The sequence below is a fragment of the Lepisosteus platostomus genome, chromosome 2, assembly GCF_059453375.1.
Source record: "Lepisosteus platostomus isolate fLepPlt1 chromosome 2, fLepPlt1.hap1, whole genome shotgun sequence".
NCBI classification, from domain to species: Eukaryota; Metazoa; Chordata; class Actinopteri; order Semionotiformes; family Lepisosteidae; genus Lepisosteus; species Lepisosteus platostomus.
Window position 1 is genome coordinate 758436 of NC_142612.1, and position 134714 is coordinate 893149.

General features: G+C 37.5%; 1 protein-coding gene across 3 annotated transcripts; it reads left to right on the forward strand.

Moving 5' to 3' along the window:
- Positions 1–40657: 40657 nt before the first annotated feature.
- klf12b (Kruppel like factor 12b) lies at positions 40658–116815 on the forward strand. Of its 3 annotated transcripts, none has more exons than XM_088644464.1 (6): positions 40658–40816; positions 68448–68537; positions 87399–87978; positions 97830–97965; positions 111009–111166; positions 115645–116815. In XM_088644464.1, the coding sequence occupies exons 2-6, from the start codon at positions 68472–68474 to the stop codon at positions 115824–115826; spliced, it is 1122 nt and encodes a 373-aa protein (XP_088500590.1). In that variant the 5' UTR covers positions 40658–40816; positions 68448–68471; the 3' UTR covers positions 115827–116815. The 3 variants fall into 3 exon arrangements, with proteins under 3 accessions (XP_088500590.1, XP_088500592.1, XP_088500591.1); XM_088644466.1 differs by lacking the exon at positions 40658–40816 and adding an exon at positions 50389–50656; XM_088644465.1 differs by lacking the exon at positions 40658–40816 and adding an exon at positions 67452–68151.
- Positions 116816–134714: the final 17899 nt, after the last annotated feature.

The following is a 134714-nucleotide window of genomic DNA, read 5'->3' on the forward strand; positions in this document are numbered from 1 at the left end:
GAACACATAGGGGGGAAGAAATAATTGCTGGACTCTAAATGTTCTTTCATTTGTGTTGTCTGAAATGCCAGCACAATCAAAATAAACACTGTAACAGAATAAAAATAGAAGCTTATATCTCTGTCTTTGGGTAAACACCCAAAGATTATGTATACAAAAAATAATAACTCAGAAAACTAATATACATGCCAAAGAAGCCTAAGTTTAGCTGTTTTGTCATCTAACTTAAGCTTTAAACTATAGGCTTAAGTATGGATGTTCAGTGTACTATTATTTATCTATTTAGAAATTTATTAATTTGTGTTTTGCACATGAGTGAAATTTATTAAGGACTAATGTGTAGTTAATTGTTTATAACTAAACTAAATTAGTTGTAAATACTGTAGGTTAATAATAATAATTAATAATAATTGCTTATACAGCGCTTTTCCTGGACACTCCACTCAAAGCACTTTACAGGTAATGGGGACTCCCCTCCACTACCACCAATGTGCAGCGTCCACCTGGATGATGCGACGGCAGCCATAGTGCGCCAGAACACTCACCACACATCAGCTATCAGTGGGGAGGAGAGCAGAGTAATGAAGCCAATTCATAGAGGGAGATTGTTAGGAGGCCATGATTGATAAAGGCCGATGGGAAATTTGGCCAGGACGTTGGGGTACACCCCTACAAGAAATACCCTGGGATTTTTAATGACCACAGAGAGTCAGGACCTCGGTTTTACGTCTCATCCGAAGGACGGCGCCTGTTTACAGTATAGTGTCCCCGTCACTACACTGGGGCATTAGTACTCACATGAGTCGCAGGGTGAGCGCCCCCTGCTGGCCCCACTAACACCTCTTCCAGCAGCAACCTTAGTTTTTCCCAGGAGGTCTCCCATCTACACTGGGGCATTAGTACTCACATGAGTCGCAGGGTGAGCGCCCCCTGCTGGCCCCACTAACACCTCTTCCAGCAGCAACCTTAGTTTTTCCCAGGAGGTCTCCCATCCAGGTACTGACCAGACTCACACCTGCTTAGCTTCAGGGGGTTGCCAGTTGTGAGTTGCAGGGTGATATGGCTGCTGGCCATATCACCCATATGTACTTCTGTTAAGTACAGAAGGTAGCCACATTAGCATACTTAGGTTGCAAAGGTACAAGTTAAGGTTTATTCTGTGCTGAAAAAAGAAGAAAAGAAACACAATGTTTTGGCTGTGGAGCATTCTTCAGGTGTGAGAAAGAGAGGAAAGTCAGCAGCTGATAAAGCAGTGAGACCAAGAGCCGGGAGTGGAGAGGAGGCAGGAGCAGGAGAGAAACAGAGTGGACACTCAGGGGGTGTGAAGTTGAGAGGTGAGGAGAGGTGTGAAGTCAAAAGCTCCAATTGAATAAAGAGGATTAGCAGGAAATCAAGTCTGCCGTTGAGAGAAGGGGTTAGGTGTGATTTCAGGATAATTTTGGTTTTACATGTCTTCCTGCAATAGGATCCCCGAAACCCCTCTTTGAGAAAGCAGACGGAGAGATCAGTATGATCATGGCCCTTAAAGGTGAAGTGAGAAACTATGGGCTTGGAGATCATAATTGTCTTGGAGACAGCCTGGCATGTTCCCTGAAATGGTATCCCAGTCTCCTTCCTGTTTCACCTGTAAATAGCTAGGAATTTTCTGCAGTAAAGAAGGTTGCTGGAGGTACAAGATATACTGTATGTATATATATGTATTACAATTAGGGATATGTATTACAGTATAGGTTAAAGGAAAAGAGTGTCAGGGAAAGAGTTCTTTCCGGACCCTATGAAGACGACACGATCCAGGGATTAGTGAAGAAAACACGGGGAAAAAGCCATGCAGGATATGGGAATGAGAACAGGGGGCGTGTCCATGGAGTGCTGGTGGTTGTGGGAGGAGAGTCTGAGGCAAACAATCCGGGGATGAGTCAAAAGGGAAATCCAAAAACAGGGCAAAAGTCCAAGGCCAGGCAATCCATCCGGGACAGATGATTTAAAACCAGAACCGGTTTAAAATAGGCAACATAAAATGTGAGGATATTGGGTTAAAAGTGACAAGTAAAGGTTTATTCGATGCCAAAAAGAGAAGAAAAGAAACAAAGTTTCACATGTGGAGCCTTCTTTGGATGTGTATATTTTAAATTAAGGTATGTTATGTTAAAATTGCACCAGTAAAACCCCATTCAGAACATTGACCTCAATTTCGGCCACCAGGCTACAAAAAAGGGATGCTGCTCTAGGATCAATCCAGAGGAGAAACTGAATCTTCTTAGTCTTGAGCAGAAAAGACTACAAATTCTTGAGGGACTTGGCTCAAGAATTCAAAATACTAGTATCTGTGAGCTGAGGTGTTGACAAAATCAGCCTACTGTAGAGAATTTGTACCGACCTTTGGCAGCTGATTGTAAACTTCAGTTATGGCATTTTGTCATAAAATGTAAAGCTTGGTCTGCTTCAGGGTTAATATGTACTGCAATTTTTACTTTTTGCAATTTGTTTTATAGAAAAAGACATCCAGTATATGCCAGAAAACATAGATAAAACATAAGTATTATGAAATAATCACTAGGCAAAAACTTTGAAATTAATTATGTTACAAAAAACACCTTTCCTTGCAAATATCTTTGAATTATCATGTGTGAAACGTGGGGCATTTCGATCCTTACAATCTATACCTCTTCTTTTGTTTAGAGTAATGGCACACTGCACCTTTAAGACCGATGCAGACAGAGATTTTTGTGTCATCACTAGCAGTCTCCCAGCACTCCCAGCTACACCTGGCTGCCTACAGCGATACAGCTCTGTGCTGCTCTGCAGGATGACAGGGGCCCCAGGCAGGACTGCAAAAATCCCAGGATGCATTTGTGAGGCAGCAGCAGACCTCTTTGTTAGAACTGTTGGAGCTGTAAAGAGTTGAGATTTCAGAAAAGACTTGAAGACAGTGAGAAACCAGTACTTGCAATATATTGCACTATTTTAAAAGTAAGCACACTTGTTCAGAATGCTCAAAATTTCTTAAAATATATTTAAAATGCATTTTGGCTAGAATCTTGTTGGATGCATAAGTGTTCATTTAAGTACCTCAAAATATGTACAGTATTTATTTACCTTCTTAAAGCAGATTATGTCTTTCAAATAATCAGATTTCATTAAGAAAACTAATTAATAGATCCAATCAATTCTGTTATGCAACATATATATTTGTATAATTGTCTGTGTAAATCATGATGTAATAGTTCGTGCTGTTTTTTTTAGGTTGCAAGGGCTGAGTGGACATGTGTAGATAGTTGTGGATGATTGCACAACAAAAGATATACTGTAGGCACAAAAAGCATTTGTTTTACGAAATGTGAGACCAATTATGTTTGCATTTTATACTGTTAAAAAATGCTAGAATTAACTGTATCCTAACAAATATTTTGCGGGTTATATTCATCCCCAACCCCAACAGGTTTTCTATTTTCCATTATAATCAAAACCGCTGGGTTATGAGTTGAAGTGCTTTAGAATGAGTCACTGAAGCAATGGTAGCAGAAGGTTGACAGACCCTGTTAAGTGTCAAGCAGTCTGGCTGAGTGTACTGCTGTGCTTTTCAGCGAAGCTAGCTGCTGTTGCTCTGAGGATCCACTGAATGCCATGGAATTTGAACACGGGTACAGTCATTTCTCCAGTCTTTCCTGCACACAGCAATGGCGCTTGCAACACAAAGGGCAACAGCTGGCGATTGTACATGTTGTTTGCTTTGCTCCCAGTATTATAGCATTTACTGTATGAAATAAGAAAATCAGGTAGACCAGATTCCAAGCTGGACAAAAACAAAAACATGGTAAAGCATATCCTCGACTACAATGATGTGAGCTCTTATAAATGCAGGGTGCACATATGGACTGATGGAACAATAAGGTAATGAACCTCTCGACTTGCTTTACAACACATTTCTTTTGAAACTAATTGGGAAAAAGCTGGAGGGCACTCATTTGAGTACAGCGCTGGGTGAATGTAGTGAAATGGACTATGAAGGATAAACCAATTCATTGTTTCCCAACTTCTAACAGGTTAGCTTGATAAGTATATACAGTATACGAATCTTTGCAATGACAACAAAACATGTCTCACATTTTCTAAGTAGCAAAGAAGTATGGTCTGAAAGACAAATTTGAGACTGGCCCACAGCATTGAGTGAAGTACTGTATGAATTCTTCTGTTGTGTTCCTATTGCCAGTATTTTTCATAGAAGAAATCTTGTTCTGTTTCCAGAGGACTGCCTAGGATCTTAATGAAAGTCAACAATGTCTTCATCAGTGAAAAGTGTAAAACTAAGTTTTTTTAGCAAACAGATGTTTAACCTAATCTCTACCTTTTTATACTCTTATATATTATTATATTATTATATATTATTATTATTATGTGGAGTATCAGATGTACAGGCATAATCAGTACGGAATCAGAACTACCTTTTTTCTTGGTGTTGAGCACCAGAAATGCTGAACTGTATGTCATTCTGTAATAAATTAGGAAACATCAACAGATAATTCCAAAGATGATTAACAGGGTTCAGTGAGCATGACACTGTCACAAAAGGGGTAATATCACCCCTTGATATCTAGACAGTGTAGAATTCTCCCACAACAGAAGACCTGGTCTTGGGTTGACTGTAGTTCACCATAGTCTAGGGACTGGCTCTGTGTAAGCTGGTGTCCGCAAATGACCATGATCAAAATCTGCCTGGGTGAAGTAGAACTCAGCAGCCCAGCAGCTTAGTCAAGATTTATTTTCCACAATGCACAGTATCCAGGAATATTGAACGGATCAAGATCATCAGTTAAAGGACTTCAAAATGTCTCCACAATGTTCAGGTTTTTCACATTATACCAATATGGATTGTGAAATAGCCATTTTGCACAAATGGCTTATAGCTTTTAGACAGAGCTATAACAGGCCAGAAAACATTGGGAAGCACAAAAGGAGGCATACAGATCACTTCTCAGTGGCCCTGTTTTGCAGTAGGAGAATCCCAAGTCAAACTGGGGGCAATTTAAAGTGTCTTCGCTAACTATCCACCAGTTATAGCTCTTTTGCAAGGGAAGACTAGATCCTGGGATGGACTAAAAGATGATTGTCAGCTCCAGGAGGACCAGCTTAGTGTACAGTATATGAAGTAGATTTGGATGATTTGCTCTCTCGCACTGCAGCACTCTCTGATGTTCTCACTCAGAGTGACTTGGAGTTCGACCCTGTAAGTGAGTTTCATCTGCCTTCAGAAAGCATCAGCATATCAGCCCAATCTTTGGAGAGAACAATGTAACAGATCATCTCTGATCACAGAAGAAATCTGGACTAGTTTTAAGGACAAAAGACTTCAGTTGTTTTAAAACAAAGGCGTATTTATCTCCTTTTTTGTACAGAGCTTGGTAGCTAAGAGTCAGGCAGAGCCTGAATTAACTCTGGATGCATTATCTGGTTTAGAAAAATGTTTCCATTATTGTGTATCAGTTTTAAACAACGGCCTGTCTTTTAAGGACTGTTTCTAAACTGATGTGTCTTTAAATTTGACATACGGTTTACTCATATTTTAGGGGATTCCTTCAGCTATAGAAGGACCAAGCTCAAATTCTCACTGTCTTTGTAAATAATCAGTTTTTTTGTGTTTGTTTGTTTGTAGGTATGTTTTATACATAAATAATCATATTTAATAATCTGAAAATCTTAAAAAATAATCATTATTTTGGATATCTATGAAGAATATTAGTTCTTCTTCATTCCTCTTCCATCTGGAGAGTCAACAATTGTCACCATGTGGGCTTCTTTAGTTAGAACAGGTTGGTGGTAGAAAATTCAGCAGAGATTTTCATATCCCCCAATACACAACCACATTAAGAAAAAACACACTATACACTGTCTCTTAAAAGGGTATCCTAGTTTCCTTAACTTTCAAACTTTCATATCAGATAACACTTTAGTTGAATGCTGTTATGTGTGGCTACATGTAGTATTAAGCTAGTATGATCGTAAGGTTAAGACAGATGAATCTTTAGAGGCTGCAGAATTTGGTAGTACAGATTATGTCATTTGATGTCAGCTTTCACACTCCAACCTCTGTTAGTGAACTTCCAATGTGTCAGATGTGTCAGTTTGCCTGCAGAAGTGCTTGTGAAACAATTTCTCTGCAGGATCACATAGCGCTTGATTTTCTGTTTTCTATTGCAATCAATGAAGGGGTGCCCCCCAGTGAATTCATCTAGAAACTAAAAATCTGTGAACACTTGTGAGTTGCACCCTTGATTCTACTAAAATGTGCAGACGTAACACCAATGGGAGACATATGGGCATCTGGCATTTGAATACAATGTATTTTCTCACTAGGAATTACATCACTCCAGTATGAGCCATATTAGTTCATTGAGTATTTATTTACAGTAATCTGGCTTCACCTGCTTTACTGAGGGCTGGCCTCCTGGCCACAGGACGAAGAGGCTGGGACCCCCCTGCAGAGTGAGGGGTGACCAAGGGGCAGCTGCAGAGGTGGAGATGAGGTGGAGAATGGATGCAAGAGATTTATGAGAGGGGGAGATGAGGATCATGTACACTATTTATAATATTTAAGTGAGGAAATTGTCAGGATTGATTACAAATGACTGACAGCTGAGGCTGATTGAACTTGGCTGTTGTCATCCCTCCCGAACATTCATTATGAACTCCATTTTGTTTTATGGAATTCTCCCAGGTTATTTATTTTTTCCTAAATACTGCCATAAACAACAAACTTGAGCGTGAGTATAATCCTTAGGACTTTATCTTTGCACCTCTGCTGCTGTGACTTTGTCTAGAGTGGGAGACAACTCATCACTGAAAAGGCTGTGTCAGCATGTTTGTGTGCCACTAAAATAAAAACTGGCTGGAGTGTACCTGCTCAGGTCAAACAGATTTGTACTGAAATTATAACTATATTCAACTCCTAGAACACTTGTCCAACTGACACAAAAAAAAACAAGTGAACAAAATGTTCAAAGACAATCCATACAGTATTCCCTCTTAATGTAATTCCCATTTTAATATTTTAAGGATCTGAGCAGAATTATGCTGAATCAAATCTATTAAATAAAAATGATTCTTTTGTGATTCATTGAAGTTAAAGCAATGTTTTTGTAAGATGTTTTTAAAACTGAAACATGTACATGAGACCAGAGAATTGCTAAAGCCATGGAGTGACCACAATTTATGGCAAAAAAGCAAAACATTCTGTGAGAATATTTTCTTTGCTTCTTAATTCTCACACTTTGTTAATCATAACTTTGACTTACAAACCAATTGTGAGTTATAGATCAGATAATTGATGCTGGCTTTTGGGCTTGTGATATGGGTAACTTGTGTTAAACTAAATGTATGTTAATACATAGTCTATACCATTTTAACTTCATTTAAAGTATACTAATGAGACATAGAATATGTATCTTCGCTCAAATGCATATGAATTTCAAAATTTAGTACTGGTATTAAAATTGATACAAATTGCAAATTTTGCATTTTTTACAAATACTCATCACACAATAGATACATTATAACATATCTATGTTTTATTTATATATGTTATATTTAAAAGTGACTTGGTAAAATTCCCCAAATGTACCAGTAGTACTAGCAGTTTCTCCATGATATTCCAAAGCATAAACTTTCACAATGGTAATTTCTTTACAGTATATGCATACTGTATCATACACTGCTTGTGGTTCAATATAATATAAAGTATAATAATGTGTATTCAAGTATTGTGTAATCTATCTTATCAACATTGGTGTTTAATACCCCTGTGTATAGCAATGACAAAATATTATAACACATATATAATTGCAATAGTCAAATTGTTTTGTAATTATTTGGGTATATGTGAAAAAAGAGGATTGTGAACAGCACAATACATCATCATCACAGGGAATCTGCTTTGATGGAGTATTCCTCTGCATCTGGCTGTCTGCATCCTTGGTAGCATTATTTCCCTGTGGGTAGCTAAGTGGGTTCCCAGATAGCTGTTGTTTGCCTACCAGCTGGTCATAATTGGTCAAAGATGTGAACTGATTTGGTATGGAAACTTATAAACTTGTGGTCTGTTGTTATTTTTTTTGCATGTTTGTTTGTTCTCCAAATGATTTATGAATGCACAGCATCCATTCACTATGGGGTTTTATAGAGCATGAACCATGCAAATATTATGTTTTATCTCACTGTAGTTTAAGTGTACAGACTGTACACAATACTGCCTGGAACCACACACATCATGGACCTGTTTAACCATGACTTGATAGTCATGTGTACTTTCTGTGAGGGACTTGCTAAGGTTTGAAAAAGGAAAAAGAGGTGTTACTCCTCTTCTTTTTGAAAAACTCACCATCTTTGGATTTTTGTGTTTGACATAATGACCTTATTCTAATATGACACAGATAAAAAGTTCAGACCCGAATTAAAAATGAGCCATTTTAGTTACAGAAAAAATAGTCCTAGTTTTGTCTTTTCACTTGTACGTGGCTATTGTAATTATTGTTGAGAATGAATGTCCCCTTGGGTCTGTATGATATGCATTGAATATAAATAAGTGGAAAAAAACCTTCGTAGTTTTTCAAAAATAGAGCTAGGACAGTAATATGGACTTTATTCCACTGCTGGAAGTACAGTAACTGAAAGGAAAGGTGGAGGAAATGAGTGTTACTGGGCCCCACAGGGTGGCATTCACTCCCACGTAGGAGCAGGAAACCGAATTCATCATTCCCCGAGCCGTGACCCCATGGGTGGCTGAGCACAGAGCTGCAGTGAAGGTCTTAATAGGAATTATCCTTCCCCCAGGCTGGAGGATTGTAGTGGCTTTGGAGACTCGCGGAAGAAGAGGGAGTGTACAAAAAAGAAATCTAGAAACAATGTGAAAATGAGAGAGCTGAATAAACAGCCTAGATAAAAGGAAAAAATTGGGATAGCTTTACTTGATTAGAGAGCAAAACATATGGTGCGTATGTTTAAAAAATAAAACTAAGGACAATGAGATAAGTGCCTTTGCCATGTTAGGAGACAGTGGTGCAGAAGGACATTTTTTTCAGAGTGTGTGTGTTTTTAGATGTTGCTCCCCCATCTGCCTCTGTGCAGTGGCTCCGCCTCAGGCTGTCCCTGGGGAAATAGCTGTGGATAAGTTATTCAATTAGAACAGCATTATTGGCTGGCTACCTCTGAGAATCGAGTTGATGATGTTGTGATTATCCTGCTCTGCATTCCTTCATGTCCCAGACGGTCTGCGCTGCTCCAGCAGCTTCCTGAGACATTCGTTCAGCTGTAGGTGAAAGAGGCAGAAAAGAGTGGAGGGCTATCAGAAATGCCTGACTGGTTTCAAATGAACTTCCTCAATACCACAGACCCTGACCACTGACTTGCACAGCGTGGTGTCGGAAGTACAAAAGCACATTGGGAGACATACAGACAGACTTCAGCCATTCTAGAACCTGGTTTGAATTTGTGTGCTACAGTACATTGCGATATTAATGCTACAGTACAATGGATATGGAAAAGGCTCTAATTATCTATTTCTGGAAAAAGTAAGCAGAACGGATGGGTTGTATTAATTATAAAGCCTTTAAGATTGAAAGATTTTCAGTTCTTGTTATTTGTATTTTAACTGTCTGTGTATTTTACTGAGATTTAAATGAATTTAAAAGAAATATTTAAAAGAAAGAGTAGAAAAACTAGATTTCACACCCAGCAAAAATAAACTACAATACCATGATTTCCACCTCCCATACAGTAAACTCCATTTTCTTTGTTAGAAATTATTTCTACTATTGCCCACAATTGTGGGACAGACTGACATACAGTAGCCTTAGTATGTGACATAATGTGGTGGGAATTCACTGCTGAGCTGGAAGTGAGCTGGTGTTATTCATTTCAGCTCAGTCACAAGGACAAGGAACCTGTCACACATTCCTTAAACTGTACAATGTTTCATTAGTATTAATTTAATGTGTATATGATACTGCCTTTTATTCTGTATGGGTTATCATTTTTTTTCTGAAAATCCAGCTAGTCTAATATTTGTTTAAACCACAGAGTTTAAAATCCCACTTAATTTTAGTAGTGTCAGATAAGGAAAGTACTTTGTTCTTATAATTAACAATTTCCTATATTAAAAAAAATCTCTCTGTTTAATAAGAATATAAGGTCATTGGATATAATCAGCTTCATTGTGTTTTTATTGCAAGAGACACCCCCTGAAGCCGTAATTGTAATTAAATAAAATTTCCTGTCAGTATATCTTTGATAGAATTTTAGTTACATACAGTACACACACAGTTTTAAAATGAATATTAAACATTGTTTTGACATTAAAAATAAAGGGTATGAATACATTTTCTAGAAATGCTTTTTAATGCATATACAAGGATATTTTACACAGGATATATTTCACAGCTATTTTTTTAAATGTGCTTATTAATTTAAAACTCAGGCAGTAGGTGAAGTTTCACTTATTCTGGCTGAGGTTAAATAGTGACCAAGGTCATCTGCTTGAAAATGTCCCTCTTCCCAAGGGTAGCTTAAGGCTTGCTCAAAGGAAAATGAAGGAAAATTACATTTGGAAAGACAGCACTATTTCTATTCAGTAGCTGCAGATATGAGCGGTTTCAACTCCTGCCATGAGCACTAAATTAATCACGCAAACACAAAAAAATCATGCCCAGTGTAGAGTAGAGGGCTTGTGCCTCATCTGCCGTGCGGAGAATGCAAATAGGTCAATGGTGTAAAAAAAGAAGGTGCAGTGTTGAGGGGTGTGGGTCTGAGCCTTATTCTGAGCTCCTGCCAGATGAATTCCTCAGTCAGCCTAGATGTGAAGGGCCATCTGGTGTAAAAGCGAGGAAGTCAAGCGAGACACTGGCATTTTTCCCCTGTGTACCCAAGCCACTGAAAAAAGCACCTGAAACCTCTCACCCCCGATATGTGTTTTCTTCTTGTTTGTTTATATTTTAAAGCAACTTTCTCCTCCCCTGTTTCTTAATGTTACGCTGGTGCAAATCCATGGATGACGTGAGCGTGTTAGTTTTGGTTTACAGATTCGTCTGGCAGTGCATGATCCGTGCTCTCATCCATGTTTCCCTGGCAGTCAGAGACTTTGTCATGGAAAACTCCAAGAGCCTGGTGGAGGTCATGCAGCAGAACAGATGCAAGCATGGCAACGATATGCCGATAAATTTATTCTTGCATCGCTACGATAGTTTGGTTCAAGTTTTGGAAACTTTCCATAGCTGCAGCTTTAACTTCTTATTAAATATAAGCTCTATTATTAGTTAGAAGTGTTTTATCAAGAAATGCATATATTTCTGTCAAAAGAAGTAACATTTTAATACATCCATTGCTAGAAAGCCACTTATTCCTAATAAGGACCACAGAAAACCTATGGTTTATCCTGGAAAAATAATGCACAAAGCAGGACTGCATCATGGGCAGAATGCCATTACACCTTAGACCTATAATCTGATAACTATGAAAATATTCCATTCTTTCTAACTCCACTCAGCACATTTTCTTGTAAGTAGAATCCTATATACCTGCACTACCACCAACTAGATATGCTACCAATATCTGAAGTGAACTCTGAAAGCGAAGGTTATGGTGTGAACAATAATTTCATTTTTAAACAACTGCAGTAGACCTCTGCACAGCTGGCCTCAAAAATAAGAAAAGAGACACGTCAAGAATTAAACTTTACTTGTGAGCAGGTGAGACAATTTCTGAGCTATGAAGGGCCTTAAATATTCTTCTGTGCTAAATCTCTACTCTCAAGTGCTGTGTCCATCATGGAGAACACATGTGATTCTCTTCAAAGCATGTTGGATCCATCATCCAGACATGAGGTCCATGTTGCTTCAGGACAGTGATGAGCAAAAAAGCAGAACCATATAAAGCACCTTTTTACTTATTACATAATTGTTTTAAAAATGTTTTCAATATTGTTATACTGATTTAATTGCAATTTAATACAATCATAAAAACAACTATTTCCTATTTTTATCACTATTAATGGATAGCTTAGCCTTTCAGGTCTGTGATTGGTATTGGGTTGCTATTGATTTTTTACCCATTAATGCAGCCTTCAACACTGCTCTGTAAATAAATACCCTTACAGTGATGTTTTTGCTCTTACTATAAAATAGTATACTTTAAAAAGAAGTGGATTGCTAAATTTGCGAAACACATTTTCACATTATTTTTGTTCATAAATGTAATTTTTTTGTCAGTTAATATTATTAACCTGTGTTTAAATAATTAAATGTGTTTTTCATTTCTAGTTATACTTGTAGTATACTAGTTTTTTATTGTGATAGATGAAATATTTTTGAATACGTTGTAAAATAAACAACTGCTGTTGAATGTTTTATATATTAGTAAAAATAAATTTTCCAACTTATATAAACATTATATATTGATGGAGATGCAGATACAGGCATTGACAGCTTCTGCCTAATTACAATTAATTAATGTAGAAGAATTACTAAGACACCTCATGTTTCACTCTTCCATAGACTTCATTAAGTTCGGAGGTGTATCATGTAGTTCCAAGCATAACAAACAAGAGGAGGCCAGTCATCCAATCCAGCCCATTTGGTTACATAACTGGAGTTAACGGGAGGATCTTGTCCAGCTGTTTCTTCAAGGAAGCCAAAGTACTGGTTTCAACCTGGTAGCTTGTTCCTAAAACCCGCCAACAACCCTGTGGGTAAATAAATGTCTCTTATTCTCGGTTTCTAATAGTGTCCTTTGGTTTGTGTTTCGCTGTTCATATAGAAAAAAATCACAGGCTTGACTTTGTCAGTGTCACGGGAGCCAGGTTAGCCGTGGAGAGGGACTGACGAGATGGGAGGACCCTATGCGTAGTGGCAGGAAACCCCCGTGTTTGCTCCGTGCTCAAGCTATCGGGCGGAGTCGGGGGCGAGACACAAGCCCTCAGGTAATGGACGTGGGACGACCGTGTGAGGAGAGCTTCTCGACAACCGATCCCAATGCTGAGCCGGGAGGAAAGGGAGACCCGGAAATATAAAGCCCCAGACAACAAGACACACCGGAAGAACAAGTAAACCACAGGGAATCATTTGACACATTTGAATTTGGTCATTTTTTTGTTTGTTGTCCATTTTAAGGACAGCTATTCTAGATGTAGTATTAATACATAATTTTGATGATGAGTTTCTCAGTATTGTTTGGCCTATTCACACCATTTTAATACTGTGTATGATGCATTCTAATAATTACACTCTTATATGGACAACCACTTAGATTTTCATAATAATGTGCAAGCAATAATGAGCATCGATTTAAATGAGCTTTAATTTAGGCCAGAGCTAATATGCATATGCTTAGTGTCTCACATAAGGTTTTATAATGAGAGTGAAGAGTATGACATAAATTAGTTCAACTTTAATTACCTTCTGTATCCAAAGTTTATACTGCAAAACAATGCTAAACACCCTTATGAATCTCTTACCTGGAAAAACAGTTTTTACAGCTAAAATACATTTTCCTAATCAAGCCAACATATCATTAATTAACAGAATAATTGCTATGCTTATTACATATTTCCATATTTTGGTCACAAATTAATAAAAAGATAAACTGGGTGGATATACTGCATGTTGTACTAATAGCCATATAGTATAAAAAGGTGATGCTTATCTGTGATCAACTTAAAATCAAATGAAGATCCTCCTTCATTCAATGAACGTACAATCCCTTTTCAAGTAAATTAAATTGAAGGATTGCTCTATAAGCTGAAATAATAATGAATAATGGAAAGTTATGTAGCAAATAAAATTCTGTGAAAAAATCAAGCATCTCTCAAAACATTTGATGACACAGATGAATACATTTAGACAGATAGTCATTTAGAATAAAAAAAAACAGTTATCTAAAAAAGAATAAATATATGACAAGAAATACTCATTTAGAAACATTTTAGCATTGTCATTAGAACAGGTGCTTTATCTAGTCTATTTTATTATAGTTCTGAGAGCAGAAGTGTGTCTTGCAACAGGAGGAAGGTGACATGCTAGCCGCTGCTGGTGTGCTGTGGGCCGAGCTAGCATTGACACAACAGCCATCCACACGTCCACTCACCTGTCTCTCAGCACTGGTTGCAAACCTGACAGGAGATCTGGACCACCTGGAGATATTTTACGACCATACCCACTTCAGGTGGTTTGGGATAATTAAACTCTGATCTGACAGAGCTCGGGGCTCTCATAGAGTTTTTAGTCTTAATCTTCTCTAGACAGTCCTTGCATTTCTTTCTCTCTGGATTTTCGACCTGAGCTTCCCCCAACCACATCTTGTGGGTTTGCCCTCAGTGCTATGAACTGTGTTCTACTCAGCTTCAGACCCACTGAGCTTGTGTTTATGACCTTGGCTTGGATTCCCCCTGTCCTTTGCTACCGTGTTTTCTGGATCTGACCCTTGCTTCACTGCCCAATACCACTCTCACGGATTCCCTATAGTGACTTGGACTGCATTTAGTTTCTGATTCACTGCCATTGACCCCTGCCTGTTACTGTACTACATCTATCTGAGTGCTCAGTGCAGCTTGGCAACTGTCTGTGCACTGCCTGCAGTTCCCCTCATGTCTGTCTGCTCACTGCCTGCAGTTCCCCTCATGTCTGTCTGCTCACTGCATGCAGTTCCCCTCATGTCTGTCTGCGCACTGCCTGCAGTTCCTCTCATGTCTGTCTGCACACTGCCTGTAGTTTCTCTCACGTCTGTCTGCGCACTGCCTGCAGTTCCCCTCATGTCTGTCTGCTCACTGCCTGCAGTTCCCCTCATGTCTGTCTGCTCACTGCCTGCAGTTCCCCTCATGTCTGTCTGCGCAATGCCTGTAGTTTCTCTCACGTCTGTCTGTGCACTGCCTGCAGTTCCCCTCATGTCTGTCTGCACACTGCCTGTAGTTTCTATCACGTCTGTCTGTGCACTGCCTGCAGTTCCCCTCATGTCTATCTGCACACTGCCTGTAGTTTCTCTCACGTCTGTCTGCGCACTGCCTGTAGTTTCTCTCATGTCTGTCTGCGCAATGCCTGCAGTTTCTCTCATGTCTATCTGCGCACTGCCTGCAGTTTCCCTCATGTCTGTCTGCACACTGCCTGCAGTTTCTCTCATATCTGTCTGCGCACTGCCTGCAGTTTCTCTCACGTCTGTCTGTGCTTTAGTGTCTACTTTAGAGTTATTAAATTGATCCTAAGTTCTGCTCTGAAAACCAGTTACAGTATGTTGTGATATGTTCAGTTTTTAATCCTATACAAAAAAATCACAAAAAACTTTGCAAAATACCACATATTGCAAAACCCAAAAATATCAGATAGATTGTTTACTGAATATTTGATGTCATTTAAACATTCAATTTTAAAAGAAAAGTTTATACTGGTGCTGGTCCAAAGTATCGAAAAGGAAATTATTTCTATGCTCAACAAAGAAAAATAGATTATTTTTGCTAGTATAGCAAATGTGCAACATAATAATCCTAGTTTGATTTTAGAAAGTGTACTTCTACTCAGGCAAATTCATGATTTTCTGATGGACTCCACTGAAATTCAAAATTGATAAAATAACTGTATATGAAAATTGTAACGCATCAAAGTCAGCTACTGTTTGTTTCACAGATAGGCACTAACAAGGGCCGAAACAGCTAACCCTAACTACTAATGTTGACTTTACACATACAAAAGGCATCATTAGAAGTGTTCATCCCCTGTAGAATTGTGGGACAATGACTAATTAATATTAATTTCAATAGTATCTGCACACTCCTACTGCCTATATCATTGTTATCATCATTAATTGATGCACATACTTTCAGAATGTATCCATGACAGTTAATATGGAGCGCTGCCAATTAATGGGAGCAAGATGGGTCTAAAAAAGCAACATCAAATATGATGAAAAATTAATATCATACAAGACTATCTTGATTAAAATCCAAATTCATTTCAAACAGAATCAGCCATTATGATAGGTATTATATTCCTAGAAACCAGAATTAGGAAATGCCATTTAATTTGCCTTTTCAATTTTCTGTCTAACCCATTCCTTTTTTACACAATGTGTTTCTGAACTGGAAACACGGGGGACTAAACTGTCAGCTGGAAGACACTTCTCAAATTCCACTAGTTCTGCAAGGGCCAGCCAGTGGGGTCAGAGTTACACAACTGGCCAAGGCATTCTCAGCCGACCACAACCTTCTAAATCCCATGGGAAGAACAACAACAACAACCATAGTTTGTCCTGAGGACATCAAGATCTGAAGCTGTTTAATTTGTCTCCAAGTTTTTTTTTCATATTATTACAGCTGCTTAACTGATATTTAGCAGAGATTACAACTCCTTGCACATAAAACTCTAGCTCATTTGCTCTACCTTTCAAATTCCAAATGTATTGTAGAATTGCGTGTCATAAAGGTAAAGACAAGAGTCTCAAATCTGATGTGAACGCAAATAGGCAGCCAAGGGTATTCAGATGAGAGGCTGCATGGTTGAAGTGAGATGCAGAATATTGAAGACAGCAGGGCTACAGTAGAGCTGCAGATTCAGGACTGTAGTTGTAGTTGTAGCACAGTAGTTCATTTTACAGAGAACTATGGCATTGACCGAGTGCTAAGTGGATCGTCTTTAGGAAAAAACAATAGTAGCTTGGAGAAATATGATATGAACAGGAATATGAAGCATCATCGGTTAAACCAAGGTTCTAAGTATTGTAGGGAGAGGATAAAAGAAACCAGAAGTATCTCCCGTTCTCAATATCAGAAACACTTTTTTTTCAAATTCCACTTGAGTTCTCTTGTCTGAGCTTTCCCCTTCATCTATGAAGGGTTGACTTTTTCAGTACTCTCCAGAATTTTGAATAGGTCATACTGTATTATTCTGTGTTCAAGACTTACAAATTTCAGTTATTTTTACCTGTCAGTGTAAGCAATTAATTGTAGACCAGGAATATATTTGGTTGTACCACTTCCAAAACTAGAAATGTCTGTTTTTAATGTTGTGTCAAAAAAAGTATACAATGTGATAAATGAGGTCTTACTAGTACATTGTGGCATCTTAACACAACTTCCACTTGTTGAAAATGTCATCAGTTACAGTTCTCTTTATTTTTTTTCTTTGCATGTCTCGACATTTTTGTGAACTGTAATCTAAAAATAAAGCATATAAAAGGGCATTACATTTACTGTATTCTTCATTCATCACAAAATTCAACTGAAGTGTATCTGTGAAGTGAAGTGATATTTTTTATACAGAGTATATACTGTAGGTTGGCAATAACTTAGGCTGGCAATTTGCAAGCATTTTTAAGGTTCTTGATGGTCTCTTTTCAGCACAGCAGAGTTGGAAAACTTTCAGAAATAAGAATAATTCATCATTCTTTAGTGTCATATCTCTCAAGATTTAGCACAGTGATAATAATAATAATGATAAAGGTTATCCTAGGATCTTTTCTTACATAATAATAGTATTTTTTTAAAAAAATAACTTTAACAGTTCAGTTCAGTGATTTAAAAATAAATATTATGTTCCACATAACCTGTTACTTGTTTGAAATTATGTTTACTGTTTTTTCCAAATAATTTGCCCTTCTTGAATGATTGTGATACATATTCCAACTATACCTGTATGCAAATTGTAATGAATACTCAGAACATTGCATGCAGTATCTCTTTTCACTACCTAAAAGATTTGTATCTCAGGGTTGATATTGAAATGATCAAGCTTTGTGAGATGTTAGACACAGCTGTAACATAATTAAAGGAAAAGCAAAAGTTAATCTATCTGTGTCAAGTTTAACATTTTGCTGTTTGGAGGAAAGAGTGAGTGTGAACTAAAGTCTTTTTCTTACTTATTATTATTCATCTATTTTTTCTAGAAACTGCATCCTACTGTATGTTACCTCCTGAATATTTTAAGTACAACCTGCAACACTAATAAATATGCAAATGTGATTTTGTTTTCTTAATAAATATGCAAATTTGTCTCAATTCTAATTAATTAGCAATCTTCACCCAGAGACAACTGTTCACACTTTTTAAGAAACCAAAAATCCTAAAATCCCTTGAAGGAAATATTTTGTCAATAGGTCTGTTCTTGCTTTATATTATTGTAGTTTTTTGTCTAAAGCATTAAGAATTATGTTAAGAATCTAATAAATCATTTTATTCTTACAATAATTCTAGTAGAATACAAGCAGTCAGACAAAGAATTGGGGAAGTACAGCATTGAGCCACATGGGACACAAGGGACAAGATGCTAAACATTCAGATTCTGAACATGAAGTTCTGGAGCAGTAGAATCTTATGTAGACCTGGCTTGGATGGTGTGGTGGCTCTGTGGCTCAGGATCTGCACCTGTGGCTGGAAGGTTGCTGGTTCGTATCCATGGCCGGCAGAGGAATCCTACACCATTAGGCCCCTGGGCAAGGCCCTTACCCCCAACTGCTCCAGGGGTACTGTATAACTGACTGACCCTGCGCTCTGTCCCCAAGCTCCTCTCTCTATCTGTGGTCCTCACGGAGAGCAAGTTGGGGTATGTGAAAAGACAAATTCTTAATACAAAAAATTGTATATGGCTAATAAAGTGATCTAGATATAGAATCAGGAAGGTGGATGTGTGAAAGAGATAGGAAGAGAGCATATCGTAACATATGTGGAAGAGTAGAAACAACAAAAATTCAGGAAAGTTATGGCTGCTTCTATAAATTTGCTTCTCTGCTCTGGCTTATTGCCACATATTGATGTAAAACTTTAAAGAAAAGAGAATAGCATCAAATCGGCACTTTTTAAATACAGTATGGTGTTATACTGTAAATGTCTAGTACAAATATCCTGGATGGAGCAAGAGAACAATATATGTCTATTAAGGACCTTGGACACCAATTTTGAAAATTTTCAAGTATAAGGAAAAAGAGACGAGAACAAGTTGCCTTTGGAAGAACAGGTAAAGGTTTATTCCATGCTGAAAAGAAAAGAGCCACACTGTATCAGCTGTGAAGCCTATTGGCAAACTAGTCCCAAAAGTCCAAGGGGGAAATCCGGGGTGCAATCCAGGGTCCAGGAACCGGGAGAACCATCCAAGAAACACAAAGCTAATATCTAGAATGGGATCTGGAACAGGAACAGGGTGTCACGATCGCTCCTCTCCCTCTTAAGGGCGCTCCAGCTCTTCCGTGTTCTGCCTCATTCCCCGCACCTGTTCCTTGTTCCTACCCCGTTTCAGTTCACCTTTAAAAGCCAGGAGCTCACTTTACTCGAGGCTCTGCATCTGATCTCCGTATCGTGCGAGTCCGGGACCTGGAAGCGCCTGGTCCTGTTAAGGTTTTATTCTCTGTTCCCGTTCCCATTCCACCGGTTCCGACCCGGTTCTAGTTTTTATCTTGTCTGTTTTTGGATGGACCCCCCGGCTTTGGACTTTTCTCATGTTTGGATTCCCCCTTTGGATTTCTACTGGATTGTTTGCCCTGGACTCCCCTGAACACCAGCGCACCAAGGACACGCCCCCCTGTTTTGATCCCCGTTTCCTGCATGGCTTTTTCCCCAGTGTTTCCTCACTATTCCGGATTGTGTCGTCCACATAGGGTCTGGAAAGAACTGTTCGTTACACAGGGAACCAGGAAGATTAAAACGGGATAACGAAGCCAGGCGCTCAGGACGCCTGAATCTGGACCCGCTGTTAGGCGGACTTCCAGGCGTCCTTCTCCCAACGCAGAGCGAGGAATAGCTAGAGCGCCAGGCTTAAATAATGAGAGACAACACGGGGGGAAGATGCACATAATTAACTAAAATACAAAAGGGTCGGAGTGCCCTGAGGAGGAGGGATCCCGATCATGACACTGTGCTGAACTGAAGACTGCCCACGCAACTCATAATCTACAAGGATTGCCTTTTCACCCAATGAATCTCATCATTATATGTTACCAGGACTGGGAAATCTGTACAAGACAATGTCAGATCGAAGTGTGCTCAGCATGAATTAGATATGATATTGGGAAAAACCCTATCCAGTTTCACATGCCTGGCAGAGCCAGGACAGAAAGTAACAGTCTGGCTAGCAAAAGGTTTACTTTTCACATCATGACATTCCTGTTATTGAACATCTACCACTGCTCAGATATTTCTGCTCTTCAATCTTTTTGACCGTATACTGTATGCATTTTTTACATATAAGAATCGGTTTTATTCTGAAGTTTTATAAACAAATTCATCATGTTTTTGTCTCCTTGTGTATGTCATCATGGAGTGGGGTGTCTGCTAAGCAAACAAGTAATGATAATATCTACATTTCTTCACATGGAATTAATTTACAGTCAAACAATGGATCTTGATAGAACAAATAACAATTATAATATTAGTTGTAGTAGTGAGTAGTAAAAACTGATGATTTCTCAAATTTTAAAGGGGTTTATGCTAGTTCATGTTTACTTAAAATAGAATGTTTTGCATAAGACAATTTACAAGCTCGGGGAAAGAGAACATTGACAGACATAGCTTTATAAAAGAATATTTTTGAAAACCATAATGAAATATCTTGTGGTAATCTGTATACTTTTCATTATACACCCATTTTACTTCCCCTGTCTCTTTGTTGCTTTGTAACTCCCACATCCGTTGCCTCGATTATTTCAGTTAGTGCCAGCAAATTGCTGTGACCCTTTTAATCTGGCCTGTGATCAGGAGGCCTTCTACTTCGAGGCAGCCCTTTTTAAAGCAGAAAAGTAGCTACTGAAAGCAATGCCGTTGCCATGGATACCTGCTGGCAGCCTCCTCGGTGTGTCTGGAGCACAATGAACAGCGCTGGATCTTCCCTACCCTGTCTTGGGTGGGAGGGGGTGGAGCTGCCAGGAAACAAGGACAGGTTTCTCTTTTACCAAACCAGGCTTGAAGCAGAAAAAAACAAACAGAAAGCAAAACTGGAACTCAATGTTATCTACCAGCCCAGACTTTACACAGAAGTTTTCTCATAAAACAGCTGATTGATTTATGAGACAGCTGGACAGTATGTAAACACAATAAATGTTAATGTGTAATCTGAATTTACTCCATACATATAAAATCAACCATTACCTACATCAAAGAGCTCTGCTACTTAAACCCCAAGACCTTAGATTATAAATAAAGGTTTAAAAATACATTCCTTAAGAATAATGAACATACATCTATTCATTCACACATTTTTATATTCAATTTACATACAACCAAAGTTAGGAGAATATGCTTTTAGTTATTCAGGGGTTTATATAAAGACACCAGAGTTTAATAAAGAAAAACAACCTTTGGCAATTCTGATTATTTCCTTCCTAACAAATATAATAATATGTCATGCTTTCAGTGTCCACCATCTCCTACTAATCAGGGAGCTGTATGCTTTTTTTGCAGAAGAATTAGAAGGTTTAGTAAATGGAGTATCAGGAAACTGAATGCAGCACAGGAACTCCAGCCTGGCTGTCAGTAACAGAGACTGGAAAGGCAAGGGAAGATGATACAGGTAACGGATATATGTGAACTGCAAATGATACTTGGCCAAGAGCTCCAGAGTACACTGGACTCCTGTTAGCCTTCAGTATTATTCTTCTGAAACAAAAGAGGAAGGAATTAAGCGACACCCACAATTTCATTTCTGCAAAGGAACGAAGCCCTGGTCTTGTTTGTGCTAGTCTACAGACCTGGTCTGATATGTGCACAGAGAGTTGCTGTGGAAAGGAGTTTTAGAGGTGGTTGCTATAATGTACTGAGGCTCCCTTACAGGGTTGTGGTCATGTTGCACCATCCCAAACCCCCTCCTCCCACCCTCCAGTGAGCAGCTGACCTTGGCACAGCCGGTGAAACAGTAACCCCAGCCTGGCAGCCTCTCCATGAGCAGACCGTGCTCAAGCAGGTGCGTCGTGGGAAGAGAAAAGCAGAGCCACCTGAACTAGGTCCAGTGTTGCCTGGACTAGAATAAGTCATTCTTCACAACACTATATCTTCATCCAAACAAAACTGCAGATTGTTATTAGAAAAGTCTGGCTTGACTTGCAGGTACTTTATTAGCTGGTTTTGACATATTTAAAAACTTAATACGTAACTAAAGTCACACTTCAATGGTATTTCATAGACACAATGAAAGGAAGAAATCTGAAATGTTTTGTGCTTTTTATTATCCAGGGAATCTTAGCACAAATGATCTGAAAGCCTTAGAGCTCTCTTTACTGTATGTTTACCGTGAAAGAATGTTGTTCTTGCTGTCCATCCTGTTATAAGCACAGCACAGTACAGCACAATATTATGATACTACTTTTAAGAGGAGTCTAAAGAAGAATCCTCACTAATGAATCGGATATATTCTAAAGATTAGTCTTATAACACACCATCACAGCATATACTGTATATTTAGGGAGTTAATATAGCAAGGAAGTACGTAAAGTGAAAGTCCAACATAAGTTTTAATATAAATATTTGATCATTTTTTATTTGATATTACTGACCATCATTCTATCAGCTTTGCAGGTAACTTGTTGTTAAAATACAACACAATAGATCACTCTGACAGGCTGCAAAATTGACCTTAAGGTTCACAGCCTGCCGACTAACTCTGAGATCCTTTACACTATAACTATGGATGCTTTTAAAATCTATTAAAGCATGATACATATTCATGTATATTGCTGAGCTGTCAAATACATAAAAAGGTTTCAATCTGATGTCCTGACAAAGACTGTAATACTCTGTTTTCAAATAGAACAAGACAAATTGTGCCAATAACTGTCATTTTGGAGTCAATCTTTAAACTGATTTCTGCAGAATAAATTGTATTTATTACTCTAAGCCCTTGGTATCAAAGTTATTGACTAGTCAATGATTTTAAATTACTGTAAATAATTAAATCAGGCACTCATAGTTGGGAGTTGTGGACAATAAAATAACTCACAGCTTCAGTTTATTTTTCATTTCAACGTTGGTTGCTTAAGGAAAACTTCAGTCATTCTACAAATTAACAGCACTGAAACCTGTGCAATTTTTAATTTGGAGAGTATTGATTGCACTGTTATCAGGGGGTCATTGATTCCAGTGAGGTGAAGCAAGCAATTTTAATAAGCAGTCAAGTTAATTATTCGTTGTGTCTACATGGTAATAATATTTATAATAATCGAAAAAAAGTACAGATACTGATTTTTCCTAATAAGTATTCCTGATAAATTACATCAAACCTTCCAGTCCTAGAGTGGGAGAGTAAGTAAAATGGGCTTTGCAAATCAGTACATTAATAGGATTAAGTACACGATCAGGCTAAAACACCTTAATAAGCATCAGAAAAACATGTAACTGATTTTGTGGAAGCACATTTACTTACTAAGCTCATGGATTTAGTACAGTCTATATTAATAGACATTTCTTTTGTCTGGTAAATTAGCAGTAGTTCATAGACTTTAATGTTATCTCTGATAAGCAGGCACTCTTATGCAAATCATATTTCTTTTGTATTTTCACTTATACACTTTTCTCTTGTGTGTTCCCAGTTGTATGCCATGTCACTACTCTATAGGACCTAATATTAAGCTAGGTGCTATTATACCCTGGAGACAACCTCTGACAGCCTACTTAATTTGGGATTTTTCTGTGTTTTTCAATGCAAAACAAAAATGTACAATACGTCTTGTCTACATTTGCCATCACGACTTTATAACATAAAAATTCATTTAGTATAATTTAACTTACAGTAAGTATTCAATTGACTCTTGAAGATGAGATGGTGTCCCACAGTAAATTAGAAATGTACAGTAATACTCATTTATAAATAAGAGGACAAAACTGAATCAGATGTGAACTTACCAGAATTAAACTGCAAGGGTCAAATTAATACAGTATCTAAATATAAACTGTGTTTTAGGAGATGGTCAGCATGGATTTAGAAGCGGTACATCACTCAGGTATATATAATTTTTGGGGGGACTTTAAGAAGTATATTTGTACGTAAACCACAACTTAAAACTGAAGGAATTCGAGGTAGTGTGTCTACATGGATAAAGAATTGTTCTTTATTGCAGCAAACAGATGGTACAGATAAGGGGACATAATCAGAATGGAGTGGGGTTATTAGTGGAGTACCAAGGGATTCAGTTTGTGTGATTGCTACTCATCCTAATCTACCTCAGTGTTATAGACTGGGGTAGAGTCAGTAAACGTGAAAAATATGTACATAATATAGGTGAAACAGAAATACTGTACCTGTCATTCCTGATGGACTCAGAAAATTCAGTTTTGGGCAGACACATGGCCAGTGAAATTTAACAAGGTGTTTCAGCAGAAATGTAACTTTCAATATCACATCCGTCATACTGAACTTGAAGAAGCAATGCTAGAGAAAGGTCAAGTAGTCTGACTAATTGCTTTTCTATTTTAGATAAGACAGGGAAGCAGTATATAGACCAGCAAAGTGATTGGATAAATACAGTAGTAAAGAATATAGAGTTTAAAAAATAATATTATATGTAAATAAAATAAAGTTGCACAATATACTGTAGACCTTTTTTGGTCTAACCAAGATAGCTATTATTATGGTAGAGGTACTACAAAGAAGAGAAAACAGTAATTCCTGTTCAGAAGGTACAGTAGTATCATACACTAACAGTTAAGAAAAAAGTAACTGTTCAGATTGGTCGTAACCACTATATTATATGTAGACTTTATTCAGGTTTTCAAAATATTTGAAATCATTGTTTAAGTCAATCTAACAGCTTGATGGAATTATTGGATCATTAATTAATGAGCAAGAATGGCCTAAGTGGCATCCTCTTGTTTGTAACCTTTGTCATTTTCCTGATATCTTAAATTTCAGTATTCAGTATTTCAGTACCTTGCTTTTATAGCTCAGAAGAATGAAAAGATAATGCTGCCAGTTCCATTCCAAGGTTTCATCATTGTGTTCAGTAAAGCTTGCATATTTAAACCAATAACATACTATTATTGTTAATATTTTGTCTAATAATGCAATTTTACATCAGCTTTCAAAAATTAGCGCTAATTAATTTGATATGAAAAGAGTAAATAGTGACTATAACTTCAAAAGAGGGACACTGAAGAGCAGTTGCTCAGGGGGTGGTGAGCTTCAGTGTGGCTGTTTTACTTGATTTAGCTGGTGAATTCAACAGTGTGAATGGGTACCAGCACTGGGAATCTGCCCTATAATAGACTAGCAGACCAACAAGGGGGAATCTTATGTACACAGGCCGTTTGAATCCTGACACTAGGAAAACCTACACTTACAAGCCACTTTGGTTTGTAATTGGTACTTAGGGATTTTAAACGAACGGCTACATGAAAGAAATGGCACTTCTCAATTTCATCATCTGTGCACTAATTGCGTTTAAAAGGTACTACACTTGTAGTAAAGTAGAAGAAGTGATTTCTAGAAACATTCTTAATAAATTTGAATACAACTTTTACATTAGGGAACTCCAATACAAGGGCTGGAAATCCCTGGCCTGTAACTGGCAAAGCTGTTTTATGTGGTGGTGACATTGATTGTGTGTGTGTGTGTGTGTGTGTGTGTGTGTGTGTGTGTGTGTGTGTGTGTGTGTGTGTGTGTGTGTGTGTGAGGGGGTGATGTGTTCATTTCATCTTTGATGGGGGGTAGAGTGCCCTCTGAGTAAAAGAAAGTAGGAGTACCACTGAGGGATGATTACAGAATTTGAGAGTGAAAGGATTTGGTAGACAGGACAAAGGTCAGAGACAGGACCCAGGGGAAGATCCAGGATTAATTCATTTCACTCAGGACTCATGTTAATATTTATTTTTAGTTTGTGTTATGAAACATATTTACAGTATCTCTTGTTATAAGCTGTAAATATGTGAATTCTGGCTCTAGTGTAAATAAAGCATCCTGGCAGACATTAAGACAGCTTGCTGAGCCTGGATAATTTTGTTTTTATTCTTTTGCTTACAGGATAAACCCAAATGGGCCTGGCCGTTGTGATCAGCCACCCCACAGTATTACACATTTAAAAAATTAATTTCTTCAAGTTTAATTGTTATCTTTTGCATTCATGATTTTTTTCCTGACAAAGATTTTGTACAAGTACAAACACACCAAATGTGCCTCTGCAAACACCCAATGCAAAGGAATTTATTTTAGCACCACAGGCCATTTGTACAGTGAGGAAATGATTACAGCTAATCCTTATCTGCTGCACCAAGTTGTCTTGCAGACCGATTTCTCCCCCACTGCAGCTTTTGTGTGGCTAGTGTTTCTCTCTCCCTCTTGCAACGCCATTATTAATTAGTGGTGTCTTGCCTTTCACTCTCCTAAACAACCTGCAATCAGGCTCCTGTCTGACCCAGCCTCCCATTTCCTCAACTAATCCCACAACAGACTAGGAGAGCTGGCCTAGGCAGTGCAAACATTTAATAAGCACTAACCTACAGTAGCTTCAGCCCCTCCTACATAACACACAAATTATTTATTTTGGTTTTGTTCGTCTTATTCAAGGGACCCTACAACAAAATTGTATATTTGAATTAACTAGTAGATTTTCTATAAAATAAACTTTTATAGGTGAATCCTATTAGCAACCAAAAGAACAATGATGAAATGTTATCTGTGAAGAGGAATAACTAGATTGCACGTTGAAAATATCCATTGCTCTGTTTTAAGCACGGAGATACGATTCATCAACAGACCACTGTGAATGCCAGCAAAAACATATCAGAATCAGACATTCTTTATGCTTAATTCAGACTCATCACAAGCTAGCTAGAGAGACTTCTTCTGTTATTCTTTGCCCACATAGAAACTCATGATGTGAGTCATATCATAAGTAGCTACATTTCTCTGAACACTCCTGGGAAATTCAGATTTTCTTTGTTCACCTTGTAAACCCTGGAGGTATAACGTTCAATTCATAACCATCGATTTGGGTAGGCTGATTATGCAAAGTGGTGCTCAAGAAAAAGGTGGCTTCTAGCTATGAAATAAAAGTCACAGGTGACATGTGCCCATATGGGAATGTACATATTACATTCTCAGATATTTATGACGAGGTTAGTAATTTTCCATCAATGCAAAATTCACTTTACCTTTGTAATTTACGTGCACATCTACTGTACACCTTCACTTGAGCATTCTCTACTCAAATGAATTTTGCTCTACACAAATACAGGTGAAGAGTGAAACTCTGTAAGACTTGATCAAGGCTGCTTACAGGCACCTCTGGCTTCAGAGCCATGGAGAACTATTCCCCAGTCAGCACTGAATTCCACTACACCAGAACACCAGGCAATCAGCCATGGGACAATTCAACACTATCTACGTTCCAAGAGGATGACATCATCTTCTGCTACAGGCTCAGTGCCACTGAGCCTTGTTATACTCTCCCTCTCGAAAATCTCCCCTTCACATCAACCACAATAACATATAGACATCAGTCTCTCTAATCGGAGTCATAGCACCAATCTGGCAAGTGCAGCCCTGCCCCCACCAAGATTCAATCACAGCTTCTTACTGGCACCTCTGTCTTCAGAGCCACATAGTACCATTCCTGCAGACAACAGTGAATTACACTGGTTCTCCTGCTTCATGAGAATTCAGTGTTATGCAGGTTCCAAAGAGGTGATGTCACCTTGTGTAACAGGCTCAGTGCCAGTGAGCCCTGTTACATGATCCTTCATCAAAGTTTTTCTTAAAATCTCTGTATCAACTGTAGCACAAAGAAGAATTTTAAAATATCTATATTTTTTAACCATGTGCGTAGGACTATACAGTATGATGAAGAATCGTGTTATTAACCCTGTTTTGTACATGCCTTCAGCTCTTGTTTATTAAATGCTTAAAAATAGTTTAACTAAAGAGAAGAAATGAAAGATAAAGTGTGGGTTTTAAGTCATGGAAACTGAGATGCATGACATGATTCTGGCTAAAATTGGTAAAGTGTTTTAAAAACACAAATTTTGCCTAGCTAATAAGTACCCTCTCATGTTATTGTCTAATTGGGGTTAAAACGTACTTTGTGTTAAAGGTATTTTTGCCTGAACTGTCAAAAGAGCAATGCAGTATGTGTCTAATATTAGTAATAAATTGCCAAATGTTCTGTTCTCAAATCTTCAACCTTGAAAATTTTCTTGAACCCCTGCTCCCTCTGCTGCAAATGCATAAAAGCTTGCACTGCTGCCTCCAGCTGCTGATTAGAAGTAATTAATGTTGCTCAGCGAGCTGTGTGAGAGGCTCTTATCAGTCACAGACATCACAATTCACCTATAGAGCTGCCTCTTCATGCCTGCTTTTTCCATTCTGCGTGGTCAACATACAGGAAGCAGCAAGCTCTAGACCTCAAAATGTACCAAATTACGCAGGTCCCACCTCCACACCGAAGACATTTCTGCCGTATCAGGTAACTACTTGAGGAAAGCAGAGCCTCAAGCTTGTGCTTTTTCTCGTTTCTGCAGGTCATGTGCTCAGGGCACAGTGGAGGAAATGTGTCAGAGCTGCCGCAGGAGTTTTTTCATGGCTGTGGCCTTTTATCAGCTATACTAAGGAGCCAGGAAGCAGCTAAACTCCTTGGCACTGTTCCACTCACAGAATTCTGAGAACTAGATTTATTTTCTGTCTCCTCTCCCTTTAAGAAATGCTGAAATTCCGTTACTTTGGCTGAAAATACAGCTTGTACTGTGTATCAGACAGACTTAAAATGTCATTATAGATTTTTATTCTCTGTGAACAAATCACTACATTTAGCTTGCAGCATCTTATGGAACTGAATTTTTGTTTAAGGAAATGCTATTTTGTAAGATGGTGTAAAAAGTAAACAGATGTAATGTACCTCTGCATGGTTTCAATGTTTGCAAGTAGAGGCGCATTTGGAAGTTTTGGGCAGAAGTACATTATTTACAATAATATTGACTTTCAGTAGCCTCAGAATTTATTCATACCTTTATGAAAAGTGGTTTGGGAAGACAACTTAGATTCAAGGGCAACAATTGGATATCTTCAAAAAACTGGAACGTCATCAGGATACAATGTCTCCATGACTACCACTCAAAGTTGACCTCATGAATCTGGTTTCTGTATTGTAGTTCCATGGCAACATAAAAAGAAAAAAACATGAATTTGACAAACGGCAACTAATTGACTCCCAAATTAAATAGATCCAAAAAATGTGGCTACATGAAACACAAATTTGAGTTTTTGGACAATCTCATCAGAAAAGAAGTGTGATTAGCCCAGAAAGGTGAGATTGACAGTATATTGAAAAATAAAGATCAGATCTTCTAGTTAAATTTGAGGGACAGATATTTTGTAATGTTTAATGGAATATGTGAGCAAAAAACTGATGCTTTTTGTCAGGCTTGATTAAAAAACATGTATCCAACCCCAAAGGTTCGGAAAGTCTACTGTATCAGTGCTCAAGGCTGGTGTTTAGAGTCTCTATTCATAATCTAGTGGTATGTAAATGGCATAAGTTGAAGATAATTGATCACAAAGGTAGGCTGCCACAGTCTGGCGGAGTTTGAGAGGTTCTGACCAGAGGAGCTTACGATTATTCTTTATGCATAGTTTAAGAACCTGTAGAAAGGCTCAAAGTCAGAGGTGGTGACAAACTACTCATTGTTGGGGAATAAAGAAATCTGAATGTCATTAATTTAGAAATATAGGTAACTGTTGTTTGGCAGATCTTCTGCTTCTACACACAATAGCACAACTAGCTTTTGAATTGTTTCTATCAAAAACTATTGAATGTACAACTACGGTAGATTCACATGCTAAATCAACTTTTAGTTCAACTTTTAGTTGATTTAGTTGATCTCCAGTATGAAAATGGAGATGTTAGAATCTGAGCTGATTTTTTTATAGTTTAGAATCAGAAAGATGACTGTGGAACATTAGAAAACCAAAGCATTTTGTGATTTTTTAGCAGCTACTAGTTCTTCCACGTACTTGCTAGTTTAGATGTAGGCACACCATGTTGCCTGAAATGAAACAGCCTTCAACGGCTTCCTCTGTAGTTGGTAGTACAGTGATGGTAGAACCAACAGGTTAGACAGAGAAGCAATGTCATGGGATGGATAGTGATTAATTTCTGAGACGATCAATGAGACCTCATGAAAGCAGAATATTCCTCCTCCATATCCATAATATTACCAAATTGTGTGCAAGTTATCATGTCAGTACTTGTTCAGTAGAGCCACAATACCAGACATGGTTCAATTTGAACAACAATAAAGCACTCTACGAAAGGTGTGCTGTGATATTTACATTGAAATCCTCAGACAATACAATACATTGCAGTGACTGCTCAGAAGTAGGAACTATTCTGTGAAGAAATGCCAAGATCCTAGCATAGTTGATTCCCATGTGAGGCATTTTGTCAACATTGTTTATTTTATCATCATATTACCTGGGTGAAACAGTGGTATAGTTCCAGTTTCTTCCCACCTCTTAAAGGTTAATTGATGTCACTAAACTGTCACTGTGTGCTTGTGTGTGCGCCCTACAATGGACTCACATCCTTCCTGTCCAAGGTGTAGTCCTACAGTACCTTACTCACTAAGCTTCCAAAATAAGCTCCAGATTGCTGTGACCCTTAGAATTAAGTAGATTTTTGATCATGGATAGATCATGTTGCTTCTCAATATTGTTTTGGTATTATTATGGTTGTTGTAGTTATTTTGTATTCAGCAGAACAGCATATTTTGCACAAAGCCAAAACTTGCTTGAATATAACCTGCTGCAACAGACAGCAAATCTTAAAATAAGTTGCACAGGAGGTACTAACTCGATTTAATGAAATGTCTCATGTAAAATAGAAGTAGATCTGGGACCGTACCTGACTAAAACTCCACTCCAATGAAGGATAACAGTCTGTATCTTAATTCCTTCAGATTAGAAAAAACTAACAAATTGAACAACACATCTATAGACCCTAAAACCAGCAGTTTAAGAGTAAAATGAGGGACTGGATGAGGGACCGACCAAGACATATCTTATATCTTATAATATACAAAATTACGAATATACTGTACAGTATTACAATTGTTTTTGTGTTTTTAAAAACTGCTCATGGAGGAGTAGGAATGTGTAATAACATTTATATCATGACCTTAATTTGTTTGTCACTTAAAACATTAATTTCAGTTATGTCAATCTTATTTAATTATGGATTTGTATCGATGAACTATTGGGCACAGCTCTTACCACTGCCACTGAAACTGCCACTTCTGCAATGGATAAGAACCACAGGGGAAAGTCTCCGGCTGTTTTGGCTCTTTTCATTATTCTGATTTCTTTTACAAGGAAGGTCTTTTGAGACTTGTCTATTAATCTGAATTATATTACTGTACCAGTCTAAAGTCAGTGTTTTATATACTGTAGTAGTTCTCTGTCAGTTGTAGGTTACTTATGGAAACTCATATAATTTTTGTCCTCTCCAACAGATATTTGCATGTCTTTCTAACTTCACCAACTCTCCTCTTTACATTGCAAACTCTAGGTAACACAATCTGAAATTCCACTCCAAGTTAAATTTTGTAAGTCATGTTATTGGTCTTTTTAGTATTAATGTTTGTATTTGTCATATACTGTAACCCAATTTGCTCATTTTGCTAGCTTTCTTCTGCTGTCAGAAAAGTTTGATTTCTTTTCGCTTTTACTTTTTTTCCATCCATTCCATATTTTAACTCAATCTACTAATTTAAAGTTTGGATGTGCCTAGCAATCAGAAGATTGTCTAAATTAACTGAGACAAGACCCAACCATTTCAATTAAGCTTATAGGCATTTTATTTGTTTATTATTTGTTATAAACATTGCATACAGTATGTATTTATGAACAATCCATTTGTTACGCGTCCACATAAACACTCTTACACCTGAAAAAGTATAGTTGTTGAACATAATTCAGTTCAGCTAAATTGTCACTTGATGCAATCAGTATAATTATGATATTTAAGTCAGAAGTTCAAAGGACTTAGGATTTAAGACTGATTTATAGAACTTAGACTTTCTTGTCAGAAGCTCAGCTAGTGCAACCAGATGGACTGTATGTCCCTGTTTGACTCTTGAGGAGTTTGAAAACTGAAGATGTGAGGTTAAAACGTCATTGATAAAGTTTGCAGCATCTTTGACAGGTAGTCTTTCAGGACTAGTGAAACATACAGTATCAGTGTGCTCCAGACAAACAACAGTTGGCAGGAGCTTGTGTTATAGGGTCTCAATACTATCATCTGTGAATGAGGCTTTTGTGGTGGAACTGATTTAGCATGAGTTTGTCAGACATACACTGTACTAAGACTGTGGGAGAGGTTCAGACTTTGTACTTCATATTTACCGATCTGACAAATGTCCCTTCAGACACCCATAGAGAGAAATGCCAGTTGCTCTTTGCCAGAAACTGAAAAGAGTTTTATACAAAATGGAAGAACATGATACGATACAGCAAATGTGCAGTTTTTCTCCCCACTTCAGAGTCGATGTTAAAGAAGAATTCAGGATGTGCCCTGATTCCTATTGGTTGAATGCCAGAAGACTTAAGGAAATGCACCTGCTTCCCCATCGGGCTAACATCTGGGGGATGCACAACTGGAAAGAGTTAGGAACAACACTAAACTGTACACCTTGTCTGATGATTGATCTGACATACTTGCCAAATGCTGCCTAATTTTAGCAGAAATGCCTGTTTTCAAACATGCCAGTCTTCCCAGTTCATAATCTCCCTACACCAATACAGAAATCCAAACAATCTTTTTACAATACAATTCAAAGCACCCTATGTTTTGTTCCTTGCAAAAAAATTGAATTCTAAGAAGATAAAACAATTTTACTGTTTCAAATGAGACTCCAGCGAGACAAAAACTTCCATTTTTCTTCCCGTTTTTTTCCCATAACAAATCTAAACAGCTAGTATTTTTCATAGGAAAATTTAGCCTGTTTGGATTCCTGGAAAAACAGAAACACAAGAAAAGGCCAAAATGACTGAGATTTTAGTTCTCAATAATAATTATTGTTATACAAGAAACAAGCTGGCAATCCCCTCACAAACCAAAGTTGGTTCCAACAAGCAACTATACAAAAAAAGAAGAAAACAACATAGAAGAAAACATTCTAATCCTTGAGGAATGCCATCCATTGTGCCTTGGAGAGACCTTCACACCTAATGAACTGTATTTCTTCCTTTGCCAAAATATTCAGGTGCTGTCTACCAGTATGGAGCCCATTGATCTCCTCTTGGTCTCCGTGTGTTTTTTTGCTCTTTCCACACCTCAGTCTCATTGTGCAAAATTCAGTCATGATCATCATGCTCACTTCCCTCAGGCAAACCCCTTCAATGGATGGTGTTGTGGTAGGAGTTGTCATCCAGGTCGGCAACCTTATGTTCCAGACTCTCCAGCTCTGCAGCATGAGTGTTCAAAACATACCTCTCTTCTCAGTCCTTGAACTCAGGTTTGCCTGCTATTGCACTGAGTGGTTCTGTGGGCAAGCCATTAGAGAATCAGGATCTTCTTTTAATTAAGGAAACAGCAGGTAAAGAACATCCTTCTCTCCTGCCAACTCTGACACACAAATACAATAATAACATGGGAGGATGCAGAGGAAAGCAAAAAAAGATAGAAAGGAGACAGAGGGAACTGTAGCTTTGGACTATCATACCATGGCCTGCCAGTCACATCATTTTCAAAAGACATTTCTTTTAAAAAAACTTCCTTTCCATTTACATCAACAGCCTGTGGAATGACCTTTAAAATAATTACAACCTATGTCTATGACTTAAAATAATTACAATCTATGATATACATTACAAGATATTATATTGGACACAAAAGATGAGCTCCCATTCCTAACACACTACCTGTGACCCTTTTCAAACATGTTTATGAATGCCTTAACAGCAAATTTTATTTAAACAAACATACATATATATATATACAGTATATGCACAAGGTAACAGAACAATAATCCAGAAAGAAACATTGCTCATTCATGCAGGCTTTTCTTAAGATTTTAGTTCGATTTATTTACTAGATTCTTTTTTAATTCTACTATACTAACACAACAGGCAACAAGGAAGTGACTGATGTAGCTGTTTCATGACATGCCAGAGATATTTTGGTTGATTCAAGCCTCCCCAAGTCCTACCATTCATGTGCCTCTGCTGGGGGACACAGTCTCCAACAGACAATATTTGGACAACAGGGCTAAACATGTTTTCTGGAAGAACACCTGCTGTATATTGAGTCTTTAGGGAGCCTCACTTGCCACACTCTAATGTAGATGTAGTAAATCTCCTCCATTAAAACACAACCAAATAGAGTAAACGTTTTATATTAATTAATTAAAAGTGGAGAGAAATAACTGATAAATGGCAATAGATTTAACGGTCTTAAGAATTAATTATTTTAGTATTATTTCTTTGTAGTTCGAATGATATAAAATATTATAAGAATTTTAATTGATGCAGCAGCTTTAGTTGTCTTCACTAATGGCAAATAATGCAGTGTTTATCTAAAGCAAACGGCCCATCATTAAAATTGAACTTTTGACATGAAAAGATTCCATCATATAAAATATGCAGTTGTTATTTAGAAAAACAGACTTTTGGATTACATAAATAAATTGTTTATGTCATTCTGCTTTTATGAAAGTGCTCATAGAATACGAGAGTGACAAGCAACCAATATTTCTCTGAGGAAGGATTTGTCTACGTCAGGTGGATTGTATGGACACTGATGTAATGGTAAACAAATCTGGCTGAAAAGAGACCTGTCTGTAACTCTGTGGAAATTCTTCTGCAAGTGAAGGTGCTTGACGTCCAGCCAATGCTCTAGATGATTAATAGACTTAAATTCACAGGCAGGAGACATTTCACATAAGGAAAACCTAATCTTCCGTGGAAATATAACAAATTTAAGCTGGTTACTTAAGCTGGTCTAAATTTTTCCTCTGTTGTTAAAATTAAATCAACTTAAGAAACACCTGAAGAAGCCTCCACACCTTAAGAAAGCTCCACTCCGAAACGTTGTGTCTCTTTGCTTTTGGAATAAACCTTTACCTGTTCCCTTGCAGTATACAGTATGCATGCCAACGCATTTACCTACCTAAAGGTACACATAGTGCACCTGGGAAAATGATTTTGGATGTTTGTTAATGACCCTTTCTCTGTTCAAAGCAGAAACAGGCCCCTACAGCAAATATTCTTAAAACACTAGTCCAGGAGAATATGAAACATTTTTATAAATGTTCACATTTGGGTATGTCATCTTACTTTTCTTCATAACACAATAAATACATTACTCTCGATATATAGGATTAAAGTGATCAAAGCCATGGTCACTCCAGAGCCGTATGTAATAATCCGAAAGATAATGTGTTAAAAATAAGTTGAACCTCAAATAAAAGTGTAAATTTTAGGGGTTAAATTGACAGTTAAAAAATATTTGTTTATTTCTATATATGATTGTGGTATAGGTTTTCTCCAGGTTCAGGCATTAACAGCAATATAAAAATCCATATGATGACATAAGAAATGTTAATTTCGATTTCTACACATGCTGATAATACAATAATGATTTAGTTTATCCAGACTAAGATTGCCATTGCCTTTTTAAGAAGTGATAACATTATAGACAAAGCAAAAGTTTTATGTTAGTTCACAAAGAGCAAAGGAATGCTTTGTTATACAAGAAGCAGGGGTCACCGTGTTATGTAGACAGGTTGTGGTCGCTTTTTAGTTAGTAGACTGACTATGAAGCATGAGGAATGTGTGGAATTCTGCTCAGTGAATCAGCTGTCCACCTGAAACAGCCACCACCCTATTTATAAGAGAATTGGTGAAATCTTGAATCCATTTTGATAAGGAACGTAAAACTCCTATGTTACACTGCACACAAAATATGGTTGTTATTCCAACTGTACCATTGAACTGCTTAGTTTTTTTGTATTTATTTTATTATAATATCTTTTCATCTATTTTGTGGACAATTGTCTTCGGTCTGATGACTCAACACCTTAGCACTAGAAATGGGTAACTTTTTAACTTTTTAAGTTAAATGACAAAAAAAGGATCTGGAACTGTTTTTAGTCACATACTGTAAGTTCCATTCACATAAGCATGATCCTGGACTCAACTGGCTTGTGAACGGAGAGGCAAAAGAAACTAAGGTGACCTCCACAGAAACATAGAAGCTTAGGAGTCCTGATTGGCCAAAACCTCAGAATTTAGCCGACTGCTCCCTACTAACCTCTCCACTTATTAGTTCAGTGTAGTTTATTTGTCATATGCACAACTGCAACGAAATGCTTATTTGCATGTATACTCCAATACAAACAGGATATTAGGCTGACTAACGTGGTTAGACAGGAGGCCATAGCCAGGGCAGGGACAAGTGAGGTGCCAGCTGGAGTTTTCCCAGGTGGAAGAACACAACTAAGCAGTCTCTTAAGGAGTGAGTAAGTTCTAGCCTTAAAGCGGTAAAAGCTCAATGTCAGAACACCGATCTTGAAGAGAATATAGCCATAAATAGGTTGCTTAATTGGATGATTGGCCAATTGAAAGACAGTCGGTCTGACTGAGAGGCAGCCAGACCTCATTTGCACTGGGCTGGTAGACAGCTAAGTCCCCATGGCAATGATCTGGTCACCCCTGGCAACGGCGGGACATGAGCTGCTCCCAGCCTGGGCTTAACAGGAACTACTTGAGCTCACCGTGCTAGAGACAGAAAAAGAACGTCTTGCCATCTCTTCTAGAAACAAGAGAGGGGGAGAAGGAGCTGTTGTCCAACATGGGGCCAGACCTACAAAGGGATTAGTCACACATGATTCCCAAATACCAGAGATAAAGGTAAAAAATGGAAGTCCTAAGTTTTGGTCATCCATTACAAGATACTTTGGTATCTTGGATGAATTTTGTTTTGGATTTGCATTACATGACCTACCTTAATTCAATTGGTAAAACACTTTTCTCACTTATTTTCCTGATCTAGCATACAGTGAGGCAGCTGGCACATAACAGGTGGGCACTGTATTTTAGTGGTAAACAAAATGAGTCCCTTCCTACCTGTAAAGCACTTCAGGGTGAACAGAGCGACATAAATAGGATTCAATAAAACATTTAAAATGTTAATATCAAAGCAATAAATACATATTTATTATTTTATTTTAATTCTTAAAAATTAATTTATGAGTAATACTATTTATTTTGCAGTGAACTTCATCTTTGTATTTGTTAATCCACATTAGGTCACAAATTAAATAGATGATTTTGATTACATTGAGAATAGTTATTACAGGGCTACAGCTACACTTAGAAACGACACTACTGACATTTCTGTTGTCTATAGAAATATTTTTTTACTAAATATCAGAAATCTAACCTCATTTTGATATTTTAAGGGTAATGTAAACAACTATTTATGTCAAAAAAACAATTCCTGGAAATGTTCCTGTTTATATTGATCAGAGATTTTAGTTTTTCACATCATGCATTTTTCAGGCTTGATTCATTCAAAGAAGGGGTTATTTAAGTTTCAATATGAAAATGACATTGTTTTTTTTTTACATCCTTCACCTTCCTGCTTTGATATTTTGAGGATCTATATTGAACACAATAAATCTGGATCTGAAATCCGAGAAAGGAAAGTTACAATTCTGTTTATTTCATTTAGAAAAAAAAATGTAATTAGACTATTTCACAATTTGTGTTTTCATTAAGTTAATTTGCCAGGACATGATGAATACAGATATCATTTCAGTGCTTTTTAAATTTTCAGAGTTTAAAAAAAGCTTTCACGTGCTACTGAGCAGTTTACTCTAAACTTGATCCCTGGTTTGATTTTGTGACTTGCATCCTCTAACTGCTGGTGCGCAATAATTGACTAAGCATTGAGTGGCTTGGGAACCGTGGTAGTTCAGATGGCAAGGGCATCTACAGCTCCTGACCGGAAAGTCCCGCGTTCAATGCCATGTAGGGGCAAACGATGTAGCTCTAATTCCTTCCAGACAGCTCCCAGATCCACTCAGCCTGCTTTCCAAATGAGTACTGGGGGTTAATCCTTCTGGCGGATATAAGCCAGCTGGAGCATGCTGCTGACCACGCCCGTGCCCTCCATTCCCCCATGGGCCTTTATTGGCTGAAAAAGGGACCTCACCTAACTGATTGGCTTGGGGTTGGCACAATGGCACTGTGGCTAGTAGCATCATAGCCTTGCAGTGCTGAAGCCCTGGATTCAATTCCAGTCTTGGCGTGCTATCTGCATGGAGTTTTTATATTCTCCCCGTGTTCACATGGGTTAATCCTGGCTGCTCTGGTTTTCAAAGTCATAGTGGTAGGTAAATTTGCTCTCGGGAAAGCTGACCCTTGTGTGAGTAATGTGCATGTTTGTCAGTGTGTGCTCGCTAGTGTCCCATTCAGGCTGTATCCTGCCTTGTGCTCTCTGCTTGTGGGGCTCTGGATGCCCAACAACCCTAAATGGGATAAGAATGGTTAGAAAATGGATGGCTGGATGGTGGGCTTGGACTGTCACATAGCAGCAACTCCTGTAACTTACCGAGCACCTGTGAGTTTGCAGTGTCATTGAGAGGAAAGTAACCATAATTCCAATGTGGGCATTGTTGGCCTTGAAGTCTGCTGACTGTCTTTTAGGATGGACAAGCATTAAAGACAAAAAGATCAACTTCAAGACTGGGATACTTTAGATAAATTAATTTATCTTTAACTAAAGATAAAACTCAAGACTGGGCAGACACCTGGCACATGATGTTTTGATGTAGAGTCTACTTGTGACAAAGACTTACCTATTTATGTTGACAAATCATTTTAATGTTCTAGACAATGTGGAGAAGCAATATAAGTAGGCAAAGAAATGTTAGGATATACTCCTCCTCCTTAGGATCTGAATCAAGGAATGCTCATTTGGAATGTCACGTACAATTTTGGTCCAGAGAAGAACAAACTGATTATTCCAGGGCTTAAAGGAATATTATACACTGGCAAATTGAAGGAACTGAATCTTTTTAGTATTGAGAAGAAAGCTCATGAGGGGACCTGATACAAATATTCCAAATCTTTCAAGGCATTCAAAATCATACCAGCAGACCTCTTCAGAATGAAAGAAAAGGCAGAGGACACAAGTGGTAATTAGGTGGAAGAGCATTTTAAAACCAAGATCAGGAGGCACTTCTTTACCCAGAGGATTGTGGGGGTGTGTTTAAAAAGGCCTTAATTCAAAGCTTAGGTCACTGCAAAAAAAGGCCACACTCTAATGCCACGAATGTCACCAGAAGCAAAGGGAGAGGGCCATTGGCATGCTGCAGACAGGCATGTCATGTGCCAGCATTGCCAGACACTATGGAATAAGCTGCTCCACTGTGTCCCAACTGCAGAGAAGGTTTCAGCTGACCAGAACAGGACCGACACATCCGACTGGTCCATCTGAGAGATCGTTTCAGATCTGCCACCCATACTGCTGCTGAAACTGCCAGCAGACACAACGCTCACATCATTGATGGACAGTGAGGCTCCATGCTGCTGGCCTTATAGCAAGGCGACCTGTCAGAGGCCCTCTGCTCACACCTCTTAGACGTCACACCCGACTGGCTTGGGCCATACAGAGGCTGCGACACACTCGTCAGCAGTGACATCAGGTCCTCTTCACGGATGAGTCACTCTTCATCCTGTTCCACGCAGACGGGAGGGCCAGAGTGTGGAGAAGGAGGTGTTGCGTTTCTTTTTTCCATAAGTATATACTGTATGTACACATATGTAAACTGTATATACTTTAAAACAGATGAAGGTCACATACCTTCACTGTTGCAAGGCATTAAACTGTATTTCACATATACATAATTCCCAATGATAAATCTCCCTAAGTACTATGTTTTGTAGATGATAATAGAGAATAAAGCACCTGAAGGAGAAATTGCAGTATTAATCTTGAGTGGAGGTCTCTGGATGGTGGAAACGATTTTGAAGCATGTTTTCTAAGAATAAAGTTTACTAGAGCATGATTGTGATTACAACCCAAGATGTAAAGCAGGAACTGTATAGTGCTAATGAGCAGGAACACTTGATCTAAAAAAGTACAAACAAGCAAATGGGATTTATGGGATGGAAATTGATCTGCTTGCCTTTATATTAATTTGGAATTTCAGGTAACACTGTCAGTATTGTGACTATCACCACAAGTTTTTTTTTAATACCAGCACATCAGCTCTGCCTCAGCGAGGTGAACCCAGCCCAGCCTCCTGAGTACAAGACAGCATTGTGACTGTACTTTAGCTGAAGAGGTGGGCATTTGACATTGCACTGTGCAAGCTATATGGGTTGTGGGTGTTGCTCCTTCTCAGCTTCTGTTTAGCAGCACCTTTGCCACGTTGTTTAATTCTGGTTCTACGCTGACACTAAAACCATGTGTTATTCATGTTATGATTTTTTTAAACAAAGAAAATGCCCCTACCCTCCTCTTTCCTGTGTTTTATTTTGTGGGAAATACCGTGCACAGCATAAAGCTAAGCAACTACAGCTAACCAGGCTTGTCGGAAACCTCCCACAAGGGGCCCCTGTGTAATTCGATGCATGCTGTTAAAGCTTAGAGTATATTGTCTTCTCTTGTTTATGAAGCCTCCACCCACTGGCCCACCCTACATTTAGCAGATCATGTGACTCTGGTAAGTCATTTGCAAGTACAACAGTTCTCTGTGAGCCCCCATTCATTTCCTGAGAACTGCACTGAGCAGCTGAGAGACTGAAAGGGAGGGAGTCACACAGAGAGAGGGAGAGGACTCTATAAGGAAAACAGTTTCTACAGCTCTGCAGCTTCTGACAAGGTCTGTACCTTTCCTGGTCTTCCTGCCTTTTGTCTTTCTGTGTTTTTTCATCTGGGTTGTGCACAGAATGTGCTGTCAACACAGTTGACATTCTGTAAATTAGAAGTCATTAATCCTAAATTGCTATGCATGCATGGTGTTGCAGTAAAATATATTATTGTGCATGTGGTCAATGAAGATGCAACATCCCTTTTTGTTAGACTGATGGCATATGAGACGTTTGGGTTGCAACAGAAGCAATGTAAAAATTTGGATTGTTATCATCAGAATATTTCATAACAAATCTTATTATTTTTATTATAGTAGTAGTACTCTTATTTAATTGCAATAGCAGCCTTGGTACTGAAATGTGTTTAATAATTTTGGAGCTTTGCACTAAAACACTTGTGTATAACTATGACACTCACCTTTCCCAAATATGAAAATGCAGTCCGTATTGTTGTTCCAGCTGAGGTTACTTTGAGGAGGTGTGTAGTGCAGGGGGCGGGGGGGGGGGAGAAAGGGGAGATTGTGGTGGTATACCTTCATAGCCTTCAAAAAACTTTGATGATTACCTGAACTGCTCAGTTCGTGAACGGTGTGTGCTTTCACTGGCGTGTCACAGAATCTGTGTTTTTCGCTGCAATTGAGTAGCACAGGTAATAATGGGTTAACTATTTCAAGGCTGGGGGCGGTAAAAGGCCAGGGGGTGGTGGTGTAGGGGTGGTATCTTAGATGTCATCCATGGTGCTCTCACTTCCAGAGTAATAGTCATTGGTATTGATGGGTAGCTGTCACTTGTAACAGTGCACACTTCATGGAAGTAGCTGAGGGCTGGCCCATGGCTGTTATTTTCAATTAAAGAAGACCTGGGCAGAAGCTGACAGCAGAGACATTTATACGCGCAAGCGGAGAGGAGAGTTTGGAAGCGAGTGTGGCGCTGGCCCCCAGAGCTTGGTATAATGTGAAAACCGAGTTCTGACCTCTGTGACATTAGACTGTGCTAATGCAGGGCTCCAGTGAGGAGCACAGTTAACTCAACCTTCTGCTGTTAACTCTGTCGCAACAGGACGACCGCATACTGGTCAAACTGCCCTCATGAGCAGTTGCAGGATGTCATAAGAAAGACAACATCTTAATGAGTTGCTTTTGACTTTATTTGTTTTTTTAAAAAGGAGCAAAAAACAAGTCAATGTTTTCATCTTTTGTGTCAGTCTGTATTGCAGCTGTAGAAATGCACTGCCATTTATAAATATGGAGATAGATTTTTTTGTTTTCTTACATTCTTCTTCTTATAATTATTATTTGCGTAGCAGGAATTCTTATGCATAGTGACAATATGTACTATGGAAAACAATTGCATTAAAGAATAATCATAATTATAAAAAAATAATTAAATGACAATAAAGCTGTTGTACAAAACAAGGTAAAAGGGTATTAAGTGTTTTATACCTGACATAGTCATTTTATAAAGCACATTTTGTTTAAATGGAGTACAAGTAATACAGAATCTTGCTTTCTGTTGAGAACTACCTGTATCTGTAAACACTTAATTTATTCAGGCCACAGCTGGGCACAGTGTTCATGTACAATACAAGAGTGAATGACATCAATTACAATATCGTTCATGATAAAGGTAACTGCCATATAAGAAAAGCTCAATTCAAGGTGTTTCATATTACCAGAACTGAAATACTGCTATAAACACACATGTGTGTTTGTATAATAATATACAGCTCTGAGAGCTAAATATCAAATTCAGGTGCCAATACTCATCAGGAGGAAGGCTCAAACGAAGACATACTGTACTGTACAGTTAGAAAACAGAGTCACATTAGTAGCGGTAAAGAAATCAAGTAAATGGAAAGCCAAGGAGAACATATGTTTACAGAGATTATGACAGCCTCCACATCTTGATTGGCTTGCTGGTGATTTTGCAGCAATTTGCCCTCTTGCTGCCAACAGCTATTAATTGGGAGATATTGCTTCTGGGCCCCAGACAGCAGCCTGCACTTCACCAAAACACCTGATGTGAGCGCAATCAGACACAGGGCCTCCAGAACCATGTTTCTCTATTAATAAGCAGTAATGGCGCAGACACATTCTCGCCTTGCTATTATTATATTGTAATAAAATTCAGAGCTCCCATGTGCTATACATCACTGTAATTTGTTAACTTTTGACTCTTCAGGAGCAAGCTTTGTCTTATATCTTTTTGCTCTTCATCCTAGAAGGACAGGGAGGAAAATGATTTTCACATGCTGAAGAGCTACTGTGATTAAAAACTCCATATTATAAAATATCTCCATCTCGAATTTAAACTTAATGAAGTAATGATTTTAGCACACTTATAATTGAAATATGTGTGAGCTGGTGGACCCAGATCGATTATAATCCAGTTTTATAGTCTTTTGGAACACACATTTCCGTACGATCAACTGCACACAAGAGAATCTCTGGACTGAAATAACACACTTGGTGAATTGCCCTCTCACCCAATGGTGGGGTATGCCCCTAGGGCAAGATTGAAGCCACTGACAGAGCATTGTGGGATAACCTAGGACTGTGCCCATCTGTGCACTACACGGCTGCTGGACAGAGGAAGGTTTTTTTTGTTCCTAGAGCTATCAGCTGAAGCTATCCATGAGTGCAGGAATTATCCATTAAAAAACAAACAGAAAGATAATGTATTATGACAGGTAATGATCTCCATTCTGACAGTATATGCATATAATACATACTCTGAAATACGCATTTGAAGGGAACAAAATTGCATAGTCCATTGCTTCACTCAAAAATATCCAAAAAACCCTGTATCTTGGCAAAGAGGAGAGTATGATAATACCAGTTGCAAATATTTAAGTGCACTTCACTAATGTGGAGAATTTTCACTGTGTTTAAGCAGCAGTACGTGAGCGTGTATACAAATTTAGTGTAGAAGTTACTCTAAAATATTAAAATTTATCTTAATTATGCAGAGCTCTGTGAGGAGCAATGTTTGTATTTGTGAAGTGTCAAGAAGGTACACCCCTATGTATGGGAGCTGTCTGTATTAAATAGAATAAGTTATCACCTGCATTTGTATGACTCTACACTTTATAATAAGTATGCTTTAATGCTTATGAAGGTTTACACCTGACAAAGTGATGGGTATAGTGTATAGATATACCATTTGACTCTTGAGCCCTGCTCAATGGAAACACTTTTGAACATGTATTTTAAGGAGTAGCAAAAGGATCAATAGCTTGGAGAAGACTCTTAAAAGTGCAATGAGATATTGTTTACAGATTATTCCTTATTATTTCATAGATGCTTTGTAAACATACGGTCAATGTGTCAAATCATTAATGTAGTTTGTAGACATTGAGAAGGGAAAAAATTTTGAATAAATAAATGTGACTGTAATATGTCAATCATAATCTACACATTGAATGATAGTGGTTGACAGTAACCAAAGTCATGAGATGACCATTTAATTCATCCCTGATTCACTTGATTCTGTGAATAAAGGCAATAACAGCATTGTTGTTGTGATATAAACATTTTTTATAAAAACTTTGGAGACAAAATAAAAGGAATTAAAACTACATAACGTGTTCAAGAACAATATGGAGTCTGCCAAATAACTGGACTCTCAGAGGTCATAGTGACCAAAGTGCACCAACAGGACAATCATTTTTAATGCTGAGCGGGTTTAGGGTCCTTTACTTTTTAACATGATAGATTAATGTGAAGAGGGCGGATCAGTAGCAAAGAGTTTGAGCTTTATAGCTTGAACTGGTGAAAGTTCCTTATTTTATTTAAACTTCCCGTCAGGAGTCAACCCTTGACCTCCACTTCTCAACCTTTCCTTGTTTACTACAGCTGTGTGAAGTGAGGATAACTGAACAAGGGGGATGATGGCAAACATTGACACACAGTTTTGGTGAGCCCAAAAAAAAGAGAATGAGAAAATAATTTCAGGAGGTGTATTTCATACACTTCATACATAATATATATTACTCTACCGATTCTAGAAGTGAGACTTCTATTATTGTAGTGGCAGAATTTGCATGTTTTAGGAAATATTTCATAACCAGATAATTTGGAGTCTTAGTCTTTTAAAGTAGAATGTATGCTGAGCTTTTCCAATTAACTGTAAGATGAGGTAAAAATGTCTAGCAATGATAAAAGGCCTCACTTGGTTCTGCATCAGTAAAAAGAGCTCTAACTTGGCCTCAAACCAGGGCAGTATTGAATCCTAAAGTGAGGCCCAAACTATTACAAAACAAATATGCACTCAGGTACAAGATTGTCCAGTGTTAAAATGGAAAGGTTTACTTATTCATCAAATGAGTTTGGTCAATATGTTCTTCAATTCAAATAGCCTGACTTGGCAGGCAGTGATCATGGAAAGCCCTATAACACAGTGCTGTATAGATCATCTTGAACTTTGTCTCCAGGTGTAGGTCAACTCTTAAAAAAATCAGCAAACAGCATGTGGAATCAATTTTTAAGCCAGTAACATACCACAGAATGGTTGTTTTGAACAGAAGAAGAGCTGTGTTAATCTGTGTTCACGTTATGGGCCATATTCTTCCCAATTAGCAATCATATGCATTTTGTTTCATCTGCATAGTAGCTTAATATAAAAATAGATGTTTTTGAGAGTATTTGAACTGTACTGTATGTGAAGTATGAAAGTAAACACAGTTACAGAACTTTATTAGGAATGTATGTATGTTGTGTATGTATGTCTGGGGTATATTTCTATTTAGTTTGGATTAATGATAAGATTATTTTGTACCACTCATAGCTTATTTTTTTAATGAACTTCCACGCTTGGTATGTGCAGGAAGATTCCAGGCTGGAAATTTATTGAGACAGCCCTAATAGCTTTTACAACATCGGTGTCTCAGGCTTTTTTTTTCTCTTCTATGTTGTCTTACTATCTGCCTACATATGCTCACTCGGTCCGGAGGTCACATCTTTTTTTCTCCTACCTCTGCTCTAACATGGCTTCACACACTAATTAAAGTGCTCTGTAGCCCCAGAACATTGAGGATGTGAGAGAGTCCTTCCAGTCTCTAAGCCTTCCCTGTATCTCTGTGTCCGAGGCACAGGCAGAAGCCTAAGGGGGATAAGGCAGTCCTTGCTTTGGAAGGCACAATCTCACAATTAGAGTCATGGGATACAGCCCCCTGAGACTGTCCCCTGGGTTAATATGCTGACAATAATACACTATCCTGTCACCTCAGACCCTGATCTCTAATTTAGCCTGTTCTGAATTGACAGGGGAGGATCTAAGCAGCTGAGTACGAAACATCCTTGTGTGTTCTGGAAGTGTGTATCCTAACAAGACAATCTAGATTAAGGATCTCTAAATTTTCTGGCTGGGGGAGGGCAATCAAGTCTTTCTCAGTAAGATTCCCCATCTTTTGGGACAAAGGTAGCTGAAGTCTAGGACAATTACAAATAATCTCATCACAAATTTTAAAATTAAATATAATAACATTATAACAATATTATCACTGTGATCAGACTGGAGAAGAAGATGCCCACATACACAAAGTTGAAGTTGAATTTGACCCACAAAATTGTCTATGACATGCTAATGCTCTGTCATTTACAGTTTTCTAATGTCTATTATTACTTGTAACAATAATGTCTACATTATCTGCCATATTGGTCTCCTAGCTCATATTGATTGCTTTGTTATATGAAATAATGTTATATGAAATATAATTTAATGCATATATATATGCTAGATATACATTATGTACTAGACCTACTGTATCTGTTATATTACTTTGTGTATTTACACATTTTATTACTCAACAGCATAATCACTGTGTAACCATAATAAAAAGTTCAATTGCACAGGATAATATTCTTTGATTTATGATGTCTACAATACCGGATGTCTTGTACATCGGTTGGGACCCATTTTAGGTCTAGAGTTTTTTCTGTTAGCCACATCTGATTATACAGTTCATTTAATGCATGTGGTATTTTACAATAACTGGAAATTGTTAGTTCCAACTTGAGTTTCTATCTGAGTCTGTACCTATACATATTTATATACATCACCAACCTGTCAAAACAAAGTTGGCTGTGATTGTTTTAGCTGAATATTCTCGATTCTAATGACCTTTTGGAGCTTTATACCAGGGTACCAGAGTTTCTCTGCTACCCTGAGGTCAGAACACCTACAGGCTTTTGCAGCTTCTGCATTATTACAGAGCTCTTCTTTAACTCTGTACAGTGCCAAGTTTGTGTCTGTGCAAACAACAGAAGGATGTTTCACGTAACAGCTATCTTGTTGGTGACTTTTAATTACTTGATATTAACTGTAGCTATTGTACTGGGTACACATAACATCAGCTTTGTGATTTTTTAAAACCTTTTCGAGAAACTACATCTCATGAAGATGCAGTTCTTCCCAACAAACAAAGACCTCTTTTCTCAAAAACCCCAAAAGCTACATTCGGCAGAATAGATTTTAATTGGAATATGTCTCATATACTTCTATATACATCTGATTAGCAGTATTTACACCAAGACCCATTCTTTTGTATGAATTAAAATTAGGCTTGCACAATGAATTTGAATACCCATCTGGACTGTTACTAATTCAAATTCAATGGTATTAATAAAATTACCATTTGTTTCTAAATTGTACTTGTTTTTTTTCCAGACCTTCTCATAAGAAATTCTAAATTGTGAATACCCTGACTTCATATATACATACACAAATGCAAATATTCTTTGAAAAATAGTCAGTACTTAATAGTAGTAGTTATTAATTATTTAACATTTATGCAAAAAATACACTTGACATACCCAGGGTAAAAAAACTTACTGTGTTTACTTGTTTTCATAACAAGTTGTATGTCATGACATGTTGAATTTAATGGTAAACTTTGGTTAAATATTTGCAATGTTTCTCAGTACCTCAAGGTAATTGAGGAGTTCAATCAGTTTCAAATGACAGAAATGTCCCTGTGTAAATTGAGCTGTTGTCTACAGTAGCTTTAGTATTACAAATTATTTTTAAGTTTCTGCATGATAAGATTCATCATCAAAATAAATTCCATAAAATGTATTTTTAGTTCACTTTCCATTATAACTAAGACACTGAAACAGTAGCGGCATAAAATCTTCTTTTCTACCTTGTCAACTTTTCCTATCTTGAATATGAACATGATAATTTTCAATAATCATTTTTCAAGAGAAAGACAGAAGGAATAGCTTACACCACAAGGAAAAAACTTGTACTGTATAATGGAGTAGGATTTATATTTCTTTTATACCATAATAATTCTGCTTTTTTATGGGGACATGCAGTTTCATCATCTAGTGAGTTAATAAAACAACAAATATCTGAAACTTAAAAAATAAATCTGCTGATTTTGTTTTCAGATTTTCAAATTGTGACCTTAAGACTCCAGGGGATGCCTATATTCTCAGCTTGAAAATATTTAGAATTTAATATTGGAATATTTTGTTTCACAATTAAAGTCATATCTAAAGAGCACTGAAAAAAAAATACAATTTAGACTGTTTTACCTAAAACAATGCACAATTGTTTTTAGAGGCATCAATAAATCCTGTACTGCTCAATAGAAAAGTGAATATCCTTCTCCAGCACGCCCACCTCCACAATCATTCATCATTTGACATGCTGCAAGTTCCACAAAGCCTGACAGGAAAGATTGGCATACTGTAATTTTAATTTCCACACTCTGACTTGATTCTATTCTTACAGGCCAGTTAAATGGAGGAAAAGGGAAATTTTCTAATAAAGATAATATACAGAGCATCAAAAGAAATGTATCACTATATGTTATAGATGCTATGGATGACATGATATTGATAAATGTTATTGGCATCATTTTGATCAAATGATTATTCAAGACTGTAATTCTATTAAGTATGTCAGCTAAAAAACACCTCACTATTGAGAGAGCTGATTAGGTACTGGTGATGAGGTGATTTAACCTGTTCAATCTCAAGCCTGGTGAAAATCACAAATGAAAAACAAAGAAAGAAACCAATACGGCCCATATATTAACTTATCAATACCTTATGTGGACTCACTAGGACTGGAGCCCAATCCATTTTGATGACGAATCAAGCTTTGTCTAGACTTTCTTGTGTGTGGCAAAGACATGCAGAACAATGCGCTAATTGTTGTGTACAAGAGCTCATTGGTCGAGGAGGCCCAGAAATGGTGGTCTAGGCAGGACAGTTTACTAAATGATGGCAACCTAACTGCACAGTGCTACATTGGTCAAGAACGGGGGCCTCACTTCCTGCTATTCTTGCTTGTTTATCCTGAAGTGACAGTATTGCAGCAGGACAACACACATCCTCATTCTGCTTGTATAACAATCTCTTCCTCTCTTGTGCGATGTGAATGTGACCATGAAGCCATGGATGCCCTACTCGCCAGATCTGAGCCCCATGACATGCGGCTTCTAGGACCCAGAGGCCAATGAACTGGCAGATGCTTGTCCAGGCTCTGAGAGAAGAATGGGACAGAATCCCAAAAGATAGCATTTGCAACCTGGTGCAAAACGTACACCACAGATGTACAGTTTATATTGCTTGTAAGAGTGGCAACACACAATTGTAGCCTGTGATCTGTGAATTTCAAATAAAGCTTGCAGACGCATTGTTTCCTTAAAACAAATTACTATTTTCAGGCCTAGAAGACTGAAAATATTATTCTAAATTAGTTTTGTGCCCTACTGTATATCCAAAGTTATTTATTTAGAGTCAAAATCCACACTGTCGGGGCTTCTATATCATAAGCCAAATGTAGGTTTAGTGGTGTTGTTTTACAGCTTAGTGACTCTGAAAACATTAAATGCTTTTAGCAGTTGTGGTTAGTTCCACTGTGCATAAAACAGTTGTGCCAACAGAAATTATTGCTGGAATTTAAGAATATATGCACATGATGAGGAAACCTGATTTATACTGATATTCTTAAGCACACTGGAAACTGTTTAGTGCATTATCTTCATGAAACCAAAGTATTAGACAAAAATGAATGAGAATAAGATGGATGTTGTACACAGATTACAAGTAAATAACTGTTTTGGCATAGATATCAGAATACCTGACGTAATTTACTTTTACCTCACTTTTCTTATTTTCTTCAGTATTTACTGTTGTGTTAATTATGTCAAAGGTATTATTTTAGGTTAATGTTCAAAATGTACATTTACATTTCTATTATCCCTATGTGTTTGTATGTACAGTATGTGTGCTGTAATGTGTGGACTGGCAGTCCCTCCATACAACCTATCTTTCCACGATATACTCAGGGAATAAGTGGTTTTCTGATAATAGATGGATGTGGACATACATTTTATAACCCTTTATGTCTCCTTCTTTAAATTTTTTTTCACTTCCAACATGTTCATCACTTTATTGATTTAAAGCTGTTGTGCTTTCTACTTTATATCTCTGCTTAATCTTCAAAAAATGAAGAATGTGTGTATGGACATCTGATAAAACGTGGTCCTATCAGGTACACTGTAGGTGAAATGAGCCATTAGTCACTGAAACCACAGCAGAAGGGAAGAGAAAGTAAGTGCCAGATGTAAACAGTGTGATACAAGCTACTGTAGGTGCAATTTATTGTTGCTGGTGGGGAAATTAGTAAAAAGTGGTTGTATTCAAAGCTAAGATTTCCAGAGTGATTGAACTGTTGTAGTGACAATGCTCTGTTTCTGACTGAGAATCATCATTTTTCAGTTTTATCCTCTACGTGGCTCATCTGAGCAATTGAGGTTTTTGTGTCACGTCGCTTTTCATGCTCTGAAACCAAGACTGCTCAAGCATTCTAGGGGAGACTGCCCTAATGAGAGTCAGGTACTTTTTAATGTTATATACACAATTTTGATAGTGCTAACAGGATATTTTTTAACTATTCATGAATGTTTGTTTTAGAGATGTCTCTTTTCAGTTTGATTTTCTATTATATTTCTTACTTTTTAATTTTGTCAGAGGAAACCTGCATAAATATTGAAATGCTTTTAATCAAAAACACAGTTTGAGTGCTTTATGTTCTGAGTACAGTGATTTTAACATTAAGAGACAGCAGCCGAATGCGAGTGCAGTCAGAGGTCAGGCTGAAGAGGCCTGTCTTGATGCTGCCCGATTTAGCAATGTGACCCTGGCCCAGGAAGCTAGACTTGTTTATGAGAAGTGTTTAAACCTCAGACGCAGACAAGCCAGGAAGATTCCACTTGTACTTTCGATCTGAATGACTTCTGCCTCTCAAAAGACATGTTTTTAAAAAACGCAGAGGAGGTTGAGTTTGAACAAATCATGCTTCTTAGTTTTTGTACTTTTATTTTGGATTTCAGAACGTAATACCCAGAACGAAAATGTTGAAAAAAGTGAAATTTATGAAAAGCCTCCAAATAGTGTGTAACCTTTTAGTTAAGTTATTACATGGACCACAGTCCTACTAGAAACTGCATAAAGAGGACATATGCAGAGGTTCTCATAATCACACTTAATGATGTGATTGTTGTGAAACTGTAAACAGTGAATATATTTTGAAGTATTACACAAATCTTTTATGTACTCTCATGTTAGACATAGAAAATCTACAGTGTCTCAGGTCTTGATTTGCCTAAACTTGCAATACACTTAATTATATTTACTGTATTTACAAAAAAAAAAATGCTGAAATATGTCTCTGGGACAATACACACATTCCTAGTACTGCCTTCACAAAGCTTTACTAATAAAGACACCCCACAGAGGATATTTAATGTCATTCAATTAATAAGTGAATTCAACAGCTCTTTAATTAAGTAGGTTCTTCTTCTTTAATTAGAACACCAACTGTATAAACCCTGGGATGACCCAGATGCACCTCAGCAGTGATTTGGTATACAGTATGTGTATGAACATTACTGAGTTGAACTATATCCGGAAATTTTATCCCCGTAGGATTACTGACAAAGTATCCCTTGATCAGAAATAGCTGTAACCGGAGGGCGTGCAATTTAAATAAGTGAACTTCCTTTTGCCACCTTGGTTTTAAAGTACTATCTTGATATTTACATAGATGTCGTTAGATGTGTGATAACAGCTAGTTTCCTTTCAAGTATTGAGGCCAATTTAATAGCTACTGTATGTTTTTTTTTTCCAGCACGGCAAAATACATTTGCAAAAATGCACTGTAATGGTTTGTGAATATGAGCCTTTTGGGGGGGTTTTCTTGATGCATGGTTGCATTATTTGTTAGTTGTTTCTCCTGCTTAAGCAATGTCACTGAGCTCTCAAGATGTGTAATTGAAAACCAGTGCTGGTTATCAGCGGCAAAGGAAGAAGAGCAAGTAAAGTCTTATCAATGAGCATTAAAGTAGGCTAACTGCAAATACTTCCTGTCCAAAAGTACGAAACCTCATGCTTATATCTGTCATCGTATTTAAAGCAGCAGGGAATTTCAGTTCCTGAAATTAAAATACTGGTGAATGTGGCTAAAATCCAAAAGAGCAACGTGATTCTGCTGAGCTTCAGCAAAGTCCTCTTCAGGCCTCAGGGAAAACCATGACGTCAGTATGTATAGCTGCTCTTGCGTTCATGACCCCTAAGTTTCCATTGCAGCTCCCTGCCATTTCAACTATTTTTAGTTAATAGGGAAAATAATGAACCAATGAATGTGATTCCCCTAATTATTCTACTGTTTATTTAGAAAAGAACAAAGTCCTGTCCAATCAGTTTTCCCCAGATAAGCAGAAATAAACAGGTGGCCTTATCAAATTGAGTTGCCCTACCACTGTTCTTGGTCCCTGTTCTTTAAGCTGTGACCATAATATACAGTAGAATACTTGGGCTTTCCTTTCTATTTACTGTACTTAAGGAAATGTGCTTGATTAAATTAATTATCTAAAGACTTGAGTCAATCTTCAAAAATTGGGCAACATTGCAAAAGCAGCAACCTGATATTTTGAACACACGGTACAGATCCCTGGGGTCACCAGTTAACATCTGCACTATACATTTTAAAAATAAAAGTTATTTCAAGATTATCTGTAATCAGTTATGTAACTCACACTTTACATTGTGATCGTTGTCACATACATGTTTTCAGATGAAGTATTTCAAGTAGGTAGCAGCGTCAGCATGCGTAGGCTGCAAAGGAACAAATAGGGGTTTATTCTATGCTGAAAAGAGAAGAAAAGAAACATAACGTTTCAGCTGTGTAGCATTCTTCTTCTCACTCGAAGAAGGCTCCACAACCAAAAAGTTGTGTTTCTTTACTTCTCTTTCCAGCATGGAATAAATGTTTTCAGATGAAGCTTGATTGGTGCCATTAATTTCATTAAATGTTACACAAATAGTACCAACAAGGTATATATTCAGATATTGGGATTTATTTATACTACAGTATATGAAAATAATTTTTCAACCAAAATGATGAAGGCTCCCATAGCCAGGTTTTGGCTGCTGATCTGGAAGCTGATGTAGAAGACTTTGGTCCAGGTACTGTAGTTCCTGTGGAGATGTCTGCTGCCCAAGGACCCAAATGGATAGCATATGTACGTACTTTATGTTAATCAGTGTGCAAAGCCGTTCATTGTACACTTTTAAATAAAAAGTCAGAAAACATTTTAATAGATGATTTGTCAGGAAGTTGGAAACATGTCAGTCAAGAGGATGTAGACTTTCTTTGGGTTTTTTACTTGGATTTTATTATTGGTCCAATTATACTTGAGATATATTCAGAGAGACCTAATTCTGCATCGAAGTGTAGCTTTTGGCACCTGAATCTGGAACAATCTGTCAATCACCCCATCATCGTCATCTTGGACCAATCTGAATCTGAATGAACATCTGCAAAGCTTTTCTAGAAGGATATGCTCTGAACAAAACCCCTCAACCATTAATCCACAGTTACTCGTCAGTGGACTCAATGGGAAATTCAAAACTATTCTGAATCTAATCAGGAGCTTCTCAAGTTGTTGCTGAGCTGTTAATGATGCTCATAGAAGACCTGAGCATTATTAAGAATTACTGAAGCAAAGAACATACAAAGCAACAAATCTTGGAGGTACAGCATTTCCAAGAAAGACAGATCTACATGGATTATATACAGTAAAAATTAGATAGTAATTAGAATACAGTATTTTGTATATTTAGAAATCAAAAATTTCTTTAAAGTTTCTATGCCGGAAGTTCTGAAAATTGATTTAAAACTGAGGGAAATTTTGTTTTTTCCCTATCACTCTCTTGTAATGCACTCAAAGTAGATCGATACACTGTTACAGGGAAGTTGCATAAATTAATTGTCATCCATAATATTGTATACTTTGCCACCTTCTGTTCTTCTAGTAAAACATATTTTTCCTTATTATGAGGCACATATTTATTATCAACTATATAAATTTTGGGATCACTGTTTCAGAAAATCATGCAAACTGATTTACTGTAGTTCCTGGAAGTGTCAGAGTTAATTAAAGTGCAGAAACTGGAAAGGCAGCATTCAGGAAAAACTGTTTTATCACAGGTGTGTTTTTATTTGTTGCTTGAATCTTTTTTTAAAAATATTTGAGTTATCAGTTTGGTCTTGTAAACTGTTAAGCTTATTGTTTTAATTTCTATAATTTATTTTCTATCATAAGACTTTCAGGATATTGTTTTGTGTTTTGATAAACGTTTTATAAGAATGACAAATACTATTTCATAGCAGCAAAGTAGATGTCAGACAAGGCATTTCTGAGGGCACAAAATTAAACCTGATTCTGTGGACTAAAAAAGGAAACTTAACATTGATATTCTTCTGAGAATCCAGTAAAATTGAGTTGTTCTCTTCTCTGTTTCTCTGTTTCCCACTGTCTTTTCCAGTGCAGTCATTTACATGTTTTTCAATTGGTTTTGTATTTAACGAGATGACATTGAACATGTCAGTATTTATTTATAAATATTTTATTGATAGCAATTTGTTAATATTACAAATTGAATTGTAATGTTTTAAATAAAAGTACATTAAATACAGCCACAGTTCAATTGCTCACTAAATATGTTCTGTAAATGTGTAATTTCTATCCATATTTATTTCTATAAATCCCAAAACTCTAACATTATGTAGAAATTCACCAATACGGAGTGATTATGAGAAGAAATATAATTGGGGCATCCTTAGATTTATTACCCATGAAGAAGCCTAGCTTTCTACATCTAAATCGATAATTACTTCAAATACTTTTCAAAAAGAACCAAATTGTTTTAATGAGGTTACTGTCTTACTGGTGCAGTGATAACTCCATTTATAATTCAGGACATATGCTAAAACATTTTTCTGCATTTAGAGATAAACCCAGATTAAATCAAAATGTTGACCCATTCACCAAAATATATGAATTCAGATGATGGCTCTTGTCTCTTCCTAATGGAAAACCAACATGACTTGTTGGATTTGGAATTTGCAATCATGGTGGGAGTTATAAAGTAATCCTGGTTATAGACAAAGTGAAATTTACTCCACCACACAATTTTCTTTTAATTTTCTGTACCAAGACTTGGGATAGGAACATTCTGATTGAATTTGTCAATTGAATTCCAGTTCAGACATCAAGAGATACCCCCTGTGATTCCTCTCTGGTTCTGAAATATTTCATCTCTCTTGAGTATGATTCAAATATGTCCTGATAGGATCCAAAGTCTTTGGCTGATCTGCATGCCAAGGAAAATGTGCTTTATGAAATGGAAAGTCTGAAGTAATTCACTGTGCGCCAAAAAAGATTAAACAAAAACTCTGTCCAAAATCCATCTAACTAGAGTAGCACTTTATTGCAAGGAAAACTCAACACAACATCTGCCTTACTTCAACAGACTTAGGCATGTGAAAATACAAATGTTGCGAGTTCTTTCAAAACCCATGTTTCATTTGGTTAAGATGAGCATTTAAGATATTAATGTCAACAAGGCCTTTTATAAAGTCTTTTTTCAGAGACGATTGCTTTAAAAAAGACAGTAGAACAGTGATTGTTGAAGAGTTGTCTTGTTAGGCAGTGCCAGTGTTAGTGCTGCATGTGGGTGGTGGCACTCTTTTTTAGTTTTTTAGTTGAATGTAAATTTAAATCTCAGCAGGGCTATTTAATCACAGGGCTGCTATGGTAGTGGGGGTGCACAGAACAATTAAGTCATTGAATTCTGTAAGGTGGAGATCATTAGGGTGGAAAACAAGATAAAAAACATTTTTGTGACAGACTTTAAAGATTATCCAGTGTAAAGTCATAAGTACACAATATCACAAATACAGATAGTATTTTTCCTCTCATGTCATGATTTTCTTAAATATGCTGTCTAGCTAAAACAGGCTGCAAAAGTATTTGATGCCAGCTCCTTGTACACTGACTTAGGTCTGTGTTGGAAAAAGCTCAGTTCCTTAGTTATAGCTTACATTTTTACTTTGCACCATTTATAAGAAAGGAACTTCCCATGCACTGTGTAAAAAACAAACAAAAACTCTGGGTCTTTACACTGTGCTGTGTACAGAAGTTAGCATTTGGCTGACTTTTCATATTTGGGTGTTTAGGGGCACAGGAAAAGGGAACTGAATATAAGCAAGCCCTTAAGAGCTGCACTCTGTGGCATAGGCCAAGGCTAAAAGGAAGCTGTTTCTCTCAGCCTTAGAGAAGTTCAGTTTGAAACTAAGCTCTGACAAAAGGAAATATTAATTTCTTGATCATTTGGATAAAACATATCGAGTGATGCCTGAATTTTATTTTTTCAAAACCTTCAAAGGTTTCCAAAGAGTTACCTTTGCAGATTATTACAGGTATTTTACAATCCTCAAAGGCACTGACAAACTCAACACACTCAACTTCTTCATTTTGAATGGTGAAACATGAAGTGGAAGGTGGAAATTACATGGAAGTGCAATTCAGAATAGTAGGCACTTTTTTCTCCACGGGATTGTTGGAGTATGGAACAATCTACCTAGTCATGTGCTTGAAGACAATTCTTTGGCTTCATTCAAGAAATGGCTGGATAACTTCTAATGAGCTACTAACTATCAAACAAGTCATTTGGGCCAAATGGACTCCTGAATTGTAACTTTTCCTGTGCTTTTAAAGGTTTTGGTGTTTTTCTCAACTGCTGAAATGGTGCAATATTCTTTGCTGGCCAAGTCATTGCCTCTAACCTACTTTGTCCCAGCCTTTCCTCTCTGCTATTCCTACAATTCACAGCAGCCAGATCAGGTCTTGTGCCAGAGAAGCAAAGGAGCAATCAAGCAGTCAGCATGGCAGCAGAGCTTTTTGATGACAAGAAAATATAAGTCTATGAAAAATCTGATGGATGATTGCTTATCATGGTATCACAGTATGACATTTTATTTAAAAAACTAGGAAGATACAAAAGGATCCTCTCTTTAGAAAGGGAAATTACTATTTTAAACCTTACTATAACTGTAATTTTGAGAAACTAACTAGATTTGGCATATTGTAGTGTGAAGTGTGTCTTGTTATAACATATTTGAGGTAAAGTATGACTTAATATTTAATATACAGTATGACATTTTATTTAAAAAACTAGGAAGATACAAAAGGATCCTCTCTTTAGAAAGGGAAATTACTATTTTAAACCTTACTATAACTGTAATTTTGAGAAACTAACTAGATTTGGCATATTGTAGTGTGAAGTGTGTCTTGTTATAACATATTTGAGGTAAAGTATGACTTCACTGGATGTGAGCTCTACAAATGAAGTCTGATCTACAGGTATTCTTGTAGGTTGAGCAAAAACTTATCATGGCATACCAAAGAAAGTTAAATATGTGTTGAGTGAAGTATTCTGAGGGCTGTGATAGTGCACTGGTAGTAACAGTTACACTCATTTCTTCCAAAACGTCTCAGGTTTTCTGTTTTTAATATATTTATATATTTTGGTGTTGCGGTTGTATGGAAGTGAAAATACACATATTGGTAAATTAGGCAGATGGGTGGCATTATTACCTGTAGGTAGATAAATTATACTTCCAGTTTGGAGTTCTTTCCCAGGAAGTTATACATTTTTCTGGTAGAATAGCAATTTCAAAAATGTTCTTCCAACCTGGTGGGAAAAAATCACACGCAATAAATTTGCTGATATGTTAAACTACAAGATATACACTCCCCAAAACATTGCATAAACATAAACAGAGCTATGTTATACTTAGATACTTTTGCTTGGGTGTGATGAAATCAGTGCATTCAGTGCATTCATAGAAAGTTTGACATACTGAACATATGAACATATTTTTTTCTTTTATTAGTCACAAAGTGATTACAGAACAATCTCAAATATATTAAAGAGTTATTTTTGTAATAAACTAGAGTTAAATTAAGGCCAGAAGGAATGCAAAACCAGCACACGCAGAGAGGTACAATGCACAGTGTGCCACAGCACTGACTAGTCATTGAAGATCCTTTAAATCATTTGTGTGCTGGGGTCGGTGTGGGGTCACTGAAGGTCAGGTTTTTTTCTGAGCCCTGTCACCTCATATTGATCTGCTACTCATTTGTTCAGCTTGCCTTGACGTTATCCCACTGTAGCAGCGATTGCTTCAGTCAGCACTGATAGCCATCTGGGAGTTCGAAACTGCAAGTTGGAGGCAAATGCTGACCATCTCCTCACAAACGCGAGACTTGGAATTGAAACCAAGATCAGCTCCCATCTCTCCTCAAAGCTGAGTCGCACACATTCTTCTTCAAGATATCTCTTGGGGGGAGAAAGTTATGCAGCACAGATGGTCCCCTGAGTCCATGATATTAATTCAGCTTAGAATAAAAAAGGTGATTGTAATTATCACTTTCCCATGCCTCCTAATAATCTCCCTCTATGAATTGGCTATATTACTTTGTTCTCCCCCCCCCCCCCCACCCTCCGACGGCAGGTGGAGCAACGCGCCGGTTGGAATATTCTCGGTCGCATTTAATGGCAACGTCAGCTTGAAGATTTGGTTCAAACCACCAAATGGAGACGGGTGTGCCGACAAGCGGACCCTGTTGATGCAGGATTAACGTTAGGATGAGAGAGAGAGAGACTTTGTTTTTCAGTATGGTGTGACACCCATTCCTCCTGTTGCCACAGTTGTTTCTAAACTGTTTACTATGTCATGCAAATACAAGAAAGTGCTGAAGAGCAGGAGCCATGACAATCACTGAGGAGTAATAACGCTTTTGTTACTTTCATAAGTAACACAACACTTTATATGTTCACTACCTTTTGCATGTTCAGATTTTTTAGTTATGCTTCTGGTGCCCTGCATATTTTTGTCTGTTTTCTGTCTGTGTTTGTGATCTCATCTTTGACCAATTACTAAGGAAGTGCTCCAAAATTGTGCCTCTTAGGCAAGTACAGTGTCACGCCCGACATCCCTCCCTAGAGGGCGCTCCACTGCTCCCATTATTGTCATTGTGATTGTTAAGCTCCCCAGGTGTACCCTCTTAGCTTTATTATTTAAAGACCAGCTCCTCCAGTCCTCTGCGCTCATCATTAGGGTAAAGATGTCGTGAGGCCTGCCTGGCACCAGGAAACCCTACGTCCGTCTCCTGAGGGCATAGGGCTCATTCCCGACACCTCCCGCTTCCTGAGCCCGGGGTCTGGAGGATCTCGCCCCGTCACCCTTGGACCTCCATGTTTTGTCTCTCCGTGTGTTCCCCCTTCCGGGAGATTTCTCTTTGATGGACTCTCGGATTGTACCCTGACCTGCCTTTGGACCCGTTTGGATTTGGATGCTGTTATTTGTCTTCCCTGTTCACCGTCTCACAGATTGTCACTATTATTTTGTGCACTATTAAACCATTGTGTGTTCCTTTTTACCACGCCTCCTGTTTTCTCCAGCTCTTACCGCATCGCATAGGGTCTTCTACAGGATCTGACATGGATCTCAGTCCGTGTTCGTGACAGAATGATGAGCCAACGCTAGACCCCGCGAGCGGTAATCTGGACCCTTATCTGGATTTTTTTTTCTTCGCCAATTTCTTCAAGACGCCCTTCCCGTTCTCCTGTCAAGATCCATTCCTGTTTCGCTGGACAAGGTCTTTTTTTGTGGATTTTTTTTCAAGGAATTTGGGGATTTTTTGTTCTTTCTTGGACCGTCCTGTTTCTCCGTTTTTTTTTCTTTCTCCGCTAGAACTATTTTGAGAGTGGACAGCCCTATCGTTTTGTATATAGTATTCTCCGGTTTTATCTCTTGTGTATATAGTGATTCTGAATTTCCTTCTCTCTGGTTGTATATAGTCTGTGCTTGTGATATTCTTGTTGATAGTATTGCCCTTGTTTTTAATTGTGTAGGGCGTCAGGAGCCGCCCTTGAAGGGGGGGGTACTGTCACACCCGACATCCCTCCCTAGAGGGCGCTCCACTGCTCCCATTATTGTCATTGTGATTGTTAAGCTCCCCAGGTGTACCCTCTTAGCTTTATTATTTATAGACTAGCTCCTCCAGTCCTCTGCGCTCATCATTAGGGTAAAGATGTCGTGAGGCCCGCCTGGCACCAGGAAACCCTACGTCCATCTCCTGAGGGCATAGGGCTTATTCCCGACACCTCCCGCTTCCTGAGCCCGGGGTCTGGAGGATCTCGCCCCGTCACCCTTGGACCTCCATGTTTTGTCTCTCCGTGTGTTCCCCCTTCCGGGGATTTTAACCTTGTCCGTCCCAGGATGGATTTCTCTTTGATGGACTCTCGGACTGTATCCTGACCTGCCTTTGGACCTGCTTGGATTTGGATGCTGTTATTTGTCTTCCCCGTTCACTGTCTCACAGATTGTCACTATTATTTTGTGCACTATTAAACCCCTGTGTGTTTCCTTTTACCACGCCTCCTGTTTTCTCCAGCTCTTACCGCATCGCATATGGTCTTCTACAAGATCTGACATGGATCTCAGTCCGTGTTCGTGACATACAGTATATAAATTGATCAACACACAATTTCTAAAGTGTTTCTTTTTGTCTGGGCTTAACTTGTGCTAACAAAGGGCTTATTAGAATGCAAACAGGGACCGTTATTTGCTTGTTTTAAATTCATACTCATAATTTTAATATTGTTATCTCAATTTGAGATTTGGGGTGATTTTTGTGTTGGTGTGTTTGTAAACATTTCAGAAGTAAATATTAAAAATGCAGTCTTGTTATTTTAAACTTGGATAAATAAATAGAAGCTTTCAGCCAAACTAATTTTCTGTTTTCCAACTAATGATTATGATGTAAGGGTTATGCAAGTGTTTAGTGATGAACTCTGCAACTTAAAGATGAACAAAAGCAATGTAGTCAAAACAGAATATCTACAGATTTGAAGTTGACTGACATATTTAATGTAGATAAAAACCTATATTAGATGGGATTTATATGAAATTTTAATATGACAGCTGTATTAAAGAGTTTTAAGAGAAATTGTTAGAAAATATTATTTTGAATCACTTCTGTAATGACACTGACTTGTATGGAAGCCTGTTTCCGTAAGGAAGTAAAAAAAAAACGGGCTATGGTATCTCAGAATTCCGACTTAGTAACTCAGAATTGCGATTGAGCATCTCAGAATTCCAACTTAGTAACTCAGAATTGCAAATTAGTATCTCAGAATTCCGACTTAGTAACTCAGAATTGTGACTTAGTATCTCAGAATTGTGACTTAGTATCTCAGAATCCTGTCTTAGTATCTCAGAATTCCGACTTCGAAGTCGGAATTCTGAGGTACCATAGCGCATACTTTTTTTACTCCCTGGCGGAAATGGGCTTCCATAGACTTGTATTGATCGGAAAATTAAGTTTCAGATGGATGTTATCCCAATCCTCAGATTCAACAAAGTATGTTTGATTTAAGTAAAAATCGTATAATTTAAGTCAAGTAAAATAGAGCCAGGGGACAATAATTTGAACTGAATGAGGATCATCAGTATGATAGTAGAATTGAGGAGGCAGTCAATGTGACTAGGGAAGGTTGCAGAATTATTAGAGTTCATTGAACAAGGAAAACTATTAATGTATGCAAAGAGAGAATGTGGTATGGTATTATTTCTCAGAAGGCACTTGATTAAGTTTCACCAAAAAAATCAAATCTAAACCAAGGAATATTACAGTACTGTATGTTAAAATTGTACAAGGCATCAGTAAGACATCACATAGAATGTTGTGTATCATTTTGGTCAGCATATTACAAAATATTGAAGTAGTTTTGAATATTGAAGGAGCTTCTTCAGGTGTGAGAAAGACAGGGCAGTAAGCAAAGGTAATGTAGCATAGGAGAACAAAAGCTGGGGGAGAGGAGGAGCAGGAGGCGGGAGCAGGGGACAGACAGAGTGGCCAATCAGGTAGTTTGAAGTCAGGATAGGTGAAGAGAGGTTTGTAATGAAACTTACAGTGAATAGAGAGAATTTAGAAGAAAATTAGTCTGTCGTTCAGAGAAGGGGAAAGGAGTGATCCTAGCTGCAGGATAATTTTATTCCTGACAGAGACCTATTCAGTTTTTACCACCAGTTTTTATTCTGGAGAATGTTACAAATATTTTTTTCATTACCTGGACAGTCCACAGTAAACTCTTCCCTAGTAAGATCCAGGAAGAGAATACCCTTCACAAATTCTAATGAGCCTGAATTTTGTTGGTGTTAGCTTTGTGGAAACCCAAGATCTGAAAGGGACACAATTATATTCAACCAAGTCATTTCGCAGGGCCTTTATTTTTCTTTCAACGTATCTGGCTTTTAATTCAACATTTTTTCTATATTAAATTAATGGATTGGGTGATGTCATCTTTCACGTTATTGATTACTTGTACAGAAAGAGGTAAAAAAATAATACAATTTGTTGTCAACCTCTTTATGACTTTTAATAAAGTGGGAGAATTGTACAATTTCACGGGAGGCGGTAATAGTTCATTAGCACTGTTGGGCAGTCAGCTTTTGTATTTTGTATTGGGTTATTAATATAAGGCATATGGCCGACATTACAGGTTGTGCGAGCCAGCTTGCCAGCGCGGTGACATCACTGCCCTTCCTCAGCCGTAGGGCTGAGGGGAGATTTCTCTTTAGCTCAGCTGGCTGGGTCCCTGTTGAGTGATGCTGGAGGCTCGGGTTCAAGTCCCCACCGCTGGGGGGCTGACCTGAGGCGGCAGCGATGAGGGTGCATAAACACATGAACCTGAAAGTGCTACATTCATAATAATCAAAATGTTAAGGATGAAAATTGTTCATAATTTTGTTATTTCAAATCTATGCATTTATTGCTACAACACTGTAAGGTACCAGATTTTTATTAAAAACGTTTCCATTTAACAGCTGCTTTCCTGGCCTCTCCCAACCTTAATTTAATAAAGGCCGCACTCCATTCTGGTCAGGTCCCAGATTTGGCAAGAATGGGCTGAATGGCGGCCTACAGCGTCTTGTGTGTCCAGTTCTCGAAACAGTGCCTGGGGTAAGGTGAGTCTCTATGGATTGGACTTATGAATGCAGGCACTGAATACATAAAGAGAACGAAGGAGTGAGAAACTCATTTGAGTTGTTAATAGCTTTACATCATATCAAGGAACGTTTTTTTTCAGAGACGTTGGAGTCAGCTAAGTCCAGAAGGGACAAAACGAAAAGGACCAACCTTACCCTGTTCTACTGTGTATGAACAGAAAGAAAGACTTTTGTCCAGTTATAGCTCGTCTTTTTAAATATCTCAGTAAAGAGTTTTTTCAGCTGAAGTTTTTATTTTGCACACTACAATTTTGCTATACTTCACAAAATCGTGTCTTCACATTTCTCCAAGGTTTTGACACATTTCATAAAAAATGCTTTCTAAGGAGTGTGAAGGGTGTATCAGGAACTTTTGCTTGTATAAACTAGGCTATTCAATGCAATCATACTTCTGTGCTTCAATTTAAATTGTGCAGACTGACATAATGGATGTCTCTGGGTAAGACACAGTCCTTGATAACCTCCCATAGCTATCTGCTGTTCTAAGATACATGGGATCTTGCAGATTATGGCTACAGACCAGAAAAGCATAATTTAAATCCTTCCTAATGAAGAAGGCGCATTAGCATTTACTAGGGTCATACTTATATCTCAAAATATATCTACAAAGACGTTTACAGATTCAAATTACAGAAAAGCCTCAAACTAAACAATTCAACAAATCAAGACATTTTAACAAAACATCTGGATCTGCTTTTAATTAATATGGAGGTGTTTTCTTTCTCCTTATGCATTGTGGCCTAAATCCACGTGCGCAATTGTTCATTACCTGAGTGTGATCACTGTCTGACAAAAGGATGCCTCCCCTGCTGGGGTTTGTCACGTCTCAGGATAAGTGGCTTCCACACCTTCTGAAAACGAATAATGGTACCGTCTCAGTGCCAGGAGTAGAATGTCATCAAGATGTTCAGAACATGTTTACTTTACCCACATTCCTTGCTGTGTTGCTCTGGAATAATAAGCCTGTGGGTTACTTCAGGACATTTTGAGCTGAGGGGAACATGCTCATGTTGTAACTAGCTCATATGGCCCTATTCTGCAAAGACACAGCTGTGTGCTGCAAATGTATTTGTAGTTTCTGTTATGTCAGCTGCACATTTGGGATTGCATTTGGATTGTTGTCTCTATCAAAATCAGTTTGAAACGGGACTGAATTATTGATTTATTTTGAAGAAACTGAAGGTTGTAATGCAAACACATCATCTCAGGTCCAACCAAAGAGAGGCACCACTGTCTTGTTTTTAAGAACCTACAACAATGTTTTACATTATACAGTAGGTATTTGTTAAATGCTATCACTAAGCAATTAATATCACATATCACAAAATTATATAAAAAATAGAAAAGGCTTCAAATTAAACAGTTATTGTATTTAGGTGCTATTAATTACTGTATATATAACAAAGGTGCTCAATTGTTGAACTGCTTAAAGTATTTTATCTGCTCTAAATTGATGCATCAATTGATGCATCAAAACTATATTAACTTTTAATCAGATTCCAACAGTACATTAAATATGTCTCCTGTGAGACTCTCTGTTTCATACTAAAGACAGACTCTTCTTTTTCATATTCAACCAGCACCCAGTCTTAAAAATGAACCATCGACCCTTTTTTATCCATAAGCAAAGCAGCCTGGGGGACTTATTGTTACAGTATGTCTGGACCTGCTGTAAAAATATTCTCTCTGTATATGTATGCACTGGGAAGAAAACAAGCTGCTTCTCTCTGGGTATTTGACTACAACACAGCTTACATCTTCTGAAATGCCAGGCTGGTCGGTCCTACAGTCCTACCCTACAGCAGGCAGCCAACACCCTTAACAGTAAAACCCAAGACAGCAAGATGCACAAAAAATCTAACTACAAAATGACTTCAGGAGACAAAGTGCTTTGAGATGTATTATTATATTGTTTTCCTCAACCTCAAAACAGACAACTTAATGTAAATGAGGCTGAACTGCTCTAAACAAAGGAACAAGTATTGATGAATTCCCTGCTGGACAATGAAAAGAGAAAGAAAAAATAATGTTTCGGCTGTGAAGTCTTCTTCACGTGTTTGAAGAAGGCTTCACCGCCGTGATGTTTTTTTCTTTTTTCTCGCTCCTTTGCAGCTCGCATACTGGCGCAGACCCCCATTCTGATCTAAACAAAGACCTATATGTGATGTTCGCACCGCTGAGCAGAGCAGGGAGTTGGGGTGTGTCGAAAGGCTCTGCCAAGGATTCTCCTTCCACCACAGGCATGATTTACTACCCGTTTCGTGCAGAAAAGGACTATTTAAATATTTTTCATACTGTAATGCAACGCTTGACTTGGGAAGGGTTAGGTTTCGAGGTAATGTGAATTAATCAGACCTTTATGTACAAATAGACCTTAAACACAGAGCGGTAAACTTATTTGGGACATTTGTGATTTTCTTTTTTAGATCATAATATTCTAAAGTTGATAGTAGTGTATCTTAAATGTAATTTTTTAAAATCTGTTTTTATGTATGATTTTGGTGGCTATATACAGTACCTGTACTAAATGTTCTGGAGACAGAAATTGTTTCCTCTTTGAATAGTTTGAAAATTGTTAACTTTTACAAAATCTTCTAAATATAACTTGAAATGTAATTCCTGAGATATTTTTAAGAACTTTGTTGTAATTTCATAGCTTCATTGTATAAGAAATTTGGCAATTTTCTTATTCCCCTTATGACAATTTAGTGCTTTATCCTCTGAGCTGTAGTTCATTGCTTTCAGTATTGTCCTGCAAAATTTGTTTTGGATGCGCAGAGTATGATACATGTTTCTGTAGAACATTCACTACTGTACTACAGATATGTGTACTGTAACTACAGAAAACAAACAATTTTTGAACTGGAGTTATTGGTGCATATTTCCTACCCTTTGTCTTCCGCTTTTGCTGAAAGCGTTTTAAACAGCCTTTTGTGCTTGTTTTTACAGAGAAGCTAAAAATTACTTTTTTTATTAAAGTTCTTCTTCTTTTGTGTTTTTACATATGTATTGTACTCCTACACTGTGACAAGGTTTGGAACCCTGCTTCTTTCACGTTTTTCTCCATCTCTAGTGCTGATCCAGCTTTTGCTATCTGACAAAAATAGGTGCTGACATCATTCCAGCGCCTGTAGCCATACCACCTTGGCCTCAGCTCTCGTCAGATCACAGAGACTGAGCAAGGCTCAGAGTGAGGTCAGCCCCTCAACGGGAGGCCTCCTGTGCTGTCTCATTTGAGGGAAAACTCCTCTCTGCTCTCATACACAGTACATATGCAGGTCCATTTTCTTGGTCGACAGTTTTACAGACGGAAAAAAACACTATCCTATAGATATCAAACCCAGGCTTCTGAGCCCAGAACTTGCAACATACAGTAGGTGAACACTTCAAAAGGTTGTGTCTTCTGCACCAGATTGTTTCCCAGGCTGGATGTGGTTAACAGTTATCATCACCTGTATAATTTTTTAGATAATATGCTTTTCCTAGTACACTACATGCAGTACAAGATTATCATTAAGCATGTGAATTGACAAGCAAGAGAATGTCACATCTTACATTAAATTTCAAGTATCAAATTAAAGAATTTCATATACGGGTAGACCCTGTCGTAAGTTGAGGACTACCTGTCAATTTCGTCATAAGTCAAAAATCACGATCGTGTATATCGCGATACTACACTAACCATACAGATGCATAAAGAATTAATGCATAAACGCTACATTGTGTAATATGGCTTGGTTACATTTTTTCACTAAATTTGCTCTTTACTCATGGTAAAATAATACAATGTAGGAATTATAAAATGAAATACACTAAAAGTAGTAAATAATGAAAAATGAATGAAACAGTGCTACTTTGCACTTAACGTTAATGTAATAATTAATTAATAATAATAATTGCTTACACTTATATAGCACTTTTCTGGACACTCCACTCAAAGCGCTTTACAGGTAATGGGGACTCCCCTTCACCCCCACCAGTGTGCAGCTCCACCTGGATGATGTGACGGCAGCCATAGTGTGCCAGAACGCTCCCTACACACCAGCTCTCAGCAGGGAGGAGAGCAGAGTAATGTAGCCAATTCATAGATGGGGATTATTAGGAGGCCATGACTGATAAGAGCCAATGGGAAATTTGGCCAGGATGCCGGGGTTACACCCCTACTCTTTTCGAGTAAAGCCCTGGGATTTTTAATGACCACAGAGAGTCAGGACCTCGGTTTTACATCTCATCCGAAGGACGGCGCCTGTTTACAATATAGTGTCCCTGTCACTATACTGGGGCATTAGGACCCACATGGACCGCAGGGTGAACACCCCCTGCTGGCCCCACTAACACCTCTTCCAGCAGCAACCTTAGTTTTTCCCAGGAGGTCTCCCATCCAGGTAATGACCAGGCTCACACCTGCTTAGCTTCAGTGGGTTGCCAGTTGTGAGTTGCAGAGTGATATGTTGCTGACAATGTAGCCAACTGAATGCACACTGGGCCCGAACACTCACTTTTTTGCTTGCTAGCCATTTGCTTGCTAACCAACCAAACAACAGCATGCGGCAGCATGGTGTCGCGCAGGCTGATGATGTCATCAATGTTAGACGTTACGACCAAACGCCGGGACATGAAAATTATATACAGTACTATACAGTAATATGATAAAGGGGATGGCTGTCGTCAGTGGTCATAAGTGGCATACTTTGTAAGTGGAGAACTACCTGTACAGTATAAAAAGTAGTTCAACATTTGAGACATACAGCTTACTGTGTTTTAGTTTATTAAAAGTGAACCTACTAATATAATTTTTCAATAGTCTGTGCTTAACAAAACATTAAGACAATAGCAGGGAATAGTGGACCAGAAGACTGTGGGTTCAACTGCCTGTCCAGACGCCATTGCTGTACCCTTATGTGTGGTACGTTAATCAGATTCTTCCAGCAAATGCTTTTCTGCATATATAGGTCTCCAGGCTTCCATTATAAATGTAAAATTGTTTTCAACACCCATCAAACAATTATCAGAGTAATTGCATACCTGATAAAATAATGCAATTGCCAAGAAGGTCAGAACAAAGATTTCACAATTTTCCTGGACCAATGCACTAATGATAATAATCAAAGTTTTTTCGGGGATTTGCTCACACCTTCTGTCTTTTAAATGTTGGTTGTTTTAAAATACATAAATTACACCTTCCTCTTGTTTTCTTTGCAGAGCACAGACGCCATTTAGAACACAATGTTAATGCTTGACGGGATGCCGGCAGTCAGAGTCAAAGCAGAGCCTCTGGAATCCGAACAAGGGGTAAGCAGTGTTTTCTAGACTATTCTCTTTTCCTCTCTGTGATACCCTTAATTATTCCCAGACCCCGGAGAGGTCTCATACCAGTCATTACAAAGCTGCAGCACTGTGGAGAGGCACAGCTGGACCCGGAATGCGGTTCTGCTGTTTGAGCAGCTCTGAGAGCTTCACAGGCTGCAGAATGATTCTGTTATTCCAAGCAGAGTAACACAAAAACAAAAAAGATCACAAAGACAACACCCGAGGGAAACAAAATTACTCTCCGTTTAATACTAGTATACCTTACATTCACTTCCTTTCGATGTTACTGACTGCCTGGCTTTATCAAAGCTATCGCTTTTCTTGACATAGCTTTGTTTTAAATTTGAAGCAAAGACCCAACAGATAACATGCTTTTAGGCTCTTCATCTTCAACAAGCAAAATTGATTTGATCATTGCATTCAGACACTGAAAACAAACTTACAACCTTGAAACCGTTATATCTCATAGACAGTCCATCCCAAACCCTCAGCCCCTGTGGTTAACATGAAACATGTGTTTGTAAATAGTTTCATTCTAAGAAAAATAAGTCAACTCTTGCTTTATTTTCTTTTTTGGTGACCTCGGTGACATTTCATATCCTGTGAAAAAACAGCATGGCAATGTAGCATGAGACATAAACTGGCAAATTATGCATCTGTGGGCACAGAAAGCAGTTTATTACTTGTTGGCTTAATGTTTTACTCAACAGTTTATCACATATTACTTATTTAATCAAATATAATCAGAACTATAGAGGAACAGTATATTAAATATTATTGTTTTTTTAGTCTGCTTATTAAATACCAGCTTAACCTATAAAAGCATTTTAACAGTCTTGAAAAGATTCTTTTGACATCATAGACATGTTTTATTCTAAAAAATATTACAACAATTTGAAACTTGAAATAAGGAGATTTTTATTTCCCTAATTCTGGTGTTGTTGTCATAAACCTACCAGCTGTGAGTTGGAGGCAATGGCTGAAACTCAATGTTACTGACATGCTGGGAACGTTGCTTAGTAACACAAGCTTTCTTCTTAAAGCGCCTAATATTATGAATGTAGTAGGGACCTGGGAGCACAACGAAACTGATAGTTTCAAATAGTTCCCTTGAAAACACAGCTTCAGGACCACAAATGCTGTACTTCTATCTAATGGTTTTAAAAAAGAATACATTCAGGTGAAAGTTTTCATTTCCAAAACCACAAGATTTTTAAGGTTGCTCACTGTTTCCTGCGAATATTGATATTATACTGATGCAAATTGTTTGGTTGAATTTTAAAAATAGCAAGCATAAAACAGTAATAGTGTGTCACTTAGGTGTTCTCACAGATCGTAAACAAATATCATGTTTTTATAATCGACATGAATGGTTGAGATATTATTTTTTCTCTATTACAATTTTTCCAAGTCTTCAAGCAAACATTCTGTGCTTTGCATAGCTTGAGTACTATCATCTTGCTATATTATGCTAGACAACATTGATGCCTATCAATGAGGCAGTTAAGCATGTGGTATATGCAAAACCATTTCTGCTTTTGATGCTGACAGGTGTAGAAATTCTGATAATTCTCCCATAGTGCTAGTGGTTTTCAGTTTTAATATTACACACCTCAGGACTCATTCAAGTATTTTATAATTAGTGGTGTTCCCATTTTTAGACTCATTTTTTGAAAATCTTTTCTCTAGAGCTGATTTTCAATGCTAAAAATATATAACAATTGAGGACTTTTTGAATAATTCTGCTTCCTTAAACTAGTGCTTTATGATTTGTTAACTGTATGTCTGCGTGCTAAACAGTCCCTGCTTTGATGTTCGTTCTTTTAACCTAGATGTTCTTAAAAATAAAATGTAGTTCAGACAGCTTAAACATGGCTCTCATTTGCATGGCTCCCAGCCAAAGTCTTTCTCTAAATGGTCTGTCCTGTTAAGTATTTGACTTGAAACTGCTTGGAAAATTAACTGTACTTAGAAGCAGACCTAAATAAATGAATGCTGTGAACACTGAGCTAGCAGCTAGCCAACTGAAGGAAGAGGAAACACACAAAAGCGAAAGAGCGGGGGTTTGTGAGGTTTAGCAAATTTTCCATTTCTGTTGACATTACTCCCATAGAACATCCATCATTATGAAAAAGAGTAAAAGTTTTTCAGTTCTCCTTTTAAAGCTGTCTTTACCATCTTTATTTTGCTCATCAGACTCTACAGACAGGACCACTTTGCAGGATAGCTTAGCTTTTTTAAGCCTATGTGCTGTACGGGGCTGTCTACAAGAGGTCAGACATTTATACAATGTATGATATTCTATGGAAACAATACAGAGAACAGTCATTATCACTATATTCTAACAAATAGTTTACACGTACTGTATATAAAAAGAAAAGAAGTACACTTAAAATAAAACAGAAATACACTGTCTGTGTATCTGGGGGGGCTTTCTGAAATAGGATTTATAAAGACTAACTGTTACATGAGCATCAGTATGTTCTTTGTGCCATTTCATATTTTTACATTTTATTAAAATTGTTCTGCATAAAGTGAAAAAAACAACATAAACGGAAAGCATCCAGTATTAATACTAGTAAGGAACTGGAGTGGTAAGTGGTAACTGCTTCTGCATATAGAAACCATGCAGTAGCCCTTTAAGGGGCTTCAGTAGTAGACTGGGGCTTCAGAGTCAAAATGTTTATTGCCATCTAAAGATAGAATTAATGGATTACATTTTCACTTAAAAATTATGACTCCTGTAGGATGCTTTAGTTTTGATTAGTTTAGTTTGTTAACTACAATTAACTTAATAAATTAAAAATTGAAGTTGCAATTTTCAATGCATTATTTTTGTATATCATTGGGCAATATAATACAATATAATATAATATAATATAATATAATAATATAAAAGATAATGTATAATGTCTACAGCTAAGGAAACTAGGTAAAAACAGGAATTAGGTCAAATATTTTTTGTGAAATTATTGGTATCTAGTCATACAAAACATTATTTTTTTACTAAAACAATTCTCACTCATTATTATGGAATGCACCCCATTGTACTACTTAAATTAATTAAATACATTTAAATAAATGAATGAAAGGAAAAATATCTTGAGTTATTTATGGCAAGTACAGACCAAAAAAAATTCCTTTTCATACTACACATAAAGAACATAGTTTGGATGCATAACAGCCTTTACAGTGCAGCTCTAGCTGATGACATTGCACTCATAGCAGCTCTCAGACTCTGGAGAACTCTGCCAGTGGCTACTTCACAAGATCAGAGTCTCTACTGCGAGTGTTTTTATTTTCAGAGCTTTGTAATGGGATCTTGCACACTGAGCCCTGTTACAGGTGCAAAAAGAACTATTGCTTCAATAGTTACATGAGATTTTCTTTCATATACATTTAGAAGCACTGGGTTTTTTTGGGGGGTTATATACCCACTCATTTTGAAATAGCCAGCTGTTCATAGCGAAAACAGAGAGAATAATTCTCTCACATAGAGAATAAAGACATGTGGGGAGGCTCCTCTGACTCACTTTTGAGTCAGAGGAGTCAATATGCACAAGCTCATGAAAGCAGTATGTTCAGGTAATATTGCCTTTACGAGATTTTAATTTGCGTGGGTTTGGTTCAACACATCTCAAGATTATATACTGTTTTTTTAATTTAGAACAAATTAGTTCTCACTTTCAGAGGTTTGGTGGCACAATGGGCACTGGGAACCTGGGTTCAGTTCCTGGGGTGCTATTTGCGTGGAGTTTGTATGTTCTCCCTGTGTTTGTGTGGGTTTCCACAGGGTGTTTTTTCCTCCTATAGTCCAAAGTCACACTGGCAAGTTAATTGGCTTCTGTACAATTGTCCCTGGTGCGTGTGTGTTTATCTGCCCACGATGGACTGGCAGCCTGTCCAGGGTATACTCCACTCTGCACCTGTTGCTTCTTGGGGACTCCAGCTCCCCACAACCCTGTACTGGATCAAGTGGTTAGAAAATAGATGGATGGATAGTTCTCACTAAAACATACTCTTGGCAGCCACTTAAGTTGAGGGAGTGCTTGAGAAAACATCGTTAGGGTAACACACAGGGGGCTGAGCAATTTTTTGTGACAGTGTTCTTCCAGCCACTGTTCATCCCTATATTGTCTAATGTTTATGAATTAAATCAACAAAATGTCTTTATTGTCTTAGTCTGTATTTTCTGTTTCTATTGTATAAAATGCAAAATAAGAACAAAATAATTAACCTTAACATTCAATAAACATTTATACATGTTGTTCTCTTCCTGAACTGTGAGCAATTCTGCTACCTATGAGGTCTTACTAGCTCACTTTAGTACATACCATAAAAACCAATTTTTGGTGTTTTACTGGATTTATACAGCAGCAACAGTAAAATAAATATGCTGTTGACCTTTGTAGAGTACTGTACAGTACTTCAGTACAATATAACAGAGGAGAATTATGTTCTGCAGGATTGTTTAACTACAACGTATACATGAATGGACAAATAAGTGACAAAACATTTGCTCTCCAGCTACAAAAAAAGAAGTTTTTATAACATTAAAATAGTTTTAAGTCAGTTTTCACAAGCAAAAAAGCTTTTTTAGGAAAAGGGAGCCATCGGAGCCAGTACATCTCCATAAATACAGGTAAGAACTACTGTAGTAAAAGCAGCAAACTAATGCTTTTTTTTAGTGAGTAATAGCTTTGGTATCTCATTTTTTAGCAACTCTAACTGTAGCATCCGCCTGTTTTATCCGTCCTGATCACTCTAAGGTATCACTGTTTAAGATGGCGAGATACAACTTTCCAAGGTATTGTAAATGAACCCGGGTATGGGACCAGAAAGGCAAAAGAGAACAGTGAGGTGTGTGAGAAAAGATGAGTGTCAGTCAAACCCAGTCCAGATCCATATTCGATGCAGGCAGGGTTGAAAGACTGGTGGCAATAAATTAAAGCACAAAAGGGAGATACACAAGCCTAGGTCAGGAGTAAGCAGAAAGGTTCATAACACAGCTCATTAAGATTTGTAAATTACAGTTCAAGGCACCAAGGGAAAGTCTGAGATACAAGGTCAAGACAGGGAGAGACAAGGTAGGGTTGAGGGTTCAAACAGAGCTCAAGACGGGAAGACAGGAAGACAGGAAGACAGGAAGACAGGAAGACAGGAAGACAGGAAGAGAGGAAGAGAGGAAGAGAGGAAGAGAGGACTGAGGGTTTGAAAGGCTCAGGTGTTAACTTTTAAGCACTGCCTTAAATAAGACCTTAAATAGCCTGTTTTACTAGGACACAGGGGAGGAGGTAATTACCCACAGGTGAAGCAAGCTTCCTGTCTGATTGCGTTTCCACAGCAACTGGCCTGAGTGACAGGTGGAAGAGGCGAGGACAGCTGCTGCAGCAGAACCAGCCTATGCCACAGCCCTCCTGCAAGGACGGGTATAACAGTCACAAGGGTCATGTCGTTGAATTCTGCACTGAAGTCCTGTATGTGATCTTATATATAAATAGAGTTTAATTTCTGTAGCAGGACAGAGTTTCTGTATGGCCCCTGTCATGTTACAGCATTTAACATTTTCAGAAATTCCTGTGAAGGGATGAAAAGAAATGCTGCAAGTGGGATGTACATTTTTTCATTTGCACTTACAGTACAGTACGTAGCTTAATGATGTAAGACATTCTGAAAGCAAAGCAACAGTTTTCTTTACTCTTCCTTCAGCAATGCACGGACAGTATTGGAGGACAACACAGTTCTCAGGGCAACCTGGAGGCTCCTTTGGTGATAATTATTCATTAACAGATCATTAACCACCAAATAATTGTGTGACAAACCCCCAGAAATGTATATGATAAATGCTCACTTTTTAAGGAGGAAGCTTAGCCTTTAAATATAGCTTTTGTGCTGGTGCCTCCCTACTGAAGCAAATTGTTGCTGTTCACAGTTTAGGAAAGAGGTTAGTAGAAGCCCTGAAAGAACATACAGAAATAATCCTTTTTTTTCTTTAGACGCGATTAGTGCTGCGGATTATGGAAATGAAGGAAATTTTAGCAGCTCCTTTAAGCACTCACACACACATGCTTATTAGATGCTCCTGTTTCACAAATGTAATAATCAGACTATTTTGTCTCCATTTGTGCATTTAAGAAACAACTATGAAGTAAAAAGCAGTGAGAAAAATGAACCCCCCTTAGGCGTTGTGTACATTACAATGAAAGTAATTGTAATTTGTGTAATGTATCATGTGCATGCATACTTGTATTGAAATACAAATATGTAGGAACACAGTAAACAGCATGATTTAGGGCTATAAAAACTTTCTCAATATAAAAATGTTCTGACAAGCAGATTAAAAGGTCACATTGTGCTTTTGAGTCAGGTACCCTACATACATGAGTGTCTAATAACTGCAACAGGGCTTAGGGGTCCTCCTTGATGCCCAGTTGTTTGAGAAGCTGTAGTTGCTGCTGTGCTGATGTAATCCTTCAGGTGGTCTATCAAATCTAGTGAACTTTGAGATTCTGTCATTACATGTGGTTGTCCAGGTCTGTATCAATCTCAGGTTCTTCTTGTCGGTTGGTGATACTGTTGGAGTCTCGAGATGGTTGAAAGATGGAGCCCGAAATCCTCAGTGACTTCAGGCTGCAATGATTTTTCCAGCAATATACCTAGAGCTCATTCTCTCTCTCTGTTTCGCTGAGCGGTGGCATTGTTGCTGTGTGATTAAAACATGCAGACCTCTGTGTCTTCCATGTTTCAGACATCACCTTTCCACAAGAAGCTTCATAAGAACACACCTCTTAGCAAACATGCTGTCTTGCTGTCTTCCATTTCATGCTGGGGTGTGGAAGAGGAATGGATATGAGGCCTAAGATTTTCTACAGGAAAATCACCTCCTTTTCTAATATAATATTCAAACTGTTAATTGGATAATGTTGCATAATTATCAGGCTTGAAAAGACACATTTTTATCAGCACATTTGTTGGATATGTATGCATACTAGAATAATAGATGTATTATAGCTACAGGATGTACAGTACAGTAGCACTTTGATTTTATTGGGACTTGTATGGTCATAAAGGAATAAACTATGGTCAATACCACTCTGAAAAGTAATAATAAGAAGAAAGAGAAGGACAAAATGTTTTGGTTGTGTAGTTCACACTTGAAGAAGGTTCCACAATCAGCAATTGAATTTTTTATTTTATCTTGTGACTAAAAACTAACTTTAAATTACATCTGTGTAAATAATTGATTTTTTCAGAACATTATACTGGAGGGGGGCATATTTCTTCACAGCTGTGACACTATTGTAGAATCTTCTTCTTCTTCTTTTTCACAGCCTTAGTCCCAGACTGTCCTGGGGTCAGCTGCTTTTGTTGCTCTTCTCCATTTGTCTCTGTCGAGCACATCTTCCTCACTCACTTCACATACCTCCATATCTTTTCTCACACAATCTATCCATCTCTTTCTAGGCCTGCCTCTTCCTCTGTTACCTTCCACCTCAAATTCCATTACCCTCTTTGTTACTTCCTCAACGTCCCTCCTCATGATATGTCCATACCACCGTAACCTCGCCTCTCGCATCTTCTTCATTTCTGATCTTATCCTTCATTGAAATCTGCAGAATCCATCTCAACATCCTCATTTCAGTTCTTCTCATCAAGTTCTCTTCCCTCTTTCCAACTGCCAAGCATTCAGCTCCATATAGTAGTACAGGTCTAATCACAGTTTTGTACATTTTGCACTTTAACTTTCTGGGAATTTTCCTGTCACAGATTATTCCAGTTATTTCTCTCCACTTGTTCCATCCGGCTTTCACTCTTTGTTTTACTGCCTCCAGTGTTTCTCCTCCCTTTACCAGTTTGATCCAAGGTATTTAAAGTCATCAACTTGTTTCAGTTTTCCTCCATTTGTCTCCTCAACATTGGTCATAGTATCTCCTCTTCTCTCCATTACCATTATTTCAGATTTTTCTGCATTCATTTTCAGTCCACCCTTTTCCAGACTCCTCTGCCATTTGAACACTTTCTCCTGTAGTTCTACTTCTGAGTCTGCCATCAGTGCCACATCATCAGCAAAGATGAGTTCCCAAGGCACTTCTGTTCTTACCTCCTCTGTCAGTGTGTCAATAATGTTTATGAAAAGGAAAGGACTTAGTGCTGATCCTTGGTGTACTCCAACTGTGATTTCAAACTCTTTTGTCTCTCCCTGTGACACTATTGTAGAATGATATGCTGAAATGCCATGGTACTAAAACTCTTTAGGATGATTTGAATGATTGAACTTATGTTTCTGTTTTGCAGAATCTTTTAAAAGTGTGGCATTTGTTGAGGAAAATATTAAGCAGCTTCAGCTTCTTGTATTTGCACATGGGAAATATTTTACAATTTTGTTCAGATAAGGTCAGGGGGCACAAATGTTGGAACTACATTAAAAACCTGTGCACCTCATAAATCTCAATAAAACTAAACATCATCCTTTTAAATAAAAAGTACAAGAGTAAAATATCTTTCCTTGAAAAAGTTTCTTCTAGTAAGAGAGAGGCTGCAATTTATTACATGCAGTAGCTTAATAATTTCCATCACAGAATCGTTACCACAAAGACTAGCTATCCTATAAATAATAAATATGAGGCTCTATGGGAGACTGGCTTGCTGCATGCTGGTGGTTTCCTGTTTCTATAACTAGGACTCACTTTTCTCTCCTGATGTTAAAAATACTTCAGCAGTAGATTCACCACAGATCTCACAATCCCTGTGCAGCACTGCAGGTTATTCCTCTTAAAAGCTGAATCATGGCAATTGTTGTAGTGCTCTAAAGTTTTACTGGAATGTGTTTTGGCATGACCAAATCTTCCCTACATAGCTAATACTGTATATGAAGATAATATACTCTTTTTCTATTGCAAATCATATCGCATGCAAAATACAACAAAGTAAGAATGAAACTATCCACCATTATAGCTACTAATTGCATAAAATGTTGTATAAAATAAGAATAATTCACCTCAATTTTCCTGACTATGTTTTATGTCTATTAAAACATTTGAATCTGTTTTCTTATGCAAACATTATGCAAAATTACAGAGCACCTAGCCCCATGGTAAATTAGTCCCATGGACCCATTGCACTAACTCTCTGAAGTGCTATGATTGTGCCTTTCTAACAGAAAGCATTACTTGATTGCTTCTGTATCCTTAACACTCCCATTTTGGTTGGCTAACACCATTTAGCAAAGCCTGTGATAATGCTGATAGTTGAAATAATCAAGCTGACGATATAACACTTTCAGAGGAAGAACGATTTCTGTCAATTTTCTTGAATTCCAACTGGGATGTAACATAAGCAGATGACATAAGCAGAGCTTGCTTTTAAGGTAGATAGGGGGAACATATCATTTAACGGGTACTGGATGGTACTTTTCTCTTGAGGAAAGTTAATCAGAAGGTTGTTAATTACTGGCAAATTACAGTTTCAAAAACAGTTAATTACTGTTAATGAAACCTTTCTTGTAAGACAGATCTTTTCTGAGCCCTTTGTCCTCTACGTGAGCACTACCAGTGTTATGAAAAGCGCAGGAAAAATTGTCCTTGCAATGTTTGTTGAAAGTACTGTAAAATGAAAAGAGAAAGTCTTTATCTTCAAACCACACTACCCTAAGAAAATATTCAAATATAAGGCAAGGTCTCTGGCTTAATTAGATATTGCACTTGTATTTTGTATGTTTAAAAAGTGTGTGACCTGATCAGTATTTTACAATGCAAATAATGATTTTACTTATCAATATGACATACTGAAAGAATAACCGAGAGGGTGTGCTGTTACAACATGTCATCTTTTGAAGACCTAGATTGAAATAACAATTATATAACCTGCAAAGTGCAAAGCACAGAATTATGATATGATTTTCATATTAGTTTAATATGAGGAAGATTTTGAAAGTAAAAAGATGATGATTTCACAAGCTTTAAGACTTACAAAGGGTGGATATCTGTAATAAGATGCCCAATGTGTAGGAAGGATTCTCTTCCCACACACTCTTCAGTCTTATCTTTGCTATATGATATGAGCACAGACTAAACTGTGGTAACGCTAGTTCTGTGAAAGACCTAACCTTATTGCTTTAAATGTTATTGCAAGTGACGATGTTGCTTTTTGCCCAGTAGTCAAGATGTAATTGCCTCAGGTTACAGAAGAGGGGTGCAGATATTTTTTCAAACTATAGGGCTAACATGTTCAACAGTCACTGTTGTGATTGCACTGGGATTAACAGAACTGTTGCTGGAACTTTAAGTAACACAACGGGAGATCATCTTAAGTTAATAAAGATAAAAAGGATTTCAGCAATGTTATTTAAGTCATTTTACACAGAGATAAACAAAGTGATGCACAGTTTGAGTTCAAAGGCTTATACATGTGCATGATTTTTTTTATTTTTTAAAATTAACCAACATTCCTTGGCAGATAATAAAATTATAATTTGGGGTAAAGCATTTTGTTTCTTTTCCTGACACCTTCTCTTATGTATATGACTTCTGAAAGGTGACACTGTATAGTTGTGTGGCATTAGTATGCAAACCTGAAATAAAAATTGCTTAAGCTTCTCTGATAGTAGCAGCAAGATCTTGAATTTATCAAAATATTAAGGTAGCATATTCAGCTTTTGATTTACCGATGATAGAGCTATGTTGCTTTGTAATTTTAGTTTGGATTTTTAGAATAAAGCTTCATCTGTATACCCATAATCATCATCTGAAAGCCACACGATGATGGAAGTGTGACACTTTCTCTGCTGTTCACAGTTCATATTGTGTTCCCTTCTATTTCAGCAAGGCTATAATTTGATATCTTATCAAGAAATGTATGCGTTTTCTACACCAACAGGACCCAGTTCTGTCTGGTTCAGCTTATCTATTTTTGTACAATCATCTGTGAGCAAGTCTGCTCCTTTCTTCTTGCTTCTTTTTATGTATGTAAATGCATCTGTGACTTTAATAAAGTCTGTGAGGCTGATAAATTCTAAGAACATGACTGATATTTCTGTTTTTTACACCATTAGTTTAATTTTTATTTCAGTCTCTCCTCTTTGCAGTTCATGTGATGAAAAACGTTCTCATATCCCACCTACAGAATGAAGGACAGGACTATTTTCAGGTGTTTTATGTGTACAGCCACTCATGGGCTCATTTCTGTCTGCCTCTATCTCAAATACCTGTATGCAAAGCAGCCTTACCTTTCCACCTTCAAGTGGGTATGCACTCAGATGTGACAGTATACTAGGCTGACTATTATAAACCCTGGAGTCACGTAATGGAATTCCTCTTTGAAAACAAATATATTTGTATCTTTATACTGGTAAATGTTCTTAACATGACTTTATTCTAGTAGATAGCTGCATCAGCATGCGTAGGCTACAAAGGAACATGTAAAGGTTTATCTCATGCTGAAAGAGAAGAAAAGAATCACAACGTTTCGGCTGTGGAGGCTTCTTTGGGTGTTTCTTTTCTTCTTTTTTCAGCATGGAATAAACCTTTACTTGTTCCTGTGCATGACTTTATTATATTCTTGTAAGTCTTTGGACTCTGTAGGAGGATCTTTGAAAATAGACCTCCATGGAAAACTAGGCATAAAAAGAAAGAAAAATCACTGTTTAAAATTGACAGATTGTATGAACAATTGTAGGGACTCAAGAAAATCTCCATTAAATCATAGATCTTATTGTGAATTTTTGGAAGGAGTCAAGAAATATATCATCATATAGCAGGACATGCTTTTTCAATAGTTGAAATACTACAACTACTTCTAGTAGTTCAGTAGTTCAGTCAAGTTTTAATTTACGTGGTGGGGTAACAACAAAGATTAAATAATGTACTTTACTCACTTGGCTAAGCTTTACAGGTCTAGATTGCGAACTCCCACTCACTTATGAGGAATGAACCAGGGAGGCAGCAGCAAGGGTGAAAATTGGTGGTGGGGGGTGCAAGAAACCTTGAACAATGGGTATTCAGCTGGCAGGATGCTCATGGAAAAGAGAGCAATATTATATGTTAATAATAAATAATAGTAAAACACAATGTTGCTTTTCTGCTTTTTCAGCTTTTCTGTAGGATGTAGAAGTGTGATATGACGACCAGTGTCTTTCAAGCTGAGTGTTAGCGTCAGAGATTCTGTAAGAGCCTTGACTTTGCACTTATTGAAGAAGATTCAATAAGTGAGGGACATTTTGCTGTTATTCTCACAAATGCTTGACATTTGGATATGTTTTCATGAGAAATAAAAAAAATCAATATGTTTAGTACAGTAAAACTAAATATGTTAGCCTTTATATGTTGTACATATCAACCTTCTTTTGAACAGTAATTTTCTTTCCCTTCATAAAGCAGTACACAAGATTGTCTTCATTCAAATATATAAAAGATGAAAAAATGATCACAGATCATAATCACGTGTTAAATGGGTTTAATTTTAAAACCAGATTCATTCCTATTTAAGTTTGTGAGACTTATGTATGTTAAACTCTAAAATTAATAAAACATCCTAGAAAGACACACGTCATAGTAGAGCAGACAAAATTGATTCAGTTCATTTAATATTCTGCAAAACAACCTCTTGCAAGGTGTTTTAGAGAATAATTTCAAGCAATTGAAGCACTGGAAAGTGTTTTTTAACTGTTGACATCAATAGCATACTGATAATGACATTTTGAAAATGTATCTTATCATGAAGATAACAATTAAAATAAAGACTTTTTCTGATATTTTGTATAAAGACACACAAATCTGTACTTTGTGCCCCAAAACTGTGCAAACATATATATATAGAGAGAGGGGGAAAAGAATGTTTGTTTTCTGACTATCATTAACCAGTGTGGGATGTTGGTATTTGCAGTTAGTTGATATTTGCTTCAATAAACAAAGATGAGTTCAAACACTGTAGAGAGTTCAGGAGGGTGTAGCTGCCCCTCAGTCCCCACCCAGCTCCTTTTCCTGTGTGTGACTCCTCTTTATCTTTTGGAACAGGGGTAGCTGGTCTGGTTCACATGTATTTCCTTGTCTTCTTTTGTTTTTTTTCTGGGCTGCTAAAGGCTGTTCCTCTCATTCAGTCTTTTAGCTCACAAAAGAATGGCTCTGGAGGGGCAGAAACAAATGCTTTTTAAAACCTCACTCAAACAAGAAAAAAAATAAACATATGCTTATAGTCTTAAATGCTAAACATGGTCACAAAGTGTCCCAGAAGATAGAAATATGATGAGACTATTAACATTCTTTTGTATATACAGTCTGGAATAAGGTGCCATGAAATGGTATACTGTCTACCCTGACATACTTAATATAATTTAATGGCAATCTTGTGTTCTTACTGTAAGTGACCCAAATCTGAAAACAAACTGTACAAGATAGACCAGTAAAATGACACACAGTCCAGTTGGTGGAGAATTCTTCGAGGTTAAAGGCTCTGTTTTTATAGAATCATGGAATATATACTTACACAGCTGTGAAGATGTGAATAATGAAATGGCTAGTATGTATCCATAAAGAATGCCCAAGTAACAACAGCATATACTGTGATACTTCCTGCATTTGCTTTTCAGTCAATCCAAAAATGCTTTCTGGGTACAAATCTTTGATAGGGTGGTGAGGTGGAAAGTACTGCTGATGAAAACTGAAACATGAGGTCAAACTATTTTATATGTAATGAGCAAATAACAGAAATCAGTAGAAAACAATAAAGTAGTTAACAGGGAAAATAATAGCTATCGATTACAATTTACATTGTAATCTTGTGTAAAAGTAAAAAAAATACCTTATTATCAAATAAAGTAAGAGCACTTAAAACGCAATCAAACCAAGTTGTCACCTGTATGTTTTGAGAACACAGGGCAGTCTAAAACCATCATCTGATTCATCATGAACAGATATCACTGTGCCATCTGTCTGTGGTAATGCCAAGTATTACTTTAAAAGAAGGCAGTGTTGTGTGAATGTGGTCAATGCAGTGTGATTCAAGTTCTATAGATGAATGGCACCACAGAACATTGGACAATCAGCAGACATTCATGGATAGCTCATGTGTCATATCTTGGAAGCCAGGTGTTTCCATGGTATTGGTATTCAACAGTGTTTTCCAAGGTAGAAAAAAGATAATGCCTTCCATAATAAGAAAAGGATGCTCAACATGAGCATCCAAGCACTTGCTCCTTGGAGGAGAATATTTGCTTCCTTGAATTTGCCTTGAATTCAGAATTATAAAAAAGGTGAAAGTTGTTGTCATTCTTAAACACACTTAACACTTCTCTGGGTACCAGTACACAAGTGCACATCACGGTACTTGACAGTTGGGGTATTGCAAAGTTTGTACCCACTGAGTACTGAAGCAGCTCACAGATGTTGACAAATCCAGTGAGATGGAGTTCCTTCAGCTGCCTCTGACATTACCACACATGAAGGGCTGCATTTCCTGCTGTGTGTGGTTACCTACGATAACATGTGGGTGCGTCATGTGACAGCAGAGCTGACACTAATATTGTTCCCTCCTGCAAAGAAGGCCAGAAGAACTCTATTAGTAAGGAGGGTCCTGGCAACTGTGTTTTGGAACCAGTAGGGTGTGTTTCCTGTTGATTTTCTCTGCCAGGGCAAGAGCGTGCTTGCGGAACACTGCTGTCATACACTGGACTAGTTGCAGGAGGCCACTCGTCAAAAACAGCTGGGACTGCTGCCTCTGGGCAGTATCTTGCTGCATGATAACACCGGGCCACACACTGACGACCACACCCGTTAATGGACCACCCACCTCACAGGACTGACCCAACACTTGAACACAAAGATTTCCAATCCTTTGATCCCTGAAAGGAACACCTGTCCAGCAGATGATCTGCGAATCAGAAAGCGCAGCAGACAGTTAACCGGCAGAAAAGTGATGTGTATCATAGCATTACGGGTGGCCACACCTGTAACAAAGTATGAGTTCTTGCATTTCCACCCAGGACTCCTGCCACATTATTTATTTAACAAAACGCTCATTGTAGATGGAAATAAAGAAGTCAGAATGATAAATTAATAAATAATCATTAAAAACCATTAGCAGCTTAAAACATAATTTCTTATATTTTTCAGTGCTCTCCATAAGTATTGGGTTTATAGTCAAGCAATTAGTATTTGTATTCATGAAATTAAAATGAATGATAAGCACAAAATGTTTACATTTGGTTAATGAAATGTATAAATTAGATCTTATTAGAACAAAAACATACTTTGTGCCCAGGCCAGGCCATGCTTCATGCTTCACAGATGAGGTGTTTTTTTGCAGTATCTGAAATTCCTTTTTTTCACACTTCCTTTAACTTCTATAACCTTTCCATTACTTTGGTAAAGGTTTATCTTGGTCTCATCAGCCCATAAAACATTGTTCCAGAAGGCTCCTAGCTCATCTTTGTACTTTCTAGCAAATTCTGAAGCATGGTGGGGGTCATGCCCTGGCCTGGGCATGCAAGTCTGCCTCTGAAGCTGGCTCAATCATCTTTATTGATGATGTAACTAATGATAACTTCTTAAATAGAAAAAATGCTTTAGTACTTATTGGACAGCACTTCACTCTACAGCCTGACCATAAAAAATAAAAGGTCCATGCAAAAAAAGGGTCCAACAAGACAAAAAAGCAGAAAATCTCGCAAAGTAAATATTCAAATTTAAATCCATTGCACATGCATTGTGCACTCTGAAGGAATAACTGGAAGTCAAAATCCAAGTAGGATAAATGTTTCCTGTACTTTTGATCTAAATATTATTAATTATGTCAGAACGTCTTGCACATCAGAGGACAGACTTTGGTATATAAGATAACCTGGCCTCTAGTATTCATCCGTGTTGTTAGTTGAAACCACAGAAGCTAGAAATATATGTTGAGAGTGTTGTACCTTAATGTTGTTTTTTTAATTTTTTAATTTTCAGATTGATACATATTATTTTTGGCAGACATATAACAAGGGTTTTGACAGGGTGGTGCCAATATTGATGTTAGCTATTGTAGGCTGTAAAAGTTGGCTGATAGTGTAGTTGCCTTGGGTGTTGTACAGTGCTAGAAATAGCAATGAGCCGCCTTTTCCTCTGCCTTGGAAGGCATGTAGTAGCTGAATTGCAGGTGGTCTGCTTTAAAAAAACACCCACATAAGCACATACCCACATGCACCCATATCCATTTGCTTTATGTTTTTATTGGCAACTGTGCTTTCACAGACATTTGCCTAGTCACATTCTGAATGATGCACTGTTTGATTTTCTCTTTTTGAGCATGAGGTTATATTAAAATGACAGAAGTAGAGATTTATCCCTGATGAAGGAATAAACCAAAGCAAAAGTGATATGAAAATTTTAACGCAACAACAGTGTCAGCTAATAGGATATGTATAATAAGAAAAAAAAGACAGTGCTTCAGTACAGAAATGGGACATATAAGTAAGTTGTGTTATTTCCTACTGAATCATATTTCAAAAGCAAGGATAACACAAATAGTAAAACTGGAGGTCAAATGATTGAACCTGTATGCTTTTTCCAAAAAAAAACTTACATAAGCCATTAGGGGAGCCAAGAAAACTGAGTTCCTGTGAGGGGGATGCAAAGCAGAAGAGAGAGAGACAACTGGTGCCCTTCCAAAGTTCCTTTCTATCCCAGTAATATCTTAATGTGGAACAGAACAGTGAGCTAACAGTGGTTTGATCCCAAGAAAGACAGAACCAGGAAGGTGATTTCTCTGTTGAGGGGTACATTTAACTGACAAAATAAATTGTTTCATAATTTCAATTATTTCACTGTGCTTGTCGTATGAAGCCCATAATTTATATTTCAGCTATGACTGGCATATTATGGATTGATAAAGATAAATCGGTCCTTTTTTACAAACCTGTGTGTTCAGTGTAGAGTCAGGGCTCTGGATCAAGGCGATGTGATGCCTTAGCAATTACAGCTGTCCTTGCTTATTTAGGGTGAGTTGCAGCTGTTGGGTTCTTTAAGACACACTGAGCACCTCCCCGGAGGGACAAGCAGACCCCCGCAAGGGGACAACCTTCCAGCGACAGTCCCGGAGGGGACCGTGACAAGAGTATTGAGGCTGCATTTTCGCTCCTTTTTATTTTTGTTTTCTTTTCTCCTGTCCCACTATGATAATTCACGGGGGAAGGTTGAGTTTTTCTTTTCTTTTTGGGCTCGCTCCTTTCCTTCCAGTATTCCAGATCCCACTAAACAGGGACAGTCCAGACTAGATACCGCTGTTCCAAGCAGTCTTTCTTTTCCCAGACTAGATCCTTTTAAATAGGGACAGTCCAGTCTGGATACCACTATGCAAACCAGCATGCTTTTACTTTTTACTTACTTTTTAGTTTTTTGGGGGGTTTTGCTAACCTCTTCCCCCTCAAACAGGCGTTGACTTTTACCTGTGTTTTACTTGGTTCCTCCCCCTCCTTCATTGTTACAGTGGTTAAATCACAGGTTGCAGTCTTTGACTGGATGTATGGTGGCCAGTGGAAGAATAGTGCTAATTACTTAATGGCACGATTTTTTTGTCCATGCATAACTGTACCTTTTTGTTATCTTTAATGTTTTTATGAAATGATGTGGTGCAAATGATATTTTTCTTTCTTCTAATCCTCATTCTGAATTATTACTGTACATCTTTAAGTTTCCATACTACAGCAAAGACTCCTGCACTGACAGCAATGACTTTTCCACTTCTAAATTTTTTTTTGTTGTGGCATTAGTCAACTTTGACAAGACCAGTTTTTGAATAGAGTTTTTAAATAATATTTTGGGAGAAAAAACATTCACAAAGCATTTTGTCTCTTAAAAAATGAGTAAAACAAAGTTTCCTCAGCTGTTTGAAGTTGCATAACAATAATGTTCTTAAGCCATGCTGTAGTTTGCTCTGCTGAATGACTTTTTTTTTTGTTAGAACTAAAGAACATTTAAACATTTTTATTAACTTTTTTAATGACCAGCTCTAACAGGATGCTACCACAGCAGTATAAAGTTAACCCTTTCAAAATGCCATAGCATAACTGATTAGTCATATTTAAAATGCACACATATACACATTCTGAGTACCATTGTAAGTTGCTTAAAATAATCAGTCATTTCACACTTTAAGTGCTCCACATATAACCCTGTGACCTTCAGAGATGAATATATTTAAATAAAAGTGAAAAAACTAAAAGGTTGCAGTGCCACACTGAATTTAATTTGAATTTTATGTATAGGTGGAGGTGAAATGTTTCAGTTGCTTATTACTTTGGTTTCATAGCTGTAAAATGTCAAATCACCCCATTCTTTTTTCACTGTAAAAGAGGTATTAAACGTTTAACAGGATTTATCTGAGACGTTTTGTTCATAATATTCATTTAGTTATATTTATGAAGGAATTGATTTCACAATATCTTAACGGACTTTTGTTGCTAAGTCAGTTTTGAAACTCTCTGCAGTGAGAGTTTAATGGTCACTCTTTGTTGACTTGGCTGAATTACTCCAAAGGCCTCAGATACTGACGGTTCCTTTTAATTTGAAGTTATTTTTTAATGTCTCATTGATATCTTGGTTTGCAAGGAGCGAATTTAACATTTATCCAATAGCAGTCACATATAATTGTAATAAATATGTTAATTACTGAACATAAATTTGAAATAAAACCAGTATATTGTTTCTTAAACACAAATAACACAACATTTCCTTTTATATCATAAGTCATTTAATGGAAATGAATCACACTTCTGAATAGATTACATTATAGCTTGTTAACAAAAGTACATTTACTGTACTGTATATAAGCCGATATATAATACTAAATATATGCATTTTCTGTTTTCCACAGTGTCCTAAAGTACACAGCTACCCAGACATGGAAGCAGTTCCTCTTTTGCTCAGTAAAGTGAAGCCTGAGCCTCCTGAGGACTTGTTATCAACTGATCAGTTTCAGACACAGACTGAGCCAGTGGACTTGTCAATGAACAAAGTCAGGACCTCCCCCATGGCTGTGCTGTCATCTCAGTCATCACCCATTTCCTCAGCAGCGTCTGCCTTTTCCCCCTCCTCCTCCTCTTCCTCCTCGTCCTCGTCGTCGTCCTCATCCTCCTCTCGACACACCTCCTCACCCACGGTCATCGCCTCAGTGTCCTCGTCCTCCTCCACCGGCATGCCCACAGTGTTGACACCAGGCCCACTCGTGGCGTCCCCCTCAGGAGTGCGGGGCCAGCAGTTCCTGCACATCATCCACCCCGTGCCGCCTTCCAGTCCCATCAACCTGCAGACCAGCAAGCTGCAGAGCCACGTGCACCGCATCCCGGTGGTAGTCCAGTCAGTACCGCTGGTGTACACAGCGGTGCGGTCTCCAGGAAATATGAACTCAACTATCATGCTACCTCTGCTGGAGGAAGGCAGGAATCAGGTCAAAGGTAAGGAGACATAGTTTCTGTATCGCGATGCATTTTAAAGAGTAAACATCCAGCACTGAGATTAAAAGAGTATGAAATCTTCCCAACAGTGATGGAATTTACCCTGGTACCTGGTAATTGTTTTTACTAGATATATAGATACTTTATTGATCCCGTGAGGGAAATTGCAGAAATTTCACTCTTAAGTTTTACTGTAAACTTCAATAAACTTCATGGGCAAAGCGGTGGCACTGTGGCTAAGGATCTGTGCCTGTGACTGGAAGGTCGCTGGTTCAAAATTCCACGGCTGGCAGACTCTGACTCTGTTGGGCCCCTGAGCAAGGCCCTTAACCCCAACTGCTCCAGGGGTGCTGTGTAAATGGCTGACCTGCGCTCTGACCCCAGGCTTCTTTCTTCCCGTCTGTGTGTCTCATGGAGAGAAAGCTGGGGTGTGCGAAAAGACAAAATCCTAATGAAAGAAATTGTACATGGCTAATAAAGTGATCTTATCTCTTATCTTATAAATGTATATCCTTTTCATCCACTGTTTTTTTTCATTATTCTATTTGTTATAGTCCCCCAAGGTAGCTGTTCTTCTTCTTTAGTCCCATGAAAGGTATGGTAAAAACAGAATTGAAACTATGATAAGCAATTAATACCAATACAATAAATATTCACTAGCTTATTTTCCAGATGTAGCAGACTGTGAGTGTTGACAATTCATTGGTATTTTCATGTTGTCATGATCTTACCATTAACAGCTCTGGTGGTGAGAAACATTTTTTCCAACTCCATTCTCAGTAAAGTGGAGTACTGCAGTATGGAGTTTTATTTTTTCAATAAATTAACTTAATCTGGCCAATCCATGACCAATGAATATCTTGTGCTCCAAAAACCATAGCACAGTGCACGTCTGGCGGCCATCACAAGCCTTAACTGTCACGATCGCAAACCCCTCCTCTTAAGGTCGCTCCAGCCCTTAATTGTTTGCCTCATTCCTCGCACCTGCTCCTTGTTCCAGCCCCTTTTCAGTTCCCCCTTAAAAGCCAGACGCAGACTCTAATCTGGGCTCTGCATTGGTTTCTGCATCATGGCAGTTCTGGATGCGCCTGGCTGCGCCTGGCTCCGTTATGGTTTTAGTTTCTGTTTCTTGTTCCCGTTCCCGTGCCCCCTGCCGGTTCCGACCCGGTTCCCATTTTCAAATCGTCTGTCTCAGATGGACCGCCTGGTTTTGGACTTTTGCCCTGTTTTTTGGATTTCCCGTTTGTCTCATCCCTGGATCGTTTCCCTCGGCCACACCTCCCTCCACCACCAGCACTCCAAGGACACGCCCCCCTGTCTTTATTCCCGTATCCTGCATGACTTTTTCCCAGTGTTTCCTCACTCAACCCCGGATCGTGTCGTCTGCATAGGGCCCGGAAAGAACGCTTTTGTGACATTAACATTCTTCTACATTTCTTTACTCTGCTTTCAGAGCATAAGATGTATGGTTGCAAGTTGATAATTAAATTTTCACAGGTGTATGCTAAAGACGAAATTGTCCTTAAAACATGTTTCTAACTATACCTATAATTAAAAAAACTGTCAGGTCATGTCTATCATTAACAAAGTGAGCATAAGTGTGAATTATGATTTTAGGGACTGTCAAACTGATAGGTAACATTAAAGAAAATTTAACGTCAGAATGATTTGAACAGTAAAACAACTGTTCTATCTTGCACATTCATTTGCTCCTAGCATAATGATTTAAGCATTGTAGTCATCCTTATGCTATGGATTCATGCTTTAAGGACTTTATGTCCTGCAAAACAAGATAATGTAAATGTAACGTTGACAACCTCTTCCAGAAATTTGTGCATTATACTGTATCAAGAGAAAACAATAACAAGAAATTGATGTTTGGACATCAGCTAATAGTAAAGGACTGCCAAACATAATACAGATATTATAATACAGCTTTGAATAAAACTGCACTATAAATACATTGCAAAGTAGAAATTAATGTGTATTCGGAATTACTGTGAATGAACCCTGAATAGTATAGCTGTGTCTTGGCAACTCATAAAGCCCGGGTTACATACTGTAGCCACTCATGTTCATGTAATTAAAAATAGACGGATGTGAACTCAGACATACACAAAAGGACGTGTCAAAAAGTAAAGGCAGTTTATAAACAAAACAAGTTAGTGGCTTAAATATTGGCAAACAATGCATTTCTATTATTTGTTCCAGTAATAATTTACTATTATTCCTTTTTCACTCTATTTTGTGACACACTTGACAGATTTTGTTTTAGGTAAATTCTTAACTTTACTAAACCCTTAATTGAAGTAGCAAACTGCTGGAATTGTAACCTTTGCAAGCTTTGTTTGGTACTCAAAAGTTGAAGATCTAAATTACTTAGGAGTCGGAACAGATAAAAGGTAACTTCTAACATGTTTCTGACAGCAATGAAAGAACTCACATTAATCATATTATTAGGTCATTTAAGGGGTTAGTTGTGTAACTGAGGTCTCAGTTTGAAGAAACACCAGAAGGTACAGTATGTGGGTTCCAGTACCAGGGTTGGTATGGAAAACAGACTGAACCACACTACTATTCCTAACATCATCCATTCTATGGGCTTACACAACACAGTCACATACTGTATGTGGTTTTGTATTAAATGACTTCTCTTCTGCACTCCTTATATACTCTGTTATATGTTGCTCTTACTGAGAGACATGGAAAATAATTTGTTCAGTGTTAAGACAGCTCCATTGTGTGTGGAAGCTTATACTTCTCTATGTCAAACTTGGAAAAGTGGGATGAAGTACTTAAACCTCCTTGACAGTGCTTCTGTGGTGTCACAGCTCTACCAGATACAGTATGCGGAGAAACAGCCTAAGGTGGAGAATTGTTCACAGTGGCATGAAAGGAGATCTGTGAGATGAAAAGAGTGTCTCAAGTGTGAGATTTTTCTCTGGCTTGCCTCAGGTTCAGGTAATGTAGGCCAGTTGGGGCCACACTGTTATTTTAATTAGAAACATACATCCTGTCTGTTTTTTATTACTCTCTATTTCTTTCTCTTAGACCTAGCTACCCGTCTAGTGAACTGCCGTTTTGGAACTGCTTTCCCAGAGGGTGTGGTTTTACTGCTCTGTCTCAAAACCACTGTAAACGTTGCTGGGTGTGCTTTCAAATCTCTTTGAGCCTGAAACCCACTGCACAAGGAAACAGTCTGTTTGACAGTTGCTGTTTATCTGGGATATCTGTCTCTCCCAGTCTTGTAGACTGCAAGAGTGATCCTTGGAGAATTGCTTTTAAACTGCTGGTTGTCTGCCACAGAATTGAAAAAAAAGAAAAAAGAGTGGTTTATGTAATTGGGTGTAACCAACACTGAAGATGGGTGGTACTGCAACATATTAGGTACAGAGATACATCCACTCCACCCAGGCTGAAGTGACAGCATAATGAGGAAAGCAGAATCAACTTTTACGTGATGTTAGCAAAACACAGGCACACTGCATTGTTTTTATCGTCCAAGAAACTCCTGTAAAAGAGTGACTTGGGCTTTTTATACCATATTTTAATTGCATTTTCCCATGGCCAAAAATAGAAATTAGGTATTATATTAAATCGATTTTTCCATAAAGATACTTCTACTAAGTTGCTACTAAAGTGGAGACATCATCATGCGGCATCATGCTGTCTTTTGTATGACTTCAGATCTGACAAATGTATTCGTTTGTCTGCAGAGACCCTAGAAAAAGTTTCTCTTCAAGATTGACCAGCAGTTGCAGTTATATCATACGGTGCATAATGAATTGCAGCATATCAACTTAATGAAATATTTATGTTAATGATTTTCACTACAGATGTGCTGAAATGTACCTTTAATTCATCATTTTATATAACAAAAAATAGTAAAATTAGCAAAAAATAGTAAGAAGAGAATCTGCAGTTCATTCTCTGCAGCCTTCACATTCTTTTAAATTCAACCTCTTAACAAAAATCAAGGTCAAAGTAACTTCCATGAACAACACAACATTACTACCTGTTTTTCATCATGCTAATGCAAAGAAGTCATGAAGACTTTGTGATATAAATATAAACTTTTACACCATTTTAAAACGTTTTTTAAGAAGATGTGAGAATAGCTTGTTTGCAGTGCAAAACAAAAGCAGTTGCAATAATCAGTTCGCCTTGCAGGTAAGCACTGAAGGATCAGTGTAGCCCATTTTATATAGTCTCTATATACAAGCAATTCAAGTTACCAATGACAATGTTACTGTTATACTGATAGCAGGCTCAAGAAGCCAGGTTAGCACCCCTCTTCACTCAAAGCTGCAAATGTATTCCCAATTCTTCAACCATTGCAGCAGCAATGTGACAGTGTTGCAACCTCCCATCACTGTGCGCCTTATTCTGACGTCACGCACGTGTTATACTCGGGCCACGCATTTTACATTCATTGAGCAAGACACGCTCAAATCGCTAAGTGCACACGGAAGACGCCCTATATTTTCAGTTTGGAAAAAAAACATGGTTGATTTACTGAGGTATTTATCGGTAATGCAGAACTGCACACGTCTAATTTATCGTGTACAGTAGTTCGCTATGTCATTTCCTTATTTTCTTTACTTTGCTAACAAAGAATTGAATTCGGAGAAAAATAATTCATTATTCTAGAATATTAATCTAGTATTATTAAAACTAGTATTAAGCTTTCGCAATAACCATAAGTATCAACTATATCGCTAAATAGACCTCATGTATATTCTCTCCTTCTGTCATGAAACCCTCACTGTTTAAAGATTTCTAAAGAACTGCGGCACTATACATACTGGGTACATTCTACAATTATATTTAAAATATAAGCAGTTTAATGTCTTTAGTGTCTTAGATTTCAGTGAAGTAAATGTTCATTTTCATTCAGTGATATGAAGTCAGTTTACCATATCAGCATGCATTGGCACAACTGCACCCACTATATATTACTTGAGGTGTGCAGTCATAATTCTTAGAAACCTGATAGTGCTGTCGGTAATAGTGCATATACTTTGATGTAAAGCAGGGAAGAGGTGTATTCCTAAAATATCTCTCCTGGGCATTTGTTGAACTTCTACGATGCTGTCAGATGTCACACATGCCTCTGCCGTTCCGTGGTGAAAAGCTGCTGACTGGCATTCTGATTCCGGCAGGTTGCCTTTGTCCCTTTATCTCTGACTCTGGCCAGGTTTCCATGGAAACGAGTGTAGATTTAAAACAACAGGAAAATGAAATCATAAGGTTTTAATAGCACAATCTTGCTTTCTTTTCTGATTGCACGGTTGGGTTGAAATCCTTTGTTCCTCGGTAGTATGGAATGAGTTACTGTACATCTATTGCGCGTGCATTGTCAGTTCAAACTGGTGACAGGAACAGCTTTGTGTATGGCATTCATAACAGGAGATGTTTCAGAGTAGTTTTTTGTAATTGTTTAAACATTATTCTTTCATTTTGCATTATGTACAGTTTTCTAGAACGTTAATGTGAGTTTAGATTTCTTTCCTAATGTTTTTAGTATCCTGTAATTATATAATTATTTGTTACAGTATGTGGTTAAATTATATGCAGGTTACACACAGTATAGTCCATTGGAAAACATAATATTTATAGTATATCTAGATTTCTTAATTTAGTATTTTCTGTGCTGTGGATTTGCCTGTCAGGAATAATATTTTATTAATGATATTTTACCTTGTATTTGTTTCTTTGTCCAGTATTTCAGCTACTGCTTAAGCATTATCTAGGGATCTCATTGGTAGGGAATAGCCAGAATTTTTTTTTTGTTATGCGTCAGATTAATCTTTCATAAGAGACCTTGTCATAAACTGCACAGAACACTTGAACTGGTTTGCAGTTGAATGTCAGTGGCACGACAGGTCATCATGTAACTTCAAAACACTTCCTTTTCAGTCTGCCAAATCAGAGCTGACATTTCCCTAAACACACAGTACAGAGTATTAATGAATTAGGTTGCTAAAATGACGTTAAATAAACAAAGCTTATGAACTGAGTAGAGGGGTCACAGCAGTGTTGTTTTCCAATACTGAAACTGAGGATTGTTTATAGCATCTTTATGAAAACACAACAGTAATTGACAAGTAAATAATCAAATTCCAGGAGATCCTATCTTGTTTGTCAACTTTGTAAGGTGCTAATTCTTCATTACAAATGAAAACTATCAATTGTTTTTGATAAATCTCACTGGATTTGTACAGGGTGACACAGTAAATGAAATGTCAAATCCATCATTAGCCTTGATCTCCAAGATATACAAGTCTGTCTGGGCATAAAAGGTGAGGTGGCAGTTTTTTTGCTGTTGTAGAACAATAAAATCTTCACTGCAGAATTACAAAGTCTGAAACTATTATTCAAATTCCTATTAGTAAATGCATGTACAGCACATTTCTAGTAAATTTGATAAAGTTCAAGGCTAAATATGATATAAATGATGATCCACTTATATTTTCTTTGATATCTATTAATCAGACTCTGCATAGATCAGAGGACCATAATGCTAGATATTTTAGAATAAATAATGATTGCTTATTTTAATAATTATCATTGTTTTTTTTTTCACATCTTTGTAGTGCCTGAAGAAACAAGCATTAAATTGCAAAACAAAATTATTAAACAGGCCTTCCACTTTTTCTAAAAGTTTTCTACATGCTCATACACACATCTTCCTTGTGCAAATGTTTAAAGGTGTTTTCTGAGTGTCTTAATCAGTAAAGGCATTCACATGACATGTACTGTATGCTGGACTACAGAGCTCAGGTGTCGCAGGGTCTGGGTTTCATGTCAATAGGTGATTTGGTTGGGAGTCCTTCTTTGCCTCAGGAGTAGAATGGGATCAGTAAGTCAGGCTCCTCTTGGCTTTCAGCAGCATAGCGACTCATGCCCATTGCCCATAGGCTTGCTGCCTCAAACTGATGTGCTGCTTCTCCATTCAGCCCCAGCTCTACAGGTTCCTTGCTATGGTCTTGGAGACTCACACTCCAACTGAGCTCTCACTTTCATAACTGAACCCTTAAGTGACCAAATAACAGGATTAATATGATCTCTTCAATTGTTTTTACTTCATCTTAAAGGTTGCCTTTTTCTGGTTTGCTTTAGAAGTAACTCAAGACTTTCTATTGCTTGAACAGTTTTTAGTTTATTTAAAGATAGAGGAACTAACAAAAGGCTTGTTCATTCAGTTAAGGATTCAATTAGTTTAAAGAACTTGGCTGGAATGATGACCATCAGGTGTTTGGTTCCCAGAATAAGTAGGGCTGCTGTGCAGCTTGCAAGATGTCACATTACTAATAGATCTTGAGATGGGTCTCTGTGTCTCATTTTCTCTCGAGTGTGTACAGCCACAGAGCAAGATTATATATGAAATATGTAGAAATATGTTATATAGAAATATGTTGATTCCAGTGTGGTTACAAACAGTGTATAATGCATAATAATGAGTAATTTCTTATATTAAAACATTGGTGGATCCGACCAATCCATATTTATGTCCACCTTTGAGTTATTCGGATTGAATTTTAGAAAAAGTAGATGTCAAGCGAGCTTAATACTATAAGCCTTTTGTTTTGCAAATGAGCACTCATTGCCCAGCAAAGAACCGATCGTTTTAATGTTCTCATTAGATCCAATTGGCTTAAACTTTGGGTTAAAAAAACTTTAATTTGAGTTGTGGAAGTGGAGTACTCTGCCATATTAAAATGAGCAGGCCTGGTGTATTGTAATACAACACCAAGCGCCAAGAAAAGACACACAGTACCTGGCAGATTGATCTTTTGCCAAAACTTTCATTCAAGAAGGTGCATGTTTCCATGATGACAGAAAAGTTGTGGGCAAGCTGGACAGTTTCCTTATCTTCAGGAATGTTGATTTCAATTTAACAGGACTTTTTACAGTGAAAAATAAGACCAACCTGAAAATGATATCTGACACCTGAAGAATGGCCGAACCTTTGTGTTTTCTTTCTTCTCTTTTCAGCATGGAATAAACCTACAGTATTACTTGTTCCTTTGCAGCCTACGCATGCTGATGCAGCTACCGACCTGAAAAAGATATGTGTAATGTTAGACAATACATAACAAAATGTCAATTCCAGAATTCACTTAATAAACAAAAGGAATTTCTGGAAGTCGGAAATAGGAATTCTCAAAGTGCTGCACTTTAAAGTGTACTGAATACCATTTGTGAAGGCAGAAGGCACACGATTTTCAAAGTGACTAAATAAAATGTTGCAACTGCTCTATAATGCAATACTGATATTTTCTTCCATTCATGTCATGTTATCCAACATCAGAAATGTATCTTCCATTTTAGGAAAACAATGATTTAACTTGCTGATGAATTTTTGAGTGTCTGAGATGTTTGTGTCTTTTAGAGTAAAAAAAGAGCTATAGGAATTTTGAATTTAAATGTTCAAGGGTAAGATTTTCGACAGTTTAAAGATAACCTTGCAGACCTTGTAAAATGTTTGCTTCTATTTTTACAGAACACGTTTTGATACCTTACACTATTCTCAAAGTACTATCAAGTAGTACTCAGATGCATCTCCTTCACATGGATGTAATGGACAGACTTTGTGTAAAGGCACTAATGCATTTTAAATAGCGCAGTAGGTGTGTTTTTCAGCAGATTATAGATCTTCGTTAGAGAAGGTATTGAATGTTTCCACAATATAGGACACCCAGTCTGTGTCTGACATGTAAATTCATCTAGTTATTATTCCCGATATCCACTTGTAAAAGAAAAGGTCTGTACAGTCTACAGTGATCCATTGTTGTTTTGTGCTTTGGGTGGGGGTAGTCCTTGATAGAAGTGAAGTGGGCCTGACTCCAGGAAATCTGGCGGTATTGTGCCAGACCCTAAGGACACACCACCCCCAGCTGATAATGAGGAGGAACTGACAGGCCCTGACAGAGAGGCCTGGGGGCCTCCTGCAAGCCAGCGTCCACAGAGAGTCTGCTGTTGACTCAGGGTCTGGAAATTACAGAGAATCAGTTTTGGAAAACTGAAAAAGAATTACACAGGATTTACTTTAGCTAAATCAGGACAGGACACGTGAAAGCCTTATACTTTGTGGAGCGCTCTAAAGATGTATGTGGAGACGGCCTTTGTTTCAGGGAATGATGTGGACTTTCACACAGTCCAACCTGTCAGTTAGCCATATTTAAGTAAACACCTCCTTGTGCATAACTCAGCTACTTGTGAGTAATGTTGATTAAACTTGACAGAGCTCACAGGGAATTATCAGACCCATCTATGTGGTGAACAATGTTAACATATCATGTGTCAATAAGTGAAATAATTAAATCCTAAACCACTCATATGCATATTGAAACACAAACAATGAGTTTGATTTTTGTGCTACATTTATATTTTTCATGATTCCAGGAAAAACTTACAAGGGATTTTTTAACAACAACAACAACAACCAGATAGTTAATCCTATATAATAATATTAAATTATTTTTAGTGGTATTATAACACCACAGATGAGCATTGGAACCAATAGCATTCATTGCATTTTTTACTGCCTGTCTGTATATCTTCACATCTTCTGAATCATTCCATTTTTTCCCTCTGTAGCTTGATTCAAAGCAGTCTGTAATTGATAGTGTCTTCCTCTGATAGTGTAGACATATTCATATCATGCTTCAATCAAATCCACTCATTGCTGAAGCAGTATGTTTGTCTAAAATTAGTAAAAAGCTAGTATAGGAATAATTTACACACGTGTTATCTCTTTGTCCTGATTATCTGACTCATTACTTCTCTGAAGTGTACCTCTAACGTTATTGTACTAATTTCTCCTCGTTCTGTCTCTTTTATCACAGCACAAAAAGACCCCAACGGCTTGTCTCCAAGACAAATCAAAAGTGACAGTGAAGATGATGACCTGCCAAATGTGACCTTGGACAGTGTTAATGAAACTGGATCCACAGCACTTTCTATAGCAAGAGCAGTGCAGGAGTGAGTATCGATTTATGTATACTGTGTATAAACAACACTGCTCCACGTTTTTCACCTGTTATACCCATCTTAGGGTTAGCACATGTCAAAACGGGATGTAAACAGAATATTTGTTTTTATGGAAGTGCTTGATCTTTTATTGTATAATACAGTTGATCATTTAAAAGTATGAGTGATAAAAGGAGTGATATCTTCATATATTGTCATATATAGTATATTATTCATATGTGGTCGCCAACTGCTCACCATGGGTGAGAGCGAGAGTTGTGTAAATTCTGTCTTAATCTTACCCTTCCTGCTCACTAGTCACTGTAATGACCCACGTAATTAGATGTATAAGTGAATAAGAGCACACATTTTACCACAGAAATGTTACTACATGATCTGCATGTTAATAAGTATTAGATTTAACAAGTATTTGTTGGCAAAACCGTCCAAAAAAAAAGTCTAGATATTTCTTTTGGATTAAAAGAGATGTAATCACAAGCCTGCTTGTTTACAATGTCATATGACCACTTCACCTCAGCGGAAGTATAGTTGCCTCATTCTGGATTGCAGAATATGACTTTGCACATGCCTAGAAATTTTGTATATTTTATTATCTAAATTGGAGGTTTTACACCTTACTGTATACATTTTACTTTCATTGTCTTTTTAAATGCACTCATCAATCTTTCTAACCCCAAAATAGAAAAATAGCTCTGCAGTGCCCCTTTAATACAACCTGTACTGTAGCTCTGAACCCTCTGGAGCTCTGGTGAACTTTTCGCTTTACAGTAAATAGCTTTACTAGAATTTGGATAGACTGGCATGAATTATTTCTCTAACACGTCTTTGCTTATCTGATGTCACCTAGTAGAATCAGATAAAAATGACTATTCACCAGATCCATCGACTTAATCAAAGCCACGACCTTTCCCTTCAAGCTGCTTTGTTCTTATTCATCATTCATCTTATGACATCCTTACCAGGTGCTGTATTTTGTGTAGAAAAATTACTATCACATATCAGAGGACTTTTAAAGAGGTCTGTAGATGCTTGGATTTCAGTTTGTATTTTCTATAAGAGTGTAGACGTATTTGAAAAAGTAAACTATTTTTTGGGGGGAGAAGTGAATTGATCTAATACTGTATAATACTGTATAAGAACTAATACTTCTACATTTCATGGCAATTGTGCAGTATGTGAAAGCAAAATGCTGAATCCTGTGGGTACCCTGTCAGAGTGACAATGTGGGTAAAAGACAGTACCTAAGAGGAGACATGCAACTAGAAGGTCACTGGTTTAAAGCCAAGCTTCTACCACAGACTATGGTCCTTTATGGGCCTGGGGGTTCCTACAGGCCAAGGAAAATTGACTGTGGTTGACTCATGCAAAATAGCCAGGATAACTCTTGGTTTCCCAGTCACTTAACCTATTTTAAATATTCCTTCAACTATGCTTTAAAAAAAAAACAGAAGACAAATATGAATAGTATTCATCACAATTCATCAAGTGAATACATGTTTTAAGAGGTAATGCGCACTGACACTTCTACTGTTATTTTATTTAGATTTTATTTTAGTTGTTCCCAAGTTTCAAACAGTACTTTACCTGTAAATGGTCATCAACACATAGATTGTTAGAAAATAAATTAAATCTTCACATCTGTCCTATACTTAGAATTGGAGTATTACACATTCTCACCTTGTGTTGTACAAACTAGGCTATTGTACTGTGCCGTTCAATGTTCAGACATTAAATACCTCAAGGTTATGCAACCTTGAGTCTTCCATTGCATGTCATCACAGGATTTCGATCCATCCAGCTCTTTAATTACTTAATTGATCCTGATGCTGAAGATTAGTTAGCTGATAAAGGATTTGTTGAAATAAAGACTTATAAATGAATGGAAGAGCCAGTGTGGTTTTCATAGACTTCTCACAGCTGATGCAAGGGAGCATAGTAGTGAAACAAATTTGCTGTTCACAGTGCTTCTCATTAGCTGTGTCACCCTGTTCTTCGTTACTTGCCCTGGCCTGTTCATCCATCATCTTGGCAGGGTGTCCCAGTCATTAAGGAGGACAAGATGGGCTCCTCTTCTTCCTCTACTCGTGAGGGGTGCTTTTTGCACAAGACATGGGAATGAGAAGCTACAACAAATAAACAGCTGTGTCGCAGGATCAGGCCAGGTCTGGTATTCCTGGACAGGGAGTCAGTGCCGGAGTGAGTTTGGAAGTGAATTAAAGTGAGCAGGCTAGTGTGTCTGCTGCAGAGACTGGATTAAAAAGCAGATTTTAATAGCTAGAATGACAAATAACTACCTGAAAAAGAAACAAGAGTCACACAGAGAATTATGTAACCAAAGTAATAAATTTAATAACAGTGATAAACTATATTATAAATACTCACGTTTGTTTTAAAATAAATAATAGATTCAAAACATTCACAGATGCCTTGAAACCGTAGTGTTTTTTTTTCTCAGTGCAGACTCATTGATTTGGAGTTCCCAGTTAGCAATTTAGTGACCCCTGAGATCTAAGGTGTATCACAGTCTGATTTTAACTAAGTAATGTACGTCTCACTCATTAGCCTGGCCTTATGGCATGTATAACTCATGAAAGGGCTTAAGGGCTGTAATTATTGTATTTTATGTGAAAAAAAAATATTTTCTTAACATGTACAGTACATCTATTTGTTGTAAAGTGAGAAAGGTGTAAACAAATACCTTCTGTAGTAAACATCAAAATTGCAGTCTGTTATTTTATAGATTAGATGTATTTTGATTTTAGTGGCTTGAGGAGAACATCTATTATTAATTCAGTAGTTGGGGGTATTATAATAAAGACTCAGTCATATGTTTCACAAGCTGTTTTTACTTTTTCTTTCTCGCTTACTGAAAAAAATGTCTGCCAAAAAGCAGATGTGTTTGATTGGTTTATTTACTCTTATAAATCTCTATGTCTCCTATGATATTAAATATTATGTTTATCACAGTGCTTTTTGTTTTGTTGTTACTAAGACACACAAAAAGAAATGAGAGAATTTTAGTACATTAGATATTTCACTAGTTTATTAGGTTTGGAGACATTTGATGATGAATTGCAATACATTTCCTTTTGAATGAAACATAACAAATATTACATGCAATAGAACATTGTTTCCAAAAGTCATAAAACAACCTTTATGAAAGCTGTACTGTATGGCTTCAGTAGATTGGAGCAAGACTTTTTTGTTCAAGGTTCGAAGTAGATTCATACTGATTCACTTTTCAGTTTTGTATCATAGATAACACAACCGAAGCCTGGTGAAATTATAAAACATGGTACTCTCAAAGTTCTGAGACTCTAGTTGTTTACCAGGTAAGCTTGTTAATAAGTAAAGTTATTCCTGAAATATCGTGTCTAAAGCCAGCAGTTCTGCGGCACATTACCATATTCATGAGCTCCAAGGAGAACTGGCAGGACTATTGTTAGAGAGATCCCTGCTGGTGTCTATGTGGCCCCCTGGGGCTCCAGCCCACTGAAGTGAACAGGTGGAGGAAGGGGGAGTAAGTTCATACAGTAGATTGGCCTGGCTGTGCAAGAATGCCTGAAGAGTGAAAGGTAACTGCCATTGTCTGTCCATTTATACGCTCATCCATTTATTTATAAACACAATATCTGTATATCTGCTTGACTGTGCATATCCATCAGTCTATCAGTCACTTTGACAAGGCCTCTTCCGTTTTTTGCTTTTTTTTATAAACAAAGTTCTTTGAGTTTAGTGGTATATGTACTGTATGTTCAGTACAAATTTGTTTCAGCACTGTAGCTTCTAGTTCATTCTCTCAGTCCTTCAAAAAATAAATAGTAATCCCAAAACACTTTAGTGACTGTACGTATAAGATCACTTTACTGGCCATATACAGTTTCTTATATTAAGAATTTGTCTTTTTCGCATACCCCAACTTGCTCTCCATGAGACACACAGACAGGGAGAGAAGCTTGGGTTAGAGCGCAGGGTCAGACATTTATACAGCACCCCTAGATCAGTTGGGGTTAAGGGCCTTGCTCAAGGGCTGTGGGATATAAACTGGCAACCTTCCAGCCAGAGGAGCAGATCCTTACCACAGAGCCATCACTGTACAGTATGTGTTTTATGTGTTTCTGGTAGTATGGGCATACCTCATGTCACTATTAGAAAACAACAGGTCTTTCAATTTATGTTTTTATTTGTGGTAATAAGAGTGTGCAAGAAAATCGCCTGCAAGACTGTTTAAAACTCCATTTGAATACTATGGCTAACAGCTTAAAATATTTGTTGAATTATATTTTTAGATGAAGAGAACTTACCTGAATGTGACAAACCTATTTTGGCTAATAAAAACAATGAAATGGTACAGATAGATGTACTTAAGGTGTTAAATTAAATAATAAAGTTAAAAAGATTTTAACATGTTTTTAGGAGGTCTGCTGTAGCTTCTTCTTAGTTGAGATAGTCTTAAATCCAGTACTGTGAACAAATTGTTTTGTGAACAAAAGTTTTATTTTCTCAAAAATACAACACAATACAAAACACAATTAAGGAAGAAACCACTCTCCACCTGAACAATCCCCCCTCATCCACCCTCAATCTGCTCTAAGCCCCTTCAGTATGGCCAGGCAGTGGCAATGGAACCCCGATTCAGCTGTGCCTTGCCAAGCCTCGACCATTCCTCCACTGGTACCATGGATCCCAGCAATTAAAAGTTCCATATAAACAACACTAACTGCAGTACTGTTAATAACATGCTTCCCATGCTGAGGTGACCTCAAGTCTGCCAGACTGGTGATGAGCTATGACAAACTTGTGCAATCTACGTCAAAATGCGTTTAGAAGGCACATATCTGTGGGGATTCCAGCTGAAACACCCTCAGATGCACTTTCCCTGAAATCAGATTCGCTCTTTGCAAACTCAGGAAAGAGCACGGTGCCTTCCAGGGTGAAGAGGGTTTCAAGCCAGTGGCTGTGGAAAGTTTTTGTATGGGCCTGCTTAAGCAAAACATGCTCAACCATATTTATAGATAATGTGTCAGCATGTTCAATGATATTCTATGAAATTAATTCTGCACTTTTATTTTTATTTATAAAAGGACATCAAAATCTTTTTTAAACGCTGTCCCATAAAATAAGATTAGTTCAAATTTAACTAATTAATTATTACTTATGCTTATTGATAAAGTTTGGATACTTCAATATTCATGTTAATATTAATTAACAGCTAAAAACCCTTTCTAACAATTGTGTAGTACTATGTTTTTGTTTGTTGGAACTGCACTACAAATTCACAACTTTTATAAGAGGACTTTATTAAAACAGCGATTCCAAATCTGCATGGCAACAGTGTTGTTTTCTGAGGAACAATATGGTGCCTATTATACTATAATGAGACAAGTACAGCAGGAGGCCACATCAGTGCCTTTTCCTGTAATCCTTTATTTGTGGGGACGAAGAAACACCACCTTCTTTTAACAGAAATGTATAGAGATTTTCTTATGTGCAGAGAACATGTGTGAGGCAAATCTTTTAAAAAAACACGAGACTGGCATCCATAATATGTAGACGTACAGGTTCACAGCAAGGACTACTAAACACGAAGAAGAGAAGACAATACCTAAAATATGGTGTCAAAATTACAGAAGTTATTTGATTTGGTATCAGGTAATTAATTTATAACAGAATACATTAACATGCATAAGGTCTGTATAGCAAATAACCGATGGTCTTATGGACTCATTAGTATATTGTTAGTAATTCTTTGTTCAAAATAGAATTTGAAACCACTGTTAGTGGTATCCTATAACTGAAAGTTTTAAAGCAACAACTGAATCTGAAGTATATTAACATTTACAGTTAACCCATAATTTTACGTAATCGGCAAATGCTCTCTCCCACATATCAATTGTTTTGGTGATATACTTCCCCAGCTGAGATTCGGAAGGCAGGTAGCTCAAGCTGTACTGCAGCATATGATTGGATGATTGGAGATGTATGAGCTTGTGGCTATAGTGTGACCAGGGCAGAAATTCACCAAAGACTGCATGCTAGTCACCTCACCAAATCTGGTATTTTTGTGTCCACTGCAAAGGCACTCAGTTACTGTGCATTCCCTCTGCTGTGAAGTTTCCTCTTTTCCTAGGACTGACTGGAAGCGAAGCCTCATTTCTTACAGATTCTGTCATTTCCGCTAGGCCCCAGCGTGGCAATCAGCCAAGAGCAACAGGTGATCCCTGTAGCTGCAGAACAGCAGGAAGTGGGCTGCGTGTGTATGAGACAGTTCACCAGAGGGGCTGTCTGGCCAGACTCCATCTCCATGCCCCCTCCCCTTCCGCATGGCAGGGACCATTTCAGCTGCTGCAGTCGCTGTGCTCTGAGCATGTTAATAAGGGTTTGCAAGGACTGGGTATTCCTTCTGGAGCCATGGAGAAAACATGGCTTAGCCTGTAATTTTACCGATATGCTGGGTAGATTTGAGCTTTAAACTGACTCGTGTTTTTTGCACCTTTTCCTTTTTTTTAAACAGTTGCCAAACAAGCGTAACCTTAAAGAACAAGTTGTAACTTCCTTTTCACTTAGAATTCTTGGGCAGCACTACTCACTTTGTGTAGACTTTGAGGGCTGACGTGGCTCTTTCTGTGAACGTCCTTGTGCCTCAAGTGAGTTGGACTGCTGCTGAATGTTCTGGTATTCAGTAATCCTCTCAAGCATGGCCTGAGAATAAATGCGCTAGCCGTTACTAAAGATGGCAGAGCTCTAAACTGAGCAGACCCTGGGCTCTCACCTCTGGTTTAGTTCTTCATCTCTAAATGATTAAGTATGATAACTGTGGCACAACCATTTATAAATTGAAGGAGTGATACTTTCTTACTCTATTATCTATGTTAGTGTAATGTGTAGCATTTGTTTAGGAAAAAGATATGCAGAAGACAATGCTTTTTGGTCATGAAATGTGTGCTATGTGGCATTGACAATTTATTAAGGTTGAGTGAGACTTCAGTTCAGGACTGCTTTTTAAGAGGATGCAGTGTGGCATGGTTTCTAGAATGAAACAGGCTATTTTTCTTTGTTTGACAATGCTGAGATTTGAAATGAGGTTTTTTTAAAAAACACAGGAAATGTTGATAACGCCAGTTGGAGATAACAGTAAAATCTCTATGAATGGAATGTAAGGGGATTTCTCATGTTTGGAGAAGTGAAACAACAACAAATTACAGAAGACAGATACATTAACAGCTTAATGTGGAAAAAATATGACTTATTTTTTACGTGGTTTTACAGAACGAAAATCAACACAAAATAATTCTCCAGAAGAATGATCCTGCAAGATGTTTCAAAGGATATCATTAGATTGTATGTCTCTAGCAAATATAGAAAAATGTCAATAATGACATTTTGACTGCCTAATTTTATGGTACAAAATCTCTTTTTTGCTTGTCCCTGCTGTTTATCCCACAGAAAAGCTTGAAGGATGCTTCTTTCTGGTTGTCTGACAGACTTTGGTACTTCTGGAGAAAATAAGGTCAAGTAGTTCCCTCTAGTGGCCAATGCTGAGAAAACAGCATGCCCAGTATAGTAGTACAATTCACCACATTATTTTTAAACAATTTTTGTCAGTTCAGGATCAACAATTACATGCCAATCGTTCATATGCTGCATCAAACAGGTGCCAGAATGGAAACAAATAGGATTTGATTACCAAATCCAGCACAGACAACAGAGATTCTGTTGTAACTGGGTAAATGGAGAGATGTAGCTGGTTGATTTAGACCACTTTAGTTTAGGTACAAGCTTTGTATCAAGTAATTCCACTAAGACTTTACTAAAATAGCCATGGATATGGCAGCTCCCATTATTCATGTTATTTTTTAGAGAGCTGTAACGTTATCACAGGGTAAATTCCTCTTGAGACCATGCTTTGAAAGGATTCAGGATCTTTCCTTCACAAACACTGTACTGTTAATTTTTTTTAAATATCTGGAAAACTTTTGTTGTTTACAACAAACAACTAAGTGTGTGAAGGCTTCCAGTGCACAAGCACTTGCATGCTTACGTTTTAGTTATGCCTCCCACTGTGTTAAAAATGCTATCTGGTCTTCGTGGCACAACAGAACTAGATCAAGGAGATGTCTACAGAGTGAAAGAAGCATGATGCTACATTGTCTCATAATTTTATTTTCAGTATCCTGATGTTAGTCACACTATATACACTGCAACATGACTACACCATGACAACACACACATTCCAACACTACAAGATCATACATTCTTTCTTTCTTTGTGTTTATTTACTCATTACTTGATATTCAAGACTTTCCATCAGCCTGAAAGATTGAATTTTCAATGGTCTTTGCAGTTAATGGGGTATGAATCATGATAGCAATGGTCAGTTCATTTTCTTGTCTCTCTTGAAGTTTCTTTCTTATTTTCTTGAGAAAGTAAGAAAGAAACTTCAAGGGGAAAAACTGGAGAAAAGATTATTAGTGCATTTCCAAACATATGGAAACAAGAACATATGGAAATAAGAATTTCAGTATAGAAAAGAACAGTGTAAAACGTAACAGAAAATTTACCTGTTATGGATTGATAATTAGTCTTGGAGAAATACTGGATTTGTGAAAGTGAGATTTCTGACAGATAATGTAAATGTGGAACGATCATCTCAGCTCTAGCTAGTGGAGACATTTTCTGCCAATGGAAATTGAAGCATGTGTACTCAGCAGTAAAATGTGCCATAGAGAGATCTTAATATCAATAAAAATGCATGTTAAATTTAATTACCTGTATATGTTAATTGTATGGTATATAACTAAATAAGTAAGAGCATGAAATGTCCTTGGTAAAAACTCTCTTACTGCAGATTATGAAATTATGAAAAAATTGCTTCTAGCATATTATTTTTTCATTTGTGTTGGAAGCACAAGCTTGTTGTGAAACCACTGTGCAAAAAATACCAATATGGCCACACCCCCACCCAAGCGCCCCACCCCAACATAGAAGCACACAGACTCATTATTGTGAATACTGACCCTGGAATGTACATTTAACAAGTGGAATAAACTGGCAGGGGAAAAGTTTGTGGAATAGGTGACATTTTTCATTCCTTCCCACTGATGCAATTTTCTTCAGCTGCAGGCCTGTTCAGTTCTGGCAGCATTTCAGTTGACCACTTACAAATATCCCCTGGGAACAGAAGTTTCATTTACAAACTTCAGCCAGAGACACAACCATAAAAATATGTATTGCATAGTTCTCTCAGTTATACATTGGATGAAATCCTCATTCCTAATAATTACTCAATTGTCTTCTACATTATTAATATTGATCGTGTATTTATTTATTTAAAACCAAACATCAATGCAATCAATGTTTTAAAGCTTTGTTTCACAGTGAATAAAATTAAGCAAAATACTTTTATTTCCTTTCCGTATTAAGAAAGATTGAGCACAACATGTAGGTCAGTGGAACACCACAGCCAATCACTCAGGTTTATAGTTTTGTGGGACTAAGAGAGTCTGTACACTTACTACAGTGAATAAATAACATGAACAATTTACTACAGTTCCCTATAGAATTATTTTAATTCTATATATTTCTGCAATGGACTGGCATCCCATCCAGGGTGTATCCTGCCTTGCACCCATTGCTTACCGGGAAAGGCTTCAGCTCCCATGTGACTCTGTATTGGATTAAGCAGTTAATTAGGCAGAATCCCAATTCAGTTATTTTTTTAAAAATATCAAATATATGTAATAAAAACAAAATCTTCTACTAAATTTCAGCCATATTGGTTTAAGATGACAAATAATCCTAATAGATCTGAATGTCATGCCACAAAAAGTAGCCTTTAACACGAGGTGGGGAGCTGCGTCAGCATGCGTAGGCTGCAAATGAACACCCGAAGAAGGCTCCACGGCCGAAACGTTGTGTTTTCTTTCTTCTCTTTTCAGCATGGAATAAACCTATTACTTGTTCCTTTGCAGCCTTTAACATGATGTGTATATACAGTAGGGAGGAACGTATTATTGTAATGATGAGGACCACCTGACAATGATGGATTAGCTACTACAGCTCTTCATATTGGCTCCTCATGTAGAGTTTAACTTAAGCTGTTACGATCAAACATTCAAAGAGTTTCTTGTTAATATGAATTATAAATTCAATTAATTGATAATTTATAATGAATTACAAGTTGATTTCTTCACATTTAAATTAAGCTGTATTAATTAGTTGTTAGTAGTAATTATTTATAATAATAGACAACACTGCGTGGAGGCTTTGAGTAAGATGTTTATGCTCATAACCTATACTGTATCTCCTGATTGTATCTAAGATGCCGAAGACTTTTGCACTGTTGTATTTATTCTTACAAATGTTGTGTCAGCTGCTGAAAATGAACCTGACATTACCAGTAGTTCAAACATACCAAAGCATCTCTGTCTGTTTTTCAAAGAGACCTTGATAAAAACCCCAATGGCTGAATTGCTGGTTCCTAAATCATTGCAATGAGTTTTGAGACAAAGAAGAAAAATCATTTTATAAGTGATTGATTCCACATTATAATTTTTAAATTTTTAAAAATCAGTGCTTTGTGTGGCGAGAAAACTGCAAAATGATAGGCCAACTGAAACGTAGTTATTGTTTATATTTGAATCTGTAAAGATTTTTATTAATCTCTGTTTTGTTTTCTGTATTGTGTGACCCTGGAGCACTTACAGAAAACATAATCGTGTGTGTGTGTGTCTATCTTGTTTTGTTTTTTACACATTTAATTGCATGAAACTCCAAATTTGTTATAATTGTTGGTTTATTGTAATTTATTTATAATTGAGCCTATTTTACAGAATAATAATTTCAGAGTTGAGCTGCTGGATATGAAATAAAATATTTTAAAATGTAGTTATAAAAACAATACTTAACAAATCATACAGTAATTGATGTAATAAATCCAATTAGAGATCTAGAAAATATAATCTGAATGTAGAAATATGGGAAATCCCACAATGGAAGAAAGGTTTGTTCTAAAAGAGGAATGGCTTTCTTGCCTTTGCAGAAGCACTGTCAAGTTCAGTCAAAATCAAAACTGAATAATAATGTTTGATTGGTGTTTCACGTCGCCACAACAACTGTGTAACTTCTCTAAAGAATGTTGACTGCCGAAGCAAATTTAGACATTGATCTTCAAAAATACAACATAGAGTTGAGAGTAGAGAAGTTCACTGCTATGTGTACATGTACATTGGAACTCTTATTCCCGCTGATCTCTCGGGACACACACAGTACAGCAGACAACACCACACAATGTAGACAGTACATTACAAACATAATAAATAGTAACAACAGGAACAATAAGTATGTTATTGGACAATAAATACATAGTGGTGAGAACAAAATATAGTAGACCATGCTAAAAGTACATAGTGCAGACATGCATTGAGTGTGACATAGTTAGCTGTTGAGGATGCGTATGCAGTAGGGTAGAAAACAAATGATAAAATGAGAAGTCATTGAAATTTTAACTTATTTTTCTCCTCACAAACCAGGGTAAAGGGCACAGATCCTTTACAGGGAATAGTTGGGAATGAATTGTCGTGTTATTAAGTTTGTTTCTAGATGTTGCCCCTAAAGTTTAAAACTCACTATAGTATTTCACATAATACCATGATAAAAGGTTTGAATTGTAGAGCCAGACGTGCAGAAGTGTTTCTTATACTTATGCTTGTACACAGACCATGAGTATAGCGGTCATCCTAGACCTGCTCATTTTAATGTACTGTAGTGGCTAGACGCTGCAGTGTCAGGCATTGCAATCCTTGTTAAGGGGAGCATTCTAAGACACCTCTCACTCCCTCTCCTCTTAAACCACACTGACAGACTACATGGGAAGTCCAGGAAAAGAGTTGTGTTAAGCCATCATGCTGAGGAATAACTGGTACACAACCATGCAGAATGTAGTCCGCAAATTTGTGCCAAAAGATACAGTATATTCCATCTGAAACCTGGCTCAGTCAAACACATCCTGCTGGCTCAGCCACAACTCTGCTGAAGTTCAGCCCTAAGCAACAACTTTGTTGCACTCTATAAAGGGAGATATGGGTTTGGAGGTTTGAAACAGACACTGTGACATTGTGCTAGCCATCATGCCTACAGACAAACCTGAGTGCACAACACAGTTAATTCATGTGTACAGGAAACAGGAACACCCAGAGGATACACAGGGAGAACATGCAAACTCAATGCAGATGTGCAAGGCAGAAATACTAACCACTGGCCATTGTGACATCCACTAAACAACAGGCAAAAAAAAAAAGTGGAGAGTGTGCTGTAATGTTTGTTGATTGCCAGCAGATGGCTCTCCAACTACTGTAACAGTCTAAGTGACAAGAAAAGCCTTAGGCTCAAAATGTGGTGGATTTGAGCTTGAATATATCTTCATTCTACCGTGTAGTACATTGTAGCACTTATATTATTCAGTTTACATTTACAGGAGGTACAATTCTAGTTGCACAGTTCTCCTACTGACCTACAGATGTTTATTTCATGTAACAATAATAATAATTCCTTACACTTATATAGTGCTTTTCAGGACACTCCACTCAGATCAGCACTTTACAGATAATGGGAACCTTATTTTATGTGTATTAAATATCACATTCACTTTCATATAAATATCAAATGTGTAATACTACATAATTTATGCATTGTTGTTATTGTTGTTGTTATTTCTTACAGTTTTTTTTTAATTATGAAGGTTCCATTCACTTTTTTCCTGCTTTAAATCACCTACAATCATAACAAAGTGAAGACATGGTAAAAATATTAATAGGATAACTAATCGCTAAATTACTAAAATTCAGTAATTAAAATGACTAAAATAAAGAGCTAATTACTAAAATAACTAATGAGGTTTTGACAGTTTACCAAGTTTCTAAGCTACTACTGTTTGAATTTCTGTGCTCAGCTACAGAAGCAAAGGGCTGCTCTTAGTACTATGGATTTGGGGGTGCAGTGTCCAGTGCTGATGATGCTTTCTTCCTCTGTTTCAGTTCCATTTCACCGTTCAGTATTGAGGGCACGAGACGCCCACGCAGGTCGGAATCCCCAGACTCCAAGAAGCGTCGCATTCATAGGTGTGACTTTGAGGGCTGCAATAAGGTGTACACAAAAAGCTCCCATTTGAAAGCACATCGGAGGACACACACAGGTGAGAAGCAGCGGGAAACCCTGCTGAATTACTGCATTTTGCAAAGTTCTATATCAAGTTCTGGACATGATCTTTTCTTTCTAGTGTATCTGCCATCACTCATAATGATCCACTGCATCATTACCCTTGACAGTGCAGTGACTTTGATGGGCAGGCATTGATGTTTAGATGCTCAGTGTGACATTGCAATTAATATCCGTGGCCCTTGTGTTCAGTACATGGCTGCAGAATATCAAAATTCACTTTGACAAAGGAGGAGGAAAAGAGATTTACTTGGAAAACATTTCACAGTACAGTAGCCATACTGTTCATACATGGGTAATGAAAACATCTGGTACAACCAGATTAGCCCTGTCAAATATGAATGTCATTCCATGAATTTAATATACTTAATATGATATACTCTGGGCAGCTTGGTGCCTTGCAGCTCTGGGGCCCTGGGTTCAGTTCTGGACCTGGGGTGCTGTCTGTGTGGAGTTTGTATATTCTCCCAGTGTTCATGTGGGTTTCCTCCCATGGTCCAAAGCCATACCGGTGAGTTGACTGACTTCTGGGGAAATTGGTCCTGTAGTGAATGTGTGCACGGCTCTGTCTCTGTGTCTGCCCTGCGATGAACTGGTGTTCAGTCCAGGCCTGCCATTACTACACTTGCTTGGGTACTTACCTGGCCTAAGGAAATATACAGAGAAAAAGCACTTTAGAGTTTTTTTAATAAAATCAAATGGATCCAGTTACAGAAAAGGTTTATAATGAACTGAAAGAACAGATAAAAAAGGAATATCAGAAAACTGACATCTATATTACAGTGTAGGCCAAAATACATTTAAAACGTTTTCAGTATTGCACCAATAGGATAGTAAAAGATTAAACGAAGTGTGTCAAAGATGAACATATAAACTTTTTAAATGACAAAAGGATTAAATTGTCTTCTTTAACAAATTTGTTTAAACAACACTATTTGTCTAGGTGTTTACCACAAAAGAAATCAAAAACATGCCCCAGGACTAAGAAAAACAGAAATAGTACTATATTAATTAATGTTTGCATACAAGAGGCGGAAGATATACAGGTCTCTTGGCCCAAAAGTCTTGTTTAAAGAAGCATGAGATGTGATTCATAAGTCAATAGCACAAGATGGATAATGCCTGTTTTTATTTACTAATATACTTGACTTATGAATAATATATCATATGCTCTTCCAATACTTACTCAAGACAATAGTAATTTTGATTTATTATTAATTACAAGTGTAATGACTATCCATCAAAAGGGTGACAAAATCAGACAGTTTTTATTTACCTATATACTTCTTTTGCATGTGAGCATAAGGAAACAATTAAAATTAACCATCATTTTTGAGGCAATAGAACTCAAGTGGATAGTTAACATGAATTTAGAAAAGGAGGTTCTTAAATAATTAGACTTTGAAAATGATGGATGTAAGCAGTTTATTTATGGGTTTTAGAGGACTTTTGAGAAATTTCCTCTTAAAAGATTAATTCTCAAATTGCAGCTGGATAAGAGTTCAAATAAATGCATTTATGTAGATTAAGAACTCATTAATGGATTGAAAACAGAGAGTACAGATAGGTACAGAATGTACAAGAAATTTGCCTGTCTATAGTAACTTTCTAGTTATATTTCAAGCAATTATAGTTGCACAGGTATGAGTCATAATCCATAGAACACACTTTAATTTAATGACTCACATTATGAAATTGCTTATTGTGGCATGGAAACGCCCTTAAAATGTGACAATCCTCCTAAACAAATTATAGAAAAAGTCATTTAAATCCTCAAGTATCTATTTTATTCAGATTTTTTCATTAGCAAAAGCAAAAGCAAAAATGTAGTGTTCCTTTATTAACATTCATAATTTCTGTGATTCTTCACATTGAGCCTTGAGAATGTTCAAGAAAGTGGTAAAACTGAAAATTGGAACAGATCAATACTAATAATGATTGTACTCATACTGTACCTCTGTTTTCTAAGTTACCCCTTAAGGATGCTCCATGTAATGTTTACATGAAGATGAAGAGACCAAATGTATTTCCAATAACTGGAGCAAAAATACTTCTGTTTCTTGCACTACTTCTAAAATTAAGTAGAGAAACTGATAAGATAGGAAATTACACCAGTTAAGAAAAATCAAATTTTATGCAAGCATGCAAACAGATGCATGTGTTTTAATTAATGATTCAAACTGTTATCTTAATTTTAAACAGCTACAGTATTTAAGAGCAAGAATGTGTTTTCCAGAAAAACTGAACATATGGGAATATAATGGATCAGTCATAGAACTAAATACACCTCAGTGATAATTATGTTGACTTTATGGTTTGCACACTTGCACAATCATAACGGCAGAAGTTCAGTCATAGTAAACTGGGTGTGAAATCTGCTATGTCACCCTCTTTCATATCAAAGGTCAGAAGCATTAACCCCAGCCTCCTCCCATTCTGAACATATGATGTTTAATGGCAAGATATGACTCAGATGTTATGGAAGAGTTATTGGTTTACCTTGCTTAGTAACAGCAGTCCACCACTCCTCCTATTCTATGGAATTAATCAGAGGTGTAGGCCAGCTAAACTCATGCAGGAGACAGTTCAGTCCTGTGCCATTGGGATGCTGCAGTAAATTATTTTAATAACAAAGAGTCTGATGCCTCTTCTTAATAATACGTGCTTTGACTACATCTTTTAAGTAAAAAAAATGAAAACAGTTTCTTGGGACTCAAATGCTTTTGGGCCATCTACGCTGAAGGCAGTGGTTCTGCCAAATTATCCTGACAGTGATATGTTGTGATGGTTTTAGCAGTCAGCTCCAGCATCTTTGTTTTACAGTCGAATTCTTCATTGCCACTGGAAGTACTAAAGAGTTTTACTTTACAATTATTTATTAAAGGTCTGCTCTCTTCTTAATCTAATTTGTTAATTAATTTTGCTAAAATAATTATAACTTATTGCCCTTGCCTATTTACTATTGTAGTCTTTGATTAAAGCTTTAAAAAATCAGATGAGAATTACTGAATGAAAACGTCTTGACTACATTTGTATAAATAAATATCAGTGTTGCAATTCTGGTTTTTCTATTATGCTAAATGTGAAATGTTCTTTAAATTCTTTATGTATGTGTCACAGAATTACTGATATGCATTACAGGGCTCTTCCAAGCATCAGACATGCAGGTCTTGAACAGTCCCCTAAACATAAAAGAGTTGTTCTGGTTTATGTCAGTTGTGTCATTTATGTTTCTACTGTGAGACACTACCACACCTCATTCCATTAGCCCACACCTGCAAAATACAAGTTGACAAAGCATTCCAAGTCCTTGTACAAGAAGTACCATTCTTTGGCCTTAAAACTGCAATTATTAGGTGGTGGAAGCATCTTGTCAATAGGGCAAATGCAATATGAATACAAATGACAAGTCTTTTACTGATTTTTGTTAAACTTCTTCATTCTCACTAAGCTCTATATGTAATTTTATCTTTCGCAAGCCATTGGATGGGTGCAGTTATAAAAAAAAATGCAAGTGGGAGTCATTCTTGTAAAAAATATTTTCAAGGAAAATAACTTTGATTAAGATTTAGTTTATGGATAAAGAGTACAGATAAAGTGTGAAGACTCCAGTTCAGGCAATGTAATTAGCAGAATGCCGCAGGCATTTATTTTCTTACTGTATTCCAGTACTTTTGCTAATTTATTTCAATGATCAAGATTCAAGCATAGTTGGTAAAATAATCACGTTTCCAGGTTATACCACAAATGAAGGATTAGCAATCACTGCAGAAGATGCAGAATGAATATAAAAAGAATTAAACAGAAGACTGGGTCAATCTACTGGAGGAAGGCAGGTGCCTTCAGGTGCAGAATGTTACATGCAAATAGCAAAAACGTAATGAGCTTGTAGAAGCTATTAAAAACACCAGGGTGTTCATGTAGATGCATCATATGAGAAGCAGTAAAAAGACCGAATTTAAGAAATATATTAAAAAACATAGAATTCAAATCAAGAGATGTTATGTTAAAATTGTACAGTCCATTAAGAAGATGTCATTTAAAATTTTGTGTAAATCGTATGGACTTCAGAATCAAAGGTAAAACATAAACCAGAGGAAAAAAACTAGGGGGAAGTGCATTTAAAACTGAGAACAAGATGCATTTATGGATGCAGTAGGTTGAGGGAGTCAGGAACTGACTAGCCCTGTATCTTTTTGAAGCAAATACAATAGCTCCTGAAAACTAAAACGAGCAAGATGGGTCTAATGGCCTTCTCCTATTATTAAACATTATTGTGTTCTTATGTGTATCTTGACTTAAAATTAAGTGCATCCATTTAAATGTCTATAAAGCCTAATTCTTGACAACAATTTCTGAATGAATCTTAAAACATTTCAGCAGAAACATTTTAAGATTTAATCACTGTTTCTTTCCCTGTGTGTTTGCGTTGCTTCTGTGGTGTCTGTGATCTAGGTGAGAAGCCGTACAAGTGTACCTGGGAGGGCTGTACATGGAAGTTCGCGCGGTCCGACGAGCTCACACGACATTACCGCAAGCACACAGGGGTGAAGCCCTTCAAATGCGCGGACTGCGACCGCAGTTTTTCGCGTTCGGACCACCTGGCCCTACACCGCCGTCGACACATGCTGGTGTGAGGAGAAGGAGCCCCTCCACACAAACTATGTAAGAGCTGGGTCTCTTATAACAAAAATTCAGCTGGGCTGAGTCCTTCCCCGTAGTTCCTGCCCCACAGTGTTGAAAAGGACAAGAGGTTGTCTAGAAGGAAACAGATCAAGTCCCGGTACTGAGGAGGACCAGAAAATAATCAATGAAAGACTACAGCCCTGGAACCACCTTCCTTTTCTGTTTGGAGTTAAAGAAACTGTTTCTTTCAAGCACTGTTCAACGCCCTCTCTTTCTGATTTTAGTCCAAGGTATTTTCCTTTATTGGACAAAAAAAGTATTAACATTAACATCAACAAAACTATTCACTTTTCCGTATTTCTTTTTGTTTGTATTCAAAAGGCTGCTTTTCCGCGTCTATAATGTGAAACAACCGAACCCACCACCGAACACCCTGTTGTGACTTTAAGAGATGGGCCCTGTCCATCTGAGCTCCTACACAAATGGATTCAGCTGAGATGTCAAGCAATGTACTCAATGAACAGTATTTTCTATTGGGATTGGAGGATTCTCGAGCAAACAGTCAGTTCTCCAACACCCTGACTTGTTCTGGATGTCACAGGAAGTTGGACAGCAACATTTTCAATGGAAATAAGGAGAGGGACATGAAGGCCACGAGCAACAATGAGTAAAAATGAGACATGCATGTCTCCAAGATTTTGTTGCTGAGGGTGAGGGCAGATAAGTCAGAGTGAAAGCTAAGTGTTAACACAGTGTTTCCACCTCCTGATCATTCATTCAAGAAAAAAATATTGAATTCTTTGTTTTGCTTTTAATGTGCATTCACAGTGCTGTAAAACTAATTCAATAGGAGGAAGTTGGAACGTATGGAGCTCAAAAGCCAAAGCTACCTGAAATTGTCGCCGCACATGTCAATGGATGCTTTCCTTAAAGGGCTACTGGGCAGTAAATTATAAGACCTCAGATATTAACATCAACCACGTAATTTCTACTATCCTCCACTAGTGTCACGGACGTCCAAAGGGACTAACCGTGGGGAGCAGGAGAGCGGAAAAAGACCCATATGCGTAGCGGCGAGACGGGAAAAAAGGCCCGGGCTCATAGTGCAAAGAGTTCAGGAATGCCGTATAGAAACCTATGCCCTCAGGGAGCGGACGTGGGGCGCCCTGGTGCTAGGCGGGTCTCAGGACATCCGAACGTCAATGCTGAGCGAGGACAGAGTGGAAGACCAGGAAATATATAGCCCAAGGGAAAGAGAGGGACAGGAAGGACAGCAGACCGGAAACTAGGGACAGGACAGAGAAGGAGCGCCCCCTGGCTGCAGAGGGCGTGACAACTAGTAAGTGTTAGGATCATGTGCTGTTTGTTTTACCCTAATCTGGACTGGACAATCCATAATGATTAAAAATGTCCAAATGATCAGCACTCGGAGAGACAGCACATGAGTTGGTAATGGCTGGCTCTATGGTTTCCTACAATGTCACTCAGGAATCTGTGCCCAGCATTTTAACTCACAGCTTCCTCAAAACAATGTTTTCTTCCTCTCAGCACCTGCAGCACAATGGAAGAGTGTGACCTGCTTGCTCAATAGATTACTAAAAATACTAGACATATAAAGTATCACTATTATTATTTATTTGAACTCGTACAGAACTTTAGCAATATTAAGAAAACTGAATGGTTCTTTTTCACATTTCAATGATTGTGATAGAGTGCTCAGTAGCCCTTTTTAATGGTAGGGTTAATAAAATGTATGTAATGCAGATTACGTTTCAATGAAATAAGTTTTTAAAAAGCACATGATCATTTAAATATGGCAAACCCTAACAATGTAAATAGGTTTTAGAGTTTAAAAGAAATTGGCAGACAACTAAGTCTATCCCCAGTGGTAATATATTACTACAAGCCTGTTTATTTAGTGATTTGTCATGGAGATAAAAATGTACCAGGTACATTTATGCTGGTTTGCAATCACTAAGGTGCAATTTCAGTTATTAAATATATAAAATATACACAAATTGCTCACTTTTAATTTTCTTAATCTGCCTACAGTATACGGATAAGATATTTTATACAACACATCCCACATTAATAATAGCAATAAATTATATTTTATTGATATTTCAATTAATACGCAGTTATAATTATTTACCATTGAAAGACACTTTAAAGAATCTAATATTTCAATTATATGTGATAATTGTAGAAATGACTAAAATCCCAGAAAAGCTATATTTTCAATCAGCAGAGGGACTGGTGTTTTCCATTCTTATGAAATTAAAAAGAGCAATACTTTCTTAAAATACAAAGTGATTCTGACCAGTTATCTGTTTGCCATCTGTTGTGATGTCAAGGGTATATTTCACATTCACATTCACAGCACCTTGGAACTGTATTTCTGTCAATGTCATTTATAATTTTCTATACTACAGAGCTTTCTATATTTTTAACAGATAATTGTAGCTGTGCCGGTGTTTAGAGTGACAGAAAGCATGAACACCTAATAGCTTTTACTGAAGCATTCTTCACATGTAAATTTTAAATGCATCCAAAAAATACATATCCACAAAAAATCAGCATTGCACACTCTGTTACGAATATGAAAGCCCTTTGGGTTTCTGGGTTTATTTTATTTATTTCACCATGATATGTGTTTATTATACACTTTGAAGGGAATGCTGAAGTTTCCATGTAGCACTGGGATTGCTTACTATGGTGGAATGCAAGTGTCTGCTCTATCTAAAGAGCATTTGTAAGAATTTGAACCTTGCTTACAATCACTGCTTTTTTTTCTTCTTATAGCAGGCAGTGGAAATATATACAGTGTCTGATGTTCTTTGATCTCTTGAAGAAACTGCTCTGTATTTTTTAAACTTGAGGGAATTTCCATCAATACAATTGGATATGTATGTCCATTGTTTTGACACACAACATTTGATTATATTTTTTTAATAACTTAACATTCAGTTGCCAAAATAAATGTTTCTTATGGTTTTTTTTCACCTTTGTCCCTTCGATGTTTGAGGGCCCACTGTTCTAAAAGCACGCTATAGGAATCTACTTTGTGTTTTGAGTTTTTTATGTGTTCTGATTATAATGCCGAGCACAAAAAGTCTCAAAACGTGATCCGTCTTGACTCACCACTTGACCTACTTCGTATATTATCATAGATTATGTGAATTATGTATGGTATGAGCACAGATTAGTGTTGTGAGTGCCCTTATAATGTGAAAGATTGTTTCCTCACCTACCCTGCTCAGTGTAGAAAAAAACAGTCACTAACAAGCTTGAATTATGGTTTGGTCAAAGATTAGGAGGTTATCCCAAGTGCAATATAATGTCTGTTACTAACCTAGCTTCACTTTTTACTTACCTAGCAGATCATGAGAATGTCCTTTGTTTGCTAAACATCAGACACAGATGCCAACAACTTTATTTACTACAAACTGGCAAAACCACATATTCTAACAACACATTATTATAAAGACTCCCCATAAAAGAGATGCATATATAAAATTAAGCTGAAACCTTCAAAACAGCTTTCATCTTACATCATGTTCTAAGAACATGCACCATTCACTTGAAAGACACAAAGGGCATTCAAAAGGTTTTTTTTTAAACTGAGGTTTATAGAAATTATTAAGCATTTTCTTAGCTCAGTATAATCTCACTTAATCTTGGTAAGTTTACGCCTAGTAAATATGTCCTTCAGAGCAGTATTTTATAACTCTTTAAATTTCTCCTTTACCACTGGTTAACAGTGGACAAAGGCAGTGTTGTCTTAAAACCAAGCAGGCTTCAGAACATTTGTCCATTAGAACAATTGTGAGCTGTAGACTGGAAGGCCTAGCATGTGTGAGCATTTCGCCATACATGCACTCGTGACTTTAGGCCACTCGTTTCCACCATCAGAGGAACACTGTGTTTACAATTTCCAGAAGTTTAAATCCAGTCCACTCCTAGTTGATCTGCTTACTTAGTCTTTTATTTAATTTATTCAGTCAGAAATACCCTACTTCAAAAGTACTGTTTCCAACAACTTCAGCATAAAAAACTTAACGCTGCCTCTCCTCAACTTTCCTTACCGTTATTTCAGCCGAAACAGCTCTCACTTGTTGATCACTTGATGATAAACAGACATGGGTGGGAAGGACACTGTACCAGAATTTCCCACAGTGAGCAGGTTTTCCTTCTCTAGAGGTGCAGTTGGTTACATTTCAGGCAGCACACCTGAATGAGCTCAGTTCTCAACCTTTGTAACTGTTACAGGGTTGATACCAATTATAAATCCTTTTAAGATTTGAGAACAAATTTACAAATATGTTACAAACAGAATACTGGTATCTAGTAGCCTGTGAATTTGGCAGGAGGAAAAGCTAGAAAACACAGCATTCCTTCCAGACCAGGTGTTATTCTATGTGGCATTTGGGAAATTAGCAATATCGCTTTGAATTACAGAAGATGCCAACCATAATCTTAGCGGATAATCTTACCACATATGATAAAACCTATTGAGAGCTCCAGCCGCTGACTCGTAAGGTGAGGTTTCTGGGTACCCATTTGGCAGAAACCTTTGACATACCAGCATGCTCCTTCCAAGAGAAATTCTGCACTCTTTTTTTCTACCACCTAGATTTACTAAACTCATATTCACATGGTTTCTACTGATAGGATTGTTTCTGTGCTGGACATATGCAAGATTGACTAGACTTCAAGTCATCTTTAGACAATTTTCTACCATTCCCTTCCTGCCCACATGAAATACAAAGGACCATCTTCCTGTAACCTAGCAACAGTGCATCCCGTCAATTAACTTTATTTTGCTTCATTGCCCAAACAAAACAGAAGAAGAGCATTATTTACCCACAGATGGTGATACAAATAGGCAATATTCACAGAGTATTTAATAGTTGGCTTCTGCCCTATATAAAAATACCCCCTAGAAAAGAGTCCCAAGCGCTTGGGTATGGTCCCTCTGAAAGGAGAATAATTAAAGGCCTGTGCTGATGCAGCACACTTTTCAAACAAAATGAGGTTAGTGAAATAACTCCTTACACTGTCTGTATGAAGACATGTAAATCTGTCCCAATGGGGTTAAGGATTAATGCTTTACTCATGAAATCGTTTAACTAAAAAAATAATTTCAAAATAAATGTACCTAATTAAAACAGAAATTGAAGATGCAGTGTCCCCTTTCAGGAGAAAAACTAATTAATAAAAAATAAGAATGAATGCACACATTATATAATCTTAACATTTCAGAAGGAAAACTCGTTTTGTATACTACAAATTGTGTGTAAACTGACGTCAGTGTGAGTATTTTGGGGGAGGGGAGACCTTTTGTTATGCTTCTGAAATGTCATGCATAGTTAAGTATCATTTTTGCATACATGGGAATTGTAAAATTTTAAGAGTTACCTAGTTTGCTTACCTGTTCATTTTCTGTAGGCTTTGAACATATCTTTAATGCCTAGTTTGTTATAAAGTGTAATAAATACAAAATCATTTCAAAACAATGAATTAAATAAAGAATATTTGTTAAATTTAACATGGTAATGATAGGCAACATATTTTTTTCATAACATCAGAATTTATGTATTTTTCTGAAATGTGTTTAGTGAGGGGCACTTCATCTTTACATATTAATATTTTACTGTACATCAGGTGTTTAAAAATAATGTAATATATGTGACGGTGAAAAAGTATTTTAAAATGCATAGTTTTACATAGGCTGTAAATACTTTAAAAGTAAATTGGGGAGGTTTGTAATTTTAAAAAGAAATACCTTGAGTAATGTGCTTTTCTCCATAATTTAATATCACATCTAATCGTTTGCAGAAATCTGTATGGCTTAGTATTCCAGTCTTCATACTTATGATGCATAAACACCAAGTTGATAAAGTCAATAGTAAAAATGAAATATTTAACAACGATCTTTTTTGGATTTGTTAGAAAGTTATTGAGAGGCTGCAATCAAGGTTTTGTTTCAGAAATAATTGATTTAAGATTAATAATAGAAAAGAATAATCAAAATAGATCAGATAAAATGATACTATATTAGAAGGAGATGAATGTAAATGCTTTATGTATAATTTGAATTTGGTATATCTGTTATCAAATAATGCACCTATTATTTTGGTGCATTAATTTTCTCTAGGCTTGAAATGGTATCCATGTAATTATGTTAATAGTAAGTTCAAACCTTAGTGCTCATCTTCTCCTGTTTTTCTTCTGAAAATCCTGTTGCAGTCTGCGTTTCTGCCAATTTTAAAAAATACATCAGTAAAGGAAAAATCTACAGACAAAAAGTGACATAGGTTTTCCAAACATGAATGTTTATGTATAGAGTATGAAACAAAGCTTCACTTCAATCTTTCTCTGTTTGGAATGGAAAATAAAACTTATTTGTTTTGATTTTTCTTTTATACAGTATATTCAAGTTTTTCTGCTATGAAAAAATGTTATACCATATTAGCGATAGGTCTTTATTCCAGAAGTATTAATATGAATACAAAAGTGTTAACAGGAGGTGCACGTACATCAGAAATTAGGAGTTGTGTGCATGCATTGATATTTTTTTCTATTTCAGGAAATGTATAGCAAATTCTTTTTTTATGAAAAAGCTGATTTATCATAATATTCACCTCTTTTCACAGCATAATTTTGTAAGGTAAAGCAGGGTCAAAGTTATGCAATAATTAATAGTGCCTCCCAAACATCTTACTGCAGTGTAAAGATTACAAAACACAAGCAATGTGAAAGTGCACCCTCAACCGTTTTCTAAATTGACACTTAAGAGCAAGGTGAGATCAGAGAAAAAGCACAGATGTAAAGACAATATGCAATGATCAACTGAAGAAATCCCAGTTTGCACAGGTTTTATTTTAATGCACTGAGCCGTAGAAAACCTTTGAAAACAAAATGTACGGAGCCATCGGTAAACACTACCTGCCCATATTGTATAATTTATATGTCTCCTATGGAAGTTACATATAAATTAAATGGAAGTATACACAACATAATCTTACAAAAAGTATGGAACACGTGAATGACTTGTGTTTTCTATTACCTCTCTGGTTTGTGCAACTCAGTGTGTAATTTTGTTTCATTAATTTACCACAAATTAAATTTCAAGTCAGAATCAAATTTGTATATGAAAAAACTGTGCAGTTATATACACATCAGTGTTGTATTACAGATCACACAGAAGTTCTCTCTATAGAGAGTGCAAAGACTGGGATGCCAACCTTTGTAAAATTTCTGTGAATGAATCCCGTTTTTTTATTTTTCATTTATCAAAAACAAAATTGTTCATTTAATACCGATTATGATTATTTTTCTCTGCATTGTACACTATGTAGGTTTAGACAATGCCTATGTTACAAGTTTACCAATATTATGTAAGTGTTGTTCTTGTATTTATGTATAGTGTATGTATTGTAAATATACTCAGAGCTTTTCATCTTATTGTACAATGGTGATATTGCCCTACAATGATTTAAAGGGAGTCCCTGGTAATGAAATTCTGTCAGAGGATTATAATTCCTAATCTCTTCTAAGAGATTGAAAAGAATAAGTGTTTAGTTTCTGGTTTTTTTCTTGTTTTTTTTTCTTCCAATGGTGTCTAAACATTCTGTCAGTGCATTGCTTTTTTCTGTACTCAACTTTCATATGAATTGAGCTGTGAATTGAAATAGAGTTTAAGCCTTTAAATGTATGCATTTGTATAATTATCTGAATGGAGGCATGAAGGTAAATAAAGTTGCATTTTGTATGTAATAAATGAGCCTGTCTGTAGAGCCCTGCTAGAAGCCAATGGAGATATGGCTGCTCTTTACTGCCAAGGCAAAACTTGTCTGCTAAATGTTTTGACTGCATGTATATTTGGACTGCAAGTGCTGTTGGTCGACCTTTAGGTGGCAGTCTTCCCACTGCCCCAGTATAGTGGCCAGGGACATTGTACAGAGGGGTTTGTCATCCTTCAGGTAACTTGGTCAGCCAAAATCCTCACTCCAGCGATGGTAAAAATCTCAGGGCACTTTCTGATAAAGTATTAGTTCTACTAAGTCTAGACTAAGTTCTACTAGGGCCTTACTGTACAGGTTGGCTTTCATTAGTCCCCCCTTAATACAGTCAGTTACACAAATTTCTCACACCTCTGCCTTACCTGTCGTGCAGTGGGGTTTGTGCCACGTTGCTGCTGTGTACTGTGTAACCCGGGTGGCCATACCTGGGTTACACTCCCTTATGCACTATATCTGGCTATACACTCCCTCAGGATGAAAAGTGCTATAAAAATCTAATGGACTGAATAATAATAATAATAGAATGATAAATAATAATTTCAAACATGGCCTGACCTAAGGGACTACAGCTATTCTGAAATAGACCAATTCGCAAGAAATGGTTTTGTTTTATCTACAAAAGCCACTAGAGGGCAACAAGTTTTACAAAAAAGTGTATTTTAATTCAGGTACAGCAAATACCATTTTATTTATTGGAATGTTTTTTTTGTTTGAATATTACATTGCACATGAAGAAAGAGGTGAAATAAGAAACAAAATCTCAATAATAAAACAAAACTTAAACTCTTATTCGATTGCAGGTTTAAAAACACCTCTTGAGTTGTATTTAAAGACCAGAATTTATGGAGTGTTTTTTATAAGTATTGATTTAAGGACAGTAAGGAGTTGGAGTCTGGCGAGGTTGAGGAATAGAGTTAGATGAATGACTTGGGACAGAATGATGCTCCAATAATCAGGTTTAGTGTTAGACGTTAGAAAAGTAGGAGTTAAAAATAACACCATAACCCTCACAGTTAAGGATTAGGGTTAGAAATGAAAGAGATGACTATACATAGCTATGGAGCCTTCTTCAGCTGTGAAGAATAAACACATATACATGTACAGTAAGTTCAGAAGGAGACTCCTCTTGCTGTTATGTGATAAACCCTTAAGTTAATCCTTTTGCTCTTTTTAATGAGTATTTTATATATTTTAAAGAACTTTAAATTTATTTGAAAAAATAAGGACTTTTATGACAGTTATAAAGTGTTCACAAACAAAATCTTCACATAGAATCTCAGTCAGATGGCAACTCTCACACCATCTGGAAACAGGCAAGTCGTCCTGAACAGCCCATGTAGGGAGACACAAGCATTTGGCACAGTGTAGTGTGATTTTGGAGTTGGTAGCGGTTACAAGGGTACATTATGGAAAGAAAGATGATAAAAATCCAGCAAGGTGATATGTTACAAGGTATTTACAGGAAATACAAATAAATGTATGAATATCTATTACCTAATGAGGAGCTGGAACACCCTTTGCCTTCAGATCAGCTTCAATCCTTCTTTTAACAAGTTTTAATAATAATTACTTACACTTACAGTACTGTATATAGTGCTTTTCTGGACACTCCACTCAAAGCGCTTTACAGGTAATGGGGACTCCCCTCCACCACCACCAGTGTGCAGCACCACTTGGATGATGCGATGTCAGCCATAGTGTGCCAGAACACTCAGTTTTGAACTGTTTCTAATGGGATATAGAACGATTCTTCAAGAAGAAGCCCACCAGTTCTTAGAGTGAGAGGAGGTGGAAATGTACTCTACACTCTACACTCCAGAACTTCCCATACAGCTTCAGTGGTGATTGGTGAGGCTATCAAAGGTGTTTGACAGCATCCTGTTGTTCACAAAACCACTTGTGAGTCTGTTTAGCTGTGTGTATGGAGGCATTATCATCTGTGCTTATGGTACCATCTTGAGGAAACTATGATTCTGATGAGATGGCAGCCCAAACCATAATGTCACGTCCTCTGAAGCCAGAGGGCGCTCCTTCTCTGTCCTGTCTCTCATTTCCGGTTCTCTGCTGTCCTTCCGGTGTTTCTCTCTCTCTGGGGCTATATATTTCTGGGTCTTTCAGTCTGCCTTCGCTCAGCATTGACGTTCGGATGTCCTGAGACCCACCTAGCACCAGGTCGCCCCACGTCCGCTACCTGAGGGCATCGGTTTCTATACGGCATTCCCTGAACAGCTGAGCCCAGGCTAACCCCCATCTCGCCGCTACGCATAGGGTCTTTTCGCTCTCCTGCCATTCTACGGTTCGTCCCTTCTGACATCCGTGACAGAATGCTGAGCCATTTTGGACCCCGCTAGCGGCACCCTTTTCCGCAGTTTTTTCTTTTTCTCTGGGCCTTTTTTTTTCAGTTCTTCTATTCTAATCGCGGGATGCTACTCCTGACTTCCTGTATCTGTGAGCGGGTAATTCTGTGTCATGCCGTCCCGACATATACTCCTGAATACCTGGCTTTCCTCGGGTTGTCTCTCCTGGCATCCACGATTGAATGTTGAGCTGGCTCACCCATCCTTATTGCTGGATATCACTCATTCTTCTGTGTCTGTGAGCGGGTCCTGTACCTGGTTTTCCTCAGGTAGATCACTCTGATATCAGTGATAGGATGCTGAGCTTTTTTCCTCTCCGTTTCTAACTGCTGGATATCTCTACGGTCATCCGTGCCTGTGAGCGGGTCCTGTGCCTGGCTTTTCTCGGGTTGTCCACTCCGATATCAGCGTTAGTTTGGTGAGCTTTCTGCCATTCCTCCATTCTTTTCGTTGGATATCACTCCGGGCATCTGTGTCCGTGAGCGGACTGCGGTCTGGCTTTCCTCAGGTTGTCCACTCTGATATCAGCGTTAGAATGTGAACGTGCCTATTGCCCAGTCTGCGGTATTTTTTCCCCAGGTTTTTTGTTTTTTTTTATCTTGTTTTTTGCCATTTGTTTTGATTTCTCTTCCTGGTTTCCCCTCCTATTTGGTCCCCCCTGCTCCCTGTGTCACGGAACTTTGGTTCCTACCTGTTTTTTGTGGTTTGTCTCCCTGGTCTTTCCCAGGTTTATGTCTGTTGTGTTTGTGCTTGTGTACTTTTTTGTTTTAAGTCTCCGGAGCTCTACTCGAACCCCCTTCCTCTACCCAATAAAGGTTTATACCCTGGAGGAGGGGGTAGCTCTCAGCCATGGACTCCCAGAGGTTTCCTTTCAGTTAAATTAGGTTTTTCCTCCCCCCCAGTGCTGTGCAGCTCATTTAATTGTATGGGCGTCAGGAGCTGCCCATGAAGGGGGGGGGTACTGTCACGCCCTCTGCAGCCAGAGGGCGCTCCTTCTCTGTCCTGTCTCTCATTTCCGGTTCTCTGCTGTCCTTCCGGTGTTTCTCTCTCTCTCTGGGGCTATATATTTCTGGGTCTTTTAGTCTGCCTTTGCTCAGCATTGACATTCGGATGTCCTGAGACCCGCCTAGCACCAGGTCGCCCCACATCCGCTACCTGAGGGCTTCGGTTTCTATACGGCATTCCCTGAACAGCTGAGCCCGGGCTAACCCCCGTCTCGCCGCTATGCATAGGGTCTTTTTGCTCTCCTGCCATTCTACGGTTCATCCCTTCCGACCTCCGTGACACATAACAGATCCACCACCAGTTTGGAACAAGCAATGTGGGTTGAAGGTTTTCATTTGGGTTAAACCCATCCAAATGTAAAAACAAGAGTGAGAGATGACTCATCAGACCATACTTTCTTCCACTGCCCAGAAGTCCACATTTTGTGCTCATTACCCCAGGTTAGTAATTGCTGCTCAACACTACCATAAATATCAGCTTTGTGAAGCTCACAACGTACAGTTTTGATGAGACCGGGGCACAGAGATGTAGATTTGAGTCTGTTGCCTTGTGTGTGTTTTCTTAAGTAACCTGTTCAGCGTCCTTCTATCTCTGTCAGTGACTTCGGCCATCGTGATTTTTGACTCTGTTCCCCTGACACACCGAATAATCTTGCCGTTTTGTGTGCCTGACGCACCTGCAATTTGGGCACTAGCCATTTGATTTCTTTCAATCTGTTAGATCTCTGAAATTGCTTGTAATGAGCTAGTTACTTCAAAATACGAGTCCTTTTTCATGAGGAGTTTCCATTTTCTTGTCCGTGCACTGTAGTGGTGTGGAGTGGACAATGGAGTGAACACAAGCTCTCCAATTTTGGTAACTGCAGTAATGTTACTGACTTGTGTATCAGGCAATGTCAGAATCATCAAGGAAAGGCACGTAAGTTCTGATGTGCTACCCCATCTTGCTAGTCAGAAGGCAGGAATGCAGCAGGAATGTAGCACTGCATTGTGAACTGACTACACAGACCGGAAGAAGAGCTGGAACCTGGGAGACTTGTTCTGATCAGGATTCAACAGGGGTCAGGGACAATGGAACTGGCCTCCCGCTTAAAAACACATGAATTGTTATTAAAAATGACAGTGCAAGAAGTAAATCCTGGAAGAGTCTGGAATGTGGATTTTATAGTAAATGGTGCCCCAATCAAGGGCATCAATGTCTCTGCAAATACAGGCTGTCATTCCTCTACAGGTTAAGTTCTCTCCAGCTGGGTAATGTGCCTGGGGTACAGGTATTACTGTGCCTTAACACATGTGAACCAGAGCAGACCATTAAATGACATTACATAGAAACTGACATTCATAGTTCATGATGGCTCTCTCACTGGTGCAGCAGGGATCTGGTGCAACCCTACAGCTGGGCGAATGTGACACATAGGTCATATTCTTGAGAACCAGCCCCCCCTTCTTGCCTTACAGAACACTTAGAAATATTGCCTTGATACCTTGACACTGCTGTATTGATATATGCTTTTTTTAAAGTTGTCCCAGGAAATAATATTGTTATCTACCTCTCCTTGATCCCACATTGGTCTCAACGAGAGAAGCGCTCTGTGTGGTACATCAGGAGATGGGGATTGAGCCAAACTGCAGACCTGTCCCAGCAAAGGCTGCTCCAACAGAGGAACTCAGACTCACTCACCTGTTCTGGTTTTATAAATTAGTTAATAAAGACTGACTCCTTGTTTTCACCGACCACAGAAAAACTAATTGGAAATGAAACATAAGGGAGACACCCTCAAATAACAGTGTGAGGTTTTACATCTCTGGCAGCAAAGTGTGCTTGGTGTCTCATCAACGTCAGAGAAGAGCTGCTGTGAGAGAGCAAAAATGTCTGTACTTACTGTATAACAACTACGTGCTGGACTAGAATTATTACCAGGAGTTTCCAGAGTCATATAAAGAATACTCCACCCTACAAATCTAAAAGATTTCAAGAGTACTGTAGCTGTACCTTTCACCATCCCTCAGCTGACAAACCCGAAAGGGGGAATGCACAATTTTCTTCTCTCTTTCTTCAATCTCTTTTCTTTTTCTTCGTTGTATGGAAGAAACACACAGAAATAGAGAAAATGAGATGAAATATCAAAGGCATAGTGTTTAAGGAACTTGTCTGCATTTCTAAGTGTTTTTCAAAAGTGACATTAATAGCAAAAACATACATTAACTAGGTTTTAAGAAAAAAACAAACTAAGCTTTTTTGGAAAATGTTACTTCACCTAGTGCTGATTAGGACAGAATACCTTTACAGATAAATAACTCTTGAGACTCTAGAAATGTGTGTTACAAGTAACCTTTCCACTCTACAAACCCCTTGGCCGGGGAAGGACCAATCTCAAATTCCACTCTTACACAGCGTCTCAATTGACTGTAACAGTGAACAAACAGGGAGCAGTTCAAACAGCCTGAGCTCCCTTGCGCTAATATGGTAATTATCTCCTCAAGCCCAGGCTGCACTTCCATCTTCTACTCATAGGCCACTCATATTGCTCCCCACGATATCCAAGTCTGCTACAATGTCAGTACGTTTCCAGTTCAGTACAGTGCACGACATGCACAGGATTGTGTTTTAGCCTTCCTACCAAAATCAAAACACATATCTGTCCATCCATTTTCTAATCACTTTGTCTAATCAATTCAGGATCGGCAAGAAATAGGCACAAGACAAGAATCAAAACATATATGAATGATGCAATTAAAGGTAGAAATGTGGTATGCCTCAAGTCTAAAGCATGGTGTGTTCATTTATGTATCCATTAGCTTCAATTTACATAGTTCGCTATTTTTTTTTCATGGAAACCAGCCACTAAAAATTTACTGGCAAAAATTACAAAGGGGAAAAATGTGTTTAAACCAAGTTTTGACAAATGCAAAAATGTGACATCCATAAAGAACATACATGTAAAGTACATAAGAACAATGACAAACAAGAGGAGGAGATTCAGTTGTCTGGAATATTTGGTAGTTAATTGATAATTGATTTAAGGATCTCATCCAGCTGCGTCTTTCATCCTAGAGTTTTTTATGGAAAGCATCAGGGTATCGCCTTCAACAACACAGCTGAGCTGCTTGTTCCATACCCCCGCAATACATTGAATAAAGAAGTGCCTCTTGTTCTCAGCTTTAAATGCATTTCCACATAGTTTCTACTTCATATCTACTTCAGTCCTCTGGTTCATATTTCACCTTTCCTGCTGAAGAAGTCTGCTGGGTTGACTTTGTTGATGCCCTTGAGGATCTGGGATAATCCTGTCCTCTTTTAGTCTCCTGTGTTCAGACCTAAAAGGTTTCAGGGTCCTTCAGCCTATGTGGAAGGCATTCCCTGGAATGTAACATTCCCTGGAACGTAATATGTTGCTCTTTTATAGACTGATTTGAGAGCATTTGTATGCAAGAAGCTTTTTTCATAAACCTGGTGACAAAATGTGTACACATTATGCATAAATGCCATAAATTTCAGTGTAAAACATGGCTGTAATATTTTATCTCCTTATCCTTGAGAAAATTTAGGAAAGTTTTTCTGCCTTTTACTCACATTGTGGCTATGGAACTAATATACCCAGCAATGGTGTGTAATTGTTTTTCAGAAAAAGGGCTGGTGTGTAAATGTGGGACAAGATAGCATTTAGAAGGTCAGGGAAAGTTATCCTGGAGTAGGATGGAGGAGAAGTATGAGTAAATTAATTACAATGTCTGAGAAGAAGAAGATGAAATCTTACCACCAAATTTTACAGCCATATGCAATTCTGCAGAATTATTCTTCAGAAGAATGATCATTCGTGGGGGTGGGGGGGAAGCTTTACTGAAGAACTCCTCAATAACAACACATATGTCCTGATGTAAACTGTATTTTCCCCAATAGGATTTTTACTCATAATCCTCTTGCATACAAATAGGCATCTAAACAGGCCTTTGCAGCAGGCTGAAGGTAGAAAGGACTGTAGTTACAAAAAGGCAACCACTAGAGGCCTCTATAAGCCTCAGAGGCCTCAGAGACTTGAAATGATTTATGTAGCTGACATGTGTTTGCATAATTGGGTGATTGCTTGCATTAGAATGTTTAAATTCTCACATGGGGTTAATTAACGGGGTCTGTGTATGTAAAGGTGTGGTACTGTGTAGTAGTGAATGTCTTGGAATTCTATAATGTTGTTCTGCTTGGTGTTAAGGATCTTATACATCTTTGGTGGTTCTGGCTGTTAGAGAGGGCTCTGTGAAACTTGGAGCTCTTCAGAGCCAAGGTTTTCTTTTCTTTAGTTTGTGTTTTTTTTTTTTTTCAGTTGCAAAAAAAGTTAGAAAACAGCCTGTAAGTGAAACTCTTTCCAGCTGGAGTGGCTTCATGTATTAAAGTACCTTAAACCATCCTATCAAAAGCAAGAAGTGTCTACAGTTTAAATTAAAGGATTCTTAGGATGTTTCAATTTGAAATTCTGACCTGTAAAACCTAGTTTAATAAAAGTTAAACTAGTTAAAATGAAGAATTGTCTGAGCTGTTACCTATCAGCTAACCCTTTAAATTGTCTGTGTTGAAGCCTCTGGTACTAGACATAAAGTATGTGGGAAGCATTAGTGATGTTCAAATAGCAGTGCCTGGTGAAAGTGCAGTGTGTGTGGTTTGAGAACAACTGTATGTAGTTTTTGTTATTGCTCTAATGTAAAGGAAGTTTCTGTCTGTTGAAAGAAACTAATTTCTTTGTACTGTAGGCAGGGGCAAGCGAACACTTTACGTCCCTTTATCTTCAATCTGTTGATTACTGACCAGTTCACAATCTTTGCCTTAAATAAAAGCTGACTTCATAGTAAAGGAGTGTGAAGTCCACACTTTGACAGTCAGAGTTAAAGCATTATCACTTAAACAGAAGTTAGTGTTATTGGCAAACAATGGTATAATATTTGGTAGCCAATAAGTACTGTATACTATTTAATCAGCTGTGCAGATGAATTAATGGAGCAGAAATCCCATAATATCCTACCTGTGAATTTGGTGTTGTCATAAATTTCCCATTGGCCCTTACCAATCATGTCCTCCTAATAATCCCCATCTATGAATTGGACTCATCACTCTGCTCTCCTCCCCACTGAGAGCTGGTGTGTGGTGAGAGTACTGGCACATCATCCAGGTGGGGCTGCACACTGGTGGTGGTGGAGGGGATCCCCATTACCTGCAAAGCACTTTGAGTGGAGTGTCCAGAAAAGTGCTATATAACCACTATTATTATGAATTATTATTAAAGGTTATTCTTTTAGGAACAATCATTAGAAGACAATAAATCCCAAATATCTATAGATTTGTAAAAAACAAAACATGGAATGGTTCTATTTTAAAAATTAAAGATATACCAAATGCGTAGATAAACTGTTTAAGAGCTGTAAAGACATACCGTATATCAAAATGTGCTTTTCTGTATTCTGTACTTGAATCACATTTCTTAATTATTAAGCCAAGTTCTGAAAAACACCCCGAAGCAGAGGTGAAACTCAGGTGACATTGAGTAATCTTATAGCTCAATCACTCCTATTGAATCATCCGTACTACAGTATGTAAATGTGCCTGTAAATCTAGAATGTAAAGTCATGTCATATAAAAAAATACTGTATATACTGTAGGAATTTTTATTGAGGTTTAACATTTAGTAGTAGCTTTGTCAACACCAATGGCACTGCTGTATGGTGACTCCTTTACACAGTATATTATGAGTGAAAGTTTACAGATGCTTAGAAACATTGGGATAAATACATTGAATAAATTTGTTGTTTTGTTTTTATCTGTAACGTCTCCAGCTGGCAAGTTTTTTATATGTATTTTTATTAACCTTGTATGTAGATTATTGTTATTACACCAAGAATTGTATAATGGAAAGATATGGGACTAGAATGGCACATGCATATACATTTTATGTTCGCTCTATCAATAGCAGAAGCATTTTTCTTACTAGCTCCCCCTTAACAATGTGCGTGACTATTTGAACTCACATTATAAAATATTTTTTTATAAAGCACAAATTATTGCAGACAGTGATGCATATAATAATTTTAGTACAAATTCAAAATCTTGTACATTTTAATGTTTCAAGAAAAAATAATGCAATCATGGTAAATAAAAGGTCCATTTATCTCAAACTCTTCATCTCATCTTGGAGATGCGCTGAGGAATTTAAATGTGTTCCAATATTTTTTTAACACGGGCTTCTTCTGTTGACTACTGTGTTGAATTAGCCTAGTCTCATAGATCAATAATGAAAAGCAACAGTGCCAGATATACAGCAATTTCAGTGAGATTTCTATATTGAAGATACCAAAGTCTGAGTTTGTTAAAAAATTCAACTAAACCTCAATAATTCACATTTGCTGGAACTGAAAACCATTTCTATCCATAGTAGACGTAATCAGAAGAGATTTTTTAAGTCTGATGCACATCATTAAAAAGAATCACAGTCACTACTATGCTATGCTGTATTGCGAAACATGAGTGATTTAAAGAGATACCAGTATGTAAGCCACTTCCAAACATCATCTCGTTTAGCTCATTGGGCCCGATCTTATCCTGGTTTCTGTGGTATCATCCAGACGACAGTAAGCAACGCCCTCTACGCCTTCACATATGGGACGCTGGTCCATCAGGAATTGTCTCCCAGAAATGCTGGGTCCCTTTTAATACGGTTGAGTGGAAGGGGAAGAAATTGGGGTAAAATTCCTAGATCAAGGGTACAACAGCTGTGTCTGCACTGTGGACTTGAACCGCAACCCACCAATTATGAGGTCAAAACCCCAGTATCCAAGAAAGAGATACCAGTTTCTTACCAATTTCTTACCCCGTGCATATCAGGCCTTTAAATAAACTTTGCTTGTAACTAAATAGTGTAGCAATGCTTTCTTTCCATGTCTTTAATAGCATGTGGGAGTAAAGGATGGGAAATGGAAAAGAAAATACTGGTAAATTGATATGAAATAATAAAAAGCTGTTATTAATATGACCTCTGAGGCTTAATCCAAACAAAATATCCAGTATAACAACAAGACCTCTTGCTGTACAACCAAAAAAAAAAGTATGTTGACAAAACATTCCCAGGTTAGAGTGAACTGTTGTTAATATTATATTTGGCACAGATCCTTAATTTTTTCTCTCATGATACATGCAGTTGAGCAAAGTTTAAATGAAACAAGTGTTCCATTGTTGTGTGAGGTCTCAAGTGCAGCATTTAGTTTCTGTGTTTTACTTAATTTTCTGACAATTAATGTATTCGTTTTGACAGTGTACTACAAACTAGTCATGCACAATAGTTTTTGAGAATAGAGGTGTTCTGATCAGAACTGTTGAACTTAGGACATTATTAACTGTTCTAAACTAATGATAAATAACAGCAGTTCCTTTATCTTACAGCTGTGTTATGTATGTATGCAGGAATTACATAACCTGTGCCAAAAGGCAGGGAAGATATGACCTGGTGCAGAATGAGCACGCTAGGAAAGTGCATAGAAAACAGTGTTTGGATTGAAACTGACAGGATTGAAATTGTACTGGACTCTGGAGAAGGGAGGATGTTTGCTCCCAGGGATAGATAGATGTTTCCAAAATCCTGGCATACAAATAACTAGTGACTATCAGTCGTGTGAACCCACTGCTTTGTGCAGGTCAGTGCAGACTGGTGTCCCAGCTGGTATGTGTATTCATGGGTTTGTAAAAACTCTACTGC

What these genes read in the sequence shown, in the direction of transcription:
- klf12b (XM_088644464.1), top strand. Translation starts at nt 68,472, where the DNA reads ATGTTAATGCTTGACGGGATGCCGGCAGTCAGAGTCAAAGCAGAGCCT. An exon ending in CTCTGGAATCCGAACAAGGG is followed by an intron (nt 68,538 to 87,398) that starts GTAAGCAGTGTT and finishes TGTTTTCCACAG; the next exon opens with TGTCCTAAAGTACACAGCTA. An exon ending in ACATCGGAGGACACACACAG is followed by an intron (nt 111,167 to 115,644) that starts GTGAGAAGCAGC and finishes TCTGTGATCTAG; the next exon opens with GTGAGAAGCCGTACAAGTGT.